This window comes from Lycium barbarum, chromosome 4 (assembly GCF_019175385.1).
Source record: "Lycium barbarum isolate Lr01 chromosome 4, ASM1917538v2, whole genome shotgun sequence".
In the NCBI taxonomy this organism is placed as follows: domain Eukaryota; kingdom Viridiplantae; phylum Streptophyta; class Magnoliopsida; order Solanales; family Solanaceae; genus Lycium; species Lycium barbarum.
Window position 1 is genome coordinate 131,577,100 of NC_083340.1, and position 144,179 is coordinate 131,721,278.

A 144,179-nucleotide genomic window follows, 5' to 3' on the forward strand; every position below is an offset into this window, starting at 1 on the left:
TGAGCTAGGAATAGGAAAGCCAGTTGAGGCTAAATGGGTGTTCTCTTATAAAACATTCTAGGGCTTGGAAAAGCCTAGGATGAAATTTGCTAATTTGGTTGGAAAACCTTTAGCAAGGCTCGTGTAACCCTTGGCTTAATGCATCTAGGCATATGAATAAGTTGAATTGATACCCAAGCGCATTACTTTCCATTGGAACCACAAGCTTGGTTCCATTCACCAATAGTTTACATCTCTTAACCATTCTTAGTCTTTAATGAACAAACAACAACCAACCTACTATTATATTCCCCTCTCCCTTGAAATATAGACTAATAGTCAGGCGTTACACTTGACTAGTATATTTCTTCATTGTATTCTCTGTGGGATTCGACCCCAACCTCGTTGGGTTCTATATTTGACAACGACCGCTTACTCCTGATATTAAAGGTGTAATTTGGGCGTATCAATTACCCACCTAGTATGGTCCTGGACACAATCATTTACCCTATAAAAGTCTCCCTTCACATAAGATGCACCCAAAACATACACATGAGTATCATCCCAAAGTTCATCATAGGCAAATAGGTAATAAAGAAAGGTGTCACATAAAACAACTTCTTCAACTAAAGTGACCTCAAGTATAGACTCATTATGGGGTTCAAGCACAAGTTCAAGCAAGCCGCTACTATTTGGAACACTCATGGAAGACGCGACAATTTGCAAACAAGTTTCACCTTCTTTTTCAAAACATCCTTCCCCAACTATCATGTCATTTCCCTTAAAGGGAAGGTTTCCATCATAAAGGAAAGGGTTATCCAACCTACACCAAGCTAGAAATAGCATCTCCCCATCCCTTAGGTTAGGAGATCTAGCATAGTCCTTTCAAAAAGTGTGCTCTTGTTCACGTAAGTCACCCCCCTTCTTTAAAGAGCACTCTTCACTTTTAAAAGCCATTCTAAAATTCGACGTTGGTCCATCAAGTGAGTCACAAACCCTCAAGAAGGACTTTTCGTCATCGGGAATGGTGTCAACAACTTCAACCACCCCATGCTTCTCATCAAGACCAAGCCCATCATCATCCCATAGTGGGTTACTAAATACCTTGTAGTCTCCAAAGGACACTACATTTGCAATATTACCAAACTTCCCACTAGGTACATGACTATTCACATGATCAATTACATTAATATCATCACTAAATTGAGTGTCACTAAGCACATCACAAGGTTCCTCAAATAGTGGATTTTCATAGCAAACAAATTGATCAACACAAGTATCCACACTAGTTGGACACAAATCGATCTTCCAAGAAGAATCGACTCGGTCATTGCTAGGATCAACTAGTGGGTGAGCTATCATTTCACATGACAATGTACTAACATGCAAATCATAGGAATCAACACTAGGTGGACACAACTTGAACTCAAAAGAAGAGTCAAGATAGTCATCAATAGGATCAACTAGTGTTGGATCACTTATATCAAACACATTGTCAATTGTCATAATAGCACTAAGACCATCACAAGGCAAAGACTCATTAAGCTCAATTAAGGACAAGCTATCATTTACACTCACTTTATCATTATGATCAATCACATCATTTATGGTGTTAAAATTAACTATTTTACCTTGAAGTTCACGTTCATTTCCTTTGCCTTGGGTTTCAACTTTGGAGCTCGTTTGCTCTTTTGGGAAGCTCTCAACTACCTCAAGAACCTTCAAATGTTAAGGGTCATCATTAGGTTTGCTTCCGAGAATACCTGCACTATTATTAAGACCACTAGAGAAGAAAGAAAAATCACAAGGGTTAGATAAAGGTTGTGACAACTCCCTCACATCACTCCTCACATCCTCTCATTTTTTCTCTCTAGTGTTGTCACTTTTCACTTCCTTACTCCTCTCAAGCTTTTCTGTCACAGTTTCTTGGGTCTTGTGGACTTGTTCTTGCATTTGGAGAAGTAGCTCTGTCATTTCCTTGAGGTTTTCTTTTGCCCCTTTTATATTATCTCCTATGCACTTGAAGTATTCTCTTATCTCCTTGAACCCACCACTTGTGATTGTTTCTTCTTTGGGTTCATTCCACGCTTGAGATCTTGCATTCCCTCTACTTCCTTCACCTATCAACTTTCCCCTCCTAGCATCCATACCATAACTATGAGAACATGGCACATTCGTTCTAGGATAAGAAGCATGGTTCATTGTATTTCTTGAAGCAGAAAATGTATACTCTCTTCTCCTCCTCTGACTACTCCTACCTGGACCAATCCACACACTTATACCATTTTGCTTTGAATTGGAAGTATTACAAGGCGATGTATGTGAATATCTACTAGAAGACCCCTCATAAGAATTATATGCAATCCCATTATCTTCACAAACATATTCACCATGAAGTGCATAGCCACTAGGCTCATCATCAGCACATTCTTCCCATTCTTGCAAATTCCCACTAATTAGTTCATATCGAAATTGTGAGGAAGGAGCATACCTCAATTCTTCCCCATGTCTATGGTGTGTAGGATGAGACTCTTCATGCTCGTATCCACCATAGGACTCTTAGTCATACTCATCTACTCCTTTTTCTTCATAAGCCTCATGAGGTGTTGCCTCATAATTGTCCTCGGAGTAGTATTCTTCACCCTCATACGGGTTGTGATCATATCGACCATATTCTTCATTCGATCTATGAGCACCATCACCATCATATTCATTGTAAGAATAGTGATGCCCACCATCATGGTCATACCTTTCGTCAACTCCCTTATAGCCTCCGTCACCCTCATAATCATACCCTCCATTGCTAGAGGCATAACCTTCAACATCATCTCCACAAGACTCGAAAACTATGGATGACATCCTTATCTCTCCTTCTCCTTATGTCTCCTCTTCGTGTACCTACAAAACGCGCAAACAAGATTAGTAGCAAAAGCTCCTCACGTCACTCGTATTTGCACTCAAACTTATCTCTCAACCTAAGCTTCTTCCAAGGTTGGTCAAGAACCCTTTTAATCCAAATCAATTCACAAGATTTCTAACCTTTGTGGAGGAATAGATTCTTGTTAATCGAAAGACGGACGACTCGATAAAGCAAAAGGACTTGAGCTAAGAAGATTCAACGAGGTTTCAACCAGAAAAGCTTGAAAAAAATTGGCACGAAAGGAAGACTGACTCAAGAACTAGCATACACAAGTAGAACAAGTACTAAATCCACACTAGTTGAGGAATACAAGAAAACGAAATGCTAAAATCGGGAACGAAATAAAATTTCGGGCCCAAGTAGGTGATAACTTGAAAACACGACCGTGAAGCCTCAATTGATCCAAGGTATCAATTTGAAATAACGAAAATTTTTAAATTTCTATACTTTTTTTTTTGCTCCCTACCAAAAGATGAGGGACACAAAAACCAACAAGCAATCCCAAGAAATTTTTGGAATTGAAATGAATTAAGAACAAGATATGCACCTTAGGAAATACGACTGAAACTTCACCAAATACGATCTATATTTGTGAAATACGACTGGGCTCCCAACTTATACGGCGGACACCTTGAAGATTGCGGACCGTAAAGTGAAATACGGTTCGTATACTTAAACAGTATTTAAGGATCAGTCTAGAGGCAGAATACTCAACTTTGGACCCCACTTTTTATGACCCCTTTTTACGGACCGTAGTGTGAAATACGGACCGTATTTAAGGATATACTTCTCCAACAGTAAGCTCGATCTTTACCTCAGCTTATACGGTCAACACTATATGGTTCGTAATATGGAATACATACTGTATTTAAGGATCTTCTTCCAAGGCAGTGAGCTCAACTTGAAGACTACCTTTTACGTTCCACTTTACACGCTACTTTACGGTCCATATAATGAAATACGGGTCGTATGTAATGATGTCTTCCAAAAAATAGTGAACTCGTGAGATGCTTCAGTGAAACACTTGTACCTCGTGTGCCTTGGGATTTGTGCTAGATTTTTTGAATTTTACTGACCTCTTGGGACCCACTCAACCTTGTATTTACCCTTTTGGGGTAGAATAACTTCCACAACCTTGACTTGATTTTGAGAATCAAACCTTCCTTTTTGCTTTCTTCTATGTATCTATGAATGTCCTCAAGAACACCTAGAACACCCAATTTTCATTGACCCTCCAAATCAACTCATTTTTATCCCAAATTTCAAATCTAAGCTCCTTATCACTTGGAGAACAAAGCCCAATATCCAGCTTGCTTCAATTCCAACTCAATCACCAAACCCACTTTTGATTTTTCAACGCTTCAAAGTTCAACAATGGTGATTCACTCCAAACCTAACTAAATGAACTCAAATCTTGGGTTTAGGGGCTTTGGATATCAAACAACTCGAATATAACTTCAAATTCGAAAAACAAGAACAAATTTTTTGGGGTTTTTAGAATATGGATTTTTTTTTGGATTTTCTATATATTTGTTTTAAAATTTTCTTTGAACCAAGGATTGAAGAATGTAAGAACACTCTTGTAAACTAGCTTTGATACCAAATGATATGAATCGAATTGGGGAAAGAACCAATTCAACTCAAAATGCGAAAATTAAGGATAGAAAGAAAGGGGATGAGAAATAGAGATAAATACTTGACCTGAATGGTAGAATTCTATAGACAAACCTAGGTATACGAAACCTAAATCCTTCTAATATGAACTCGAATCTACAAGAACCAAAGCAATATAAATCAAGGCAAGAAGTTCACTTGAAATCCCCAAATGAACAATCTTTATGAATTCATTGGAAATAAAAGGTTCTACAACCAACAATGGAATTCACCATCATATGACTAAACTAACACTAGATTATACCTAACAATCCATCACTCAAAAATTTGAGTATCTCTCAAATACTCATCATCAAAGTCTAAGTGAAGAAAATGGCTAAGTCTAGTATTTATGAAACAAGGGCCTTGTTTGGCTCGTTGGATGTTGGCTTGGAATCCGAAATGTCTCTCCCTTGCACAAATAGCCATCATCCCGTCCTCAAAGCTTGCAATTGCGACCATTTGCATGTATGTCCCTGCTTTGCATGTTTGGCCACTTTTGCATTTCTGTCCCTTTTGTGCTTGTAGCCACTTTGAGTGTCGGCCTTTTTTCTTGTAGCCTTATCTTTAAGCCTTGCCCAAGCCATCTCTCACACGTCATAGGCCTTATCATCCATGCCGCTTGTAGAGCTTGAAGTTCCATATCTTGGCCTTAGATGTAAGTCTTGAAATGAGGTGTGCCAAGTAGGGTCATATCATGAATGCTGTGCAGGATATCAATATTAAGTGTAATCATATCAAATCTTATTCGTGCTTCTACATGAGCAAACATCACAATAACAATACTGAATCAAGTTCTTTCCTTTATCAATGATCAATGACAAGATAAGTGAGAGACGAACGTATCACAACCACAACATAGCAAATGAGAAACAAGCCCAACACCACACACATGGCAACAAGACAAATCATAACAAACGAGGCCACAAGCTAACAAAGTCATCAACAATACCAACCTATGAATATCCATCCCAACTTTATATTCGAAGGCTTAACATTCTTTCTTCGTCAATAACTAACTTCTACATATGCTTTGTTAACTGAAGTCTAACCGAAAGGTAAGCCGCAACCTACCTCGATGCCGACCTGGTGCCACGAACGGTCAAATGTGAGACTTGCCCTTCCGAAGAGCATCCGAATACTGAAAGTCTTGTCATTATCAAATTCTAAATTAGGAATGGGGAACAAAGGTACCCATATTGCTATACATTCGTTCGAATTGAAAATCAACTAAGAAAAGAGGAAAATCGGATCCTCAAGGGTAAAACGGGTATTTCAAGAGTGGAATTGGGAAACCTAACGTTCTAGAAGTTCAATTCTACTCTCCAATTGCTAATTAAGTTCAATTATTGATCACTTTCATCATCCAAATAAAACCCCCAAATTAGGCATAAACCGTAGTTTTTCCATAATCAAATCATTAACCACAAATTGGAGATTCAAGCTTATTACTACTAATTAATGAAATTTCAGGCTTAGATTAGCCAAATCCATGAATTAAACTCACATTCACAGCCTAATATTCAATTAACAAACTTGAGGCTAAGACTCATCTTCTCCAACTAGCTTTTCTAGATTCCACGATATATTTCTAGTTTAGGAAGGTAAATAACAAGAACTAGGTGAAGGAGACTTACCCTAAGATGAATCAACTCTGAAAACACTTCAAATCACCATTGAGTCACTTTGGAGAATTAATTTTGGGAATGGAAACTGAAAGGTTCGAATTAGGGCATTTAACGATTCTGCTTCAGCGATTTCCACTCTAGCGGAAGAAGTTCTGTTGCCGCGGACTCACCTCGGCGGGAAACCATCCGCTGGGGAAGATCACAGTAACATAGCAAGACTCCCGCACCTTCGGACCAAGCCTCGCTGAGGCAGGTCCGCTGAGGCTCATCCAGTCTCGCTGGGGCGAGACACCAGAAACTAGCATGATTCTGATTTTTCACCAAGTTCACCCCAAATCCTGACGTCCACTCGAGACCTCCCAGCTACCAAACAAATATGCACGCATATGTAAAAGTACGCTAAGAACTCACTCGTGGTCTCGAAATTCTCATCGGAGGTCTATTTGACCCGATCAACCCCCATGCCCAAAATCCAACTTTCCAACCATTAGTACAAAACGCTCCCAAGTAACTCGGGGGGCCGAATTGAATACCCCCACCAAGTCATAATCGACCCTCTGGACCTCACAGAATCGACGGATTTTCGAAAAAGGTCCATTTATCTAAAAGTCAACTATCGGTCAAAGGTTTTTCACTTTAAGGTTCAAATTCTCATAAGTCACAATTAAACTCGCCCGATTACCTCAGGAACCATATCACCCATCTCCGCGGGTCAAAATCATACTAACAAGGCTCGGGGAAAGGTCAACGGGGGTAAATGGGTCAAAAGTGCAATAACGACCAAACGGTGCGTTACACTGGTGACCTTGAATTAATAAAATATATATAAACTCAACTTTGGTGAAATAGCGAGCTACAATCCGCTGCTTCTTGGATTATCAAGAGGGGTCAAGGTTACTGAATGTCTTGTTGAGAGGTGTAATTAGGCTACTATAAAGTTTAGATGTGCACTAAATTAAAGTTGTGGGGTTTAAAGTAAAGGAACAATATTAGCACCTTAAATTTCATATATGAACAATATCAACAACTTGATTACAGATCTGATTTTATTTTATTTTGCAAATATCTCATTTGATTGATTGTAATCTGTTATTATCAGGAATGTATCTGTAGTTTAATATCTTTTCTTTTCCTTACCTGTAATCTTGGGATTCAATTCCCAATCAGCTGTATAAATAGGAGACCATCATAATACAAATAAAACAAGCTTTTACACATTCATCTATAGTCTGAGAGACACCCTAGGCAAAGTCCCACGAGATCATAAGACAATTACTGAATATATTCCTGAAATTCACTCTAACGCTGATGAACTTGTAATTGTTGGAGTACCAATCACTAATGAATAAGTTGTGATCAAAATTCTCAGTGGTTTATGCCCAGAATATCGTGAAATAAGTGCTGCAATTCGAGCTCGTGACACCCCAATCACATACAAAGAACTATTTGATAAACTTTCTGGTCATGAAATCTTCCTCAAAGATGAGGAACAAAAAAAGGCAGCAAACCTCATCACAGCCCAGGTTTCTCAACGTACAACACCACAAAGCAACAATCAAAGTATTGGTCCTAAGCTATCCCACAAATGGAACGACCAAAATCAACAGTGGCACCAATCTGATATGCCTTTCAATAATCTGAACTTGAACAAGAACTTGGCAAACAATACTGGATTGTTTCTATCAACTTGGCCTCCTACTTTTCCATCAAACTCCAAGTCACAAATTCAATGCCAATTGTGTGGAAATCTTGGGCATATGGCTAATGTGTGCATATCCAAGTCTCACAATCACTTTGAAGCTGAGGCACATTATGTGCTCGCACCATAACCAACACCGACCCTTGGATCCTGGATACTAGAGCCTCTCATCATATCACTGCTGATTCATAAACTTTAGTCTCACCACATGATTATTCTGTTTCTGAAGAAATCTCAATGGGTAACAGTAATAAGATCCCAATTACACCTACGGTATCATCTCTTCTACAAACTCTGAATTCTTCATTTTTCCTCCATAATATTTTGTTTGCACCTTCCATTAAGAAAAATCCAATCACTACCTATAAATTTTGTAAACAAAATAAAACTTCTATTGAGTTTTTTCCTTTTCATTTTGTTGTGAAGACACTGAAAACGGGGGAACTATTTCTACCCGGCCAGAATAGGAACGACTTGTACAAGTGGCCAACTGCAAAACATGTACTTCAAGCCAATCCACCAGAAGCGCATTCAGCTAGCGTCACTCCTTCTCTTACTCTATGGCATCAAAGATTAGGACACCCAAATAATCATATTTTAAATTTTATCCTTCATAGCTCTCATTTGCCTTATTCCAATGCCTCTAAGTTAGAATTTTGTAATTCTTGTCAATGCAATAAAAGCCACGGACATCCTTTTTCTATTTCATCTTTACATAGTTCTAAACCACTTGATATTCTTTAGACAGATGTGTGGGGTCCTTCTCCAGCTCTCTCCGTTGATCAAAAGTTATATCATATTAGTTTCGTTGATCAATTCACAAGGTATGCTTGGCTTTATACTATCAAAAACAAAAGTGATGTCTCAAAAAAAAAAACAGAATTTAACCTTTAATTGAGAACTATTTTCAAACAAAACTTATCTCCCTCTGTTCTGATGGTGGAGGAGAATTTCAAGCTCTCAAACCAATTTTTGCTGCCACTGAAATTCAACACTTAACTTCCCATCCTTACACCCCTCAGCATATAGCTTTGGTTGAACGTCGACATTGCCATATCATTGAAAAGGATAGAACACTACTCCACCAAGCATCTTTGCCCCGTTATTTTTGGAGTTTCATAGTTAAAGCAGTTGTTTATCGAATTAATCGATTTCCTTCTTTCAAAAATATCAGAAATAAACAATCTCCTTATCAAGCTTTATTTGGACAGCAACCATGTCATGACCCAACCCGCCATGATTGGCACTCACACTAACTTCTAGTGGGCGAACCAACACACAAGTCATCTATTTATTCAAGTCCATTTTTATATTAACCAATTCATTCTGTTATTACTCATTCAAGCACAAGATAGTCAAAGTAAGTCATGCCATAAAACAATGAAGTAAATGCAGAAGTCCTAACTATTACAAATCCCCAAAATTTGAAAGTCACCGTACAAGGACTCTAATCTAAAGCATGTCTAAGAAATGAAATCTGTCTGACAAATAACCAAATGTCTGGAGTAGAAGTAGACATCATAAAAGAAGATTTTCGGGCAGCCTGGCATGGATAGAAGCTCACCCTAAATCTGTCAGCAACGGCCTCAACGCTAGATATGAGGACGGGTAGTAGTCTCTATATCACAATCTGCACTCAAAAGAATGCAGCAAGGTAGTATCAGTACAACACTATGTACCGGTAGATATCATAGGCTAACTAAGATTAGTATCATGTATCTATCATAAAGTCAATAGAATAAACAAGCCAGCCAACAGACATGAAAATAATAAATCACAACAAGTCAACCAAGGATAATCACAAATCAAGTCATCCAAGATATCAAGAATCAAATCAACATAAACAACAAACGGGAACAAGTCTACCACAATAACCATATACTCACTGTACACACATGCTAACTGATGTCATTGCTCAGTAGTCATGACCTGCAAGGGACACATGATGTCCATGTACCACTCGTTTCAGATACTTATCGGACTCGAGCCATAAATCCTCCGCTCCGAAAAAAACCCCGGACGCGGTCCACAACAAGTGCCCCTCATTTTTGGAACAACCCACGAGCTCATAATATAGGTCATATTTGTGCCTTTTCATGTATGTATATACCTTGGTATTCCTTACTCTCATATTATCAATGCTCAAATCATCATTTTATGTCACAATCTCACCGAGAAGATCCTATTAACTTCTCACCACAACAACATCAAACTGTAGGTTCAACAAAATAAATAGTGGCACGAAGCCCACACATTCACTCTATCAATTTCATATAGGAGTTCAACCACACAACATCAAGCATGAAGATTAGACATGATTTCTCCTATTGAATACACAACACATACAATCAACTAATCAAAGTCTAACTCAAGTAGACTATAACCTACCTCAAATGTAGAGCTGGAACAACGCGAATCACTCCGCTACTGCTTTTCCCTTTCGTAAAGCCTCGGAACGCTCAAAGTCTAGAAATTAGAATGCTCAATGAGTCACGAATAATCTAGTCACAAAATCAATCAAAGATACCCTCCCCTTTAGCCCCATTCCAATGGGTGAATGATTTCTAGGTGTAAAACAACCTAACAAGGGCCTTCGTCATCACTAACCATCAACTATAACAATGTTTAATCAACACTTAAATTACAAGTAGTTTCTATGGCCAAGTTACCATTTTTATGAAACCCTAAGTCTCAATTCACTTAGTTCATGGCTCTAAAGGTTCAATTCTTGATTAAGAAGAGTTAACCCAAGCCATTATATGATAAATAAGTGATAACAATCATAACCCATCAAGTATAGAAGGTTTATTACGCTCTAGGGTTACTATTACTAATTTCACCATCCCATAAAAGGGATGATAACCATGAAGATGATACGGAATGATTGAAAGGGATGGATGAGACTTACCTCTCAAGAATATTCTTGACCTAGCTTGGAATTTTGCCCTAGGTGCTTGTAGGGAACTGTGTTGGAGTTTTATGAATAAAGAATTCGGAACTAAGTGTTTAAAACCCGCAATTCTGCTCCCATCGACCGCTGCGGCAATCAAACCACCACTGCAGTGATCTTGCTATAGCGGCCAAGTGCCCGCTATAGTGGACCAAAGAAACCCCGACTGTTGACACCCAATTTTGTCCCTCCTTTATTTCAATTTATTTACTCGGGCTTCTAAATTCATTGACGAGCTAAACACTTTATTTTCACTATTATTTTTTACTGCTACTACTATTAATATCAGTACTTTCATTTTCACTACTTTACTATCAATATTACTAGTATTACTTTATCATAAATTTTAAATGGTTAGTCATCGTTTCATTTTCGGGTTTGTACTCGTTAAATTAATTTTACTTTGTACATACTAATTACTATTTGTCTTCACAGAATATGTTGTACTAGTTACTAGTTATTAAATTAGAAGCCCGGGGATAATTAAATTGAAGGAGAAAAGGTCATCATTTTAAATTCGGCCAGCCCAACTCAAAATGAGCATCCCATGTTTTAATTTTTATACGGTCCAGCCCAACTCCATTACCCGACCCGACCGGCCCAATTCCCTTATTCTTTTACCCTATTCCCTATCTTCCTCTCTCTTTATTCAACCCACTCACCGTCGTTCACCCTTCTCTCTTTCACCCCTCACTCTCTCTCTTCCGCTCCTCTTTCTCTTTCATCGTCATCCACTTCCCTCTGTCTCCCACACTCCCCCCGCTCTCCTCCACTCACCACTGTCCCCCACGCCTCTGTCTCCTCTGTCCCCGCTCCTCTCTCTCATACGCTCCTCTCTCTCCTCACTCTATAAATGAAGAACAATTATTCAGTTGAAAGGGGGGGAATCATTCAGTATTTTTGAGGGATACAGACCATCTTTCAAACGTGATTTTTCCTTTTCCGGTGAACTTTAGCCGCGACCAACAATTACTCTGTTTTCATTTTTTTCCATTTTTGAAACTTTAGTTACTTTAATCGGGTTTGGGTTCGTTCGAGTTCGAGCATAGATCCGAGACCCCGATGCTCAGTTCATTGCACACAAAAAAGGTAAAACTTCCTCCTTATAGTTTTGTTTGAATAATTTTAATGGTGTTCGTAATTCTCCTTTCTCATCTTAGCTTTTATTTCCATTTTTAGTTTTGTGTATTTAAATTCTATAATCAGATTAGTTAGTTTGGATTGTTTGTGTATCCTTAGTTATAGTAATATAGTCTTTCTTTAAGCTTTTCTTAGCATAGGAATAAAGCACGAAACTGCTGGTTTGTTTATAAGTTGTTCGAGGCATGAGAATGTTTTCTTGTGTACATTTTAAGTATTTGTATGTTTCAGGATTCAGTTTAGTTATGAACTATTGACAATCTTTCAATGCCTAAGTTTGGGTTAGGAAGTTAAGTGTTCAATAAAGACTTTATTGTGTTGTCAACTTGTTAATGTTGATCAGCTTTAAATGGGCTTTAACTCTTTGTTTAGTTTCAACAAATCTATTATAGGCTAAACTTTATTTGAATCATATCTTCAAACCTCTTCCCTCACTTTTTAGGCCTGTGTTTCAGTTTGTTGTTGTTAGATATCTACAGCTCATTTTGTGTTTCTCTCTATAGGTCGGCTTACAGTACGAAATGTAGGAATCAACCTGAATTAGTAATCATTTGTCATTTCAGCATGTCGTTATATCTGGCCATTGGAGTCTAGTTATCAGTTTGGGGCTAACTATTTCATTATGAGTGAATCAGGTTACTAGTTTAGTAATTTTCCTCTCCTTTCCATTTCTTTCAATTCTGCTTTTCTATACTTGCTTTAGAATGTTTAACATTGGGATTCCTGTTTGTTTGGATTCAATCGTAGCTAGCAAAGTTGTTGTCATAGTTGTTTCGGCAGTTACTAGTGTTGCTTAATTGTTTGATCTTAGAAACCATGATCTGCACTTTGGAATAACAGAGGTCACGGATCAGTAAGACCAAAGTTAAGTTAGGTCCGAAGTTAACTGATTGCCTGTTTGATTGACCATTGAGAAAAGAAGAAAGTATGCTTTGTTGAGTTATAATGTATCCTTGTTTATTTTTAAGGATGTGGGAAACCATGTTGGTAGAGCTCACTGTATAGTTAATTTTAGCACTGTCCCCTCTCACCTTAAATTCAGCTTGTGTTTCAAATCTCACTCCCAGGCCTTTTCTTTTTGAAATCTGAGCTTTAAATCTTTCACATATTTGTCTTCAAACTCAATAAAGTATTTTCAAATAGTAGCCATTCTATCTAACCTTGTTTCTTCACATTTCATGGGTAGTTCATGATTTTCCCATAATGAATTTGCTACAAGAAACTTATTATCATTGATTGCTACATGAATTGAGCGGTATACATGTATGAAGTATTGTTGATTGTAGTTCAGCCTATTTACTTAATTGTATGGTATAAAATATGCAAGATATGTCATTTTGTTTGAGTTGATTACCTCTCACGATCTCAGGATCTTCCAATAGCTATAACATTGATTTATGGTATGGCTTAAACCATCGTTACTAATCCTTTTCTTTTCTTTTCTTTTTCTTTTGCATGACACACCGGAGTCGAAGAGTCTTACTTTAAGACTCGGCGTCACCCCGTAAAGGCTGGAACGTGCATTTACTCAATCATTCAGCTCTCGTTCTCTCGACCTCCATCCAAACAGAAAATAAAGAGTGGTTAGCCAAATGGCAGATCACTGAAAACTTTACTCTCTTGTGGTAGCCAAATGTGGCTTTAGTCATCTTATTTTCATTTATTTTTTTACGCTTGTTATGTGTTTGGTGTGACCGATATTTTATCTAGCTGTGTGATTGTGATGAATATTTAACTGCTTATTTTAACCGAGCCTATTTTTATTTTGATGTCTTAATTAGCAAATATAGGTCTTAAATTAAACGAAGTTTAATTGTCCTCGTAAGTTTGGCACTTGTTAGTTAGAAAGACAGATATGTTTCCAGAGCATCATAAAATGTTACACATTGACGTTAGCTTGTTTTGAGAAATAAGAAAAAAACAAACTAGTTTTCGTGGATAACTGTTCCACTTTAGCTCCCTTTCCTAACACTTGAAATACATATTTGTTTAAAACAACCTTCGCTTTGTTACGTTGAACTAATTGTATTTCTATAAAGCCTTTAAAATTTTATTAAGTAGCTCTTTTAATTTGTTAGTTGGCATAACTCATTTTCTCCAAAATACATATAAACGTTACATATCCTGTTTCTTTTAGTTTATTGGTAACTAAACTCTTTTATGAAACTATTATTTTTTTTACAAGTTTCACTTTAAATAGCATTCTATTTCTACCTATAACTTTAGCAATACTTATAAGAATATTTTCTTAAATATTATGAAATATTACATCTACATTCTTAGCCTATTTAATTTTAAGTCCGGTCGGATTAACCATTATTAATGAAATTTAGAGGATGCCTAATACCTCCCTGTAGATTAGTTGAACCCGTACCTAGAATCTTTTGGTTTCGTAGATTTTAAAACAAAATCAACTTTAGATAATTACTTTAATTAACTTTAGGTGTCCTAATTCACCGTAAATAATTAGGTGGCGACTCCTTAACATAAACAAAAAAATAGGAATCACCAATATGTTGTACTCTACTTTAACCCGGTTAAAATGAGGTATAACACCGACCTCCGCTATGGCGACATCGCCATAGTGGGCCATTGCCTGCCATAGAGGACACATGAACTAAGATTGATCGCTGGCAGTAAGGGACTTACCACCATAGCGGTGCTGCCATAGCAGTACCCACCCCACCGCAGCGATACCATTTGGGAAGTAAGCTCGGCTTTTTGCCCAGTTTTCCGGTCGATCACCCAACATTTCATCCGAGGATTCACAAACACAAACAAAACATGCATATAGACATAAAAGCATCATACTAATCCACTCGTGGCCTCGGAATTCTCAACGGAGTGCTAATTTTCTACGTCACCCCTCGATAGCTCAACACAATTAAACAAAATCCACAAACAAGTCAATTTTTCAGTTCTTAGACTTATACAACCAAGTTTCTATTAGCTCTTCCTACCCTTAGGAAGGTTCTATTTGGTGGGGTGATCCTACATTTTTCATAACGACCGGAAGGGTCGTTACAAACCAAATTTTAAACTAAGTCGTATTTTTGGTTGTCTTTGTTACCCATGATTAAAGCCATATTCCAAAAATAAATTAGAACTCTGATCAACGCCATGTGTCTACCTTGGATTTTTAATTGAATTCAGTTATCTGTGTTTTGATCCAATCAAATTCAAAGTTTATCTTTCAGAGATATTAATTTTCTAGAAAAATATCTTTCCTTATCAAAATATTTTTTCAAAATTCAAATCTTCAAACTCCAGAATATCATGGCATAATCTTCTCCCATCCAAAAATTCAGAAAACTCTAAATAAAACAATTTTAAAGACCCTGCATGATTTGATCTTATTCCTCCAATTCCAGTCTCTGCACGTGCATCTCCGCAAATAGATGCTCCTATACGTGCTCCAATGACTGCGCCCAATTCTTCTCCTGAACCTCCAGTGCCAATGCCATCTACTTCTCTAAGGATAAGCCATTCTAACTCTACTTCTTCTCATGTTAATTCCTTCAGCCTAAGTAATCCGACTAACTCCTCATCATCAACTAGTTCCCTGCCTTCCCATCAATCTTCACCTCCACCTCTACCTCACCCTTCAGCCGTACGTATTACTACCCGGTCATAAAATAAAATATGTAAACCCAAACGTCTTTGACCATATGTCTGTCCTACCCTCCCTTCTCCCACGTTCCACGATGAAGCAGGCATCCAAGGATCCAAAAACAAAATTGTTTTCCTCAAAAACAAAACATGGGAGCTCATACCTCCTGATTCTGAGCACAACAATTTTGACAGCAAATGGATCTTTCATAAAAAACACAAGGTTGATGGTTCTATTAATCATTATAAAGCACGATTAGTTGCCAAGGGATTTACACAACATCCTGGCATTAACTTTCATTCCACATTCAGTCCGGTAGTCACGCCCAAAACTGTACACATTGTGTTGTCTCTTTCCACCTACTTTGGTTGACCTCTTCATCAACAAGATGTCAACAACGCTTTCCTTCAAGGTCATCTTGAAGAAGATGTATACATGAAGTAACCAAAAGCTTTTGAACATCCAGACTATCCAAATTAGATATGTCGCCTTCGAAAGGCCATTTATGGGCTTAAAGAAGCCCCACAGGCGTAGTACAGTGAACTCAAGGAACTCTTTGTCTTACTTGCTTTTAAAATATCACACTCTGATAGCTCCTTATTATTTTTCACTCAATGGGTATAATGATATATATTCTTGTTTATGTCGATGATATTGTCGTAACAGGAGACAATGTGAGAGCTATCGACAATATCAAGGATGCTTTATCTAAATGTTTTTCTCTTAAAGATCTTGGGCTACTGCATTATTTTCTAGGTGTGGAAGTCCTTCCAAATGCAGATGGTTTGATCTTTTCTCAGTGTAACTACATCATATATGTGCTTAAAGAATTCTCAATGTGAGAAAGCAAAGGTGTCCACTCACTGCTATCTACCTCCATGCAACTTAAGTTGTATGATGGCTCTCCTCTCACTGATGCAAAGCAGTATCGCTCTGCTATCGAAAAACTGCAGTATTTGGCTTTTACACTCCCTGACGTAAGTTATATTGTGAACAAGCTTTCTCAGTTCATGCATCGTCCTACTGTAATTTATTGGACTATTGTTAAGCGTGTTCTGCACTATCTGAAACAAACAGTAATGCATGGCCTTTTCTTCCGCAAGTAATCAGATCATGCACTCCATATTTATTCAGATGTTGATTGGGCAGGTGACCTTACTGATCGATCATCCACCTCTGCTTATGTTATGTATCTTGGTCTAAGTCGCATCAGTTGGTCCTCCAAGAAACAACGCTCTGTTGCTCGTTCATCCACCGAAGCCAAATATAGAGCAGTTGCCAAATGAAATTGGATAACGAATTTGTTGACTGAACTCTTCATTCCACTTCCCACTACAACAACAACATACACAGTGAAATCCCACAATGTGGGGTCTGGAGAGGGTAAAGTGTACGCAGACCTTACTCCTATCTCGGAAGATAGGGAGGTTGTTTCCGGAAGACCCTCGGCTCAGCATTCCACTTCCCACTATTTAAAAAATTTACTGCGACAGCATTGGCACCACTTATCACTGCCAAAGTCCAATTGCAATTAACTTTCACTTTGTTCGTGATCAAGTGCAACAACACCAGATCAACATTGTTCATTTTCACTCTGCTGGTTAACTTGTTCATACACTCACTAAGCCACTGCCCGTTGCATCTTTTTAATGTAATCTCATCAAGTTAGGAGTTGTTGACACCTCTCCTAACTTGAGAGGCCTAAGGAACAATATCAACACCTTAAAGTTCATAACTAAACAATATCAACAACTTGAATACAAATCTGATTTTATTTTATTTTATTTTGTAAATATCTCATTTGATTGATTGTAATCTGTTAGTATCAGGAATGTATCCGTAGTTTAATATCTTTCCTTTTCCTTACCTGTAATCTTGGAATTCAATTATCAGCTGTATAAATATGAGACCATCATAATACAATAAAACAAGCTTTTCACTCATTCATCTCCAACTCTTTTATAAAGGTGTCCCGATTTATTCTTCCTAAGAACTATTGACAATGAGTCATGTACACTGAGATTATATCATCGAGTCTTGAGCAACCAAGAGACCTATATAGTTAGAGCAACCAAAATATGAAATTTTGAACCCAAAAAAAATAAGCTCAATGCTACGAACTTTAGAAATTGAATTCATCAAGTTCATATTCTCCGGCTAGGGATCATTAGAAACGTTCACATTAGATGAGGTGGAAATCAGGAAGTATATATCAAACAAATAAATGTAATTACACATGGAAAGAATCAGATTATTAACTATTGACGAGGAGTCATATAGGCAGAAACTGTATCATCGAACCCAGAGCAACCATGCCAACCAAGTAAACCTTGCTTGTATGGTAAGAAAGTTTTCTTCTTCATATCTTTCAACATCTCCTTCTTCATCTTGTAATGCAATTCATGAGCCGAAACCGGTCTCCTCGTCTTCCTCCTCGAACTCAATTCCGATGAATTCTTCACATTTTCTTGACGGATTTTCTTCACTAGAGAATACTTGTTTAACTCTTCTGTACTGCTACTTGCTCGACTCTCAGAAGCACTTCTGAATAGCAATAAGTCTTTCAATTTCCAACTGTTCCATAGCGATATCAACGATGAAACAGAGGGCTCTGTTTTCTCTTGATCAATACTTTCATCATCCTCATCAATTAACAATAAATCTGATACTCTCAGAGGAGATAATGATCTTGTCGCTTTATGTCTACTGGAACCAGAAGAATTATTTCTTATAGAATTTTGAGTTCTTTCCTTGGCTTCTATAGTTGGCTCGATCGCGTTCTTCTTACCTTTGAGCCTCCGCTTTGGTGATATCGGGGACTCAAATAAAGGCTTGATTTTTCCGCCATCAAATAGCTCGTCAGCTCCAGATATTATTATGTTTTTCTCCAATTCATGTCCGTTAAATTCAAAAGCGAAATCATCTGCATTATCATCATCATGATCGTTGTAACGGGTAACGTTAGTTTCTCCGTAAAGGGCGGAAATACGAGTAGGACTTGTTGGGGCACTGAAAAAGAATGTTGTCCCAAAATGTTGAGGACTTGCAGGAGCACTTATATAGGGAGTAGTACAAGCACTGTCGAAGTTGAAATCTATCATTTCCGTATTCATTTAATTTCTGTATATGAAATTATTGTGTGTTTTTTGCTCTGGTGAGAAGAATGGGAAATTAGTTTGAAAAGTGGAGAAGAGAGAGTGATGATATATACTTTGAAAAAATACAGAGAGATGTAGGGAGAGGAGTGGAAGTTAGGAAAGAGGAAGGAAGGTGATGATTTGACTTTGATTAAAGATATACTAGTAATATATAATTGGTCTTGATTATTTCTTTATTTATTTTGGTGATTGGTTACAAAAGAAAATGCACATGACATTTAGGGTGTGTTTGGTGCAATGGAAAATGTTTAAATGATTTTTCACGGAAAAAGTCTTCCTTAAAAATAATTGGGCTTCTTAGTTATTTACTGGTGTTCCGTAAGAAAGTGAAAACTATTATCCTAAAGTATTTATATAATCTAGGCATATACAATGAGGGTGGGGCGAAGGGTAGGAGTGTGGGTATCAGGGTTATGAGGTAGAGAAGAAGTCAGGATTTTTAGTTTATGAGTTCTAAACAACAATTATTTTTGCTTACTGGGTTCTTAATAGATTTTTGTATATATTAAATGAATTTTAACACAAATATAGGGTTTGAGCCAAATCTACTGAGTTCTGCCAACAAGGGCGACTCGACAAAATTGATGGTCGTCAAATCTTAACAAGATGTCTCAAGTATATTCAATAAAACTAGGTCAACACATGCATCCGATGAAATAAACTTAGTTGGAATATGGTCAGTAAGATTTCTCATGCATGAAATGTGCACATCGTTATTTTTACCAACCGGTTTTTAGATAGCACTAATTAAAAAAAATTCATATGCTTCACATTGTTCAAATCTATTTTAAAGTTTTTTTTTATTTTTAAATTAAAAAATTATATTTTTTACTTTAAAATACTTATTTTTTCAAAAACTAATTTATAAACCTACAAATTATAATCTACATGGTGTAGATAACATTAGACCTTATTTATATCTAGTAGCTATACTTTAAATTAATTACATTCCATAACTAAAAGGTGTATATCAATTACTGTACATAACTAAAACAGTTAAACGCGGTTAAAATTAAAAACCAACCGCAACATAAGGCTTGTATTCATATTTTTCCCCTGATCAACTCATTTTCTCTCTCATTGTCTCTCAATCTCTTCTGACTTACTCTCTCCTCCTCTCTCTAACGTTTGGTTCTATTTTGTCTTTTTTCACTCTGATCCTTCTTGTTCATGCAAGACTCAACCTTTACTCACCTGACCACAGTGCTCTTTTGCTTGTCCAAAAAGGCTTAGGCATACCTGCTCAACGCAATGCTCTTGAGAACCCATTAAGAGATTAATCAAAAACAAGAACAAAAGTGGTGGCTCAGATCTGCCCGACAAGATGGGTGGAAGTGGATGAAGGTTGTTGATGCGGTGGCTTTTGAGTTTTCACGGTCATATTCGGTTAGATCTTGGCCGGATCTGACTGGATCTACTTAGTTCTGGTCAGATTTTGCTTTGTCGGAATCTGGTCGGCGGTGACTTTTCCGGTCAGATTCCGGTGCCGAATCTGGAAAATCATTTTTTTTAGTGTATTCATTAAATTTTTAGCATACAATTCAGTGTATTCATTAATTTTTTGGCGTACAATTCAGTGTTTTGTGTATTTTTATTTTCTTGTATTCTGTTTTTTAGTGTATTCGTTAATTTTATTTCTTGTATACAAATGAATACATTAATTTTTGAAGTGTATACAAATGAACAGAGTGAATTTTATTTCTTTGTATTCAATTTTTTGAGTGTATTTGTTAACTTTTTTAGTGAAAAATTATGTGTTTTGTATACAATCGATTAAATATAATAAAGTGAATACACTGTAAAAGTAACTATAATGAATACAGTTGATTTGAATACATTTAAATTGAATACAAAATTTAGCAAATTTTAATGACTGTATTCATGAATACAGTGACACTTAATAGCGAATACAACATGAAACAAGCGCCTTAGCTATATGTTTGCCACGAAAAGTAAATAGCTAAACTGTAGCTATGCGGAAAAAAAAAATCCCCAAATAGTAGTCATTTATGAAATTTTCCCTAGTGAAAATGGGGACCCCTAAAATTTTGGGCCTAAGACCTTTGGTTTATCAGCTTCATCCTAAAGCCGGCACTGTCTGCCAAACATGTAGCTACCGTTGTCGCTCTGCCCCTTCTATGGGTGTGGGTGTATTGGAGGAGATAATTAATGTACAGTACCATTTATGAAACTTATTTTTCCTACTTTCATTAATGAAATCATTTTTTTTGGAATTACTTGTTGCAGAAAAAAAAATCAATAATTTTGATCAACAAAAAATCAGAAAATCCGAAAACATTTTCTGAAGAACGGCTGCCTTCATACCAAATACACCCTTAGATTATTTTATTTAGTTGGTTTTGTTAGGGTCAGAGATGTGCTGCTGCTTATAAGTAATCCCCAATAACCGTTAAGCTTCTAATATTATAAAATTTTGGGATTAGGAACATGATTCTCTCTTTCTCAATTTAACAGCTAGCCAGTCAAGACAAGGAAAAAGAAAACAACAAGGAAAATAGAAAGTAGGAATTAAAAATTCTTAGAGTCACGTTTTCAACTAAGTGACTGTCGCTTTTCTTAATTATTGGTTTGTTAGGTGAAGAAATTGATTAGCTAGTCTAATATATATAAATTTTCCTATAGAACAACAAAAGTATATGAGGTAATGGGAGGCTAGAAACAGGACGCATTTTCTTCCTTGTGTTTGGGTCAAAATAGCACGTGAGATATGTAACATTATAATACAGATAAATTAGTGTGCTATCAATAAAAGCATGCTCATGGTGGGCATTTTCCTTTTGATAAATCATTTGGGACCGTTGACATAGACTAATCGGCTGGTAGTTTATCTAGAAGATCGACCATTGTTGTAGTAAACTTCATTACAATGTAAACACGAATATTAAACAAAATAGATTATACATGATTTTATATAAGATGAAAAGCGGTCGTTTCTGCGGATTAAATTATCATTTTTATTTTGCACGTACGACCTATAGCAAAATAACGAGATAATATCTCATATGGTCATCCAATTATGAGTAGCTTTCTCATAAAGTCGCCCAACTTTATTTTTTAACCCAAAAGTCACTGAGTAATTTTCTAAGAAAGTCACTCAACTTATTTTATAACTCAAAAGTCACTCAATTATTGGTTTTTTCACCTAGAAAGTCACCCAACCAATTTAAATGATTTTTTCACTAAATTTTGCTAATAAGGATTTTTTTATTTTAAGCTAAATTTCTATGAAATAAAAAGGTACTCATTTTTGCCATCTTATTGACCCGCCCCACTTGATCCAACCCGTTAAAATTATATTGATACTCTTTTGTTTTACACTCGGCCAATGAAACATAATAAAGGTATTACAACCTAATACTAACTATACAAGTTACATATAACTATCTACTAAGAGTGACCTGATTGTGTTACTATAGTTTACACAATCAGTGAATATCAGCATTTCATCTTTCATAATCCAGAGAGTGATAATTATCCTAATGTAAATTTTTCTTACAAAGTCGTGCATCACCACTGGTTTCTCAGTGCCAGTTACACACTAAATATTCTGATTCAAATCTAGCAAGAGAAAGCAAGTATCTAAAATCTGGCTAAAAGGAAAATTATTTCATGACACCATAAATAAAGGATGAAAAGATTGGACACAATCTAAAATATTTTTTTTGGTAGAACATACATATTATTAAAACATTACGGCAAGTGATCATAATGTCAATACTTTTCATGCGTTATACTTTCCAGAATCTCATGCGTCCTATTTAAATTGCTCTTCTGTAGTAGGTAATAAATAAGTCATGATCATTCATGTTTTCATATACTTTGCTCGCAGTTTCAAAAAACCATCCTCCAATGGGGAATGAAGGAAGAGTTAGGGTTTTGTTATACTGAGTCAGTGAGGTTGTGTATGGAAGTAACTCAGTTCAATATAGTTATGGTGCTAACACGGGTGTGAAATTGTCAATTAACAACAATAGTATATGAGGTAACGGGAGGCAAAAAACACGAATTATTTTCTTCATTGTGTTTGGGTCAACATAGCACGTAAGAATTTAACATTAAATAAATGTGTTATTTAATCAGCATGATCATGGTGGGCACTTTCCTTTTTATAAATCATCTGGGACAATTGACATAGACGAATTTGGCAGGTAGTTTATCTAGATGATCGATCATTGTACGTTGAAGTAAAACTTCATTGCTATGTAAACACGAATATTAAACAAAATATATTACTAAAAAGAGGTTTAGCACCACTATCACCACTATAATATAATATATTCATCCAAATAGCTAATTGTAATGACAGTTGGAATAAATTAATAGCCGCATACATATTCTGAAAACATATGTTTCGGTTATTAAACTGAAATTAAAGCATGCATAAAAAGATGCAAAGCTTCCGTAATTGATGAAACTTGAATCTAGTATACATAGTATTTGAATTAAAAATGATTGGATGTGAAGCTACGAAGATCCATAATTAAAAGGATATTTTTTGTTTGATATGTTCACTACAAGAAAGTATAGAAATGGTAACAAAAAATTTAATATTTAGCAATAACTTAATTTTATTGTTGGCAAATGAACTTTTTTGTTGCCAAAGAATTTAATTTTGTTGTCATAGTATTGATTATTGTTGCAAAAAGTACTTTTTGCAACAACAAAAAAAGTTGTTGCACGTTGTTGCAATAACAGCCGTTGGGAAAAGTCTATGCAACAATTTTTTTTTGTTGCAAAAGGCAACAAAATTTTTTTTGTTGCCAAATATATTTTTTCTTATAGTGGTTATATAGTCATGATAAAGGAAAAAATTCTTATTAGGTATTTAAATAAATTTTAAAAAAACAAACAAAGAAAATTAAAACACAATGTGAGAGTTGACGAGTTAAGGCTATGACCTATGACCTATTCTGACACAACCCATTTCAGTGCAAGTAACATTTGGGTGGATTAAATGAATTATTCATTTTGATCCACCCAAATTCAGTCCAACCTTCCAATTTGACACCTCTCTAACTAATTTATATGTTCAGTGAACCTTGTCTATTTTATACATATAAAAAACTCGAAAATACATTAAAGACTATTGAAACTTGGTTTTGCAAAAGGTACGTCGTTAGAGTGAGTACGCTTTACATAAAGTAAAGGCCCGTCCTTGGAGGAGTAAAGCATTGTTTTCTCTATGGGCAGATGACATAGGGATTATAAAACACAGTTGATCACTTGACTCAAGTTCTTCTTGTTCATTTTTTTTCCCGCTAGTGTAATTGTGATTGTTTCGACTGAGTGATATTGGGTTATGTTAGAAACATATTAAGAAACATGAGTATCAATTTTGGAGGTGTTTGGAGATGATTAGAGACAGATTGTAGATGATTTTCATATTACAAAACCTAGGTTGATGAAGAATATGTGTATCCCGGCCTGTATATCCATATATTACTCAATGTATATTCGTGTATATTACTCTGTATATCGTGGATATACATGAATATAAACAATACAAAAAGTGATATACATATGTCGTTGTGAATTCCTTCTTTATGTGTTTTTTGTTTATGTGATAAAAACAGCATTTAAAAGTTTCTTTGTTTGAAGTAGCCGGTTTTTTATGAGATCCAAATTCGTTCACAAAAATAGACATTGCCCAAAATTTTGAAGAGATATAAGAGCCTGTTTGGATGGGTTTATGCCTATAAGCTGTTTGCAGCTTATAAGCTAAAAAAATAAGTTGGGTAGTCAACTTGTTTTTTTTTTTTTGCTTATAAGCTGCTTTAGATAAGCTAAGTCAAATTGGCTCAATTATTTTTTTGAGCTTATTTTAAGCACAAAATGACTTTAAGCTGGCCAACCAAACACTCAAAAAAGCTGAAAACAGCTTATAAGCAACTTATAAGTCAATCCAAACGGACTCTAAAGCTTCTTCACATAGTTTTTATGACAAATTTGTTGAGTGATTTTATAAGAGAAAAGCTCTAAACTAAGTAATTTTATTGATACAAAATAAAATTGAATGACTTTACTACATAATTTCTCATAGTTGAGTGACATTTTGATATATTTACCCTTTTTTACTTAGGCTAGGTAGTTCTGTGCCAATAGATCGTATAAAAGTTCATGTTACTAAATGGAGGACCTTCTCTAGTGAAAAGATCTCCATAATAATAGAGGACTAGTAAAATAAAAAGGAACCACCCACATTTTTTTTTAATCTTTCTTTTGAAGTTTGATTCTTGGCCTCCTTGACCTGAACTTCTCTTTGGGAGCCAAAAAGGAAAAAACAAAAAAACTAAGATGTTTGAGAAGAAAAATTAAAACTCTAACTTATAGAGTTCTCGAGACCAGAAAATTGCATACAGTCAAACTTCTCCGTACAGTCAAACTTCTCTATAATTGTCATTCGTTGTAACAACATTTCACTAAAATGGCCTAATTTTCTCCCGAATCAATTTTTCATGTTATATTTTACTTCTCTATAACAACATTCTACCTATAACAGCAGTGACATTCATTATAGCGGTACATTCTTTGTAAAGTTACCTCTCTATAATAGCCATACTCAAATATTGGGTAATAATATTTTGTAACAAATATCGGAATTCTACCTATAGATTACAACCCCAATGCTAATAGCGAAATTTTAGAACTTGTTGAGGATATTGATAATGTGCCATTACTTATAGTCCAAATCCCATCTCATAACACCAATCAAGCAATGGATGCTACCACTTATCTGGAGTTTGACGCAATAATTTCAATCCTTGAAACTCACACTTATGAAGAGATTATTGCACAAGTGATTGGAGTGGAAGAACAAGAGACAGCTGATATGTTGTTTAGATTTTAATTGTTTATCAGTATGGTACAACTAGTTATGAATTTATTAGTAATTTATTAGCCTTTTCAATTTGAATTAATGAGATGAAAATCAATTGAGATTTTAAAATTAACAAGTATATAGTTTTCGTTTATAACATAAAAGGTAGAATAAAATAATTTTGGGCACTGTTGTTTATAACAGCTAAATGAGATCTAAACATCAAATGTCAGTATACATACATAACAACACCTCATTATAGCAGCCGTGAAATTTTCAGACAAACGCTGTCATTATAGAGAGATTTGACTGTAATATAATTTGTTGAAGTAGTGGGTAAATTAAAAATTTTGCGGTGGGTAAAACACTATTTTTAAAATATTAATTGCCCCCACTATGAAATTATTGTTGGACTGGCAAATAAACCTCACACGATACAACAAAGCATTAAGATGTCCTTTTCCTTGATTCTAACCGAGCCCGTTTGGATTGACTTATAAGTTGCTGAAAATAGCTTGGATTGGCTTATAAGTTGCTGAAAATAGCTTATAAACTGTTTTCAGTTTTTTTGAGTGTTTGACTGGCTAGCTTAAAGCCATTTTGTGCTTAAAATAAGCCAAAAAAAAAACAATTGGGTCAATTTGGCTTAGCTTATCTAAAGCAGCTTATAAGTTGAATAGCTTAAAAGCAAAAAAAAAAAAAAAGTTGGACTACCCCAACTTATTTCTTTTTGACTTATAAGTTGTTTTCAACTTATACGCTGCTTTTTTTAAGTCCATCCAAGCAAGCTCTAAGTCTCTTTTGATATTGAGCTTTTATATATTTTAATTCATTTATTTTTCTTTCAATATTGACATGGTTGTGTGTGTGTATATATATCTAAATATTTTTTTTCCTAATAACGTGATTTTTGTTTTTGCCGTAGTGCATTCATCGGCATAATTCATCAACTTGTGATAATTGATTTTGTTCTATGGAAATTGATGTTTTGTTGAAAGTTGCAACTAATCTCTGACGATGTGACTGGTGAGTAATATAATTGATTATTCTAGGTTAGGGACTGTCAACCCTAACTTCAAACCTAAACTTCTAAAGCGGGAATTTTGAGTGATTGAGTTTTTATTTGTTTTTTAATAACGTGATTTTGATTTTTTTTGCAATGCATTTATCGGCATAATTCATCAACTTTGTGACAATTGATTTTTTCTATGGCAATTGATGTTTTATTGAAAGTTGCGACAAATCCCTAACGTTGTGACTGGTGAGTTCTGTAATTGATCATTCTAAGTTGGAGACTGTCAAGCCTAACTTCAGAACTAAATTTCTGAAGCAGAAATTTTGAGGGATTGAATTTCTTCTTTTGTGCAGTTAACTAAAAGGATCGACAATCATCTTTTTCAATTTAGTTGAATATATGCTTTCCAACTTCTTTCTATGGCAAATGATGTTTTATTGAAAGTTGCGACTAATCCCTGACGTCGTGACTGGTAAGTAATGTAACTAATTATTCTAAGTTGGGGACTGTCGAGCATAACTTCATACCTAAATTTCTGAAGCAAAAAATTTGAGGGATTGAGTTTTTTCCTTTATTCAGTTAGCTAAATAGGATTGACAATCATCTTTTTCATAACTTTACACTTTTTTCTTTAACTTTTATTATTTAATAAAAAAAAAATTAAAATAGTATTTGTAATTTATTAGCTACTAACAATTTAGCGATGGATTAAAGATGGAGTTCGTAGCTAAATCTAATTTTTTTCTATAGTGTTTGCTGTCAAATGAGGTACAGACTTTGGTCACGCGCAAAGCGCATACACCAAAACTAGGTATTAAAAAACACACACATCTCTTCTAATTTACCTTATTTTTAAAATTATAAATTTTACTTTTATGAAAGATGAAATGTTAAGTAAACTAATATTGTAAAAATTATTTACACGATCTGTATATATAATTTAAACTTATATATAATGATATAAATTAGTAGCCTAACTAAAATTTTGGTTGGTATTTAATGATGATGCTGATTCCATTTTTAAAGTTGGTAGGTATTTAGTGATGGTCAAGATATTATTAGAGGAAAGCTTTAGAGATAGGCTTCATATCAACACTTTAATTAATTTTCATTATGATTATTGAAAGCTTATCCGTGGCATTTACATCAAAATGTAATATTTAGTTGAATTATACATTAAATAAAATTATATCTATAACTTGCTATATCCAGTATAGCTGAAAGATCAAAAATCAATATTGCACCTCTATATAATGGGAATCCAACAAAAATATGTGTAAAGTTTCTAATTTTTCTAATTTCGAACACTTGGATAATATTTTTAATTTTTATTATATGAACATTCAAGTATTTAATGTTAAAATATAAAGTATATATCTGCAAATTAATTACATCAGAGGAGCATATAGAATAATTGTGTATCTTGACATTATAAAAAGTATAATATATTTCATGTGAAAAATAATTTTAATGTTGAAAGTCAGATACGCGTACCTCATACGAGAGAGTATAGTGCCGAGAACCTGATCTGACACGGGACCACTCACTCAACTCACCAACAAGAAGCATGATTTGGTGACACGGCCAACCAATTTAGATTACACGGCCTGAACTTTCTTCTTGGATTTTATATTTTTGCATTACTTAAGCATTATCATTTGTAATATTATCATAAAGTGTATTATAAACTCTGTGATGATCATAAAACACATAGTTTTCTCTAGCTCTTATTTTCTTGAGTGAGAGATCCTGAAGAGAATATACCACATTGGTGACGGACGAGAACCCTGGTTTCTTATAAGGCTTGGGAAATCCTCATCCCTTTGAGCTAGCTTTTGTGGGTGTGAATTAGACCCAATGCCTAATTTGACATGGTTACAAATTCAGGCCCATGCTCGATCTGATGTGAGCCCCCGGAAAAAGGGGGAAATATGCCCCAAATCCATGAATGTGCACGCTCCAGACTGGACAATGAAAGAGTTCCCGCTGCCGGCGACCAGAACGAGTCATTATGTGTAGGAACGATCTTCTCTTGAAATTGGAGAAGTAGGTTAAAAAAAAAAGGAGTGTTGGTGACAGGTGCATCAACTATTGGAAGTTGGAGAGAAGTACTCCAACACAACCAAGAAAAAAAAATAATGGGTGTTTGTAGAGAAGTGCTCTAACACAACCAAGAAAAAAAATAATGGGAGTTGGAGAGAAGTGCTCCAAGAATCGAAGGTTGATGAGAAAGTGCATCAACAAACTGGAATGTTGGAGAGAAAGTGCTCCAATTGAAATGTTGGAGAGAAAGTGCTCCAATGATTGTGAACAAGCACGTCAACGGGGTTGCTGCTTACGTGCTTCAACAAAATTTTGAAGATGGTGACAAGTACATCAATAGTTAGATATAAAACTTTGAATTACAGAAGAATGTGGGAAATAATAATTCAAAGTTGTAGGAACCCAAATTTGGTTAAGATTTGATATTTTAATTTATGTCTAGTTAGGATTTATAGTCAAATTAATATATGAATAGGTTTTCCTGTTTTGAGTTGAAGTAGGCTTCACACTATTATAAATAGGGGTGTTGCTAGCTATTTTTCATAACAAGAGAGAGTGTGGAGATTGTAGAGACCATTCAGAAAGTCATAGAGTTTATCAATAAAATATTTTTACTTCAAATTGGTATTTCAGAGATTCATAGAGTTTAGCAGTAAAATAGTTTCCTTCAAATTGATGAAGAGAATATACCACATCGGTGACGGATGAGAATCTTGAGCTCCTTATAAGGCTTGGAAATACTCCTCCGTTTAAGCTAGCTTTTGGGGTGTGTATTAGGCCCAATGCCTAATTTGACATGGTATCAGAGCCAGGCCCGACCGATGTGGGCCCTAAAAAAAAGGAGGACAGAATGTCCCCGGACCAATTGACCGGTCCCGGACCGCTGGGAGGTGAAAATGTCCCTGGTCCATGAATGTGCAGCTTCAGACCGTACAAAAAGAATGTCCGGATCTGGGCGTGAGAGGGAGGGAGGTGAAGAGAATATACCAAATCAGTGACAGACGAGAATTCTGGGCTCCTTATAAGGCTTGAGCAATCCTCCTCCCTTTGAGCTAGCTTTTGGGCTGTAACTTAGGCCTAATGCCTAATTTGACATATTCCGTCACCGTTCCGTACTCCATCTATGTTTAGTGCTTCGTTTGCAATTAGGATAGCATCGGCATTTTGGACTGCATTAGCATTTTGGAGTCCAGCAACATTTTGGACTCCAGCCAAATGTTGTTCCTCAACCATTGTCCATCACAAAACTAACAAATACAAAATCAACGAGGGATTAACACTGTTTTGGGATAATCACTATTGTTAGGGGCCCACAGTGTGCGCCAAATTATTTAGCCTATAATTCGTTTATTAGGTTAATAAGTTAAATTATTTAGAATAAGCTCACAAGCTACGTAATTAGTTCAAATTAGGCATAATACATAAACAGACCCTCAAACTTGGCTTCAGTTGGCAAGTATGCCCTCCAACTTTAGGTGTGCACAAGTAGGCACTTTAATGTAACACCTCGTAACTTCGGACGATAGTTTGACTCATAAGATGATAATATAATGGAACCAATATGAGGGTTATATGAAGTGTTTTGAAAACCAATTAAGTCATAAGAAATGTCTTTGGGCAAAGAAAAGTTGGAAGCCACTCTACGGGGCATGTTTGCAAGTGAGTTTATGAAAGGTCTTACTTCCAACGACCATAAACCCTATATTAATTTGGATTTTGGGAAAACTTCCTTGATGAAAGTTGTAGCCCCTTGAAATAGATTTCCAACAGTATATTATGGGCCTCAAACGGACATCTGTGTAAAGCGTTATGCCCATTATACGACAGACTATCCGAGCAGAAAATTTCGACGGACCATTTGACGGTCCGTAGAACATTTTGACGGTCCGTAAAACAATTATACGGTCCGTAAAATGGTCACAGAAAACCATATTTTGCTGGGATGTTTTACGGTTCATTTTGACGGTCCGTAAAACAATTATACGGTCCGTCAAATTGACTCAGGCCAGCGTAAAATGGTCACAGAAACCCATATTTTGCTGGGCATTTTGACGGTACATTTTGACGATCCGTCAAACAGTTTGAAGGTCCGTAAAAATGGGCGTAGAATTGCCCGACGGGTCAGATTTTAAGATGTTAATAAGAGACCCAAACTCATTTTTTTTCATTCCCATTTCTCCTCCACGACTCAAGAGTTCTCTAGAGCCATCCAAACACTTCATATGCAAGAATCCAAGTGAAACTAAAGATCCACTTCATCAATCCACAAAACTAAGTGTGAGAAACACATCAAATTCATTCAAGTCAAGAAATTCCATGGAAGGTGGAACTAGGGTTTTGTTCAAGTGAAGCATTTCAACTCAAGTCTTATTCCTACAACAACTAAGGTAAGTTTTATGATGTTTTTATGATGATTGAAGTATTGATAAGTTAAAAACACTTGGATTGAGGAAGCATATAGAAAATGGGTTTGATAAAGAGAATTATATGAACTATGCTAGAGTTTTTGGATTGTTGACTTGGGATTGTTGTATTCATATGGGTGATGAAGAATGATGTTAATTAAATCTAATTGAGATTGTAGAATCAGCTAGAAGTAATAGAATGGGGATTGGGTGAAGAAAACACCATTAATGAAGGTTGTGGAGCTTCATGCCCACTAAGTGTTTGATAAAATGCTTAGATGACCAAAGCATGAATATTATTGCTAATATAGAATCCCTTTGACTTGTATTGATATAGATCAAAGTTGAAAGGGGTGATGAACATTGTATTACGCTCAAAGGCTGGAATCAAGGTATGTGAGGCTAACTATCTACGTTAGGGAATGTTCATGATTCTCCCTACGCCTCATTCTTCATACTTGTCAGTAATTTGACTCAGAATACAGTTTAGCCCAGTTTTATGGTATGTTGTAGAACTGTTATCTTCTAGAGTTGCAGTTACAGAATTCGTTCATGGTTATCAATTTGAATATCATGAACTCAGCACGTAATCTTTATAGACTTATGTATTGTTACCACATGAGTCTCAGTCTAGAAATTCAGTATGCTCAGAAACAATCAGTGTTTTCAATTCAGTCCAGCATGTCTATTTCAGTTCAGCACTGTTCATTGTTGTTATGGTCTCAACCCTTATTAATTAACCATAATTATACATATGTGATTTTGCCCGAGGGCACAACACAGTCTTGTGTATACGTATACATGGCCGAGGCCATTGACTGACGCACTACTAGGCCGAGGCCATAGCGTGCATTTATTATTGGGCCGAGGCCCCACATATACAAACACAGATAATACAGATGATTCAGGTACAGAGCAGGGAGCATTCATATCTTTACTTCCTTGCTATTACAGTTACAGTTATCAGTTTCAGTTTCAGTATTTTATTGCTTCAGTTGCTTTACATACCAGTACAATTCAAATGTGCTGATGTCCCTTTTTATTGCTTGGGGGCCTGCATCTCGCGATGCAGGTAACGATACACAGGTTGACGACTCAACTATTTAGGAGTGCACGTATCAGCTACTGGTGAGCCCCAAATTCCTTCGGGGTGTTGTCAGCTATCCAGTTATTTCAGTTTATAGACAGCTCTATTATTCAGTACTCTTAGAGGCTTCATAGATACAGTTTAGACAGTCAGATGTTGTTTTAGGTTAGCCTTGTTGGCAGTCGTTCAGTTGTTTGGTTTAGCCATGTTGGCTACTTTCAGATATGTTCAGATTGTCTAAGTATTTCCGCATTATGATATTTCAGTCAGACGTTTAGATTAATCATCATGTGTTAGTTTTATTTTATAAATTAGTTATGTGTTGGTATCACATGTTGATTCAGCCAGCCAGTTGGTTCGCTCGGTCACATGCAGTCAGGCACCGGGTGCCGTGTTACGTCCAGGCCCAGGTTCGGGGCGTGACACTTAACTTGTATAAAGTTGAACATGTAAACACAAATGCTGACGTAGCACATAATTTTTGGAGGTGTACTTTATAAAGTTGAGGTGTGTAGATGATCATTTTGTAAGTTAGAGTGTTCAACTGACAAAGTGGAGACAGGTTGAGGTGCTTACTTGTGCACACCCAAAGTAGGAGGGCATACTTGCCAGCTAAGGCCAAGTTTGAGGGCCTCTTTATGTATTATGTCGTTCAAATTATGTTAATTCTCTGATAGCGTGAATAAAACGAGAGCATATAATATGAATAGGAATACATATAATTTAATTGAAATAATGAATAAAGTAAAATCGAAAGAGTTTCATATTGAATCTCATTGCTCAGATGATCTGAATCTCTGGGAGCTGTGATGAACAACATTGTTTACAGAGAATAATCGTAAAGTCGTATGTAATCAAGTGAATATTAGATAGATACAATCGTTGGGAAGCGTGGTTCTTTATAAGATAGCTAAAAATAATTGATTTCGTGATCCTAGGCTGTTTCAACCGTTATGTGGGTATTAAATGGAATCCTTGAGATCTCGGAGCCTGGCCGTTCTCTGGGTTATCCTGTGTTCGGGTACGCTGGACCTTCCTAGGTGGTTTGTTCCAAGTCCTGTTATCTGTTGCTTATGAGGGCGTTCCAAAGATGATTCTTAGATGATTTGATTAGTCTTTGGCTTGACCGATATTGATCCATTCAGCAGTTAACTATGACCTTCTCTACGATGACCAATGTTCGGTCAAATAGTCTTCGCTTTCGACATAATTTTAACCAATACGACCTATGTAACTGACTGGCTGGATTGGACCCCCAAGACGGTACTCCCGGTGCTCATGATTTCAAACACTTATAGACAGGATAATTAATCCTCTATCAACAATAAATCCAGAAGAACTCTTAAATCTCGAAAGGTTTGCATGTTATTGTTGAAACTAAAAAGAAAGCATGATAACGGGTGAAATTAAAGTAATTAAATTATTTTTTTAAGAAAAATTAAGTTGAATATACCAGCTGAGATGATTGAGGACTTCAATAAGAAGTAGTTTCTTCTTTTATAGAGTTAGCTAAATAAGTTTAACAGTCATCATTTTCAGGAACTTACACTTTCTTTTAACTTTTATTTTATAACTCAAAACAAAGTTTTCAATTTAATATTTACGTACTTTTCTAAAATTTTGAACTCATTGAGAGGGGTACACGTGCAACATGCGTAACCTAAGACCGGTACAACCAAAATCGTATAGATTCCTCCATCAAATGCATCCAAAAGCAACACATTTATCAATTAAATAAATTCTTAAGAGTTGCACCATCTCAAAACAAGACTTCATATCAGTCCGGAACAATTTTTGTTTCAGCAATAACTAAAGCAGCATTAAATAATCAGCAAAGTTTGGAAGTTTGAAACACACTTCTTCAAACAACAAAACTTTCTTGCTCCACCATTATAGAAATTGACACTAAGTAGCTCACTTTGGTACTATACTAATTATGAATCTTTGTCTGGAGTCAAACAGGGACAAGTTGTGTTTTATCAAACATCAACCCGAACTTGTGTTCCCTCTGTCCCAATTTATGTGATGTTTTTCGCTTTTCGAGAGTCAATTTGACCAAACTTTGAAACTTACTTTTCATTTTTCGAGAGTCAATGTGATTAAACTCTGAAGCTAAAACAAGTTAAGATTAACTCAATAGTACTACAGAAAAAGTACTATAAGTTGTAATTTTTCTCATATCAATTTAGTGAAAAATACATCTTAATATATTAATTAAAGTTCATGCAGTTTGAATCTCGAAAAGCAATGAGTATCACACAAATTGGAAGAGAGAGAGTACACTTCTCCATATAAGGTCCAAATTCCCAACATTTACTCAAAAATATGTGAAAGGTTTTTTAGTCAGAATTGAGTCCCCGAGACGTGGGGACATCGGGTTGCACCAACAGTGAACCATTAAGGAGAAGTACATACTTGATTCTCTTTCAGATAGGCCCTGAAAGGAGAAGGCTTGGAATTGGAATGGCAACAGTGTTTTATTCTATTAAATTTATCCGATAGTCATGAAAAATTAGAACGGACCAACACCAAAATTATGCAAACAAATTGCTCTATTGTTCCAATTTTTCATGGATATCCAATTTACAACACACCAGGCAAGCACATAAAAGATTTCACTTCACCTTCCATTGCATTCACAGCATTGAGATTGCACAAAAAACATAGAAAATGATAAAATGAATTCCCTAAAGCTATACACTCTATAATATTGTTGCATGTTGATTTTTACTTCTTGTTTTTTCCTTTCTTTTTAGATTTCTTCGACTTGTGCTTCCCTTTCTCTGGCTGCTTCTTTTCAGCAACCTTGTTACTACTTTCAGAATTGATGGTGACAGACGGTGACTCAATCTTCTCGTCTGCACCACACACTGCATTTGTTTACTCCGGATTTGGTAACCAATTGAATTTGTATGTGGATATAGGATATGTGCTTGGGCCTCAATATGGATTACAAAGAGTTGATAAGAGCGCTTTTCAATACACGAATAAGGAGCACAAACACCGGCTGACTACGCATATAACGAGTTGATTGGAGAGGTTCAACATAAACGATCAAATTTGCAATAATCAAGATCAATAATGGATTGACTAGGACTGGATCAATATATATATATTGTGTTACAAAATATTCTTGAAAGTAAAAGATGAACCAACTCACTAAAGGGAGGTGGGAGCACTCTATTTATACTAATGAGCCCATGGGCCTCCTCCAATGTGGGTTTAATAAAATAGTAATAAAAGGGACAGTCCCTGCACGGGTTTGGTGGGATTTGACTGACGGCGCCGTCTGACACACGCACAGTTGACAGCTGACCATGATGTGATACCACTGACGCGTCCTAGCAACGGTCGCATCGGACCAACGGACTCACGGATACTTGACCAACGGTGTCCTTACATCGGGGAGAGATCCCGAACCCTCGGTGGCTTAGAGACCGGGTCAGATGGCGCTTCTACTCGGCCTTGATTGAAGTGCTTATCCGGAAGTGTGATGTCCCCGTACAAACTCTCGCCCCTTTTCTTTCTCCGATCCATAGTTACCCCGGATGGACCCGTATCCGGTTTTTCTACCGTATACAGATAGCCCCACGCTTCCCGGACCAACGATCTATCGGAGTGACGGGAAGTGAATGAGTCATGCATCCGACCGCCCGGACGACCTATCCCTACCCCCTTATTTTGGCGGGAATGGGAGCGCCACGTCTTCCCCTCTGTCGGCCACGTGTCCCACTCCGGATGGTCCGTTCCTGCCAACCGTCTTTTGCACGTCGTTTCGTGTCACTTCGCATTAATGACGCGACACGTGGCGATCCTCGATTGGCCGTCCTCGATAACCCTTCCCTCCCTTATGTCTATATAAAGCCCCTCATTTCATCATTTTTTCACTTTTTCGATCTGTTCTTTCCTTTCCTCTTCCTTCTGTGTTCCATATCCGTCCTTTCTATTACAAACTTGTTGCCAAATCTTCTCTTATCTATACGAAAAAGAGAGGGAATTAATTTGGTCATCATTCTTGTCAATTGCTCTTTGCTTCCTCAAATTGTCACTTCCCTCGTTTCCTTTGCGTCATTTCCCAAAATCCTTTCCCCTCCATTCGTTCAACATGTCCGAAACCACTTCTACCGAAGTCCCTTCAGTTTCATCTCCGAGGACCGAGGCTGCGTCCCCAACTCAACAAAAGATTATCCCCGAAACTATGGCCTCAGATATTATACCGGCCAAATTTAATTTTAATAAAGACCTGGAGACGGAGAAGCCCTCCGTCGTCTCGGACCGGGGATACGACGTGAGGCGGTATCCTTCCTCCATATCCAAGGATAAACTCGACACAGTCCGGGCAGACTGTGGGTGGGACACACGCCCGGTAAGGGTTTTTGCACCCGGGCCAGACGAATCCATCACCGACTACCGGGAAGGGTTCTTGTACGTATACACTTATCCCTTTACCCTTAAGCTCGACCCCCCGGTTGATCCGGTCATACTGGATATGTGCTGGACCTACGGCGTGACTCTGGCACAGATCGGCCCAATTGTTTGGAGGGTCGTTGCTTGCCTCCGGTTGCTGGCCAACAGAGCTGAGAAAGAGTTTTCATTGGGCCACCTTATACGCCTGTATTCCCCAAGAATATTCCGGGGCGGTATCATAAAACTAACCAAGCGCAGCCGGAACCCGTTTTTCTCGAAGATGGACGAAGACCGGGACAGGGGATGGTTAGAACGCTACGTCCGGGTAAAAACCGAAGACATAATCCCGGCCGCCCATCTACCTTTTCCGGAGAAGTGGAACGACAAACGTAAGTCCGATCCTTTGAGCAATCGTCCTCACCTGTTCAGTCGCTTATGGTATCGTTTTCTCACCGCCCTTTCCTTATCTTTGCAGCAAATGGGTTTGTTCCCCCCGTTATTCGAGATCTGAGCGAGTGGGTCACGACGCTCCTTAACCAGCTTCCCTATGAAGACCGGACTTGGGCCCACTTGTCACACGGTCGATGGATCGCTCAAAATCATGGTAACATTTGACTTTCCTTTGATCTTGCTGCATCTTTAGCCATCCGAGGCTGTCAGTTTTCTTGACCCGCCTACGTCTTTATCGTTCAGGTTTGCCGAAGGGCTCGGTGGCATCTAGATCGGAGTCGGGGGCCGTTTCCCCTGCACCGGCGTCCGCGTTCGATACGGCGGGTTCCTCCCGTGTTCTTGCCGAAGCCACCAAAAGGAAACGACCCTCCGAAAAGGGTCAGCCGTCCAAACGAAAGAAAGTAAGAAGGGTTGCCCGGACCCCGAGAGAGGAAACGGAGCCCGACATCATAGTTCGGAGGGTCGACCTGGCACCGTCAACGGCACCAATACCCGAGGAGACTGCCTCCGAACCGCCCTTGCCTTCTATCAACGAAGGTATCTTGATTCCCGTTCTTCCTTCGGGTGCGGAAGAAATCCTTTCCCCGGCTCCTCTTCGGTCGGTTGACTTTGTGGTCATTTCAGGTGAAACTTTCCCGGAAGATACTCCCCCACAGAAGAGAAAAGGGGCCGGGGAGATGACTGGCACTGCAATTGATAAAAGGACTGTTCCGGTCCCGGAGACCGAAGCCCACGTTCAGGCTCGTCCGTCGCCCGGCCACAGGCCTGTTTCTGCTCCGGAGCCCCCGGTTTTTGGCAGGAACATCGAGTCTACGCCAAGTTCGTCTACTCCTGGCCCGAGGGTTGAAGACTTTGAAGATATGTTTTCAACTACTCCTCCTGCTACCGGTGACGCTGCGGGTTTCGGTCATCTTCCAATTCCTCGGGTCACGAGGCCGGCCAACCGACAGTCAGAATCTGGCTCTAGAGACAACCTGGTGACCATCTTTCCGGCCCCGAGCGCAGAACCACGAAGGACCAGATCGGCCGTAATCACCGTCCCCGAGGATTGCGGCTTTCTATCACGTCCGGTAGGAGTAGCGAGTTATTTGCGTCCTCTTGTCTCCGACTCGGACAAGCGTAAAATGACCGGGGTCACCTGGCAGTGCCTTATGAAGGAAGGCATGCACGCGGGCAACCGGGTAAGACTCTCGGCCATCTTTGTACATCAGTAGACTTCATGTTTTCTAACTCTTTATGTTTGCTTCTTTTGTAGAGCGTAGTACTGGTAAACGAGGCCTTTATTCGTGTCCAACACGAGATGGATGATCTTCGAGGCCAACTGGATGCCCAAGGCCGAGAAACAGAGAAATATAAGCATCTCCTTCGAGAGAAGGAGGAGGAGTTGGGTCGGGCCACCGTCCTCGCCAACCTTCGTCCCGAGCTTGATGAGGTCAAGGACGAAAATCATCGTCTGAAAAGCGAGTTGGCCGCCATAACCGATTATAACCGAAGCCTCGAGGCTGAGAAGATTTGCCTTAGCCAAGACAAAGCTCAATTTTCGTCGAGACTGGACGAGCTGGAGACCACCGTGTCCCAACTTCGGGGGGAACTTGATTTGGTGAAAGCCGATGCAGCGAGCTTAGCCGAGAGGAACCGGCTACTGGAATCTGATACCGCTCTGTATAAAGAACGCATGAAAGTTTTCGAAGAGAAAGCCGAGGAGCGGTCTCGGATGAATGAGGGCTTAAAAGCCAAGCTGGAGGAGGCGGTGAGTGCCAACGATGTACTTAAGGCCGAGCTAGAAGCTGCTGTCCATATGAGGACTATTGCTGTGGCCGGCCGGGCCGAGCTGGAGACTAAGTTGGCTAAAGTTGAGGCCGATTTGGAAGAAGCCTGGAAAGGCGTGGAAGCGGCCGAGGCCCATACTGCTATTGTCGCCGAGTATGAGAAGTGGAAGTCTCGGCGACTCACCCTCGAAGAGGCCGATCGCGGATTCTCCGATCTTCCGACCTTGATAAACCAGGCCAAAGAGATGGAGGAGGAGGCAAACCATGCCCTTGAGTCCGACACGGATGATTCCGAACGAACCGAGTCTGATCATTCTGCCTCTAGCCATGCCGAGTAGCATAGGATTTTCACTTGGCTTTTGTTTTTTGCCTTTGCCGGCCTTTTTGATGTAAATGTACTCTTTATAAAAGTATCCTTTGCGTACATGCAAGTTGCACTTCTCTTGTGTCTTCGTTTGAGTGCTTATTTTTATTTTTTCTCGAATTATTGGTCCGTTTTGGGACTAGATGATCCGTAGTCATTGGTTAACTCTGCCCGTGGGATTCACCGAATGTTTTGTGACTTCGGATCTTTCTGTGCCCATGATAGGGGCTTTTCTGGGACTGGCGTTTTTCGTAGCCGGTTTGGCCTTGTCTAATTTCGGCCATAGCGTCCGGTGTAGGGCGTATAAATTGAACAATGCCGAAATACGGTCATTGTAATGTTTTCTGTATTGCAAGTGTTTGTACATATGAGAATTTTCATTTCTTGTATCTTTGCCGTAGCAAACACTAAATGGGACACGATTCATTATGATCGTTTGGTCCTTACATCGAAGGAAGTGGCCAGTGGCCGGCCTCTGTTTTTGCCGTGGAAAATGCTGAATGGGACACGATTCATTATGATCGTTTGGTCCTTACATCGAAGGAGGTGGCCAGTGGCCAGCCTTTGTTTTTGCCGTAGCAAATGATGAGCTTCTTTCTTTATTTCTCTTTATCGTTTCATGCTCCGATGTGGGTACTGTGCCCCCTTAACACTTGTCCGAGCTTCGAGGTCGGGTGAGTGTTACTAAGCCCCCACTCGGAAGATATAACCTCGGATACCCGAGTTCTGGCCCTTTATCTTCGTCGCGTAGCACGTTGTACTTGTTGCCTCGTTAAAAACCTCGTCGGAAAACCCATTTTGGGACAAAACCGCACTAAGGAAAAGAGTGCAACACGTGCTTTCAGTCCTAAATTCTATTTTTGTGCCGTCCTCGATTTCCTGTAAAAAAGGCAGCATGGTTAACAAAAGGTATATATGAGAGGAACATACCTTAGCAGTAGTATCTTTTTAGGTGGGCTATGTTCCAGTTGTTGCGCAGGCATTGCCCATCCATGGACTCCAGCTGGTATGATCCTTTGCCCGTTACACCGGTCACCTTGTACGGTCCTTCCCAGTTCGGTCCTAGCTTTCCCTCGTTTGGGTTCTTTGTATGCAAAGTAACTTTTCGAAGTACCAAGTCCCCAACTCGAAAATGCCGAAAGTTGGCTCTCCGATTGTAGTATCTTTCCGCTCTCTGCTTTTGGGCCGCAATTCGGACCAATGTTCTTTCACGCATCTCATCGGCGAGGTCGAGTCTTACGGCCATGGCCTCCCCGTTTAATTCCTCGGTTGCGTACCCGAACCGGAGAGTCAGCTCACCAACTTCGACGGGGATAAGGGCTTCGGCCCCGTATACCAATGAGAAGGGGGTCTCGCCCGTGCTAGATTTGGCCGTGGTTCGGTATGCCCATAACACCTCGGGTAATACTTCTCTCCAATGGTGCTTCGATGCTTCTAGCCTTTTCCTCAGGTTTTGGATTATTGTTTTGTTTGTGGATTCCGCTTGTCCGTTTGCACATGGGTGATATGGGGTCGACACAATCTTCTTGATCTTCAACCCTTCGAGGAAGCTGTTGACCTTGCTACCCACGAACTGAGGACCGTTATCACAAGTTATTTCGGCCGGGATGCCAAAACGGCAGACGATGTGATCCCAAATGAAGTCGATAACCTCCTTTTCTCTGATTTTTTCAAAGGCCTGTGCTTCGACCCACTTAGAAAAATAGTCAGTCATAAATAAGATAAAACGAGTCTTACCTGGTGCCCGAGGTAACGGACCCACGATGTCCATTCCCCACTTCATGAACGGCCATGGTGAGACCACCGAATGCAGCAACTCCCCGGGCCGGTGAACCATCGGGGCATGTCTCTGACACCCATCACACTTTCGGACAAAACTTTTCGCATCCTCATCCATATGATTCTAGTAATATCCGGCTCTGATAAGATTTCGGACCAGAGCTTCCGCCCCAGAGTGATTTCCGCAGGTTCCTTCATGTACTTCTCTCATCAAATACTCCGTTTCCCCAGGGCCCAAACATTTAGCCAAGGGTCTGTAGAAAGATCGCCGGTATAATTGGCCGTCCACTAAGCAAAAACGGGCCGCTTTCGTTCGTAACGAACGTGACTCCTTCAGGTCGCTTGGGAGCTTATCATTACGCAAGTAGTCAATGTATTTATTGCGCCAATCCCAAGTCAAACCTGTTGAATATATTTCGGCGTGCCCGCTTTCCATGGCCGTTTTTTATAGTAGCATCGTTGATCCAGGGTTGATTTCGGCCCCTTCGACCGCGGATCCCAAATTTGCCAGTGCATCGGCCTCGCAGTTCTGTTCTCTTGGTATATGCTGCATGGTCCATTTTTTAAATCGGTGAAGTACCACTTGGGTTTTTTCGAGGTACCTCTGCATCCGTTCGTCCTTGACTTCAAACGTGCCATTCACCTGGTTTGCGACCAAAAGCGAGTCGCATTGTGCCTCGATAGTTTCTGCCCCCATGCTCCGGGCCAATTCCAAACCTGCGATCATAGCCTCATACTCGGCTTCATTGTTAGTTAATCTGGTAGTTTTGATTGATTGTCGGATGACATCACCGGCCGGGGCCCTAAGGACAATACCAAGCCCGGAACCTCTAAGGTTCGAGGCCCCGTCCGTATACAGAGACCAAATGCCCGTGGCCTTTCCCGAGGTCAGTAGGAATTCTTTTTTGACCTCGGGAACCATGGCCGGGGCGAAGTCTGCTACGAAATCGGCCAAGATTTGGGATTTGATGGCCGTTCGGGGTCTGTATTCGAGGTCGTAACCGCTAACCTCTACAGCCCACTTCGTTAGCCTACCCGACAACTTCGGTTTATGCATGATATTTTTCAAAGGATAAGTAGTTACTACACATATGGGATGGCTTTGAAAATAAGGTTTAAGCTTTCTGGAGGCGCTCACTAGTGCTAATGCCAGTTTTTCCAAATGAGGGTAACGGGTCTCCGCGTCCCCCAATGTTCTACTTACATAATAGATAGGGAATTGCGTACCTGATTCTTCTCGGACCAAAACGCCGCTTACCGCCACTTTGGAGACACCTAGATACAGAAATAGTGTCTCACCTGCCTTCGGTGTGTGCAGTAGAGGGGGGCTAGATAAGTATTTCTTCAGATCCTGTAGAGCTTCTTGGCACTCGGGTGTCCAGGCAAAATCGTTCTTCTTTCTGAGCAAGGAGAAAAACCGGTGACTCCTGTCCGAGGATCTCGATATGAAGCGACTCAGTGCTTCGATTCTCCCGGTGAGTTTCTGAACACCCTTTATGTTATTCACCACTTCAATATCTTCGATGGCTTTGATCTTATCCGGGTTGATTTCGATCCCTCGGTTTGACACCATGAAACCCAGGAATCTGCCAGATCTTACTCCGAAGGCACACTTCTCCGGGTTGAGCTTCATGTTGTATTTGCGAAGCACATCGAAGGTTTCCTGCAAATGCTTTAAATGGTCCTCTGTTTCCAGGGACTTAACAACCATATCGTCAACGTAAACTTCCATTGTTTTCCCTATTTGTTCTTCGAACATTCCATTAACTAGGCGTTGATAGGTTGCACCGGCATTTTTTAATCCGAAAGGCATGACATTATAACAGTAGGTCCCGTACCGGGTGATGAAGGACGTTTTCTCTTGGTCCTCCGGGTACATCCGGATCTGGTTGTACACGGAGTAAGCGTCGAGAAAACTCAACATCTCGTGACCGGCCGTTGCATCGATCATCCTATTGATGTGAGGCAACGGAAACGAGTCCTTCGGACATGCCTTGTTTAAATCTTTGAAATCAACACACATTCAAAATTTGTTACCTTTTTTGGGCACTACCACAACGTTAGCCAGCCACTCCGGGTACTTCACTTCCCGTATGGAGCCTACTTTCAAAAGTTTTGTTACCTCGTCCTTCACGAATGCGTGCTTGGCCTCCGCCATGGATCTTCTTTTCTGCTTCACCGGGGCAAACTTCCCGTCTAGGCTGAGCTTGTGAGTTGCTATGTCTGGTGATATACCTGTCATATCTATATGCGACCATGCAAAGCAATCGGCATTAGCACGGAGGAATTCAATTAATTGACGCCTGAGCTCCGGGGTGAGCCCCGTGCCCAGGTATACCTTTCTATCCGGGAGATATTCGAACAGGATGACCTGCTCCAGCTCCTCCACTGTTGACTGGCTTGCATCCGAATCATCTGGCATGACAAACGACCTGGGTACCTCGTAATCTTCATCCTCATGCACCAGATTAAACCCGGCGCTCTTTGATTGCTATTTGGGAACTCCCCCCCCTATTGCACATTTCTCTTCCGGCCCCTTGGGCCGATGTGCCACTTCCTCTACTGCGAACATTTCCCTTGCAGCGGGCTGCTCGCCTCGGATGGCTTTTACTCCTTCCGGCGTGGGGAACTTTAACAGCTGGTGTAGTGTTGAAGGTACTGCCCTCATGTTATGTATCCAAGGTCTGCCCAATAGTGCATTATATTTCATGTCCCCCTCGATCACGTAGAACACCGTTTGCTGAATGGTGCCACCCACGTTTACAGGCAGTGAGATTTCCCCTTTTGTGGTTTCGCTTGCCATGTTAAACCCACTTAATACCCGGGAAACGGGCACGATCTGACCGAGCAGCCCCAGCTGTTCGACCACCCTCCATCGGATGATGTTGGCCGAGCTACCTGGGTCAACCAAAATTCGTTTGACCTTAGTTTTAAAGACAAGCATAGAAATTACCAATGCATCATTATGGGGTTGGATGATACCCTCCGCGTCTTCGTCATCAAAGAAGATAGATCCCTCGGTCGAACGATCTCGGGTGCACTTTTCTCGGACAATAGAGATGTTTGTCCGTTTCATTACCGGCCCTCGAGGGGCATCAGTGCCCCCTACTATCATGTTGATCGTATGTTGGGGTTCAACAGGCTCGGACCTTTGATAGGATTCTCTTTCCTTAGTGATTTTTGGCCCTCTCGCTCAGCAAATCTCGGAGGTGACCGTTTTTCAACAACCGGGCTACCTCCTCTCTCAATTGGCAGCAATCTTCAGTTGGATGACCGTAGGTCCCGTGATATTCACACACTACGCTCGGATCTCGCTGACCCGGGTCCGTCCTCAATGGTTTAGGCCATCTTACATCGGGTACACGTCCAATGGCTGAGACTAGTCCCGAGGTACTAACGTTGAAGTTGTACTCCGAAATTTTTGGAGGTACTTTATTGCTGGCGGAACTTTCGGTATCACTCCTGAACGAGAGTCCCCGACTGTTAGACGGGCATTCAACCCGCTTGCTGCCCCGTCCCGAGAAATGGCTCGGATTCTCTGTTGCTTTTTCCGACCTGAAATTTTGCTTCTCCGTATAAGGATATGGCCGGAACCTCTCTTTCGATGATTCAGACTTGACTTCATATCCCTTCCTCGGTGCCTCGAAACCTCTATTTACTTTGGACCTCACCGGAGAGAGCTCGAATTGGTCATCCTCCACCCGAATTTTCGACTCATACCTGTTGTGGACGTCGGCCCAGGTTACGGCCTCGTATTCTAACAAACTTTCTTTCAATTTGGCCGAGGCCATCGAACTTAGCATGTTGAGTCCTTTTGTGAAGGCCTGCGCGGCCCATTCTTCTGGCACCGGAGGGAGCTCCATCCGTTCCCTCTGGAACCGGGTGACGAATCCCGTAGTAGCTCATCGTCCCTTTGGGTTATCCGGAAGATATCATCCTTACGGGCTTGCACCTTTATCGCACCGGCATGTGCCTTCACGAACGCATCGGCGAGCATTTCGAAAAAAGTGATCAAATGCTCGGGTAGGTGGTCATACCACGTCAACGCTCCCTTCGACAGTGTTTCCCCAAATTTCTTTAACAACACCGACTCGATCTCATCCTCTTCCATATCATTTCCTTTTATGGCACAAGTATACGAGGTCACGTGCTCGTGCGGGTCCGTGGTGCCGTCATATTTCTGTATGTCGGGCATTTTGAACCTCTTCGGGATCAGTTTCGGGGCCGCACTTGGCGGAAAAGGCCTTTGGATGTATCTCTTCGAATTCGGCCCCTTCAGTAGAGGTGGAGCCCCCGGTATCTGGTCCACCCGAGAATTGTACGTCTCGACCCTCTTCTCGGTCGAATCCACCCGTTTTGCCAAGGTCTCAAGCATTTTTAGGACCTCAGTTGAGGAGCCGGCTCCGGAGCCATCGCTCTCGACCATTCGCTCTCCGTTTCTTCCGGTTTCAGCCGTACCCTTTGACTTTACCAGCCCTGCTTCACCCTTTCCGCTCTGCAGCTGAGCAATCGCTAGCCCTTGCTCGGCGATTGCCACCCTTTGTTCCTGCAGCATTTCAAAGATTAAACGCAAGTTAATGCTGTCGTTTGGCGGGTCCGGCTCTCTCCGGACCCGATCCCGGGATAAAGTAACGGAATGGTGAGTGTTTAGAGGAACGGTTGCCGGTGGAATGGCATTCTCTTGATCTACGGTGTTTTGCCGGTTGAGTCCTTCCCTTGAATCAACGGGGTTCGGATCAGCGGGGTTCGGCAGTGCCCGCAGTCCGCTCCCTTCATTTTTCGCCACTATCTCAGTATTGTTGACATGACCGGATTATTCGACGTCTGCCATTTGGATCTTTTTCACAGAGACGGAGAGGGAGTTTTTGGTTTTGATGAATACGGTGGAAGTTAAGACCAAAGACCACTATTATCCTAGCCCCACGGTGGGCGCCAAACTGTTTACCCCGGATTTGGTAACCAATTGAATTTGTATGTGGACATAGGATATGTGCTTGGGCCTCAATATGGATTACAAAGAGTTGATAAGAGCGCTTTTCAATACACGACTAAGGAGCACAAACACCGGCTGACTACGCATATAACGAGTTGATTGGAGAGGTTCAACATAAACGATCAAATTTGCAATAAACAAGATCAATAATGGATTGAATAGGACTGGATCAGTATATATATATTGTGTTACAAAATATTCTTGAAAGTAAAAGATGAACCAACGCACTAAAGGGAGGTGGGAGCACTCTATTTATACTAATGAGCCCATGGGCCTCCTCCAATGTGGGTTTAATAAAATAGTAATAAAAGGGACAGCCCCTGCACGGGTTCGGTGGGATTTGACTGACGGCGCCGTCTGACACACGCACAGTTAGTAGCTGACCATGATGTGATACCACTGACGCGTCCTAGCAACGGTCGCATCGGACCAACGGACTCACGGATACCGGACCAACGGTGTCCTTACATCGGGGAGAGATCCCGAACCCTCGGTGGCTTAGAGACCGGGTCAGATGGCGCTTTTACTCGGACTTGATTGAAGTGCTTATCCGGAAGTGTGATGTCCCCATACGAACTCTCGCCCCTTTTCTTTCTCCGATCCATAGTTACCCCGGATGGACCCGTATCCGGTTTTTCTACCGTATACAACATTGCCTTTTTCCTCACAATCCTTCTCTGTTGTAATTGGTACAACGCACTGATTCAATAAAGCCTCAAGCTTGGGCTTTCTTGACTGCAAGCTCTTCAACAGTTGTTCAGCGTTTGCTACTTCCAAATTACTGTATAGTAGTATAAAGGCAGCGTTTAGTCGAGTGTTCTTATTCAAAAAAAAAATTGAACTCTAGCTTCAACATACTAAAGATGTATGTCCAAGCGTGACAACGAGTAGAAGCACCAAAGACCAACTACAAGAATATTTTGATTATGTGTTTAGCATTGTAGCGAGCACAAAATATTTTCTAATAGGACATTATAAAAGAAAAAGGCTCAAACAAAACAATTACATTGGGGACGAAGGCCGCAATTTCAAAGATGACGTGCTTCTAGCATGAAATAATCTTTTCTAAATGGATTTTACACCCTAGCATATATTTTGAACCTATACAATTTCTGATAGAAACTAAAAGTCCACAAAAACAAATAAGGGACCAGGTACCTTATCTGTTCCCTCAAGCAAAAACAGAACGTAAATGAGACACAATATTTACGTGAAAAACTCCTTGCTCAAGGGATTAAAAATCACGACCTACACCAATAGGATTTCCAACTTCACTAACTGAGCAACGTTTTCAGATTACAAGCCTTTTGCAACCAAGGAATTAGCCCACTAATCCCTCCCCTTATAATAACTCTATTGCAAGCACTCTCTTGATTAACTCTAGCCAAGAACCAACTGATTCAACTAACTCTAGCTGAATTTCAACCAACTCTAGCTGAATTTGAACTCACCATAACTAACTATAGTCAGGTGTTTACACAAAAAGCTTAATAAACCAAACACCTACAAAAGCCTTTCTTAAAAGAAGTGTGGGTTTACAATATTTAGACCAAGAAGACAAAGACTAAACAACCTAGGACTTAAGACATCTTCAGTCTTGGGATCTGGTCCTTGGAGTTATTTAGTCTTGATCTTGAAAGCTCAGAGAAAAACAGTGGCGGCTGCTCTTTTCAACAATGAGATATATTTTCAAGTGCAAGGTCAAATAAATGTCAACATGTTGTTTATATAGGGAATCAATGAGAGCATGTGAGGATCATGTGAGTGGTATGTGATATAGATAGAGACGTTGCAATGATCCTTGTCTTTTGCCCTACATGGAGCTACTGCTCTGTGGCTCTGTAAGTCGGAACCGTGCCACAACTTTACAGCTGTCACGTTCGTACAGTGCCAGGGGACCTGATCAAGGACCTTGTCCCTAGTGTATATGCCAATTATCAAAACTATGAAATGTCATAGCTCATCAATTTCATCTTTGACAACTGTTATTAAGATAAAGAGAACTCCCATTCATCAATATATGAAGCATGATGTAATACAACAACAACAACTACGCCTCAGTCCCAAATAAGTTGGCGCCATCTATATGAATCCTCATTTCTTTGTTTAAGCTCATATCATATCATCATCATAATAAATATATAAAACAAGTAGCATGATGTAATCCACCCAAAATAAATGTCAATTATACGATGGTAAGAAACCAGCATACCTCGTATCCAACAATGAATGGAGTTGTTGCAGCTCCTGAAGCATACTTCGCACTTCATCAATCATGTCCTCACCAGCGTAAGGCTTCTCCATGGCAGCAGTCAAGAATTTTATGTGCATAATTATTTCCTCCTTAAAAAATAAATATGTTTAGTACCTTAATAATAGTAATAATCATAATTTAATCCTTGCCTAGCAGACAACTTTACAAAGTTGCAACGTATAATTAAAAGAGAATTGGGATTACCTTCATCTTCTGAGCACCAGTTGAGGTGGTTCCATCATTTTCTCTGCCAATAAGCTTCAAAAAATCAGATATTTCATGAAACAAGTCCCAATTCATTTGCTGCATATCCTTCTCTGACTGAGGAGAGACTTCCAAAAATGGCAAAATCTTCGGTCGATCACCATCATTCGAGGGAGAAGTAGCAAATGGATTAGTCTGACTTTTGGAACTGTGGAAGTAGGAGCTTGCGACACATTTCTAGCTGGAAACAGAGAGTGAATAATGCCTTCTATATTGCAGTTTTTTCCCAGCTGCACATGAATGACATTAGAATAGTTCCTGGTAGTATTCTCACTCAGGTTGACAAACAAAAGAGGATCTCCTGCAATTTGAAAAGCTTTGACAATTTCACTGATCCGGATGTATTTCCGCTTTATTCCTGCTAGAAGAATGCCATAGAAATTCTTTGGAAGCTGGTTCCTAACATCATTGTTTCTGAGCACATGGAAAAGAACATCATAGTAGTTCCCACTGTTCACACACAATAAGCACAGGATAAAAACCAGTCTCATAACCATTATCTTATAGTATGCATCAACGTTGATTTTCGATCGGCGAATCCACTGACATGTACTAAGTTTATTGGAAATGAATTGTTCTACCGTCACAAGAACGGAATTATAAAACTTGTCCAAAGATTGCATTTTTATAGTAGCCCTTGAAATGTGTAGGACCTCAGATTGCTCAGAAACCAACCACTCCACCAATGAAGATTTTGTAGTAAAAAAGAATCCCTGACACTGTGACACCAAATCCAAAAAGCGCTCAACAAGATACAAGAAACAACCAGGGGAGATATAGTCAATTAGTCTAATCCAGTTCTCATTATAGGTATCTATTAATGCTTTATGAAATTTCACAACTAATGCAAACTCCATAGCTCCACTTGGAATATTATCTACAGCTTCATTGCTTGATGAAAAAACTTCACGAGACTCGGAAGTTTGGCTTTCACAAGCATTGCCAGACTGGGATTCTTCCATTTTTGTCACTTTAATGCAGCTGAGAATTTTCATGAATGATTTCCATGATTCTGTTTGAACTCTTTCAACAATTTTCTTGTACAAATCTTCAGAAAGTTTTAGAGGCAAGCCATATCATCACCACCCTTCCAATCTGTCCATAGCTCAGAGGATCGCTGGTGTTAATATCTTGATGGATGAATTCTTGCAGCAAGTCACGTGAAAGCTCTTTTCTCCATAGAGAAATCATATTATCCACCAATGATTGTCGAGGGTCCAGGGGGAAGGCTTTTTCAAAGTATCTGGTAGACAGTGTCAAGAAATTCCGTATTTTCCAAAAACTCTTAGAATCAAGGTCCTCAGACTCACTTAAAAGTTTTGCGATCTCATATATATTCAGAAGGTACATGCTATGCCGGAAAAGAGACATTGAAGTTGCAGCCGACTTATAGATAAATTCAAGAGTTTCCAGAACCTTCAAACCAGCAATAAGTAATTCGGTATGCCAGTGATGTCGAGCAACAACTTTAAAATGCCGAGCATCAATAAATACCATATTTTTGCTCCATCTGATGAAACTTTGGTGAATTTTTTTAACCCATTCAGCAGCAGGATGCAACAGTGCATATGTAACATTGATATCATTCAATTGCTTCCTAGCACCAAAGTAACTTAGGCAGAAATTACAAAAGCTGTTATATTCACCAAAGTCTTTTATCTCAAGGCCCTGAAGAGATTCAAGAAGATCAAAGATAGTCTTCCTCCACAAATTCCAAAAGTGAAGTAGTGTTCTGACACTGACTTGACCGGACATAATCAATTCTTCCGAACTCAGTATATGGACTGATGAGTTATCATCCCAAACATACTTTGCCGCATGATTTTCAAAATGAACATCCAATATTTTTCTACAACACAAAAATTCACCAATTAGACTCACATTTCTAAGACGCAATGAAAATGTGCTTCAAGCCGGACCAGTCACTTGACTCATTTGATAAAACTTTAACCACAGTGTGCGTGGTCTCAAAGTTGGATCCAAGCTTCGCAAATGACTTGGCCTTTTCCAAAGGTTCCTTCTTTTCTGGGAACGACTTCAAAGGCCAGCCTTTATTTCCCGAGATCCATAGAGTTAGAGAGAACATAAAGAAGAACAAGAGAAGATGCCTTGTCAAAATCCCCAGCCTTCCTTGTTATATCCGCTTCACGAAGAATATCCCCTTCCATCCGAGCAATTTCTGCAGCTTCAGTGAAGTTTCCTAATTCTTCTTCCAACAATAGCAGCTCATCAAGGCACCCACGAGACTTCAAGAAATTGCATTTCATGTCAATTGAAGGGAATGCTTTCACAAATTTCATCATGGAACCTCTGTCGTTGAGCTCAAAATAATTAAAAGCGCAGTTTTCCAGGAACTCCCCCTCAATTTTGTCAATTTCCTCCGCTCTTTTCCCCAGAGTACTACACTGAGCAGCATCATGTTTCCAGTACTCGACATATTTCAATCCCAGGTCAAAACATTTCCCTTTGGTGCAAATAGACAGGCACTCTGAAAGATAATTGCCTTTTGCATAAACTCTTGCAGCATGCTCATAGCATCCAGACAGTGTAAAACACTCGACAGCTTTTACTAATTCAGGGTTTCCACATTTCTCCAAATAAATGTGTCCTGCGAATAAGTTTAACAAGATAAGAAAACAACACTATTCAGTCATGTTATAAGGTTACGATGATGAAAAGCAAGATTGGGAAAGGATTCTCTAGTCATCAACTCAAAACACATAGAGCTCAAAAGCAGAAGAAAGAAAAACATTGTATATTTGTCACTCGAGCAATAAGCTCCGTAGATAACCATGGCACTAGAATAAACCACTTGTACCTTTTTTTTTTTTTGATAAAGGTTGGGTACCACTTGTACCATTTTAACTGATGATTTTACTGTCGGATCCAAATATATTTCATTTAACTAATCAACATGTAAAAAAAGGGCACCGACTTTGATTTTTTGTTCTAAGGTTTAAGGAATGACAGGAGAAGCGGGGATTTGCAGAAAGAAGAATGTAACCCAAGTAATATGTCCACAGAGGTCCTTTTTTATGACCTAGAAATCAGTCTGGACTCTGGACTCAACCCTTTGGGTCAACCGCAATCTTCTCCACTTAAATACTAGACACAGTTCTCTTGGCACAGGGCACGAACATAAATAGGTACCTAGACGTCTACCTAGCATAGAAGTACAATTCAATATCTCTTGGTAATATGTTCTGAGATGTATATTACTAGAGCTCAAAACTGGATGCAAGTACTTGATAAATGGAAATGAAGAAATGTTCTATAATAAAAACACTAGAAAGGTACACAATTAAAGAGGCAAAGAAAATGCCTAGCAAGAACGGAACTCTTGAGAAAGTAAACACCAATTGTAAGAAAATGTTTTCCTTGATTATTCTGTTCCCTTGAATGGGTTGATATACATGATTTACAACCTAATTGTAGGCTACAAATTAGGAACTAATTTGACTAAATAATTCTAACATATGCTATCCTAAAATAGAAGATTACAAAATATATTTGACTAAATAATTAATAATCTAACACACCCCCGCAGTCGAAGTGGGAGGTTTACGAACGGTTAGACTGTCCCGAAAATCATCAAATAGTATGCGCGGAAGACCTTTGGTGAAGATGTCAGCAATCTGATAACGGGACGGAACATGTAGGACACGAACTTCGCCTCGTCTAACCTTTTCACGAACAAAGTGAATGTCCATTTTAATATGCTTGGTACGTTGATGTTGTACCGGATTTCCAGACAAGCAAATGGCACTCACATTATCACAATAGACCAAAGTTGCTTTACGAATAGGACAATTAAGTTCAAGCAACAGATTATGAATCCAACAAGACTCAGAGACAACATTAGCAACCCCTCGGTATTCTGCTTCAGCACTTGACTTAGATAGAGTAGGTTGGCGCTTGGAAGACCAAGAAATCAAGTTATCCCCAAGATAGACACAATAACCCGATGTGGAGCGTCGAGTGTCTGGACATCCTCCCCAATCAGCATCTGTATATGATAGTAGTGACTGGAGAGAGGACTTGTATAAATGTGTGCCAAAGTCAATCGTACCTCGAATGTAACGCAAAATGCGTTTTAATGCTTCCATATGCTGGACTTTGGGGTCATGCATAAACAAGCAAACCTGTTGGACGACGTATGATATGTCAGGCCGAGTGAATGTCAAGTATTGCAAAGCACCTTCCAGACGACGATACTTCATAGGATCCTCATACGGGGCGCATGAAGAAGCGCTGAGTTTGCCTTTTGCGTCAATAGGAGTGGGGCAAGGCTTACACTGTGACATGCCTGCCCGGTCAAGAATATCCTCTGCATAAGAACTCTGAGACATAAAGAGACTATTTTTGTCTCGGGAGACAGCAATTCCCAAAAAATAGCTCAACGGACCCAAGTCTTTCATTGCAAATTCTGTAGCTAACTTGGACATAATACCGAGTCTGAGAGAGTCTGAAGATACAGTTAGAATAATATCATCCACATATAACAAAATGTAAGCAATATCTTTTCCACGACAATAAGTGAAGAGAGAGTTGTCAGATGTACTATGCGAGAAACCAATGGTTGCCACATATTCAGCAAAATGCTGATACCAAGCCCGTGGTGCCTATTTCAAACCATAAAGAGACTTACGCAAGAGACAGACATGATCAGGACGAGCTGGATCCCGGAATCCCAGAGGTTGATACATATAGGCAGTCTCATTCAAATTGCCACGTAAGAAAGCATTCTTTACATCAAGCTGGTGAATGAGCCAAGAGTGAAATAAAGCAATAGTAAGAACCACACGGATAGTTGCCGGCTTGACCACCGGACTGAAAGTCTCGTCACGATCAACACCTTCCCGTTGAGACCTGCCATCACCTACAAGACCGGCTTTATGCCTCTCAAAAGAACCATTAGATTTCTTTTTATGCCGAAAAATCCATAAAGACCGAATAATATTAGCATTTGGAGGATGAGGGACCAACTCCCAAGTCTTACTATGTCACACCCTCGACGAGGAGTATGACAGGCTCCGGCCCGTAAGCCAAAGTTACATGACTTATTTGTTACTTGGACATCAAATACCATAACTCAAGAATGTCTGCTCGCGGAAAAGAAGCCAACATAAAGGTATTCGATAAATCAACACATATATACACACGCGGACCGACAAGGTCGCTACATCATCAAGTATATCTCAAAGCCGACAAGGCAATCAAAACATATCAAGAAGCCAAAACAAGGCCGACAAGGCCATACATAATATTTACATATCCCACAATGTCCATGAGCCTCTAGGAGTATACCTATGAACAAATATTACACCAAAAGAAAAATACCAAAAGATAGCAAGCCCGGAGTAGAGGTACTTGCTAGCACCGCTGAAGCTGGGAAGTCCTACTGTGGTTGCTCTTCAACAAATCTGTCAGGACCTGCAGCGCGAAATGCAGCGTCCCGTGCAAAGGGACGTCAGTACGGATAAATGTACTGAGTATGTAAGGCAGGAGGGCAACAACACAATTAAGATAAAATGGGACATTAGTATAGGCAAAAGAAAAATCCAACATCTGGAAGTAGCACAAAATACAATGCATCATAAAATCATTTGTATGCTCATATGTATATATATATCTATATTTAATAAATAGTATCCATGCTCGGCCGTAAGGCTCGGTGTCATATATGTAAAATCATGCCCGACCGTTAAGGCTCGGTGTTATCATCATTAGCCCGCGTCCGGGCCTCCCGCGTCCGGGGCAATATCATAACATGCCCACTGCAGTGGTGTGCGCATCTACGCACCATGCCCGGCCGACTATAGCGCGGCACGGTGTAGTAAAATAGTGCAATAAATATATATATATACGTGTATGCCATTATTGGACTGGACTGGAAAAAAAAAAGAACTGCGCAGAGTTCCGCTTTCCTTCCGCGATGCTGAAGGAAAGCACAGAGTTCTGAGGGCTTCCGCTTTTCTTCCGCGATGCGGAAGGAAAGCGCAATTCCCTGGAGCTTTCTGTACAGAACTCTGTTTTCCTTCCGTAACACTGTTCTGAGGCTGGTTTTGAATGAGAAATCAAGGGTCTGATTCTTGGCCTTTCGGGGGGACATAAGGTCGTTAACCCCCGAATAGTTTATGGAATTCATCTCGATTCCAAAGGAATAATCGATGACGACAAGTGAATTAATGTCTTGAAACCAATCAAACAACAAGACCTTAAGATTGAAAATACAAGCATAGGAATGAAGTGGCATTTGTTATGGAACGCTCGTGTTTATGTACTAATTGGATTCGTGCCAAATAAAGAGGGAACGAACACCTTACATACCTTATCCGTCGAGCCACCACTTAAGAGTTCCTTATATCGACGCTTGCCCTTCACCCGAGCCTATATATATCGAGAAAGATATCATTAATCACACCTTCATCATAAATCCATCAACTTATAAGTATTAATTGTGGAAGACTAATTTGCCTATTTCCCTCAACTCATGAGCACCCATTTATGGAAGTCCAATTTGGGGTTACAAAAATTTGGGCAGCATTTCCCCTATATCATCGGCTTCCTCCAAATACCAAAACAACTCCCAAACAATACCAACAACATCAACAACAACATCCTTAACATTCTACAAGACAATTATATGTATTTTCATCCAAAATCCTCTTCCAACCTCAATCCATAAGCCAACAACATCAATACAACAAATTACCACTTTTATTCTTAAACTACTCCTTAATCAATGTTAATAAGGAAAAAGATTCAAGGATTCATACCTTATATTCACTAAAGTGGCAAGATCTTCAATACCCACTTGTTTCCAATCTAGCTTCAACACAAAACGATATGATACTCGCGACTATACGTTGTCCGGACTTCGATTAGCACTCTAGAGCTTAGAATTTTGCTCAAATCTTCACATCTATGTAATATTTAAGAGCCTTTTTGGAGTGGAATTTTCTGGAAATTTTTGGAGAGTTTTGGATGAAGAAAATGAGGGTTTGACCCTTTTTATAGGGGCGGGCCGCAGCACTGTAGCTACAGTACTGTAGCAGTGCTGTTTCTGCTCGTCGGCTCAGTTTGTAACGTCTATAATTCCCTACTCCGATGTCCTATCAACGAGTGGTTTGTTGCATTAGAAACTAGACTCGACGAAATTCGTCTTAGAATTTTGAAACACCTTAAAACTCCTAATATTCATGGAGATATACCCCTCCAAAGTTGACTCAAAATCCTGTTTCAAATTTTTCGACACACTTAATTTCCTTGATTTACTTGGTCCCCGAGTCTTCCATAGATTATTATATGAACTCAAAACCCTCGTAACCATGAGATGAATGTGCCACGTCTAGACTTAACCAACTAACTCCCAATAGATTCCACGCACGCGACTACGAGGTGTAACATTCCCCCCCCCCCCTTTTTAAACATTCGTCCTTGAATGTTGGAGTACCCGAGGGTTAATAATTTGTACGGAACGTTAGTAAGGTATCTCTCTTACAAGTCACAAGTCCTAACCACCCGTCTTACCTGATACGGTAATTAATGACGTGCGATCATACGATGATTAGAATAATATTTCTCATCCTATTAAGCTTCAAGGGGGTTTAAATATAGTTCTTACCTTGTAAGTGATTTGCGGATGTAGACGAATCTTGCAAGAATTCTTTCGGAGTAGTATCATCTATGACGGGGAATAAATGGGGATACTTGGACTTCAATTCTGCTTCGGCTTCCCATGTCATCTCTTCCCTATCTTTACTCCTCCACAAAACCTTCACTGAAGCCACGTCCTTGTTTCGGAGTCTGCGAACTTGTCTATCAAGAATAGCAATTGGTTCTTCCTCATATGTAAAATTTTCTGTAACTTGTATGTCATCCACAGGTACGATTCTGGATGGATCTCCAATACACTTCCTAAGCATGGACACATGGAAAACTGGATGAACCGCTTGCAGTTCTGATGGCATCTCTAATTCATAAGCCACCCGGCCTACCTTTCGGATGATCTTATAAGGTCCGATATATCGGGGACTGAGTTTCCCTTTCTAACCAAATCGGATCACGCCTTTCATAGGTGATACCTTTAAAAACACCCAATCACCTACCTGGAACTCTAATTCTCGTCGTCGTACATCTGCATAAGATTTCTGACGGCTCTGAGCTGTGCGCAATCGTGCCTGAATCAGCTTTACCTTTCAATAGCCCGATGAACAAGGTTTGGCCCAAATAAGTTCGCTTCTCCAACTTCGAACCAACCAGCAGGAGACCTATACTTCCTACCATAAAGAGCTTCATATGGAGCCATTTTGATACTGGCATGATAGCTATTATTGTAAGCAAACTCTATCAAAGGCAAATGATCATCCCAACTTCCTTGGAAATCCAATACACAAGCTCGTAACATATCTTCTAAGGTATGAATAGTCCGCTCAGCTTGCCCGTCTGACTGCGGATGGATAGTCGTACTAAGATTTACTCGAGTACCAAGACTTTCTTGAAAAGATTTCCAGAACTTTGTTGTAAACTGTGCGTCTCTATCTGAAATAATTGATAGTGGGATGCCATGAAGGCGCACAATCTCCTTAAGATATAGCTTAGCATAGTCTTCAGCAGTGTAGGTAGTTCTTACTGGCAAGAAATGAGCTGATTTAGTTAACCTGTCAACAATCACCCAAATAGAATCGAATTTGCGACGAGAACGGGGCAATCCCGTGACAAAATCCATATTAATCACTTCCCACTTCCATGCTGGGATCTCCATTTCTTGTAATAGCCCACTGGGTTTCTGATGTTCGATCTTCACCTGTTGGCAAGTGGGGCATTGAGCTACAAAGTTAGCAATATCTTTCTTCATGTCATTCCACCAGTAAAAGCCCTTGAGGTCATGATACATCTGGATGGACCCGGGATGAATTGAATACCGGGAGTAATGAAATTCTGACATGATCCTGTCCCGAAGCCCAGTTACATTTGGAACGCACAACTGACCTCGATATTTGAGAAACCCATTCGAATCCAGTTCAAAGGCTGAGATTCTATTATGTTGAACTCCTTCCTTAATGTTAATTAAAACTGGATCTTCATACTGTTGAGTCTTTACATCCGAGGCAAGAGTCGATTGGGATATATTATGTAGAGCAATTCCAGTGTCTTCCGAATCGAGTAAGCGAACTCCCAAATTTGCCAAGCGATGAAGTTCTCTAGTCATTTCTAATTTTTCTGCTGGCACGTACAATAGACTTCCTATTGATTTACGACTTAGGGCATCAGCTACAACATTAGCTTTGCCGGGATGATATAAAATTTCAACATCGTAATCCTTTAGCAATTCGAGTCATCTTCGTTGCCTCAAATTCAATTCCTTTTGTCTAAATATATATTGAAGGCTTTTTATGGTCCGTACAGATATCGACATGGACTTCATATAAATAATGCCGCCATATCTTTAAAGCGTGAATCACTGCCGCCAATTCCAGATCATGAGTTGGATAATTTTGCTCATGTTTCCGTAGTTGTCGGGAGGCATAAGCAACTACCTTACCATTTTGCATCAACACACATCCCAAACTAGTGCGTGACGCATCACAGTACACAGTGTAACCCTCAGTGCCTTCTGGAAGGGTGAGGACCGGGGCAGATATCAACTTATCTTTTAATTTTTGGAAACTCCGCTCGCACGCTTCCGACCATTGAAACTTGTCCCCCTTCTGAGTTAATTTTGTAAGGAGGGCTGCTATAGAAGAAAATCCCTCTACAAATCTTCGATAATACCCAGCAAGACCTAAGAAACTTCGGACTTCCGAAGCGGTTTTTGGTCGAGGCCAGTTCTTAACCGCTTCAATCTTCCGATCATCAACTTTAATACATTCATCGGACACAATATGGCCTAGAAAGGCCACTGAAGTTAACCAAAATTCACACTTTGAAAATTTCGCATACAGCTTTTGATCTCGCAATGTTTGCAACACCTTTCGAAGGTGATCAACATGTTCCCTCTCCGAACGCGAATATACCAAGATATCGTCAATGAATACAATAACAAAAATATCCAAGAAGGGTAGGAATATGGTATTCATTAGTGCCATAAACGCCGCAGGAGCATTTGTCAATCCGAAAGACATAACTAAGAATTCAAAATGCCCATATCTCGTTCGAAAAGCTGTCTTCGGAATGTCTTCCCCTTTTACTCGTAGCTGATGATACCCTGACCTTAAGTCAATCTTCGAGAAGCATTTAGCACCCTGTAGCTGGTCAAACAAATCATTAATTCTAGGCAATGGATATTTGTTCTTGATAGTCACTTTATTCAACTGCCGATAGTCGATACACATTCTTAGTGAGCCATCCTTCTTGCGCACGGATAATACCGGTGCTCCCCATGGAGAAGTACTGGGCCTAATGAAGCCCTTGTCTAATAAATCCTGCAATTGCACCTTCAATTCGCGCAACTCGGCGGGGGACATACGATATGGGGGAATAGAGATGGGTTGAGTGTCCGGATACACATCAATTGCAAATTCAATTTCCTTTTCGGGAGGGAGACCTGGTAATTCATCGGGGAATACGTCCTGAAATTCATTGACTACAGGAACGGATTGTAAAGTTGGCGGTTCAGCTTCAGTACTCCTGACTCGAACCAAATGATAAATATACCCTTTAGAAATCATTTTTTGCGCCTTAAGGTAGGAAATAAACCTACCCTTTGGTGCTGGGGTATTTCCCATCTATTCGAGAATTGATTTACCCGGAAACTGAAATTTCACAGTTTTGGACCAACATTCCACATTGGCATAGCAAGAGGCTAGCCAATCCATTCCCACGATAGTGTCAAAGTCCACCATTTCTAACTCCACCAGATCATCAACTGTTTCACGGCCACATACCTTAACCACACACTTACGATAAATTCGTTTTGCAATAACAGGTTCCCCGACCGGAGTAGAAACTAAGAAAGGCTTGGACAAGGATTCGGGCTTTATACCGAACTTATCAGCAATATAAGGTGTGATATAAGATAGTGTGGAACCCGAATCGATCAATGCATAGACATCATAAGAACAAATGGATAAGATACCTGTCACAACATCGGGAGTCAAGATCTTGCCGTCCTGCAAGTGCATAAATACGGTTTTGGTTTCCGCCGGAAGCAGACACCTGACCTCTTCCCCTACCTCTACCTACTGGGGCTGGGGAAGAACCTTGTCCGGAAGGGCGAACAGAAGATGAAGAACCTGCGATTGAACCTGTTGGCTGAGCCGGGCCTCCTCTACCACGAGATGGACAGTTTCCCATAACATGACCAGGCTGCCCACAAGAGTAACACACCCCCATGCCTTGGCGGCACTGGCCAGAGTGGCCTTTACCGCACCGGTCACAACGGGGCAGTGGAGGCCTTACTTGGCTAGATTCTCCTCTGTAGGAAGGAACTGACGCTCTCGAGCCTCGACTCGGCCCAGAATAAGTGGGTCTATCATGACTCTACCTCTGGAACCTGGAAGGTGCACTAGTCGTTGAAGGATCGGATCTTCTATAAGAATGGGGCCTATAATCTTCCTGATTAGCACCTGAATAACCTGCGGATCTAGCCCGCTTATGACTGCCCCTTCTCGATTCTTGCTCAGTCCGCTGTCGGCGTTCAAGGTCCTCCAAATTTTGGGCATACGCCTGAATACGAGCAATATCTATACCACTCTGTAATGAAGCCGTCATACAATCCTTAATCAAGTGAGGCCCAAGTCCCGTCACAAAACGATGTACCCTGTCTTCCATCTCAGCTACCATCGCCGGGGCGTATCTGGCCAAGGAATTAAACTTCAAACTATATTCCCGAACGCTCATATTATTCTGGCGAAGCAATAGAAATTCGCCGGCTCTAGCTCTACGAACTTCAGCTGGCAAATAATGATCCAGAAAAGCTCTAGTAAATTCCGACCATACTGCTGGAGGTGCGTTCGGCCCTCTTGATTGCTGCCAAGACTCATATCATACCGCGGCCACATCCCACAGTCTATGAGAAGCTACCTCCACCGATTCTGTGTCAGAAGCATGCATTACCCTCAAAGCGCGGCCCATTCGATCTATAAAATTCTGCGGATCAGCCTTCGGGTTTGTCCCCGTGAACACCGGAGGGTCCAAGGTATAAAAATAACGTACACGGGAACTGACAGCCCTTTCTGGAAGGCCAGCCTGCCGCTGAGTTTGAGCAGCCACCAATCTAGTCAATAACTGGACTGCGTCTCGCAAGTCCTGTTCTGTAGCAGCGGGGTGAGGAGCTGGAGGTTGAGGAGTCGGAAGGTCTGGAGCCCTATCTTGCTCTCCGGCACCTGATGGAGTAGGAGTAGCATGCGAGGGGGTAGCACTCTGAGCCTCGCCATGCTCTAACTCAGGTGGCGGTGCTCGGCTCGGGCCTTCCCCAGCAGTGCCCAGTATTTTACTGACTTTCTTCTTTCTCGGAGGCATCGCTGAGAATTAAACACGGAAAGATTAGATAGTTTCATTCTTAACTTGGCTCTATCGCACGATCTAGAACAATGAAGAAAAGGATCTTCCTAAATGTCCTGTAGCCTCCTAGCTATAGATATGGTGCACGACATATCGATAACCAGGACTCTACTGGACACGGCTCATGGACATCCCTAGGACTGAACCTGGCTCTGATACCAATTTGTCACACCCCCGACGAGGAGTATGACAGGCTCCGGCCCGTAAGCCGAAGTTACATGACTTATTTGTTACTTGGACATCACATACCATAACTCAAGAATGTCTGCTCGTGGAAAAGGAGCCAACATAAAGGTATTCGATAAATCAACACATATATACACATGCGGACCGACAAGGTCGCTACATCATCAAGTATATCTCAAAGCCGACAAGGCAATCAAAACATATCAAGAAGCCAAAACAAGGCCGACAAGGCCATACATAATATTTACATATCCCACAATGTCCATGAGCCTCTAGGAGTATACCTATGAACATATATTACACCAAAAGAAAAATACCAAAATATAGCAAGCCCGGAGTAGAGGTACTTGCTAGCACCGCTGAAGCTGGGAAGTCCTACTGTGGTTGCTCTTCAACAAATATGTCAGGACCTGCGGCACGAAATGCAGCGTCCCGTGCAAAGGGACGTCAGTACGGATAAATGTACTGAGTATGTAAGGCAGGAGGGCAACAACACAATTAAGATAAAATGGGACATTAGTATAGGCAAAAGAAAAATCCAACATCTGGAAGTAGCACAAAATACAATGCATGATAAAATCATTTGTATGCTCATATGTATATATATCTATATTTAATAAATAGTATCCATGCCCGGCCGTAAGGCTCGGTGTCATATATGTAAAATCATGCCCGACCATTAAGGCTCGGTGTTATCATCATTAGCCCGCGTCCGGGCCTCCCGCGTCCGGGGCAATATCATAACATGCCCACTGCAGTGGTGTGCGCATCTACGCGCCATGCCCGGCCGACTATAGCGCGGCACGGTGTAGTAAAATAGTGCAATAAATATATATATATACGTGTATGCCATTATTGGACTGGACTGGAAAAAAAAAGAACTGCGCAGAGTTCCGCTTTCCTTCCGCGATGCTGAAGGAAAGCACAGAGTTCTGAGGGCTTCCGCTTTTCTTCCGCGATGCGGAAGGAAAGCGCAATTCCCTGGAGCTTTCTGTACAGAACTCTGTTTTCCTTCCGTAACACTGTTCTGAGGCTGGTTTTGAATGAGAAATCAAGGGTCTGATTCTTGGCCTTTCGGGGGGACATAAGGTCGTTAACCCCCGAATAGTTTATGGAATTCATCTCGATTCCAAAGGAATAATCGATGACGACAAGTGAATTAATGTCTTGAAACCAATCAAACAACAAGACCTTAAGATTGAAAATACAAGCATAGGAATGAAGTGGCATTTGTTATGGAACGCTCGTGTTTATGTACTAATTGGATTCGTGCCAAATAAAGAGGGAACGAACACCTTACATACCTTATCCGTCGAGCCACCACTTAAGAGTTCCTTATATCGACGCTTGCCCTTCACCCGAGCCTATATATATCGAGAAAGATATCATTAATCACACCTTCATCATAAATCCATCAACTTATAAGTATTAATTGTGGAAGACTAATTTGCCTATTTCCCTCAACTCATGAGCACTCATTTATGGAAGTCCAATTTGGGGTTACAAAAATTTGGGCAGCATTTCCCCTATATCATCGGCTTCCTCCAAATACCAAAACAACTCCCAAACAATACCAACAACATCAACAACAACATCCTTAACATTCTACAAGACAATTATATGTATTTTCATCCAAAATCCTCTTCCAACCTCAATCCATAAGCCAACAACATCAATACAACAAATTACCACTTTTATTCTTAAACTACTCCTTAATCAATGTTAATAAGGAAAAAGATTCAAGGATTCATACCTTATATTCACTAAAGTGGCAAGATCTTCAATACCCACTTGTTTCCAATCTAGCTTCAACACAAAACGATATGATACTCGCGACTATACGTTGTCCGGACTTCGATTAGCACTCTAGAGCTTAGAATTTTGCTCAAATCTTCACATCTATGTAATATTTAAGAGCCTTTTTGGAGTGGAATTTTCTGGAAATTTTTGGAGAGTTTTGGATGAAGAAAATGAGGGTTTGACCCTTTTTATAGGGGCGGGCCGCAGCACTGTAGCTACAGTACTGTAGCAGTGCTGTTTCTGCTCGTCGGCTCAGTTTGTAACGTCTATAATTCCCTACTCCGATGTCCTATCAACGAGTGGTTTGTTGCATTAGAAACTAGACTCGACGAACTTCGTCTTAGAATTTTGAAACACCTTAAAACTCCAAATATTCATGGAGATATACCCCTCCAAAGTTGACTCAAAATCCTGTTTCAAATTTTTCGACACACTTAATTTCCTTGATTTACTTGGTCCCCGAGTCTTCCATAGATTATTATATGAACTCAAAACCCTCGTAACCATGAGATGAATGTGCCACGTCTAGACTTAACCAACTAACTCCCAATAGATTCCACGTACGCGACTACGAGGTGTAACATACAATCAATAAGAGCATTATATTCATTTTGCATAGCATTTTTCCAATTCGGGTCATTAAGTGCAGCAACGAGATTTCGAGGAATGGGTGAGATGGAATTATTGGTGACACTTAAAGCTTGATTATGGTATTTAAATTTCGGCTTAAAAATCCCATGTTGACTACGTGTAGAGTGTAGTCATATGATGGACGGGTGGGGGGCTGGCAAGGAGGGTGCTGCTGCCGTGGTGGGGCAGCGTGGGAGAGGGAGGGGTCGGCTGTTATGTCCCGTATTTTTATACATTGGGACAACCCGGAGTAACTATGATAATTTAAGGCCAAGACTATTCCGGGATTTGAAGTCGGGACTTTTGACCATTTGATTTTATTTTGAGACATAAGTTATATATGCAATTGTTGGCATTGAACACTTAGGAAAAATTGGGACCACAATTCATAAAAATTGGAATTAAAATCTTGCCACAAGGGGCCTTGTAGCCGTGTGGTCCATTAAATGGTACCACACATTGTGTGGCCAATTTTAAATGGTCCAACACATTGTGTGGACCATGGAAACTTGTACAATACATATGGAATTAAAAGAAGACCATGTATTCATCTTTCTCACTTTACACACTTAGAAAAAAATATCAAGAGTTGAATAACTCTTCAACCTCTCTCTCTCTCTCTTTCTTGGCTAGAAACCAAGAAAACCAACCCCCATTTTTAGCCTTCCCAAAAATAATTCCTTGGTGTAAACCCACTATATTGAGGTCCCTAAGTAGCGTGGAAGTATTGTTTGGATCATCTAACCATCCATTGTGTCCAATTGCAAACCCTAGCCATTTGTGGTATTGAAGAAGAAAGGTAAGTTTTGCTCTTGTTCTATGTGTTGTGAACGCTTATTTCATGTTGTAGTATGTTAATATGGATGAAAATCATGAAATATGGTGTGATGAAGTTGGGCCGTGTGTTTGGTGTTCTAGCTGTGTATATGGGTGTTGAATTGGATTGATGAATTAATTCTTGTAGTATGTTAAATTGTTGTAGTGTGTAGGATGGCTAAGAATTATATATATATATATATATATATATATATATATATATATATATATATATAAGTAGTGATAGATGAACATGAGTCATGCTATATGCCAAAGGACACACTAATGTCGCTTAGCGTCGTAATGGTTATTGGGATGACTTTTATGTTGGAAGCGAGAGTCTTTTGTCCCAAATTGATATAGCAAGCGTTGCGGACTGATTTGGAGAACTTTGTGCACTTAATGCAATCTTTATATATGAGAACCATGAACATATGTATATGTGTAGTGTGGACGAATGTGGGTCATATAATATGTCGAAGATCGCATTAATATCGCTTAGCGTTTTAATTGTCGTCGTTATGAATTCTAGTTTGGAAATGAGCATTTAATGACTCAAGATTTACGTTGAGATTTTGTGGGCTGATTTAAGGCTTATTGTACGTTTGATATAATTCGTATATTTTATGAGAATGATATCGTTATATTGTGGATTGTGATACAAAACATGAATTGAAATCGAGGAACGTGAAAAGAGGGCTGTTTCGGTTTTAGGGGCTGCTCACGGCTAGGGGGCTGTTTTCGGCCACTTTTGGAAAAATTGTGGATTGTTGGAAATATTATGTGAATTGTTTAGAATGTTCTTGAATGTTATTAGTATGGGTTTGGGTTAGTATTTGAATGTATAAGCGTTGATGTTGGCTTGAAGGTAAGCCGTTGAATTGAATATTTGGAAAGTTGTCGAATGGTGTAAAAGAGAGCTATTAATGTTATTTTGCCTTTCGAATTGATTATCGATGTTTCTAGGTTGGTTATTGTGGTTGTTGTTGTTGATTTTGAGCGAGTTAAATTCTCGGGATGGCCTATTTACAGGGGAAATGCTGCCGAATTTTCTGTAGAATTTATTGAATAGTTGGAATGAATGGCTTAAGTGCCCTTAGCTAATGTTTGGTATTCGTTGGCGTATTTGTAGACCTTGGGGAGCCCGAGGCGTAGATTGGGATTTACTTTAGATTGAATATCTTGGAGTGCGTACGAGGTATGTAAAGCAACCTTCTTTTCTTGGCATGCCTTAGTTTCACATAGGCTAGACTAGAGCCTTAAGGGAATTCCAAATCCGAAATCCGACCATGATATGATCTATATATATTCCTTGGCACTCTTATGTATGATTTGATGAAAAATGAACCATTATGTTTTTGAAAGAAGGGATTTTCAAACTTTGTACAAAAAGGTTTCACTTTAATGAATTTCGTAATTTTTGAATGCCATATCTTTCGCATAAAGGCTCGGATTGTTCCAACATTTTCATAAGAGTTTGCATGATGTATAATGAGTATGTTCTCCATAAGCGGGCCTGATTCGGGTCGATACCCGTCCGTGGGTCCCGCGACCTTCCTTTATGTAATTCGGAGAATCTTTGAAAGAATTTGGTATGACCATTATTCCGATTTCAAATATGATCATTTTACTTATGTTTGAAGTTATGATAATGATTTTATGCATATGACTACTCACGACTCTATTCGTGCATTCTGTTATTCCTTTCGCCGAGTCCCGGGCCGGTTCCGTTATCGTGCGCATTTTGATATACTCCGGAGTTATGCTGTGTTTATGGTTCACCGAGCTACTCGCAAAAGAGGGCCGGGTTCCACCTATATTTGGTGTTATGCTGTGTATGGCGTTATGTTGTGATGTGATATGTGACGGGGATACGGAGATTTGAGACTTTCTGGTCTTATGGCGCCATCGACGGGTGGGCGACCATATTCTTCTGTACCCGATGCATGACTTACATATTTTTGAAAGTAAACAAATTTTGATATGTTGGATTTGCACTTATGTTTGATACTTCCATTTCGTTTATATCTCAGATTTGCTTTCTGTACATTCTGCTTTGCATACTCAGTACATATTTCGTACTGACCCCCTTCCTTCGGGGGCTGCGCTTCATGCCCGCAGGTACAGACGCACAGTTTGGTGATCCACCGGTTTAGGACACCCCCCTTTTTGCTGTTGGAGTGCTCTTCTCCTTTCAGAGCATATCTTTTGGTATATATTTTTGTTCGCAATGTATGTACGTATATTCATTCAGGGGTACGGCGGGGCCCTGTCCCGCCATATGATTCGTTTGGTCTGTTAGAGGTCTGTAGACGTATTTGTGGGTGTGTGTGCCTGCTGCTGTACAGTTGTGTTTATATGATTCTACTCGTTATGGCAGCCTCGTCGGCGTGCATTTTGTATATGCGGTTTGGACCGTTGCGCCATTTGATAGCCTTGTCGGCTTTTGATACATTTGACAGCCTTGCCGGCTTTTTGATATATATATATATATGTCCGCATATGGTTGCGTTGAAATGTGTTCGATACAGTTTCATATAGTTTGAGACGGCATATAGTATTTGTGGCCGTATATGCTATTTGTATGTGATTGGATATGGATAGGTATGTCAGGGTGCCCAATTAGGGCACCAGTCACGGCCTACGGGGTTGGGTCGTGACATCGGCAGTAGGGGGACTGCCGTGGGGGCCGTGGCAGTGGGCTGAAGGGGCTGGCGGGCAGCTGGGGCAGTGGAGGTGGATTGCTGGGCAGTCGACGATGACGGAGGGGAGATGGGGGGGTCGGGTGGTGGGTTGCACGAGAGGGAGGGGGATGCATTAGCGGAGCAGTGGCCCGGTCATGCAACAATTGGATTCTCAATGGGGAATTATCATCATCCAAAAATTCATATGAGGTAGGAGATGGAGTATTTATTTGTGAAAATGGAAATGAATTTCCATCAAACCACACATGCCGGGCTATGATTATTTTTCGACTTGCTAAGTCATAGCATTTGTACCCCCGATGATTGGAAGGATATCCTAGGAAGACACACGGAGTGGACCTAGGCTGCAACTTATGAATTTGTGTGGAGGGAAAGAGAGGAAAGCATAGACAGCCAAAGACTCGGAGATGAGAGTAGGATGGATTCTTTTGATAAAGAATATGAGTGGGTGTCTTATATGCTAAGAGTTTAGAAGGGAGAATATTGTGGAGGTACGTTGCCATGGCCAAGGCGTGATGCCAATAGGAGGGGGGCATAGATGCATGGGCAAGGAGTGTACGAACAATATTATTGATGGATTTAATTTTCCGTTCCGCCTTACCATTTTGGGGGGAAGTGTGGGGACAAGAAAAGCGGAAAAGCATCCCATTTTGTTCACAAAACTTATGAAAAGGACCATTGTCAAATTCACGCCCGTTGTCACATTGAAAGGTTTTGATTTCTTTTTCAAATTGAGTGCGAATGAAAGTCCGGAAAGACAAGAAGCAATTATAAACTTGGGACTTTGTTTTGATGGGAAAAGTCCAAAGAAAATTAGTGTAATTGTCAAGAAATAAAACATAATATCTGTGACATGAAGAGCTAAGAATAGGTGAAGTCCATAAATCACTGTGAACAATGTCAAAGGGCATAGTAGTAGTTTAAAGAGAGTCATAAAAAGGCAATTTAATTAATTTCCCCAGAGGGCAAGAATGACAAACATTGTTTCGAGCCTTATTACATTCAATCAAATTACTACTACGTAAATGTTATATCCCGCATTTTGTGCAATCGGATAATTCAAGGCAATCGCGGGAAGACAACAAGCAAGGCCACCCTTTATGTTGTATGGTACATGAGTTGCTTATGAAAAGTCTAGAAGTGGAAATACGGAGGAAGACGAAGGGCAAATTTGGAAATTGGAAAAAAATGCTTCATGAATTACATAAACTAGTCAAAAATATAAGTGGGCTTAAAAGTCTTTTTGGGCAAAAATTAAAGGCCCAACCGGCCATTGATATGGGTCCAAGCCCATGTGGGATTAAATGGTAAATTATAAAAGATGGATAGGTCATCTTTATCTCATAACACTTCTAGAAAATTCAAGAAAAGAAGAATAAAGAAAGAAGGAGAAAAGCCCTTGAGGCTTTCGGCCATAGTGAAGATCCAAGAGAAAAATTGCTAAAAATTTCTCCAAAAATCACTTTCTACTCCTTGGAGGGTGCATAACAACATGGTGGAGTTATTGGAGTGGTAGAAACAAGTATTGGTCCAAGGTGCCAAGCATAGCTAGCTTGAGTAGCTAAATAAAAGAGGTATGATTCAAGCTTACTTTTCATGTTTTATGAATGGTTTATATGTGTTGTTGTATGCCATAATGGATGAAACTCATGAAGGGAGTGGATATAGCATGTAGCCGTGCATGTGTATATATGTAGGAGTTATGTTTCAAGTATTTCATCTAGTATTTGGTAGTTATTGTTGTGAATTATATGTGGAAAATGGAAGTTGAATGAGTTTGGAGAATATTGATGTTGTGTTGTGGCCGTGAGGTATACGGTGTGTGCATGGCCGTGTATATTGTATGTATAGTAGTGTATATGTGTTGAAGCATGAAGAAATGGTAAGCAAGTGCTAGTTAGTATTTTGGTTGTTGTGTTGATTGAAAATGGTGACCGAATGTAGTGTTGTTGTGTGGGACAATCGAATTGATTTTTATGTAGTGTTTGATTGTTGTTGTCATGGATTCCATAATAAAAATGAAGTTGTAATCATCGTAGATTTCATATCGCAAATAAAGGTTTGATAACTTTGGTGAAGTATTGATAATTGGGAGATTATGTATATTGAAGGGAATATGTGAATTGTTAGTGCGATTGTTGAATTATGTTGATAGTTTGGCCGGGTTTGAATTCCCGGATTGTGTTTGATGAGAATTTGACTAAATTGAATGTCGAGGATGGTATATTTACAGAGGAGAAATGCTGCCGAAATTTCGGTAGCAAAATGTTTCCTTAAGGTTTTGACTCTAAGTATACTAATGGAAGTTTTGGTAAAAATGACCAATTCGCAGATTTTGACGAAATTGTGACGTGAATTTGGAATAGCTAAAGGAGCGGAAAGAGGTATGTAAGGCTTCACCCTTCTTTCTATGGCATGTCTTAGATCTAATAAGTTGGGTACGAGCCTCGGGGACAACCCTATTCCCCAGAATCCGCACCTACAGTTTTTAACTTTTCGTTCAATCGAATTGAAGTAGAAAGTGTGCAAAGTGATGAAAAGACCTCCTAGACCCCTATAACTTGTATAAATGGGACCCGATTACCCTAAGACCCATACAAGTAACGCTATGACACGTGACATACGTAAATCGTATACGCTACTTCAACCGGCCCGAGGTGGGCCCGTTACTCTCGGATTCCCCTATAGTCTTGGTTGACTTACTTAAGGTGAATTCAAAGGGGACCTTTGATCCCGATCCTGTCACCGAATGATAAAGTACTATGACTACTCTAACAAGAGTGTTTCTATGGGATAATGATAACGACAATGTTAGACAAGAGAATGCGCTTGATAAGTACGACCGGAACGATCCTATGACTGAGATTTCTAAGCTAAGGATCCAATGTGAATATGAAATTGATAAACTAATTTTCTAAATCGTATTTATATCTTCTAGTTATAAATTTATTTTCTAAGACTCCAAAGCCTATGACTGTAATCCATAATGCCCACGATTTCATTCTACGGTTACTGTAACACTATTCTCCGTTGATAGTCTCGCCTTAAAATTACTTGTTCCTTCAAGGTGAGACAAAGCTATCACTAGCATTCCGTAATGTAATCAGAGATCGCCGACCTTATGTCACTCCAATGAATACGTGATTTTCCTTGGCTCTCTCGTGTGATTATATGATATATGTATATAAAACGAGTATATGTGTATGGATATGTATATATATATATATATAAGACAAAGTAAATTGTATATAAGAAATGTATATGTATGTGTGTATGGGGAAAAGGGAAGGGCCACTGTTATATCACCACCTGATTCAGCTGGATTCCATCCTGGACGCGGGATGCCCGGACGCGGGATATGGGAAGAGTCGTACGCGGCGACTGTATACATATATATATGATGTATGATACATATGTAATGTAATGTGTTGGGTCACCGTTGGGGAGGGGGTTGGGAGAGCCGATGTATTCGGCGTCTGTAAATGTGAATGAAAGATACCGTTATTGAAATGTACTGTTTTCTGCACACGAGAATAAGAAATATAAAAATGTTGACTCCTATGCCCATGAAAAGAAACGTTTCAAAGATGAAAAGACAAGCCTACATGACAGCCGGCCTAAAGAGGGGCCTTCCTATGTACAGGTTACGTTCTTGCTTCATTATACGCCCTATGGCTCCGTGATATTATTATTGATCGTACTTTATGTTACTGCTTGCATTGTTTTCCATGCCTTACATACTCGGTACATTATTCGTACTGACGTCCCTTCTTGTGGACGCTGCGTTCATGCCGCGCAGGTTAGCAGGTATACGGACCGGGTCTCTAGGGCTCTATCTGCAGCATTGGGCAGCGCTCCAGTCGTTCCGGAGCCTCATATCATTGGTACTATTTTGTGTATGTATTTTCGGCGCGACAGTACTCGGCCCTTTCTATGTATAAAAGTACTATGTCTAGAGGCTCGTAGACAGATATACACTGTCAGCTATGTACAGTTAAACGTATTGTATTTTGAATGGTTCGCGTCCCGGTGTAACACGATATTAGAAAGTTTACTGCTAATGTTAATGAAAAAAAAAATGTGCCACTGTTCATACAGGATAGCGAAGGGGTGCTAGGTACAAGTATCGGGTACTCGTCACAGCCCCTAGTCGGGTCGTGACAGTAAAGAACTAAGAATAACATCCCCTGGATGACCTAAACGGGAGTGCCATATATGAGGAGAGATGACACTAAAAGCAGATGGTGCGGTAGACGAGATGGCTCGAAATTTTTTGAAGAATGAATAAAGATCACTCGAAATCTCATATCTCATGAGTTTGCTCCCCGTCCGTAAATCCTTCACATAAAAAACAAAAGGATCAAATTCAACAGAAACCATATTATCAATAGTAAATTTACGAACGGAAATAAGGTTTTTGATGAGTTTAGGTGCATGTAAAACATTTTTCAGTTTTAAAGAGGGATTTTGTTGAAGGGATGTATGACCATAACCACGAATTGGAATCATGTTACCATTACCAACAACAATGCCATTATTTTTGCTCAATTGATAATAAGACGAGAGAGTACCTTGGGAGTTGGTCATATGAGATATGGCTCCGGTGTCCATGTACCAATTCTTGTCATCGGGCGGATTCAACGACATTGTGTGCATATCTTGATCAATATCTGTGGGCGTATACCCGCCATGTGATGATGAGGCTCACGAGTAGAACGACTATGGAGGACGAGGACCAAGAACTCCCTGCTGCGAAGGAGCTGGACGCGACTGCTGCTAGCCGCGGGGCTGCTGCCACCCAGCCGTGGGGTACGGGCATGGTGGAGTGGCCCACGGTTGTTGCCCCCACGCTGCCCACGGTGGAAAATACCACGACGGGGCAGCGGGTCCCTGCTGCTATGCCGCGACGGGTTGGTATGCCTGTGCATTGGTGCGGCTGCCCCCGCCGCTGCTTTGTCCATTGCCGCTGCCACCGCGGTTGTTGCGGTTTCCGCCGCTGCGACGGCGATTATTTTTCTTTCCACGATTCTGCGATTTCCACGATTGTTGAAATTATTTGCAGAGTTATTGGGCTGTCCATTTCCTGAGAAATTCTGAGGAGTAACATTGTGGGAAACAAGAGCAGCATTAGAGTCGGAGTCGTGAATGGCGTCCTCGGCATGGCTATCCTCCTCAAGCTCAAGCATCGACCGGATAACGTCAAAAGATGGGAGAGGAGTACGGTGCTACACCGTCGTGCGAAAAGTTTTATATTCCTCTGACAATCCTCGCAGAAGACGAAGCACAAGTCGTTCGTCGGAAACTTTGTGACCGACGTTGGCGAGATTGTCTGCAAGAACTTTCAGCCTGGTACAATATGCTTTGACATTCGGAAAATCCACCAATTTTGTGTTGGTGAATTTTGCATTAAGAGCAAGAGCCCTAGCTAATTTGTTGTCCTGAAAGAGATGAACAAGACGGTCCCAAGCTTCGGCTGTGGTGTCCTCTTGATGAATGATCGTGTTGAGAAGATCATTCGATATCGTACCATATATCCATTGCCGAACAATGTCATCCAGCCGTTCCCATAGGGCCTTCGCAGCAAGTTTTTCGGCTGCAGTTGCCGGTGGTGGCACGGTGGGGGAGGCAGGAGGTAGGATGTGGTCAATGACCAAGTTTGCACGACAATGGAGCTTGAAGAGGGTAGCCCAGTTATTGTATTGGCTTCCTTCGTAGTCAAGCACAATAGGGATGCATGATTTGATATTGGTGACGGTAGTCGCAGGATGCAACTTGGAGGTATCAGCCATGGAGAAGAGGAGGGGGAATAGCCGAAGAAGAGGAAAACGAAAAGAGAGGGGGGGGGGGGGGGGGTCGGCGGCCAAGGGGAGGTCGGCGGCCAAGGGCTAGGGTTTTAGGATGCTAGGGTTTTTAGGAGAACCTAGTCTGATACCCTTAAGAAAATGTTTTCCTTGATTATTCTGTTCTCTTGAATGGGTTGATATACATGACTTACAACCTAATTGTAGGCTACAAATTAAGAACTAATTTGACTAAATAATTCTAACATATGCTATCCTAAAATAGAAGATTACAAAATATATTTGACTAAATAATTACATAATCTAACACCAATTGTTACCTGCCCTTTCATACTCCCTCAAATCATAAAAACATTCTGCTGCCGACTCGAACCTCCCAATAGAGTCAAATATTTCAGCCACCTCACGCAGGTAGCTGCAAGCCTCTGTGGCATTAGAATCACGAATTCGCTCAGCAGCTGCCCTAAATCTAGCTGCCTTCGCCCTTTTTTCCCAATTCTTTTCACCTGCTTTTTCGAAGCACATGATGGCCATCTCGTAGTTCTTCTCCCAGAAGAGCTGCATCATAACACCAATGCACTTTATCAAAGTCAATTAATGCTCAGAGGCGCATATACCAACACAAGAATGAGATTTGAACAGATGAATTTGTTAATAACAATAAGACAAGGCGAATCAACTTGACCTTAATGCCCCTTGACTTCCACTCCTCCGGGGTGCTAGAAGTTTGCTTTGCTTGTGCGAGTGAATCATCTATTTCCCTTGTTTCCACTAGACACAACCTTCTCCAGTAGTCAAACATAGGCTTGCAAAATTCTTCTATAATTTCAAAAATCCATAACCTTTGCCTTGTTCGAGTGATAGCAACATAAAGCTGCTTTAGTTCGGAACACAAGAGACTATGTCGTCCTTCACAGAAACTTGGGAAGGATATATCTACTAAACCTTGTTCTTTCATGAACTCATACACCACTCTCCACTGATTTCTAAGTGGCGATGACCCAAAAAAATTATATAGCAATACATCCTACAAAAGATCAAAGAATGAAATAAGATGATAAAGGAGACCATCAAAGGATGGGGTGCTCCTCTCTTAACCAGAGGTCTCGGGTTCGAGCTCTGGGTATGAAAAAATTCTTGGTAGGGAGCACTTCCCCCAAATGGAACCCTACGCGGCGCGAATCCGGATATAGTCGGGCTCCAATGCGGGTATCGGACACTGGGTGGGAAACCAAAAAAAAAAAATGATAAAGGAGAATTCAATACAAAGGATAATAAGCTTTAGCAGAGGATGTAATCTAATTAGCAGAGCATGTTTTACAGTGTTTAAGCTCTTCAAACTACGCATTTCAATACACCGTTCTTTGCTACTAAAATGTAAAGTTGGTTGAGATAAATTAGTTCATTCGGCCATTCCACCCTTACCCAAAAGTGAAATTACAACCCTAATGAGCTATGAGCCAGGGAATGTGCCTCAAATAAACCTACATCCAGATCTCCTAAAATTCACCTTGCAACTTTTCGATCAAATGAACTTTATACAAGCAATACATAGATGCATTAATAACATCTTCATATGAATAGTATGCTGATGAAGTACTTGAAAATTATACTTTCCACAAGACAGTAACTTTATGCAGTTTATAGTTATTGGCGATTGCATAAAATGTAAAACTAAATGACACAGACAAATGCACTTTGACTTTGAAACTCAAATGTAGGTAAAAATTTATGGGAGATGGTCAGAAACACATTGCAAAATAAAGACCAAGATAGTCATAGCAGCAATCTAGCCAAAAACTGTCTTGTGTGACCTCTTCATTTCCCTTGATGCACATGCATCTCACAGGTCAACTATATTTTACCTACTAGGCTTCAATCCTAAGCTAGTCGGGGTTGGCCATATGAATTTGTATCAGTCAGCTCTATTCAAGTCCATTTTGCTCTATCCATTCACTCTTCATCTGCGTTGATGCGCATGCATCTAACAGGTCAAGTAACCAATCTAGCAAGTATGCTTCAATCCCAAGCTAATTGGGGTTGGCTATGTGAAACTATCTCTGTTCTCTCTATTCCGGTCCATTTCATTCCAATACTAAATAACAACTCTCTTAGTTTCAATTAATGTGTCTTACTTCCATATCATTCCAATACTAAATAACTACTCCCTTAGTTTCAATTTATATGTCTTGCTTTCTTTTTTAGTCCGTTCAAAAAACATCAATTTCTATATTTAAAGTAACTCTTTAATTCCAACTTCTCACATGGCATGTCTAAGACCATCAATCTAAGACACGTAAAATGAAACAGACGAGTATATGTTTAGGCACATTATGGGTTCTCTGAAACTATCAACAGGAGGTATAGCTCACTTCATATACTTCCAAAAGGATACTAGTAGATGGGTTAAGTAAATGATCCATATGCAAGTAGTAGAGGCTTATTAAAAACCAGCTAGGCTACACATGAATCTGTCAACTATCATTAAAAACAAAATAGAGTTGTTTGACGTTAACAATTGAAATCCCAAGAATACTAATTGAGCAAACTGAGGACTTGCCTGAAAGTCGAGGCCTTTGCATTCAACAATGTTCAAAACAAGTGCTTGCTTTCCAATACAACCAGAGACTTCCTTTTTTGCAGATTCATCCCGCACTAATATGACCTGCTCCGCACCAAAACCTATTATTTTTCCTCCAATACTCCCACTATTTCCAAAAATAGTAATAATTGCATTTTCATCAGCTCCAGGCTTCAGCAATACTGGAGCCTCACCAATTATGAGACTAGTCTCAGGTTTCAAGAAATCAACAGATTGAGGAAAACAATGACACAGCAAATCGATTACAGTCTGCGCTAGTTTGAGTACACCAGCATGTGTCCGAAAGTTCTGAAGCAACTGAAAGACACGTGATAGATGCCCTTTATCTTTTCTTCCAGCAACTTCATCACCCCTTGAGTCCATCACAAACTCATTGTAGAATAGATTCCTAATGTCTTCTAACCTGAAATCTATCCCCCTAGCAATTGTTTGTGCTGTATCACCAGAGAAAACAAACCCTTCATCAACATTTCTACAAATATATTTGAAAAGGGCTAGTTGTCTCATTGTGAGATCTTGGACTTCATCCATATATACAAAATCTACTTTGTCACCATCGAGATGTTGATTCTTTAGCCGGATATGAAGATCATTAACGACATCAGCTATATCATATTCACCACGCTCGATCTTCATCTTTTCATAATCCTGAAAAATAGCATATATTCTATCTCTTTTTTCTGCACTTATAGTAGAGACCCGACATTCAAACATTAAACTATAAGCCTCTTTGGTGAGTTTCCCATCATGAAAATCCCCTGATTTTAACCCTCCTTTTATATAAGAAAGTATTTCAGTGAACACCCTCGAATGATCAAGATTCTTTGTCAACTGAGTACTAAAATGAGGCCAATAAAAGCTACAGAAGCGGTCATAGTTGACCTCTTTCTCCCTAATGAAAGTTTGTAGAGCAACTGACCTCAAACTTATGTCTTCAGACAATTCCCACTTCAAATGGAACCTATCAAAGTAGGAAGATCTTATGGTTCCGTCAAGCATCAATAAGAACTAATGGAATGTGACCACAAGAGGGTACTTGTCACGACCCAACCCCCGTAGGCCGTGACTAGTGCCCGAATTGGGCACCCTGACATACATGTACGTATCGAACCACATCCAAATAGTATATGCGGCAAAAATGCTATATGCTGTCTCAAACTATCTCAAACGGTATCAGACCCAAATATATACATATACATATATCGAAGAGCCGGCAAGGCTATCAAATACGTCAAAAGCCGACAAGGCTGTCAAATATATCAAAAGCCGACAAGGCCGACAAGGCGGTGTTTCAAATTTATAAGATTTTCAGAAAAAAATTTCGGCAGAGTTTCCTTTGTTTTCCGGACTATCCAAAATAACCCTGTACACAGCAAATACCACAAAGGCCACACAGGGCCAACAGAACAACATATACATGTGCGAGCCCACAAGGCTGCCATAACGAAAGAGATCATATGGACCCAACCGTACAGAGGTAGGCACACGCACCCACAAATAAGTCGACAGACCTCTAAACAGACCAAATGAATCATATGGCGGGACAGGGCCCCGCCGTACCCATGAACGAATATATATACAAACATAGCGAACAAAAGTGTATACCAAAAGATGTGCTCTGAAGGGAGGAGAGCACTCCAACAGCAAAAGGGGTATCCTACACTGGGCGATCACCGAACTGTGCGTCTGTACCTGCGGGCATGAAACGCAGCCCCCGAAGAAAGGGGGTCAGTACGAAATATGTACTGAGTATGCAAAGCAGAATGTACAGAAAGCAAATCTGAGACATAACGAAATGGGAGTATCAAACACAAGTACAAACCCAATCTTATCAAATTATTTAGTTTCAAATATGTAAGTCATGCATAGGGTACAGAAGAATATGGTCGCCCGCCTATCGATGGCGCCATAACACAGCATAACACCAGAAAGATTTCAAATCTCCGTATCCCCGTCACATATCACATCACAACATAACGCCATACACAGCATAACACCAAATATAGATGGAACCCGACCCTCTTTTGCGAGTAGCTCGGTGAACCATAAACACAGCACAACTTCGGAGTATATCAAAATGTGCACGATAACAGAACCGGCCCGGGACTCGGCGAAAGGAATAACAGAATGCACAATCTTTTTTTTTTTTTTCATAACTTCAAACATAAACAAAATGGTCATATTTGAAAATCGAAATAATAGTTATACTAATCCTTCCAAAAGTTCCCGAATTACATAAAGGAAAGTCGCGGGACCCACGGACGGGAATTTACCCAAGTCGGGCCCGCTTATGGAAACATACTCATTATACATAATGCAAACTTTTATAAAAATATTGGAGCAATCCGAGCATTTATACGAAAGATATGACATTCAAGATTTACGAATTCTTTAAACTGAAACCCTTTTGGTGCAAAGTTCGGAGAACAATTATTTCGAATACATAAAGATCCATATTCCATCAAATCATGCCTAAGAATGCCAAAGAACACATACGGATCATAACATGCTCGGATGTCGAATTTGAAATTTCCTTAAGGCTCTAATTTAGCCTATGAAAAACTAAGACATGTCAAAAAGAAAGGAAGTTTCCTTACATACCTCGAACGCACTTCCAAGCTAGCCAATCTAAAGCTACTCCAAATCTACGCCTCGGGCTCCCCAAGGTCTACAATATGCCAACGAATACCAAACATTAGTTAAGGTACTTAAGTCATTCTTTCCAACTAATCATTAAATTCTACAGAAAATTCGGCAGCACTTCCCCTGTAAATAGACCATCCCGAGAATTTATCTCGCTCAAAATCAACAACAACAACCACAATAACCAACCTAGTAACATTGATAACCAATTCTAAAGGGAAAACAACATTAATAACTTTCTTTTACATCTTTCAACAACTTTCCAAATATTCGATTCATTGGCTTACTTTCAAGCCACGATATCGTTCGCACATTCGATTATCAACCTGAATCCTTTCCCACCATATTAGAGGACTTCTAAACCATTCACAAAACTTTTCCAACGATCCCAAGAAATTTTTCCAAGCTAGCCGAAACCAGACCCTAACCGAGCAGCCCTCTTTTCATTTACAACATCGAATTCATAACGACGACGACTAAAACATTAAGCGACATTAATTTATTCATTGCCATATAGGGTGACCCATTTTCGGCTAGCATATCCACATACACATATGGATAATTCTCAATCATTCCTTCACCCTACAATGATCATAATATACTAACTAGGCATTAATTCATAGTTTCAACACAACACAACACAACACAACACAACACACACACACTTACACGGCTCAAGCACCACACACACAACTCACTTCCAACATTCCATATTTCATGATTTTCCTCCATTTGACATACTACAAGATGCATACAACCTTCATACCACATAAAACATAATCAAATCTTACCTTTTCTCTTCAATTTCCCAATAGCCTAGGGTTTCCAAGAATGAGAAATAATGAGTTGATCGCTCCAACGACACTTCCACGCTATTCAGGGACCTCAATATAGTGGGTTTGAACCAAAGAATTAATTTTTGGAAGGCAAAAAAATGGGGTTGGATTTCTTGGTCTTCAGCCGAGAGGGAGAGAGAGAGGGGAGTTGTTCTCCAACTCCTCTTGATATTTTCTAAGTGTTGAAAAATAATAAGGAGATGAATACATGGTCATCTTTTAAGTGGCTACAAATATCTCTATTAACTTTGGCCCACATAATGTGTTGGACCAATTAAAATTGGCCACACAATGTGTGGGACCCCTCTTAATTCACATGGCCACAAGGGAGTTTTGCACCATATTTTTAAATTCCAATTTTATGAATTGTGGTCCCAATTTTTCCCAAGTATCCAATGCCATCATTTCGTATATAACTTATGTCTTAAAATAAAATCAAATGGTCAAAAGTCCCGACTTCAAATCCCGGGAAAATCTTGGCCTTAAATTATCATAGTTAATCCGGGTTGTCCCAATGTATAAAAATACGGGACGTAACATCCTCCCCCCCTTAAGAACATTCGTCCTCGAATGTTGGATTAGTACTACGGATCTTACTCAAATTCGGGGGAGTTTCTTTTATAGCCAACATGTCCAATCATCCACAGATCAACATAAGCAAACAAAGAATTTGGATTACCTGAAGGTGCCGGAAATAGGTGAGGATACTTCTTCTTCATCTGCTCCTCAGCCTCCCAAGTCATTTTCTCGCGGTTATTATTCCGCCACAGCACTTTAACCGAAGCCACATCTTTATTCCGCAACTTTCTCACCTGACGATCCAATATGGCTATAGGCTGCTCCTCGTAAGATAGCTCCTCTGTGACCTGCATATCATCTGAAGGAAAGATTCTGGAAGGGTCACCAATACACTTACGAAGCATAGAGACCTGAAATACCGGGTGAACCGCTCCCAGGTCGGCTGGCAAATCCAATTCATAGGCCACCTTGCCTATTGTACGAATAATTTGATACGGCCTAATATATCTCGGACTGAGCTTTCCTTTCTTGCCAAATCGCATAACACCTTTCATCGGTGACACTTTCAGGAACACCCAATCGCCAATCTGAAACTCTAACGGTCGACGTCGCTTATCGGCATAAAATTTCTGTCGGCTCTGGGTCGCTAATAGTCGCTCTCGGATCAGTTTCACTTTATCGACCGCCTGTTGGACTACATCCGGACCAATTAATTGAGTATCACCCACGTCAAACCAACCGATCGGAGATCTGCATTTCCTGCCATACAAAGCCTCATATGGTGCCATCTTAATACTGGAATGGTAGCTGTTATTATAAGCAAACTCAACAAGCGGTAAATGGTCGTCCCAGCTACCGCTCAAAATCAATAACACAGGCACGCAACATATCTTTCAATGTCTGAATAGTGCGCTCGGCCTGTCCGTCGGACTGGGGATGAAAGGTTGTACTCAGGCTCACCTGGGTACCCAATCCCTCCTGGAATGATCTCCAGAACTTAGCTGTAAACTGGGCACCTCTATCGGAAATAACAGACACAGGAACTCCGTGCAGTCCCACAATCTCCTTAATATATAGCCTGACATAATCTTCAGCTGAGTATGTAGTCTGGACTGGAAGAAAGTGAGCTGATTTTGTCAGCCGATCAACGATAACCCAAATGGAGTCGTACCTCCGTGGAGTGCGAGGCAAGCCTACAATGAAATCCATATTAATTATCTCCCACTTCCACGTTGGTATCTCCATCTCCTGCAATAACCCACCGGGTTTCTGATGCTCAATCTTTACTTGCTGACAATTTGGGCATTGGGCAACGAACTCTGCTATGTCCTTCTTCATACCGTCCCACCAATACAGACATCGAAGATCATGATACATCTTCGTCGACCCTGGATGAACAGAATACCTGGCATGATGTGCCTCACCCATAACCTGTCGTCGCAGTCCCGCAACGTCAGGTACACATAATCTGCTCCTGTAATATAATACTCCATCAGACGAAATCTCAAACGGGGTCTGCTCCTTTTCACGGACCACATCTCTGTACTGTATAAGAACAGGATCATCGTACTGACGCCGCTTTATCTCACCCAGAATGGAGGAGTCGGCCACTCCTCGAACAGAAATCCCAGCATCTCCAGAATCAGCTAAGCGGACTCCAAGACTGGCTAACTGATGAATATCACGAACCATTTCTTTCTTATCAGACTGCACACCAATCAAACTGCCCATGGACTTGCGGCTAAGCGCATCTGCCACAACATTAGCTTTCCCTGGATGGTAGAGAATATCGACATCATAATCCTTCAGCAACTCTAACCACCGCCTCTGTCGCAAATTCAATTCTTTCTGTTTAAAAATGTACTGGAGGCTCTTATGGTCCGTATAAATATCAACGTGGACCCCATATATGTAATGCCGCCAAATCTTCAAAGCATGAATGACCGCGGCTAACTCCAAATCATGTGTGGGATAATTCTTCTCGTGCGGTCTGAGCTGCCGGGAAGCATAGGCTATGACTCGACCGTGCTGCATCAACACACAACCCAAACCCGTACCAGAGGCATCACAATAAACCACATACCCGTCTGGTCCTTCTGGAAGAGCCAAAACTGGAGCTGTAATTAATTTCTGCTTCAACATCTGAAAGCCGCGCTCACAGGCATCCGTCCACTGAAATTTCACTGCCTTCTGAGTTAACCTTGTCAATGGTGCCGCAATAGAAGAAAAATTCTCTACGAATCTTCTGTAATAACCGGCCAAACCCAGAAAACTACGTACCTCTGTAGGTGTAGTAGGCCTAGGCCAATTCTGTACAGCTTCAATTTTCTGCGTATCAACCTGAATACCATCTGCTCCGACAATATGCCCCAAGAATGCCACAGAAGTTAACCAGAATTCACATTTAGCAAATTTAGCATATAATTGCTGCTGCCGAAGAGTGCCAAGCACTGTTCTCAGATGATCAGAATGCTCCTCTGCTGATCGTGAATAAACCAATATATCATCAATAAACACAATCACGAACATATCAAGGAAAGGCCGAAATACCCGATTCATCAAATCCATGAATACCGCTGGAGCATTAGTCAGCCCAAAAGACATAACTCTGAATTCATAATGCCCATATCGGGTCCTGAAAGCAGTCTTCGGAATATCTGCCTCTCGTACCCGTACCTGGTGATACCCCGAACGCAGATCTATCTTTGAGAAATATTTGGCACCCTGCAACTGATCAAACAAATCATCAATCCGGGGGAGGGGATATTTATTCTTTATGGTCACCTTATTTAATTGTCTGTAGTCAATACACATCCGCAGTGACCCGTCTTTCTTTCTCACAAATAATACCGGCGCTCCCCAGGGCGATGTACTGGGTCTGATGAAGCCTTTATCTAATAAATCTTTTAACTGCTCCTTCAATTATTTTAATTCTGCCGGTGCCATTCTGTACGGAGGAATATATATTGGCTGCATATCTGGCAGCAAATCAATAGCAAAGTCTATCTCTCGCTCAGGCGGAAGACCCGAAAGCTCATCTGGTAATACATCCGAAAATTCATTTACAACCGGAACTGACTGCAAAGTAGATGCCTCGGCTGTAGTATCGTGCACACGGACCAGGTGATAAATATAACCCTTCTGAATCATCTTCTTAGCCTTGAGGTATGAAATAAACTTACCCCTCGGCGACGTTGTACTCCCGGACCACTCTATAACTGGTTCCCCTGGGAACTGGAAACGAACTACCTTCTGCTGGCAGTCCACATTAGCATAACAAGACGCTAACCAGTCCATGACCATAATAACATCAAATTCAAGCATATCTAACTCTATCAAATCCGCTTTAGTACAACGATCAGATATAATAACAGAACAATCCCGATAAACATGTCTGGCTATAACAGAATCCCCTACAGGTGTAGCTACCTCAAAAGGCTCTATCAGCTCGGATTCTATCCCAATCTCATTAGCAACCAGTGGGGCAATATATGATAAAGTCGAACAAGGATCAATCAATGCATACACAGATCGGGAGAAAACCAGTAAGGTACCTGTAACAACATTTGGCGAAGCCTCCTGATCCTGGCGGCTAGCCAATGCATATATGCGGTTCGAAGGACCGCTAAAACCTGCAGCAGCACCACGGCCTCGACCGCGACCCGTCTGTGTCGGAATACCTCGCCCCGCAGGGCGCACAGCTGAGGGAGTAGAAGATGAACCTGCGGCTGATCCCGTCGGCTGAACTGTACTGCCAGAACCACTCGACATCGGACAATCACGCATCATATGGCCCTGATGGCCGCAAGAAAAGCAGGCTCCTGTAGCTCGATAGCACTCCCCTGGGTGCGATTTCCCGCAATAAGTACAACGGGGCCAGGGTGGTCTGGACTGGCAGGAACCCCTGACTGTCTGGGAACCCGATGCTCTGGAACTCTGACCGGCCCCAGATGGCCCTGCACTGTCAAATCGTCTGCCGGCTGACTGTGTACCCCGGCCTGGCGGAGGAAAATACCTGCCCGACGACTGCAGCTGAGGCTGTCCGCCTCGAGAACCTCCAGAATACCCCGCGGACCTGGCCCTCTTGGGCGGCCTCCTGTCTCGATCCTTACCAGCATAATCGGCCCTGTGTCGGTCCTCCATACCCTGAGCGTGGGCCTGTAACCTGGTGATATCCATGTCTGTCTGTGACGCCATCGCCATGCAACTGTCAACCAAGTAGCGGTCCAATCCCATCACATACCGGTGCATACGGTCAGCCATATCCGCTACTATAGCAGGGGCATATCGAGCCAGAGAATCAAACTCCAAATTATACTCACGAACACTCCGGCCTCTCTGCCGCAACTGTAAAAATCGGTCAACCCGCGCCCGCCGTAACTCTGGGGGCAAAAAGTGACGGGTAAAAGCAGCCACGAACTCATCCCAAGTAGCTGGGGAAGCACTCTCGCCCCTGGATAGCTCCCAAGACTCATACCAGTTGGCAGTAACATCTCATAATCTGTGCGAGGCCAACTCAACAGACTCGGTCTCTGAAGCCCTAACCAAATCTAATGAACGTCGAATCCCCCGAATGAAGTCGTGGGGGTCCTCCTCGGGCCTAGACCCGTAAAACTCTGGGGGACGGCATGTCAGAAAGTCTCGAACCCTCAGGCTATCACGCCTGTCATCATCATCATAATCTCTCTGCCCGCGTCTGCGAACCTGCCCCGCTACCAAAGTAGTCAATAACTGTACTGCCTCCCTCAATGTCCTATCCTCCGCCCCTGGCTGGGGTGCTGGAGGCGCGGGAGCTGGAGCCTCTGGAGCTAATGGTGAAGCTGCTCCAGACTCCTCTGATGATGAAGACGTAGCAGAGTCTATTGGCCGGGGCGCAATATCACGCATCATCTGAGCAAGGGTCCGAGTATCCTTCCGAGCCCGACTAGTCTCTCCGGCCGCTGATGACTTGCCCTTCTGGGCAGCTGCCGCCTTTTTCGAAGGCATCACTGAAAGAAAAACACAACAACTAATCAGAACAGAGTCATCCTAATAGCACAGATCTATCGCACGATCTAAGAGTCAAAGGAAGGAAACATCCTAAATGTCCTGTAGCCTCCTGTTTATCGATGTGGTGCACAACACACCGATAAACAAGACCCTACTAGACACGGTCTGAAGACATCCCAAGGACAAACCGCTCTGATACCACTTCTGTCACGACCCAACCCCCGTAGGCCGTGACTAGGGCCCGAATTGGGCACCCTGACATACCTGTACGTATCGAACCACATCCAAATAGTATATGCGGCAAAAATGCTATATGCCGTCTGAAACTATCTCAAATGGTATCAGACCCAAATATATACATATACATATATCGAAGAGCCGGCAAGGCTATCAAATACGTCATAAGCCGACAAGGCTGTCAAATATATCAAAAGCCGACAAGGCCGACAAGGCGATGTTTCAAATTTATAAGATTTTCAGAAAAAAAAAATCGGCAGAGTTTCCTTTGTTTTTCGGACTATCCAAAATAACCCTGTACACAGCAAATACCACAAAGGCCACACAGGGCCAACAGAACAACATATACATGTGCGAGCCGACAAGGCTGCAATAACGAAAGAGATCATATGGACCCAACCGTACAGAGGTAGGCACACGCACCCACAAATAAGTCGACAGACCTCTAAACAGACCAAACGAATCATATGGCGGGGCAGGGCCCCGCCGTACCCATGAATGAATATATATACAAACATAGCGAACAAAAGTGTATACCAAAAGATGTGCTCTGAAGGGAGGAGAGCACTCCAACAGCAAAAGGGGTATCCTACACTGGGCGATCACCGAACTGTGCGTATGTACCTGCGGGCATGAAACGCAGCCCCCGAAGAAAGGGGGTCAGTACGAAATATGTACTGAGTATGCAAAGCAGAATGTACAGAAAGCAAATCTGAGACATAACGAAATGGGAGTATCAAACATAAGTACAAACCCAATCTTATCAAATTATTTAGTTTCAAATATGTAAGTCATGCATAGGGTACAGAAGAATATGGTCGCCCGCCTGTCGATGGCGCCATAACACAGCATAACACCAGAAAGATTTCAAATCTCCGTATCCCCGTCACATATCACATCACAACATAATGCCATACACAGCATAACACCAAATATAGATGGAACCCGACCCTCTTTTGCGAGTAGCTCGGTGAACCATAAACACAGCATAACTCCGGAGTATATCAAAATGCGCACGATAACAGAACCGGCCCGGGACTCGGCGAAAGGAATAACAGAATGCACGAATAGAGTCGTGTGTAGTCATATGCATAAAATCTTTTTTTTTTTTCATAACTTCAAACATAAACAAAATGGTCATATTTGAAAATCGAAATAATAGTTATACTAATCCTTCCAAAAGTTCCCGAATTACATAAAGGAAAGTCGCGGGACCCACGGACGGGAATTTACCCAAGTCGGGCCCGCTTATGGAAACATACTCATTATACATAATGCAAACTTTTATAAAAATATTGGAGCAATCCGAGCATTTATACGAAAGATATGACATTCAAGATTTACGAATTCATTAAAGTGAAACCCTTTTGGTGCAAAGTTCGGAGAACAATTATTTCGAATACATAAAGATCCATATTCCATCAAATCATGCCTAAGAATGCCAAAGAACACATACGGATCATAACATGCTCGGATGTCGAATTTGAAATTTCCTTAAGGCTCTAATTTAGCCTATGAAAAACTAAGACATGCCAAAAAGAAAGGAAGTTGCCTTACATACCTCGAACGCACTTCCAAGCTAGCCAATCTAAAGCTACTCCAAATCTACGCCTCGGGCTCCCCAAGGTCTACAATATGCCAACGAATACCAAACATTAGTTAAGGCACTTAAGCCATTCTTTTCAACTAATCATTAAATTCTACAGAAAATTCGGCAGCACTTCCCCTGTAAATAGACCATCCCGAGAATTTATCTCGCTCAAAATCAACAACAACAACCACAATAACCAACCTAGTAACATTGATAACCAATTCGAAAGGCAAAACAACATTAATAACTTTCTTTTACATCTTTTAACAACTTTCCAAATATTCGATTCATTGGCTTACTTTCAAGCCACGATATCGTTCGCACATTCGATTATCAACCCGAATCCTTTCCCACCATATTAGAGGACTTCTAAACCATTCACAAAAATTTTCCAACGATCCCAAGAAATTTTTCCAAGCTGGCCGAAACCAGCCCCTAACCGAGCAGCCCTCTTTTCATTTACAACATCGAATTCATAACGACGACGACTAAAACATTAAGCGACATTAATTTATTCATTGCCATATAAGGTGACCCATTTTCGGCTAGCACATCCACATACACATATGGATAATTCTCAATCATTCCTTCACCCTACAATGATCATAATATACTAACTAGGCATTAATTCATAGTTTCAACACAACACAACATAACACAACACACATACACTTACACGGCTCAAGCACCACACACACAACTCACTTCCAACATTTCATATTTCGTGATTTTCCTCCATTTGACATACTACAAAATGCATACAACCTTCATAACACATAAAACATAATCAAATCTTACCTTTTCTCTTCAATTTCCCAATAGCCTAGGGTTTCCAAGAATGAGAAATAATTAGTTGATCGCTCCAACGACACTTCCACGCTATTCAGGGACCTCAATATAGTGGGTTTGAACCAAAGAATTAATTTTGGGAAGGCAAAAAAATGGGGTTGGATTTCTTGGTCTTCAGCCGAGAGGGAGAGAGAGAGGGGAGTTGTTCTCCAACTCCTCTTGATATTTTCTAAGTGTTGAAAAATAATAAGGAGATGAATACATGGTCATATTTTAAGTGGCTACAAATATCTCTATTAACTTTGGCCCACACAATGTGTTGGACCAATTAAAATTGGCCACACAATGTGTGGGACCCCTCTTAATTCACATGGCCACAAGGGAGTTTTGCACCATATTTTTAAATTCCAATTTTATGAATTGTGGTCCCAATTTTTCCCAAGTATCCAATGCCATCATTTCGTATATAACTTATGTCTCAAAATAAAATCAAATGGTCAAAAGTCCCGACTTCAAATCCCGGGAAAATCTTGGCCTTAAATTATCATAGTTAATCCGGGTTGTCCCAATGTATAAAAATACGGGACGTAACAGTACTTCTATGCCAATAAAAGAGTTCGGTAGACCTCTAAACTCTGTCGTCTCATCCAACTCATCAATTTCAAAACTACTTTCTGCTGAGAAACATCCACCACAAGCAAAGCTGCAAATTTAAGAATGCCAATTAGAGAAACACGAATTATCATGAAAGGATCAGGTTGAACGCCTCTAAATTGAACAAAAATAAAAACCTTGTTGAAGGTTATAGCCACAACATTGACTCTGTATGATGGAGAACATGTCCGAACTAGTAAAACATAATCACACCAAAACAAAATGCAATTAAGTGTGAAAACCTACAACTACCCCAGCTCCAAATCATTTAAACTAGCTCACTAAATCATCAAATTTATGGGATGAGTTCTTATCATGTGAATAGTTTAACTACCCACATTCCTACCTTACTTATTCATGAGGTAAATCAAATTCGGAAATGCAAATACCATGTGTTAGTAAAGGTTAAGAACATAGACTTTTCTACGTTGCAAATTTCTTTTTGACAATAAAGGTTTAGAAAGGTCAAGGAGCAGAAGTTGTTCAAAAAATTAAAGGTAGCGTTGAGTAATGCTTATGCCTTGGAATATTAACAGCATCTTGTAACCTTTTGCTGAATTCAGAGAGGGTAAATGAACTAACTGCTGCTCAAAGATTACATCATTTTCACATTCGGTCATACTACTGTTCGGTGGTTTTTATGGTTAAGAGCTCAAAGCACCTTAGATTTATCAATTCATTTGGGATGAATTTTCTAGATCAATTAAACTTTATTCGAAACATCAATAACCATGGCAACTAGCTCTCGTAAGGCATACGCCAGGTACAGAACAATCAAGCATATAACTAATTCTTACAAAATAACCTAGAAATCCGCGAGGGCCAGTGACGCACAGCTCGAACTCGGTGGAGAATGCGCCCTCTCTCCACCTTTCTTTTGGTGCAGCGGGTTCGAACCCATGACATGTGCACAGCCAAGATCGTGCATTGTGCTCTTACCCCTGAACCAAAGCCCTAGAGCTATAACAAAATGTTCCAAATTGTAGTATGAATGATCGTATGAAGATTATTTCAAAATCACCTCACTTTATTGCCTACTAAGGAATTTTCCAAGTCTCTCCTGGTCTTTATTCTAAGCTTCAAAATCACCTCACTTTATTGCCTACTAAGGAATTTTCCAAGTCTCTCCTGGTCTTTATTCTAAGCTTCATTGACTGCTAAATCACACCTTTGAGAACTAATTTAATTATTCTTTCTCAACACATTATAGATTATTGTAATTTTAGGAAAAACCACCCACCCCAAAAACAAACAAAAATTAGTTAAGAGGTTCATTAGTCATCAAGGATGAAGCGTGTAGCTTATTAAAACAAGCAATCCCAGTAAACTCTGTGACAAAAAGATTAGATCTCACCTTTTTAGCTGAGAAATCTGTTGTTTGACAGCATAACAAAGTTTGGGACTAACTGTTACAAAATGTTGGCGCAAGGTAGCCCTGCCAGCCTCTATTACACATTGAATCTCCTCATTTATTGCCACTGCACATTGATTTACTTCTTTGTTCGCCGCTTTGTCTAATCCTTCAATAGAATTGTGGTGTTGTTGCTCCTTCTGCAATAACTTCATGGTCAAAACTGTTGTTTTTCCCGTGCCTGAGCGACCAAGGATAAAGCTACTTCTCCTAAAGTGGATTATCTCCCTCTCTTCATTATTAACTTCAAAAGGGAGATCTAATTCTTCACCATGGTGATTCAGGAGCAAATGATTGACAACACCAGATGATAATGAGTAAAACTTCATTAACAATAGGCTTTCGCTGACTCTTGAATTTTCAACATAACTTCTACCATCTATTGCACCAGTTGATTCATCATTCAAACTGCTCGCAGTAATGCTTTTATATTGAACAATCTCACGACAAAGCTTCCAACTCTTTGGAACTTCCAAGTCCCTGTACAAAAGTGAAAACGTTAACACAAGAATTTACAAGAAGCAATAGCAGTTCATCGTAATATTCGAATCTATAGAGCACAAAAGAACCAGTTTACCCCTCAAGACATTTCTCCTTGCAAAGATTGATAAATTCATCAGTGTACATTGAACATATGTTATCGAGACGTTTCAACAATTTTGCAACCTCCTCCAAGGGCAATACATCCCACACCCTCAGCACTTGAGTATAGGTGGATTCTTTCTGAATATCAACAGAGCAAACGACATAACGCCCTTCAACCTTAAATTGTTTTACAATTTGAGATGAGCTCTCGGAAATTGAATCCACATTCTTTCTCTTGGGACGCCATCCACTAGCCAACTTAACCAGAAGATTTATCACAGATTTCTTCAAGCGAGAAGATGTTAGCCTTCCAAATGATTTTCTAAAATTGTCACTAAAGAGTACCTGAGAAACCACGTAGAAGACCACCAAGATGGCCAAGTAAACTCATTAGTACAGGAACCAAAAAACGTATGTATATGGGACAAATAATACAAGAACAAAGTTTAGCACCTTGAATGAGTGAAGCCCACACTAAGAAAGAATAAACATATAAAATGGACAAAGACTGATGTTTGCTTTGACAACAACTGATGTAAGTAGAACACATTAAACATAGAATTAATAGATGCACCGGGAGGAAGAGTCCTGGTAATGCTAATGCAAAATGTTACATTAGAAGTTAAGGTGAACCATAAGAAAGACAGCACACATAACCCATTAATGTTTCAAACAAACTACATGAACAAACAATCAGAAGTGCAAAGAAACACATGAGCCGCCTAAGACAATACAAGTAGGTATAGCAATCCAAAAATGAAATATTTATCCTCGGTTAAAAACTTTTGAAGAAGAGAATGAAAATCAACAACTAACTTTCTTCACACTTTACTCATTTCAATAAACAATTGTGAGCAACATAGAAGTACATATTCTTTTCATGGAAATAGGCCCTAACAAATCACACTTGGAGTTCAATATACAAGAAAAATAACAACAGAAAAAGGAGGGGTTGCGGACCCAACACTCAAGTGTTTGAATATTCATGGTGCCATAACTTCATTATACTTAGACATTAACCGACCCCATGTCATATTCAACCAGTGTGTTTAAGAAAAAAAAGACTCCCTGTGTCCCAATTTATGCGGCACTCTTTCCCTTTTAGTCAGTCCAAAAAGAATGACATCTTTCTAATAGTTAGTAACAATTCAATTTTGAACTTTCCATTTTACCCTTATGAGATGATTTACAGCCAGAAAATTTTTTATGGCTTATTTTAGATCACAAGTTTCAAGTCTTTTTTCTCTTAAACTTTGTGCCTAGTCAAACACCTTCACATAAATTGGGATGGAGGGAGTATGTAAAATAGCCAAATGCATCCTTCGGTCTAAATCTATGTGAGGGACGCAATTCAAAAACTCACAAAGCATAAGATGTACCTTCCATCTCTGAGATTTGAACAGAATACTATCCGCATTAAGTAAATCATCAAGCTGATCATATTCTTTCTTAACATCTAAAATTGTTGTCCTCATATCATTGTCTTCCTCGGCATGAAAGAAGCACTGACGATCCTTGGCGTCACGAACTAATGCTTCCCGGACGGAGTTGCTCTGACGTAATGTTAGCTCATTTCCAAGAATCCATAGACAGTGTCTACAAGAATAAAACCCCGAGACGTCAGCTTAGAAAAATAAAGATCCCAATGGACGAAACAGCCAAAAAGATTGATCCGTACCGAGCCCTGGTCAAAGCAACATTGGTCCTTGGAAGACTAGACAAGAAACCAATTGATCCACCACAATTAGATCTCACAGTAGATATTATTATAATATCTTTCTCCCCTCCCTGAAATCCATCTACCGACTTCACCTTAACTTCAAAACCATCAAGGTTATCAAACCTTCGCCCAAGTTTACCTTGTATGGCCAAAACATGTGCAGCATACGGTGATATAACACCAACACTGAGTTTCTTCCTGGAGCCACTCCAAGCTGCAAACAAAGTATAGAAGAAGATAACAAAAACTAAAACAAAAACTGGAAAAGCATTTAAGCTAAGAAGAACTTCCCACCCATGCAATCCCAATTAAACATTAATCAAGAGAGAGCCAACTTAATATTGGAAAGAGTGCAGTCGTTTGAACCAGTGTTATCAAAGGCGCGCTTAAGCCCTGAAGCGAGGCTCAAAACATGTTGAGCGCTTCGCCTCGCTTTATGTGCGCTTCAGTGTCGTCATCAAGGCTCTAAGATATACTTTTCCTTGCCAATGAACCTCTTTTGAGGAGGTGACACTAGATGATTGATATTTCATTTTATCTTAATATTTTTACAATTTCTTTGTCCATATATTTGTTATTCATTCTTATTATTATTAATCTTGGACTAAACATACATATATTTTTATTTTTGCACCATTGCGCTTTTTTTCATTAAAGTCCACGCTTTATATGCGCTTTGCGCTTAAAGCCTCAGCTGACCTTAGAGCTTTTTTCGCGCTTTTCGCTTTTGATAACACTGGTTTGAACTATACACAAATCAAGTTGTGCGTATAATCAAGTTTGCTAGTAAACATTTCGCAATCAAAGACTTAACGACACATGCCCAAGGACAAAATTTGGGTTATTAGGAGTTCTTCATTAAGGATTCTTGCACAATCACAGCCACGTTTGAATAATACACTTGTTTATTTTTGCTAATATTGGGACTAAATGAGTCCGTTCAATACCCTGATAGACCTATGTACCATCTTACGTCACGCTTTGAACAGGACAAAAAATTAATGTTGATTTCGAGAAAGGTACATGTAGTTACTAAGGCAAGAAGACAAAAGAGCATTTCAGGAAAAACTCCAACCACAAAAGTGTAGGTTTCATTAATACGAGTGTTTACCCCGGTTTTGGATAATCAATTAAAATTGTAAGTGAGGTTATAGGATATGTGTTTATATCTTGACTTTATTCATAGAAATAAGAAATATATGAATGTGCTATAAAGGAGCAATTGATGATCAATGGTTTCCTATAGACTCGTGTATCTACTAATACATAAGCGTTATTTGATTTAGGAAACGTAAGAATTAAGCACAACAAATATAGACCGAATCTGATATTTGAGAGGGAGATTTATATATTTTGCTATTACAAGAGTTCATGGAAATGTAGAAGTCAACCCCTTAAGAGGAGGACAATGCCCCTTATTTATAGTAGTGCCCCATGAGCTTCATACAACATGAACAAATAAAATAATAATAAAAAAGCTCTGAGTTGGGTTAGGTTGGATTAGGTTGACCGTACGATCTGACACCCGTACGATTGGCAGTTGAACATGGCAGGACGCTATCGACGCGTAGCAACCGCGCAACGGATCTCTCGGACCACCGGCCACGATCAAACGGGCTAACGGCCTCGACCTCGACCAAGCGGACCAATGGCAACGATCAACCCGGTCATGGGGGAACCGGACCAAATGACGCCCTTCCTTTGCTCCGGTCCAAACATTCCTCCGGTTCAGAACGGGAGCCTTCATGCACGTTTTTGTTCTTTTCTTCCTTCGGTCTTTGATCTCACCGGTTTAACATATATTCGATTTTTACCGTATATAGATAGTCCCCACACTTCCTGGATCGTAGATCTGTCGGAGTGACGGGGAGTGGATGAATCACGAAACCGGTGACTCCATTCGCCCGTTGTTATCTTATCATTTTTGGCGGGAACAGTTGCGCCACGTTTTTCTGCCGTCGGCCACGTGTCCCATCCCGGATGGTCCGCTCTGACAACCGCCGCACGCACGTCATTTCAAGTCATTCCTCATTAATTATGGGGCACGTGGCGCTCCCCGGTTGGCTGAGGAATTGTAACCGTCATAGCCTCATGCCTATATAAGGTCTTTTACCCCTTATTTGAACGTTTTACTTCTTCACTAAACACTTTGCCTCAAGTTCCTTTTCTTGCCTCTTTACACATTCCATAGCTTCACTCGTAATCATCTGAAAAAACTCGCATTTCTTGTTGATCTGTTGCTTGCACTACGTGAAAGGAGACGACACTGCCAATTTCTCCACTCGTCGTTTTTGTTTGAGTGTTGCTGCTTCTTATTTTGCCATTTCTTGAACCTGTTTGTTCCCTTACTCTTTTTTCTTTGACTTCCTTTCCGAATCCACTTGACTTCTTCTTTTCACACTTTCCAATGTATGAAACCACTTCCCACGATATTCCCTCGGTTTCATCTCAAGGAACCGAGCCTGCATCTCCGGCCAAAGCAAAGAGCACCTTCGAGCCTACAGCCTCGGACATTATACCGGCCAAACCCAACTTCAACAAAGATCTTGAGGTCGAAAAACCTTCTTCGGTATCCGATAGGGGGTATGATGTGAGGCGATACCCCTCATCCATTACTGAGGAGAAACTCGACATAGCCCGGGCTGATTGCAGGTGGGACACCCGTCCGGTTCGGGTTTTTGCACCCCGACCAAATGAATCAGTCACTGACCACCGGGAAGCTTTTTTGTACGTGTATACTTACCCTTTCACTCTCAAGCTTGACCCTCCGGTCGATCCGGTCATCCTGGACATGTGCCGGACCTACGACGTGACCTTGGCACAGATTGGTCCGATCGTTTAGAGGGTCGTAGCATGCCTCCGGTTGTTGGCCAACAATGCCGACAAGGAGCTCACGTTGGCCCACCTGATACGCTTATACTCCCTGAGGTTGTTCCGGGGTGGCGTAATAAAACTCGCCAAGCGTAGCCGGAATCCATTTTTCTCAAAAATAGACGAAGACAGAGACAGGGGCGGGTTGGAGCGATATGTCCGGGTGAGGACCGTGGACATCAAAGGACTTATCTAAAACTTTTTTCTTTTTCTATAAGTAGTCAAAGTTAGTCTCTAATCTTTTTTAAAGAAATGAAACAATTACAGTGAAAAGAACCACTCACAATTTGGTACGAGAAAGAGGAAAGGTGCTTCATAGGTGAAATGAACAGTTCTTTTTTGGGAAATGAAAGAGGCGGTCTTTTCATTTTCAAGGAAAAAAAACTTTCACTGAACCAATGAAATGTTTTAAATTTATTTTTACATATAATTTTATACTCAAAATAAATTTTCACTTTTTACTTGCCTACTTAATCATATCAAGGAAAAATAATTTTTTCTTTTATTATCCTTAACATTAATTACTCATTTCTAAATCATTCTTTAAGTTCAATTAGACTATACACCAACTAATATAAGTATTATAGTAAAATACATAATTCATTTATTAATTCTTAAGGGGCGCGCAAAGTCAAAAGTAGACAGGTAAAATTGAACGGAGAGAATATTAAGAGTTAATGGTCAAAAGCGCACGCAACTACTCCCTCCGCTCATTTCTACTTGTCTGTTATACTAAAAATAAATGTCCATTTTTATTTGTCCAGTTATCAAAACCAAGACAAAAATTAACATTTAGTGTAGTTCCTAATTTACCCTTATATCACTTATCAATGCATTTCCCAAAACATTGCATTTATTATATTCAAAGGGTGGTATAGTAAAATTGTCACTTATCAATGTTTCATTTAGACACCTCTAGCTTAAACCAAAAGTAGGAAACAATGCGTGTAGTTCACACTCGCTGATGTGGTAAAAACAGCCAATAACAAAGAGACACGTGGCCTTTAATTCCACATAATCCAAATATAAAAATAAATACAAAAATCTATGTTTTTTCAACATTAATAAAAAACAAAAAAAAAGGCAACTATCTCTGTCTTCTCGGTCATGTTCCCAATACCCATACTCTTCTCTTCACACTTTCATCCGCCATTGATGACCCAGGTTCCCAATTTCTTCTCCCTTTTCAATCCTCTATCTGTATATATATTCACTAACCTTCACTTTTTAATCTCTTTCATGTCTATCCGAAAATCCCTCTCCTTTCTCCCTTTTAATTCATTAGAAATTTCATTGTTTTTCTTCAATCATGACGCCTGGGGGCAAATGATACTAACATAATTCAAGTATTTCCGGTTCTTCTTCGTCCTCTTTCAGTGAAGGATATGGCAATGGAGTGTCGGGGTGGCGCGTATGGTGTATGACTTGGTTTTTATCCTTGAAAAAATATCAAGAAAGATATCAAGATGGTTTTTATGTGGATTTAAGGTGTGAGTGGAGGAATCAAGAACTGAAATAGTGAAATTATGTTTCTTTTTTATTGTTTTTTCTTCCATTGACACTTGTCATTGGGACCCATGTAGCAATAATATGCATGCAGTTCACGCTCTCATAAGCACTGTGCAACACGCACAGTGCCAAGCTAGAGCGATGTGTCCAAGTGGCACTGTAAAAGTCTTCATGGAGGGTTCAGATGGTACGGGTCTTAGTTGGGAGTCTAAATGGATTTCACAAGTTCTAGAATCTGTCAATGACTTAAGCCAAATAATTATGTGTGGATGTGTATTTGCATTAATAACTTTTAGAGGAATGAATTTTTTTATCTTTATTTTTTTTTATTCTCATAAAAGTTAATAACCATATTCATGATATCGTTTGATATTTCTCAATAAAAATCAAAATTATATAGGTATTCAGAATTATTTTGGTAAGATTTGAAGAAATAAAAAAAAAAGTTTTGTCTACCTGCTACTTCATAATAACATTATTTTATAACAATTTATGTAAGGCCATACATTACGTTACAACAAAATGCTCAAATACCTACTCTAGGATGTGTGAATTTGTAATTATCCTTCGACAATGCTTTAAGGTACGTATTATTCTTGCTATATTTGTGTTTATCTCTTGACTTAGCTATAAGCTTGCCTTCGAGATTGCATGCCAAAATCTTCATCCATTATTATATGTCCTGGGTGAGAATTGCCCGTGCCAATATTTTGAAAATTGAAACTATAAATATCTTTGTTAAACAACAAATATCAGGATATGCGTAGTCTATTGATGTTCTCAATTCTAAACTCTTAATTTTGATTCAGGAATATAGCAAGCACTAGGCGAAGATGTTTTTTAACCTTACAGCTTATTACCTCCCGGGAGTATGGGCCCACGCCCACATTGAAAAGGTTCAATTTATTACCTTTTTCATTTTATATAATATTATTTTTCTACATTTAAAAAAAATCACTATTTATATTTAACTTTAAAGATCTAATTTTATCAAGATCTTGTACATTGAAAACCATAGTTATGGACACAAAAATGTTAATATGAAATATTCTTTTCCAAGTGAAATTTCCTAGTATATGAAAGAGTGAAAAAGTGTATGTAAATACAGAGTCACCCTTGTTAAGGAGTGCTTAGCCCCCTAATGTGGGACTACCCGGCACGAATCCGAATTAGTCGGGCCTCAATGCGAGTACCGGACACCGGATGAAAAACCAAAAAAAAAAAAATGTATGTCAATATTTAGTCAAATTACATCATAAGTTTAAATGAAAGAAATAAGTTTTTTTGTGCTATTGTTCTTTCTTTTTATAACATCATTTAAAATAATTCGGTATATGTAAATTGAGAATCTTCTTATTGATCTTATAAAAGTATTTGAAAGCTGAATAAAAGAACTTTTATTTTTTTACTTTCAAAGAAAGAATGTCTTAAGTTCTTATCCTTTTTATGTTAATAAATTTTATTTAGAATATAAACTCTGATAAGTTCATGAAACACAAAGTTTAGCTTTAGTATATGTAATATCAATAACTCATAGGAGTATTAGACTTTTATTCAATTTACTCAAATAAAAGGGAAGAGCATCCCTTTCTCGGGCTATTTTTTTTCCCTCTCTTCCTATCTTTCAGTCTCTTCAATTTTTCCAAAGGTAGTCGTCTCAGTGTCTACAGTCATTAGTTGCTCTAGTAAGTAATAATCTTCTCTTTTTAAAATGCACGTGTATGTTCAAACCAAAAGGATTGTGTTGCTTCTTCTATTTCTTCATCTCTTCTATAATACTTTTAATCGTATAGAGTCAATTTGATTTAACAACTTTAGTATTAATTATTGTCTACCTTGGCTATCAATTAAATTAAGATAAAACATGAAGATGCATGAATCGTTGTGACATTCTATTTCTATATTTACAGCTTTGAGTGTTCTAATTTTTTGCTCTCTGAAAACTACTTTAGATATATCCCTTTAAACTTCCGTTGGCAACTTGGCATTAACTCAACACATTGCAAAATATAGTAAGAAAATCTATATATAATTAAAATTATGACGTCCCTTAGCGAAATATCATTTGTCTTTTTATTCTTTAAAAATTAAAAATAAATTTTACATTCAACAAAATTATAATTTGATTATTCGTCTAATATTTAGGACTTTGAAAGTAACAAAAAGGAGGTGATTGATTTTTTTTTTCTTATCATAAGTATGTAAGGTAGTAGATTTATAAAAGAAAAGTAATAATACACAACAATTCATGTTAGCAAGGGGGTTGCTTAGGTACTAAGTACCTCCACCTCCAACCCACCAATGGAGCAAAAAGGTGAGAGCTCTTAGATAGGGAGAGGTAATAAAAATGTTAGCAAACTCCTGAGCACTTTAAGCTCCTTTAGGTTTACGAATTTTTTGAGTTTGTTATTAAATTTTAACCAACTAATTATTTAAAAATATTTAGGTGAAACTTCCGACCACTTTGGACTCCAAATTTTTACATTAGTTTTAGGATTCAAGGTAGAAGAATGATATTCAAAAGTTAATCGAACAATGTCGTTGGATTTTTTCTTTAAAAAAAGAAGAAGGAAAAAGTAGAATATTTTAGGATTCAACGATTAATATCATGTTAGGATCCAACAAATTCCCAAAAGTAGACGCATGTGATTCAACATTAGTGTAACATTATCAAGTACGAAGCCCCTTAGAGAAATGTCGTCCCTCTTTTTGCCCTTTAAAAATAAATTTTACATTGAACAAAATTTTATCTCTTAATATTTAGTACTTTGAAAATAACAAAAATTTAGATGATTAATTTTTTTTGGGCTATCCTCCGAGTGAGCCTCTGTACTCCTTTGATGTTATTCACCACCTCGATATCCTCGATGGCCTTGATCTTGTCCGGGTTGATTTCGATCCCCCGATTTGACACCATGAAACTCAAAAATTTGCCGGACCTTACCCCGAAGGCGCATTTTTCCGGGTTTAGCTTCATGTTATACTTGCGGAGCACGTCGAAGGTTTCCTGCAAATATTTTAAATGGTCCTCTGTTTCCAGGGACTTGACTACCATGTCGTCAATATAAACTTCTATTGTTTTTCCTATTTGTTCTTCGAACATCTCATTAACTAGGCGTTGACAAGTTGCACCGGCATTTTTTAATCCAAAAGGCATGACATTGTAACAGTAAGTCCCATACCGGGTAATGAAGGATGTTTTCTCTTGATCCTCCGGGTGCATCCGAATTTGGTTATACCCGGAGTAAGTATCGAGAAACTTAACATCTCATGCCCGGCCGTTGCATCGATCATTCTGTCGATGTGAGGCAACGGAAACGAATCCTTCGGGCATGCTTTATTTAAATCCTTGTAATCAACACACATTCGAAATTTATTACCTTATTGCCTACTAAGGAATTTTCCTAGTCTCTCCTGGTCAATATTTTAAGCTTCATTGAGTGCTAAATCACACCTTTGAGAACTAATTTAATTATTCTGTCTCAACACATTATAGATTCTAAACTCACATTGTAATTTTAGGAAAAACCACCAACCCCCAACAAAAAAAAACAAAAAACTAGTTAAGAGGTTCATTAGTCATCAAGGATGAAGCGTGTAGCTTATTAAAGCAAGCAATACCAGTAAAGTCTGTGACAAAAAGATTAGATCTCACCTTTTTAGGCGAGAAATCTGTTGTTTGACAGCATAACAAAGTTTGGGACTAACTGTTACAAAAAGTTGGCGCAAAGTAGCCCTGCCAGCCTCTCTTACACATTGAATCTCCTCATTTATTGCCACTGCACATTGATTTGCTTCTTTGTTCGCCGCTTTGTCTAATCCTTCAATACAATTGTGGTGTTGTTGCTCCTTCTGCAATAACTTCATGGTCAAAACTGTTGTTTTTCCCGTGCCTGAGCGACCAAGGATAAAGCTACTTCTACTAAATTGGATTATCTCCCTCTCTTCATTAGTAACTTCAAAAGGGAGATCTAATTCTTCACCATGGTGATTGGAGAGCAAATGATAGACAACACCAGATGATAATCAGTAAAACTTCATTAACAATAGGCTTTCGCTGACTCTTGAATTTTCAACATAACTTCTACCATCTATTGCACCAGTTGATTCATCATTCAAACTGCTCGAAGTAATGCTTTTATATTGAACAATCTCACGACAAAGCTTCCAACTCTTTGGAACTACCAAGTCCCTGTACAAAGTGAAAACGTTAACACAAGAATTTTCAAGAAGCAATAGCAGTTCATCGTAATATTTGAATCTATAGAGCACAAAAGAACCAGTTTACCCCTCAAGACATTTCTCCTTGCAAAGATTGATAAATTCATCAGTGTACATTGAACATATGTTATTGAGACGTTTCAACAACTTTGCGACCTCCTCCAACGGCAATACATCCCACACCCTCAACACTTGAGTATAGGTGGATTCTTTCTGAATATCAACAGAGCAAACGACATAACGCCCTTCAACCTTAAATTGTTTTACAATTTGAGATGAGCTATCGGAAATTGTATCCACATTCTTTCTCTTGGGATGCCATCCTCCAGCCAACTTAACCAGAAGATTTATCACAGATTTCTTCAAGCGAGAAGATGTTAGCTTTCCAAATGATTTTCTAAAATTGTCACTGAAGAGTACCTGAGAAACCATGTAGAAGACAAGACACCAAGATGGTCAAGTAAACTCATTAGTACAGGAACCAAAAAACGCATGTATATGGGACAAATAATACAAGAACAAAGTTTAGCACCTTGAATGAGTGAAGCCCACACTAAGAAAGAATAAACATATAAAATGGACAAAGACTGATGTTTGCATTGACAATAACTGATAGAACACATTAAACATAGAATTAATAGGTGCACCAGGAGGAAGGGTCCTGGTAATGCTAATGCAAAATGTTACATTAGAAGTTAAGGCGAACCATAAGAAAGACAACACGCATAACCCATTAATGTTTCAAACAAACTACATGAACAAACAATCAGAAGTGAGAAGAAACACATGAGCCGCCTAAGACATTACAAGTAGGTATAGCAATCCAAAAATGAAATATTTATCCTCGGTTAAAAACTTTTGAAGAAGAGAATGAAAATCAACAACTAACTTTCTTCACACTTTACTCATTTCAATAAACAATTGTGAGTAACATAGACGTATATATTCTTTTCATGGAAATAGGCCGTAACAAATCACACTTGTGTTGGGCTAAACGGCCCAAAGATACTCTTAACATGATGTGATATTGTTCGCTTTGGGCCAAGCCCGCACGGTTTTCCCCAAAAGGCCTCACATCATTAAGAGTATCCAACTCCTTATAAGTGGCTCCCTTTTCTTTTCAGCTATCAATGTGGTACTTTGTTCACACACCCAACAATCTCCCCCTCGAACTAAGTTCCACGTGGCTCATTATCATACCACGGGTCAGAGATTCAATATGTCTGTGTGCTACCCACATTGTCAGAGTATTTACGGTCACCGAAGCCCAAAGGTTGTGAATGCGTCTTCAAAGCTACGGGTAAAGGTCATAAACCGGCCCATAGATGGCCAAAGGCACTAAGCCGGGCCCCACGCCACACTCCGCCATCTTCATACTCATCCCACCAAACCATTGGCTCTAATACCAGTAGTTGGGTTAAAACGGTCCAAAGATACTCTTAATATGATGTGATATTGTCCGATTTGGGCCAAGCCCGCACGTTTTCCCCAAAAGGCCTCACATCATTAAGAGTATCCAACTCCTTATAAATAGCTCCCTTTACTTTTCAGTTATCAATGTGGTACTTTGTTCGCACACCTAACAACTTGGAGTTCAATATACAAGAAAAATAACAACGGAAAAAACAGAAGTTGCGGACCCAACACTCAAGTGTTTGACTATTCATGGTGCCATAACTTCATTACACTTAGACATTAACCGACCCCATGTCATATTCAACCAGTGTATTTAAGAAAAGAAATACTCCCGGTGTCTCAATTTATGCAACACTCTTTCCCTTTTAGTCAGTCCCAAAAAGAATGACATCTTTCTAATATTTAGTAACAATTCAATTTTGAACTTTCCATTTTACACTTATGAAATGATTTACAGCCAGAGTATTTTTTATGGCTTATGTTAGACCACAAGTTTCAAAAGTCTTTTTTCTCTTAAACTTTGTGCCTAGTCAAACACCTTCACATAAATTGGGATGGATGGAGTATGTAAAATAGCCAAATGCATCCTCTGGTCTAAATCTATGCGAGTGACACAATTCAAAAACTTACAAAGCATAAGATGTACCTTCCATCTCTGAGATTTTGTCACGCCCCGAACCATGGCCTGGACGTAACACGGCACTTGGTGCCTGACTGCATGTGACCGAGCGAACCACATGGCTTGCTGAATCATCATGATACATAACATAAGCGAAATATAACGTGAATGCATGATGAGCCTTTATAAAACATGGTAAGTCATAATATTTAATAAAATACTTGTTTAAACATGAGTGAGCCAAAATGGCTATACGACTCCAAATGTCTGACATGACATAACTGACTTGTCTAGTCTATGAAACCTCTATCATGAGTCTGACTGGAAAACATACTTACTGGGACAAGGCCCCCAGCATACCTTAGATGCATAACTAATCATAAACCAAAAGTTAACTAAACCCCGAATGAGATGGGGCTCACCAATAAGCTGATACGAATGTTGTCCTACTGAGCAGATGTGTCATCCTGTATATCAGTACCTGCATCGTGAAATGCAGGCCCCCGGACAATAAAAAGGGGACGTCGGCACATTGAATGTACTGGTATGTAAAGCAACTGAATGAAATAACATGGGACATGAGATAACATGATAAGAACTGAAACTGAAAACCTGGACATGAACATGAGCATGAGCATGAGTACATATATATATATAACATAAGTAAAACATGATAAGTAGGGAGAGCATTTCATAAACCGACAACATGATATCACCGCGTGGATACGTGGAGTCTGGTACCTCGCCGGACCAGCAGAGCCCCTATACCTTGCCAGGGTATAAGGTGGTAACGTGCCTGATGGATCCATTCAGTGTAAAATTAAGGTATCGTCCTAACTGGGCAGAGCGATCCTTGTCCTATGGTGGCTACATAGTTTCAGGCTATCTGAGCCTTCTCGGTAATTCGTGCAACTCCCAAAAACATGAACATAATCTAATTGGCTAAGAAGCCCATGATTTTCGTGAATAAACTTGTACTTGTCTTGTAATCATGATTTCACGAAATAACTTGTAAACATGGTTTCATGAAATAACTTGTAAACATGATTTCATGAAATAGCTTGTAAACATGGTTTCATGAAATAACTTGTAAACATGGTTTCATGAAATAACTTGTAAACATGGTTTCATGACATAACTTGTAAAATAGTTCCATAAGATAACTTGTCATAGTCTTGCAAACATGTTCTTGATTCATGAGTAATAAGAATAGTTCGTAATCATATATGTAATTGACTTAAAAACATGCTTGTAACTTGCTAGATAAAATCATAAAGTTTCATGTAAACATAATGAGAACACATGAGGAAGAATTCATGATTCATGGATTAAGCTGGGGTTCCTAATAACCGTAATGGAAGATTAGGAATACAATAACGAATATAGATACAAAATTCATGTACATAAATACATAAATACAGGCTACCAATATGTTGGTTTAATTCCCTAAGATTTGAACTTCATGAATATCAAGGAAACGAAGCATGGGGAAGAACATAGAGATTCCCACATGTGGATGGAAGTTCTACATACCTTAATTGCTCCAAAACTTGAATTAAAGACTTGGATTTTGGAGAAGATTTCCTAAATCTTGATTCTTGAATCTTGAGATAGGTTTTCTTGAAAACCCTAGATTAGGAATGATGATTTCTTGCTTAGATTACAAGGATATATGTTAGAATTGAGTTGGAATAATTAGAGTGGACTTACCTTGGTGTTCTTGATGTTGGAGGAGAGTAGGAGGTCGTTCTAGGGTTTGAGGGAATGAAAAATAATGACTTGAACTGATATGGATGAATATATACTGCTCTGTGAAATTGCAGTTTACGTCCTGAACAGTGCTGGACGTATTTCAGTTTACGGGCCGTAAATTGATTTACGGTCCGTATTTTGATTTACGGACTGCACTGCCTCTCTTCAGTAAAATGGTCATAACTCTTTGCACAGAGGTTCGTTTGACCCCCATAATATACCGTTGGAAAGGTATTTCAAATATCTACAACTTTCATCAAGGAAGTTGTCCCAAATTCCAAATAAATTTGGAAATACGGTCCGTAAACTGAAATACGGTCCGTATTTAACCATATGACCTCAAAATGTCAAATTCCAGAATGTTCAGAAATTCTTGGTTTCAGTTTACGATCACTGTTCATGGGCGTAAACTGAAATACGACCACTGTTCATGGGCGTAAACCACCATCTTACAACTGAACAGAGAAATTCTAACTCTCACATTCTTTATCTGACTTTCTAAGTCTAGGATAATGATCAAAGTTTAAGTTAAAGGTATGGGGTGTTACAATATCTCCCCCTTGGGATCATTCGTCCCCGAATGATGGGTCATGGTTAAGAATATGGCTGTACATGGCTTGACTACATGAACGTGAAGGAAACATGACATGAAACATGGAGACTGAACTAACATGGCATGGTTACATGGAAACGTGAATACTGAGACATAACAATGACATGGGCACTGGATAGATGACATGAGCGTGGAACATGAGATATAACATGACATGGGGCATGGAAACTGACATGACATAGTTTCATGAAAATATCAGTGCCTAAACATGAGACATGAATAGCGAATACATGAACTTGAACGTGAAACGTGAGGCATGAATACATAGGGGACATTATAACTCTTCTCCAAAATGTCATTAAGCCATAATTAATTCGATACTCGAAATTCTTGCCCGACACACAACATATACCTTGCTTTCCTTAACAACTTTTGTCTCCTACCTCAAATGTCTTTGAAATCTCATTTAGAATCAATAAATATTACTTCTTACTCGTCAACATGTTGTATACGTCATACCCTCCGTGGGTCTATTCGCGGTACGCTAACGGGGAAATTTCCAAGGTGTAACATTCTCCCCCTCTTTTGGAACATCCGTCCTCGAATGTTAACATTCAAGATTCTACAAAAATTTCGCCAGAGTTTCCCCTGTAATATGGCACTACCAACCTGTCACAACAACCCATAATATCATTGCCTCACAGGGCTACATCACAATAGCACTATAAATTGGCCACACACGACCAAAAGCATGAAAAGAAAGCTTACATACCTCAAAATCTTGGTGTTTCATCATAAATCTCTTCTGCGGCCTGAAACAAGTGCGGGTACATGGATTTCATATCCTCCTCGGCTTCCCATGTAGCTTCCTCAACTTTCTGACTCCTCCACAAAACCTTTACTGAGGCTACCTCCTCGGTCCTCAACTTGCGAACATGGTGATCAAGGATTTTCACTGGGACTTCTTCATAAGTCAAATTATTATTGACTGTTATGCTATCAGTCTGGACAACCAATAACGGGTCTCCCACACACTTTCTCAACATGGACACATGAAACACTATATGCACAATAATCAAGTCATGTGGAAACTCCAGCTCATAAGCCAATTGACCAACCTTTCATTGGATTTTGTATGGTCCAATATGGCGGGACTATACTTCCCCTTCTTACCAAATCTCATGCCACTCTTCATAGGTGAGAGCTTAAGAAATACCCAGTCGTTAGCTTCAAACTCTAAATCTCTCTGTCTCACATTTGTGTAAAATTTCTGGCAATTCTGAGTCGTTTTCAAACGCTTCTAAATTAACTTGACTTTCTCCATAGCCTGATAAACCAAATCTGGTCCTAACAACTCTGCTTCACCAACTTCGAACCAACCAATTGGTGATCTACACCTTCGCTCAAAAAGGGTTTCAAACAGTGCCATCCCAATACTAGCATTGAAATCAAGAACACATGGTTACTGAACTGAATGAATACAAGATTACTAAACTGCTGAGATACTAAACTGAATGTCTATTGTACTGACCGAAGACTGAGCTGACTGAATACTGAGCTAATTGAATACTGGATTAGCTGAATACTGAGCTGACTGAATACTGGATTAGCTGAATACTGAGCTGACTAAATACTGGATTAGCTGAATACTGAGCTGACTGAATACTGGATTAGCTGAATACTGGACTGGCATGAATACGTGAGTACTGGACTGATATCTGAGTACTAAGCTGACATGAATATCATAACATGAGATCTGAATAGCGTACTTGTCTGACCATTTGTCTGAGGATGAAAAGTTGTGCTAAGGTTCACCTTGGTACCCAATCCTTTCTGAAAGGATTTTCAGAAGTTCGCTGTGAACTGAGCACCATAATCTGAAATAATGGACTCTAGGGTCCCATACAATCTGGCAATTTCATTAACCTATGACTTGGCATAATCTTCTGTTCAATCTGTGGTCTTAACTGGAAAGAAGTGCGCTGACTTCGTAAGTCTGTCCACAATCACCCGAATTAAATCATGCCTCCTAGCTGAACGAGGTAGACCTAGAATGGTGAGCTTCTGACATAATTAGCTCTCTGAGCCATCTACATCTGGAACGCATAATCTGTCTCGGTATCTCAAGGTACCATTATCTCCCCCTTGTTCAAAAGCTTAGGCTTTCTATTCGTGAATCCCCTCTTTCATCTGCAGCAAGTAGAAACCACCAAACTGCTTCTCTCTAACTTCGATGACTAAGGAGGAATAAGCCATGTTCTGGGCAACAACTCCACCCACTTCGGAGCCTGAAAGTCGAATTCCTAGCTTGGATAAGCGGTGAACTTCTTTCACCATATTTCTCTTGTATGTCTAAATCATGAGCCATACTTCCCATACTTAATTTTAGATACTTCCTAAAATACTCATAGTACTATTGTGCGCTAAGTCTATGACTAGCACCCTAAAGATTAGAGTCTCATGCAATGGCACTACCTTTGTGACACATAACTGGGCATGATCTTATAGCTTTTCTGTGATCGTCTAATTGATAGTAATTGAACTTGACACGATTCGTTCGACGATCATTCTACTCATTTCGGGTTAGGCATACTCCCTATGGAGACTATCTCATTATGCCAACCTAACTGAATTAAGGTTCTTCATATCTCATACTAACCCTTCGGGTCTTCAATTATCTCACTGGACTTACTGGCGATTTATGCATCTCCCCCTTAGACCAAGGCTAACGTCTTATACTTACAAATTCTTCTCTTTTGATGGGATCCAATTAACATTCCTTATCTTCTGTAATTCCTTTGTACTTTACAACATTGATGAATCTTTCGACTCCCATCTGAGCAATTTCTCATGGGGAAAAACTAAATTTACTTACATGAATGGTTGCTACTGTATTCATAACTGGCATACTCCATCTTAATGACTTTACTCTGCTCACATTGTAAATCTTAGGTCAACCCCTTTTGACAACTCTTACGGCTTAGCTGATTTCTTCTTCCACTAATCACTTTACTCTGAACTTAACTTAAGCCCTTGGTTTCTAACATACATTCGAATGTGTCCGAACTGTCACCCACTTAAGGTGTTCATCTGAATAGGAAATCAAATCATATTTCTCAAAGTCAGCCGTACTCGTAACTTAGTCAAATCTTATCATTACTGTTGACATGGCTTTTCCAGACATATTACGAACTTATATCTCATTCTCCTTCTATTTCTAGGAAAATTTTGGCAGAGTTTCCTCTGTATTTCTTACTATCCCAAAAACCTGCACGCAGGAAATACCAACAATGCCTCACAAGGCCAACATATATACATATATATCATATCATATCATAGCCACACAAGGCTCCCAATTTCAACAACAGTATAAAAATGATGAACTTACCTCATATGTCCAACTCAAACTGTACATGTTACAATTTCCTGTTTATTTTCCCTTTCAATCTTTAACAGCAGATGGAGTGGGTCCTGATGACCTCCGGTAGAAAACTGTCTGCCACCACTTCCTTGAGATCCTTCATGATTTACGTTTCCTGTAGACTTAGCTCCTTTTCTAATTTCTCTAATATCCTCTCCCTGTGGTATCCCATTCTCCTTTCTCAAGAAAATCATTATCATTCAACATACCATTCATTCCACTACACCCCTTCTCGGGCAACTTACATTGTATTCCACTTTCAATAGCACTTGAAGTCTCATTCATTACCAGTAAGTACTGCACAATTGTACCCCTTATGGGTAAACATCCATACTTGGACCTTGAATTACCTGTTCATCTCCTGCGCATTCGAAACATACGTAATTCGAGAGGAAGAGAAGTTACTTATTGCTCTAAGCTTCATGGCACGATCTAGAGTAGAAAGAAATGAGATAAATTCTGAATGTCTTGGTGGTCAACTGTTTATATGTGTGGGGCCCTCACACATATAAAAGTGACCCCACTGGACACGGTTTCATAGACTCCCTAAGGACACTAGAACCTAGGCTCTGATACCAAGCTTTGTCACGCCCCGAACCATGGTCTGGACATAACACGACACTCGGTGCCTGACTGCATGTGACCGAGCGAACCACATGGCTTGCTGAATCATCATGATACATAACATAAGCGGAATATAATGTGAATGCATGATGAGCCTTTATAAAACATGGTAAGTCATAATACTTAATAAAATACTTGCTTAAACATGGGTGAGCCAAAATGGCTATACGACTCCAAATGTCTGACATGACATAACTGACATGTCTAGTCTATGAAACCTCTATCATGAGTCTGACTGGAAAACATACTTACTGGGATAAGGCCCCCAGCATACCTTAGATGCATAACTAATCATAAACCAAAAGTTAACTAAACCCCGAATGAGATGGGGCTCACCAATAAGCTGATACGAATGCTGTCCTACTGAGCAGATGTGTCATCCTGTATATCAGTACCTGCATCGTGAAATACAGGCCCCCGGGCAATAAAAGGGGGACGTCAGCACATTGAATGTACTGGTATGTAAAGCAACTGAATGAGATAACATGATAAGAACTGAAACTGAAAACCTGGACATGAACATGAGCATGAGCATGAGTACATATATATATATATATATAACATAAGTAAAACAAGATAAGTAGGGAGAGCATTTCATAAACCGACAACATGATATCACCACGTGGAAACGTGGAGTCTGGTACCTCGCCGGACCAGCAGAGCCCCTATACCTTGCCAGGGTATAAGGTGGTAACGTGCCTGATGGATCCATTCAGTGTCAAATTAAGGTATCGTCCTAACTGGGCGGAGCGATCCTTGTCCTATGGTGACTACATAGTTTCAGGCTATCTGAGCTTTCTCGGTAATTCGTGCAACTCCCAAAAACATGAACATAATATAGTTGGCTAAGAAGCCCATAACTTTCGTGAATTAACTTGTACTTGTCTTGTAATCATGATTTCACGAAATAACTTGTAAACATGGTTTCATGAAATAGCTTGTAAACATGGTTTCATGAAATAACTTGTAAACATGGTTTCATGACATAACTTGTAAAATAGTTCCATAAGATAACTTGTCATAGTCTTGCAAACATGTTCTTGATTCATGAGTAATAAGAATAGTTCATAATCATATATGTAATTGACTTAAAAACATGCTTGTAACTTGCTAGATAAAATCATAAAGTTTCATGTAAACATAATGAGAACACATGAGGAAGAATTCATGATTCATGGATTAAGCTGGGGTTCCTAATAACTGTAATGGAAGATTAAGAATACAATAACGAATATAGATACAAAATTCATGTACATAAATACATAAATACAGGCTACCAATATGTTGGGTTTAATGCCCTAAGATTTGAACTTCATGAATATCAAGGAAACGATGTATGGGGAAGAACATAGAGATTCCCACATGTGGATGGAAGTTCTACATACCTTAATTGCTCCAAAACTTGAATTAAAGACTTGAATTTTGGAGAAGATTTCCTAAATCTTGATTCTTGAATCTTGAGATGGGTTTTCTTGAAAACCCTAGATTAGGAATGATGATTTCTTGCTTAGATTACAAGGATATATGTTAGAATTGAGTTGGAATAATTAGAGTGGACTTACCTTGGTGTTCTTGATGTTGGAGAAGAGTAGGAGGTCGTTCTAGGGTTTGAGGGAATGAAAAATAATGACTTGAACTGATATGGATGAATATATATTGCCCTGTGAAATTGCAGTTTACGTCCTGAACAGTGCTGGACGTATTTCAGTTTACGGGCCGTAAATTGATTTACGGTCCGTATGTTGATTTACGGACTGCACTGCCTCTCTTCAGTACAATGGTCATAACTCTTTGCACAGAGGTCCGTTTGACCCCCATAATATACCGTTGGAAAGGTATTTCAAAGCTCTACAACTTTCATCAAGGAAGTTTTCCCAAATTCCAAATAAAGTTTGAAATACGGGCCCGTAAACTGAAATACGGTCCGTATTTAACCATATGACCTCAAAATGTCAAATTCCAGAATGTTCAGAAATTCTTGGTTTCAGTTTACGATCACTGTTCATGGGCGTAAACTGAAATACGACCACTGTTCATGGGCGTAAACCACCATCTTACAACTGAACAGAAAAATTCTAACTCTCACATTCTTTATCTGACTTTCTAAGTCTAGGATCATGATCAAAGTTTAAGTTAAAGGTATGGGGTGTTACAGATTTGAACGGAATACTATCCGCATTAAGTAAATCATCAAGCTGATCATATTCTTTCTTAACATCTAAAATTGTTATCCTCATATCATTGTCTTCTTCGGCATGAAAGAAGCACTGACGATCCTTGGCGTCAAGAACTAATGCTTCCCAGACGGAGTTGCTCTGACGTAATGTTGGCTCATTGCCAAGAATCCATAGATAGTGTCTGCAAGAATAAAACCACGAGATATCAGCTTAGAAGAATAAAGATCCAAATGGGACGAAACAGTGAAAAAGATTGATCCGTACCGTGCCCTGGTCAAAGTAACATTAGTCCTTTGACGACTAGACAAGAAACCAATTGATCCACCACGATTAGATCTCACAGTAGATATTATTATGATATCTTTCTCCCCTCCCTGAAATCCATCTACCGACTTCACCGTAACTTCAAAACCATCAAGGTTATCAAACCTCCGCCCAAGTTTACCTTGTATGGCCAAAACTTGTGCAGCATAAGGTGATATGACACCAACACTGAGTTTCTTCCTGGAGCCACTCCAAGCTGCAAACAAAGTATAGAAAAAGACAACAAAAACTGGAAAAGCATTTAAGCTAAGAAGGACTTCCCACACACTCAATCCCAATTAAACATTAATCAAGAGAGAGTCAACTTAATATTGGAAAGACTGCAGTCGTTTGAACAATACACAAATCAAGTTGTGCGTATAATCAGGTTTGCTAGTAAACATTTCGCAATCAAAGACTTAACGACACAAGAACAAGGACAAAATTTGGGTTATTAGGAGTTCTTCATTAAAGATTCTTGCACAATCACAGCCCCATTTGAATAATACACTTGTTTATTTTTGCTAATATTGGGACTAAATGAGTCCATTCAATACCCTGATACACCTATCGGTACCATCTTACATCACGCTTTGAACAAGACAAAAAATTAATGTTGATTTCGAGAAAGGTACATGTAGTTATTAAGGCAAGAAGACAAAAGAGCATTTCAAGAAAAATTCCAACCACAAAAGTGTAGGTTTCATTAATACGAGTATACCTTTAAACAAGTTATGCACTATCTTCATCACTAATGCCACCTCAACCATATTTCTTCGGCTATGTCCAGCATCATCCATTTCTTCTTTACCAATGGGAACATTAATAAAGGAATACGGGCCGAACCACCTTCCTGGAAGATCGTACATTTTATGCTGAAAATCAGGGGCATCGCGAATTTGCTTATGGTAGAAAGTTGAATTTGGGAATTGGCTAATTGACGGATGCATCCGGTATTGTATGTTAAGCAAGTGCTTAGAATGACATAGCGAACTGAGCCTTTCAAAAAGGCTCCTTCCAAAGCCAGCTTCTTCAGAAACCTGATAAAGAGTAACAAAATTGTGTTAAATAAAACATAGTGCAGTTGCAATTCCTTAAAGTTGCATGCAAGAAAAAGCAAACTTACTCGACTCTTAACTGCTGCGGGTAGTTTACACTCATCGCCTACCAAAACAGTATGCCTCAGACCTTGAAGTTGAAAGGGTATGACAGATTCACATTCCTTCAATTGCGCAGCTTCATCAATGACTAATAAGTTAAATGGCTTGATATCCATTGAATGAAGCTTATACGAACTAGAAGCCGTACAAAACACCAAGGAAGCCATTTGTATACAGAACTCTCTAATCGACTCCATGCCCATTGCACTAGGAAGACTCAGTTTACCGAGAGATTGGCGAACATCTTTCAGAAGAACAAGGCACTGGCTTCTCAAACACGGTAAAGACAACTCACCCAAAAATGCCTCAGAAGAGATTTCACCTGAAAATATTTCCTTCACTTCTTTAGATCCAACATTCTCTTGAAATAACATTCTCTCCAAACAATCAAGTATGTAGATAAGGTGTTCCATTTTTTCAAAATTCTCCTCCCTAATAAAACATAAGGGTAGATGAGTACAGAATATTAACATGCATTTTCTCAAAGATGAAGCTGTAGAATTAAACCGGGATCTAGCAAAATCAATCAATGAGCTGATTTTTTCTTTTTCCTTCCGAGCTTCCCCTTGATCAGCAAGTTCCTTAACTTTGATCAACTCATTGTCCACGTATATGTGATACTGAGAAATGCAATCTTCAAGAAACCCGCTTGTGGAACTTATACAGTGTTTCCAACCAGTCACCGGTCCAAGGCACTCCACCAGCCCATCAACACGATAATCAAGGTAAATCTCCTCAATACCTTGACCAAATTTTAGCCGGTCCTTATTCCCGAATAAGAGAATATCACCCAGAGGACAAACAATATCTATCTCCGCAGAAAGATTTTTGAATGACTCTTTGATCAGCTTAACCAACCGTGAAGCTACTTCTTTTATTGCTACATTTGTTGGGGCACAAGTAAGAGTTCTATACTTCATTTTCAATAGTATGAAGAGCATGACACTCGTTGTCTTAGTCTTTCCCGTACCAGGTGGACCCCATATGAGTTCCACCGAAGGCTTGTGGTGACACTTCAATGTATCAAGAGAGGTCAAGACTGCATTAGCCTGCGAATCATTCAAGTTAGACAGCAGAGTGTTAACATCTTCTTCTTTAGGTCCATCAGTAATGGATGCAGAACAAACGTCACATTTATCCTCCCCCTGTTTCTGCACAAAAACAATTGTCTTTTCATTATCAAAATCAACTAAGTAGTACTGGGTATATGTCTATTCGAGGGATAGCCCATAGTAGGGGCGACACAATTAGAAGAAACGGAAGAGGCGCCTGTCTGAGAAACTAGCCGTACAGTAGAGTACATATCGTTTTAATTGCTTAGGAGCACATTGTTTTTTATTGTTCAAGAGTACAGATTTTCTAAAATAAAGAGTAGAGGTTTAGAAATATGAGAAATGCAAAACAGGTCAGTCATTTGCGACCCAAGAGACCGGTGAATCTACATTACAAAGGTTGGGATAAAGGAACATTTCTTAGCCAAAAACACAAATTTGACAACTAACCATCAATAAAAAGATGAAAACTAGAAGATTTCATCCAGTTGCTAATCGAAGAAGTATAATATTACTTAGCATTACAGTAGTATTATTACTACCAACACATAACTTTGTCAAACATTCATAAGCTGCCATTTTTGTTTTGCATTTCTAAAAGAATGCTAATGTCATCTCTGTTATGTATTTTTCCGGCCACACTTGAGCTACACGACCATCACACTAGCTTGAAATATAATCTCATCACACCAAAGAAGCCCCTAAAGGGTACAAACATATTACTCCCTCCGTTTTAGTTTTGTTTGTTTTAGTTTGACTGGGCACGGAGTGTAAGAAAGTAAAGAAGACTTTGATTCTTATAGTCTTGAACTAAAAATATGTATAATGTACTAAAATTCCCTTTAATCTTGTGGTCTTAAACATGTCATGTAAGATGTTGAAATTAAAGATCTTCCAAATTAGGAAACAAGCATTCTTTTTTAAACGGACTAAAAAGGAAAGTAAGATAAACAAATTAAAACAGTATACTTCATTATTGCAGCCAAATATCAGAACCAGGGAGAAGGGACAATACATTGGTTGATGATCTAAGATAATATTAAATAGGCTAAAAGGGACGGGGTTCAGAAGCACAGCAGCAAGATTACTTACCTCATGCCCACTGCACAGAACTTTCTTAATGATGTTCAAATTATCTCTCATTTGCAGTGCATTCCATACTCTCTTACTCGGAATCACATTTACCAAAAACACTACATAATAGAATTTTTGCGTTCCCTCAGAGGTTCCAATATCTCTAGCAACTTTAACTTTAAAATTAGTGGATGCATTTAAATCATCATTCTCATTGTCACTGATATCAGTTACAGATGCGAATGTCCAATTCCATCCCGCTCGCTGTAGGTCGGAAGCGGTTTCAGGTTTAGAATCTGAGATAATGACAATATCCCCGGGCAATGTTCGATAAGGCTCCCTACCATCACCAAATAGATTCCTCCAATAATCAACATTAGCATAGAAAAGAAGTTCTCCATATGGTTCTACTTCATTGAACGAGATCAATTCACCGAAGGGTGCTTTGTTTATGACTTCCAAAGATGCTGCGATATCTGCTCGTGCTTCTTCCAGTAAAGGGAAGGAAAATGATCCCAGGTAATGATCCACTAATTCAAATGATTCTGGAATCTTCTCCACCTACACAATAGGAGATTTCATATTAAAAGAGACAAGTGAATGAGAAACAAGAAACTTATTTTGGCATTTTGGAAACCATGCATTCCATTTACAAGTTGGTAACAGTAATATCTTCTTAATACACCATTTATATGGGGGTAAAGAAGTCATCTTCTCTTTAAAGTTCCAAAGCAATCTACTCTTTCAAAGAGGGAAAGGAAACTTCAATGGCTGTTTGGCTCAAAATCAGGTTATCTTAGGATTATAATTCTGGAATCATAACCAGGTTATCAATCCCACCTTTTAGGGATAAGGCATCATTAACCCCTGAACAATACCCGAAGTTGCTACGACATACCTTACCTTTTCCTAGGTCCTATTACCCCTAAAAAAATTTAAAAGGTAAAAATTATCTCGTATGTGAGAGTGACATACATTTTTCTTGCCACGTGTATATTTATTTGCTTTCTTTTCCAAAAAAAACTTTTTGCTTACTTGTTAATTTTTTTAAAAAAATGAAAAACTTAATTTTCTTCAAAAAAAAATGAAAAATGGATATTTAAATGATCTGAAAATTTGATTTTTTTAAACCTGTCTTTTTTTATGAAAAAACAAAGTGAAAACATGGATTTTTTTAAAATATGGAAAAATTGATTATTTTTTTAAAATGTCTTAAAAAATCTTGATTTTCATGATTTCATTTTCTTAGGACACTTTTATTTTTCAAATAAAATCTGAATTATTAAAAAAAATTGAAAAAAGAGTTTTCTGGTCAAAATGTGAAAAAACTGAATTTTATAAAAATTTGGAAAAATTAATTATTTTTTTAAAATGTTGAAAACCTGTTTTTTAAACGAAACGTATTTTAAACAAAAATCATCTATAAAAGTAGAAACAAAATAGTCAACAGTAGATGTGAAAAAAAACTATTTAAAGATCAAGAAAATCACAGGGGAAAAATGTGTTCCGAATACAAATAAATTAGAGACTGATGCAACTTCACGAGGCTTACAGAGATATATAAAATGGAAGAAAATTTATTTTGTGCCTCACACAACTGATGCTAGTTGAGGGAAAATACTTCTTTCCATACTGCAAACAAATCATCAGTTATGCAGCATATTCATTAATTTTGACAAATAAGGTTCCTGATCACCATATACTTCATAGCTAGGATATTAAAATGCAAAAAAGCCTGTAGATCATTGATCCTAATATACCACAGGCCATGAAGCGAAAATTTAAAAAAGATAAAAAGAAAAAAAAAAAAAAGAGATTGTATCCCTTTCTTTATTTTATTGAAATAAACTCTTTCAAGATCACTCTTAAAACAAAACAACACTACTACTAGAAACAAAAGTTTTTCCTACTACATTCAGTTGAAAATATGTGCTATAAAATATGATTTTCCTACTTTATTTTTACTGAAGCAGCTCACTGGAAAAACGCATTGTGGGAATCATATTCCCATTGAAATACTGAAAACACTATTATTTTGTTTTTTCTCACCGACATTCACCGGATATTTTCACTGAACATTATTCAGCAGGAAATAGATGATAAAATAGAAATTTTTTAGTAGCGTAAGTAGTCAAAAAGTACATGATTTTGATATAGAGTGTCATCAAGAATATCATCGATAGACCAGGAGAAGACCAAATCAATGAAGTTATCTTTAGGCCCTTCTCTCTTTTTCCTAGAATTAGAACGTCTTTCCATAGTCTGATCACCCAAAATAAATCTGCTATTTACCTAAAACACATATAAAAATGTCACTGTCCAAACTGTTGCATGCAAGAAAACATGAAAATTTTGTAATAAGATACTAGTGTATATTGTGCCCAAAGACTACTTAAAGGAAAAGCAAGGATGGATTTCTTCGTCATGAAGGAATAAACAAAACAAAAAAAAGAAAAATCAACCTTAGCACAATATGAACGTACAAGTAAAAAGCTACTAGCACTGCTAATGTCAAACAAAAAAGATAATCAAAGGACTTACCTAAGAGCCCGTTTGGATAAGCCAATAATCTGTTTTCAGCTTTTTTGAGTGTTTAGCTGAACAGCTTAAAGTCATTTTGTGCTTAAAATAAGCCTAAAAAATTAATTAGATCCGTTTGGTTTAGCTTATCTAAAGCAGCTTATAAGCTGAAAACAACTTATAAGCCAAAAACAAATAAGTTGGACTACCCTACCTTAATTTTTTTGGCTTATAAGTTGTTTCCAGCTTATAAACTGTTTTTTAAGCCCATCCAAACAGGCTCTAAAACTTTTTCTTTTTCTATTAAGTGATCGTTTGGTAGGTAGTCAAAATTATCCCAGGATTATAATTTCGGGATTAATTTATTCCACTTCTTGGGATTATTTTATCCCATCTAAAAGATAGGATAAAATAATCCCGGATAAGTGGGATAAGGTGAGATATCCCACCCTTGGGATAAGGCTTTATTTTGTATCGTATTTGGTAGGAGGTCTCCTATCAAACACGGTATAAAAATTTAATGCTGGGATATCCCAGCCTATACCATGTACCAAACGACCCCTAAGTAGTCAGGGGTCGTTTGGTGCATGGTATAAGTTGGATATCGCAGCACTAATTTTTTGTATCATGTATAAATTTATACTTTATACCAAACAAAGCATAAAATGCATCCTGGGATAAAAGATGGAATATCCCATCTTATCCCACTTATACTGGGATTATTTTATCCCATCCAGAAGATGGGATAAAATAATCCCAACTCTTGGGCTAAATTAATCCCGAGATTACAATCCCGGGATAATTTTGACTATCTACCAAACGACCACTCAAAGTTAGTGGGCGTTTTGGCCATAAAAATTATTCATTTTTTTCTGGAAATTTTTTTCACTTTTTTTACTTTTAGCGTTTGACCATAAAAATTATTCACTTTTTTCTAGAGTTATATTTCGGAATACTAAAAACCATAAAAACTTGTTTTTCAATTTTTTTTTATTTTTTTACACTATATTTCACCAAAAATTACAATTTTAAAAATTATGGCCAAACACAACTCCAACTACAGCTCCAACTTCAAAAATTCCAAAAAAAAGTGATTTTTTTTTTATATTTATGGCCAAACGGGCCCTTAGTCTCTATTCTTTTTTTAAAAAAATGAAACAACTCGCTATTTTGTACGAGAAAGAGGAAAGGTCCTTCATAGGTGAAATGAACAGTTCTTTTTTGGGAAATGAAAGAGGCGGTCTTTTCATTTCAAGGAAAAAAAAAAAGTTTAACTGAACCAAGGAAATGTTTTAAATTTACTTTTACATATAATTTTGTATCCCCTCCGTTGACTTTTACTTGTTCAATTTAGCATACGAAGAAAAGATAAAAAAAAATTTATTTTATTCTTAACATTAATTACTCATTTCTAAATCATTCTTCAAGTTCAATGAGACTATACACCAACTAATATGGGTATTATAGTAAAATACATACTTCATTTATTAATTCTTAAGAGACGTGCAAAGTTAAAAGTGAACGAGTAAAAATTAACGGAGGAAATATTAAGAGTTAATGGTCAAAAGCGCACTCAACTACTCCCTCTGTTCATTTCTACTTGTCTGTTATGCTAAAAATAAATATCCATTTTTATTTGTCCAGTTATGAAAACCAAGACAAAAATTAACATTTACTGTAGTTCATAATTTACCCTTATTATTTACTATAATCACTTATCAATGTATTTCTCAAAACATTGCATTTATTATAATCAAAAGGTGTTATAATAAAATTATCATTTTATTTTTTATTTTTTAATAGTCATGTCAAGTCAATGCAAGGGATATAGACTGTCATCAAGAATATCATCGATAGACCAGGAGAAGACCAAATCAATGAAGTTATCTTTAGGCCCTTCTCTCTTTTTCCTAGAATTAGAACGCCTTTCCATAGTCTGATCACCCAAAATAAATCTGCTATTTACCTAAAACACATATAAAAATGTCACTGTCCAAACTGTTGCATGCAAGAAAACATGAAAATTTTGTAATAAGATACTAGTGTATATTGTGCCCAAAGACTACTTAAAGGAAAAGCAAGGATGGATTTCTTCGTCATGAAGGAATAAACAAAACAAAAGAAAGAAAAATCAACCTTAGCACAATGTGTACGTACAAGTAAAAAGCTACTAGCACTGTCAATGTCAAACAAAAAAGATAATCAAAGGACTTATCTAAAACTTTTTTCTTTTTCTATAAGTAGTCAAAGTTAGTCTCTATTCTTTTTTAAAGAAAATGAAACAATTACAGTAAAAAGAACTACTTGTTGTAAATATTATATTGTATGTCCATTTTACTTGGGCCACAAAGTTAGTTTGGTAATTAAGTTTTTTTAAATATGGCTTGTCCTAGAAGTATTATGGCTTGTCTTAGAAGTCTTTTTCAACTATGGCTTGTCTTAGAAGCCTTTTTCCTTTTCTATATATAGAGGAGCTTGTTTTTGTATTGGAAGATATAGAAAGGAATACACAAAACAAAAGTTAGAAGAAACAATTAATATATAGTCCTATTGTTTCCTATCTCTCTCTCCGTATATCTTTTGCCTTTTAATTTGAAGCTTAGTCTTTATTTTATATCACGTTATCAGCACGAGATTCTGTCATCTCGAGCAAATACTTTAAAAGCCTCGAAGGTATTGACTTTCTATTTCCCTTTACTAATGGCAAATCTTACTAAACGTGAATTTGTAGTCTTAGATATATCCGGCAATAGCTATATGTCTTGGATTCTTGATGCCAAGATTCACCTTAATGCGATGGGTCTGGCAGACACCATCAAAGATAAAAATGAGGCATCAAACCAAGACCGTGCCAAGGCAATGATATTCCTCCGCCATCACCTTGATGATGACTTGAAAATGGAATATCTCACTGTTAAAGATCCTCTTACTCTGTGGAATAATTTAAAAGATAGTTATGACCACCTGAAGATGGTCATACTTCCACAAGCACGATTTGATTGGCTCCATTTAAGGCTACAAGATTTTAAATTTGTTAAGGCATATAATTCTACCATGTTTAAAATTATTTCTCAGTTGAAATTATGTGGTGAAAATATCACTGATCATGATATGCTGGAGAAAACATTCTCCACTTTTCCTGCCTCGAGTATGCTCCTGCAGAAGCAATACCGAGAGATGAAGTTCAAGAAATATTCTAATCTAATCTCACATCTTCTAGTGGCTGAACAACATAATGAATTATTAATGAAAAAATGAAAGTCAACCCACTAGCACTGCCCCATTCCCTGAAGTGAATGAGGCAAATTTTCGTCATTCTAGGTGTGGAAGAGGTCGTGTCCCCAGTCGTGGTCATGGTCATGGTCGTGGTCGTGGTCGTGGTCGTGGTCGAGGAAGGAATTTTAATCATGATTCTCGTCTTGCACCAAATAATACCCTTCACCACAACATTGTAAAAGGAAGGATGAAAAGCATGAAGCTGTGCAAAAAAAAAAATCAGAAAATAAATGCTTCCGATGTGGAGGAAAGGGGCACTGGTCACGTACCTGTCGTACGCCAAAGCACCTAGTTGAGTTGTATCAAGCCTCCCTCAAAAAGGCAGAAAATAATGTCGAAGCAAATTTTATTTTTGAAGATAATGTTGAGCCCATGCATCTAGATGTGGCAGATTTCTTTGAACTCCCTGAAGGAAAAATAAATCATCTGATCAGTGATGAATCTATAATAGTTTAGATATTTTCATCCATGTTGTTACTATTAGCTATAATAGTTATGTTTCCATAGTTATGTAAATAAAGTTTGTGTAATGCTTTGTATAATAATAATAATATCTACTTTCATGTTCACTTTGTCTATTCTTTCATTTTGAAGAAACTATGGAAATTCCTCAAAGTTTATTTGGATCAATGACCAATCATGAAGATATTTGTGTGATTGATAGTGGAACAACGCATGCCATATTCAAAGATGAGAAATACTTTTCTCACTTGCGTAGAAAAAGGGGAAATATTAATACAATTTCTGGCAATTCGAAATTGATTGAAGGCTCAGGAAGAGCTGTTGACACCCAATTTTGTCCCTCCTTTATTTAATTTTATTTACTCGGGCTTCTAAATTTGCTTTCACTACTATTAATATCGTTACTTTTATTTTTCAACATTATAAGTATTACTCTATCACAGATTTTAAACGATTAGTCATCGTTTCATTTTTTCGGGTTTGGACTCGTTAAATTTATTACAAGACCACATTTTTGCAAAATCCTTATTCTTCTACATATTAATTGTCTTACATAATACCAGTTATTAAATTAGAATCCCAAAATATTTTAGCGGAGGGACGGTCAACAATTTTCAGCTAATTAATGGCTTAAAATACAAATGCAATATTATTTCCCTACCCAAATAAACAACCCACATTTTAATACCCAACCCACATTTATATCAGCCCATATTTAAATTAATAGACCGGCCCAAACGAATTATTGGCCAGCCCATTACCCGACCCGGTCCAGCCCATCCATTTCCCCTCCCTTTTTAACCCTAATCCCATTTCCGCCTCTTTCTTTTCCTCTTCTTCTTTTTCCGCCTCCCTCCTCTCTCCCTCTCTCCCTTTCACCGCCGCTCCCACCTCCCACCATTTCCGCTCCATCCACTTCTCCTTGTCCCCCCACGCCTCACGTTCCTTCCACTTCTCTTTGTCTCCCACTCCTATCGCTCATACGCTCCTCTCTCTCTTTTCTTCAATACAAATGAAACCTTATAAATATAATCCTAGTTGAATCATTTCTGGGGAGAGAAAAAAACAATCCTAACATCGAAAAAAGATCTGGAATCAAAATTCCCCTACAAATACAAGTTTTAACCATCAAAGATAGTTTTTACTCGAGGAGATCAGCCAACGATTACTCTAATTTTTGGTTGGAAACTTTGTTACTTTAATCGACTTCTTCGTGTTCGAGCGTAGATTCGAGACGTCGACACCCACCTCACTGCGCACAAAAAAGGTAAACTTCGACACATTTATCGCTTATCGTCTTTGATTTCTGTTTTGGTTAAGATTTTAGTTTATTCTGCCGTATGTCTAATGATTATATAGTTTATTTGTCGTCGCGTTATTTGTTTGATGTTTGGGGGTTGTTAGGATAGGATATTAATCGTTAATTGAATTTGAAAGATGTACACTATAGTTTTGGATGCCTAGACTGAATTTCCAGGACTTAGGACATATTTAAAACCGAATATACATAGTATATACAGTGGGTTATCGAGATAATAAGAAGATATACATTCGATATACATCTGATATACACACCATGGTGTGTATATCTTAGGTATATTACGTATATGATTAGAACAGGCCAGTACCGTCTCTCTTTTACTCTATTTATTCAAATAATATACCCTGTCATGAATATAATCTGCTTAGATTTAAGTACGATAAAATGATCATACAACATGTCGATATTGGTTGTTGAATTCTGTTTGGTTCCAAATCCGAATTTTGTATTGAGTTTCATTAACAAGTCATGTATTAAACTTTGTTCCATTTTTCTGTTGGTCAGGTTGTAGTTTAGTAACTTAGCAGGATTGTGCATATTTTGATTAGTTTGGATTAGGCACATTCATGTTTTAATTAGTTTAACTTCGGTTTTTAGTAACTTCCATACGTTCACATCTTAGTTTAGTTTTTCCAGTCTAGTAGTTAACAGTCCTACATGTTTATGTCTTAATTTGGTTTGCTTTAATTTCAGTTTATAAGTGCTTACATGTTCACATATGTCTGTCAGTTCAGTCAGTTCGATTGTGTGTGTTTCGTGGTTAGCCAATCTAGTCTTAGTTAGTATCTTGATAGTATTCGTATATGTTTTATGTTTAGCTAATGGCAGTTTAATGGTCGATAACACGGTTGCTGCTGATATGATTTTCAAATCTGCTTCAAAACCTTCTTAATAACATTTTCTCCTTTATTCTATGCTGGGTATATCGCCCCTGTTCTACACTGTTTGGTATAATTGTTAGGATGTGTTTGCTTCAGCTTCTTTCTATTATGATTAGTGTAAGTTGATTTAAGGTGGAGCATAATTTAAACTTAACAATCCTTTTCCATTTGAAACTTTTTTTTGGGACAACTGATTAAGGATGTAGCCTTGTAACATGATCCTTGTAGTCATTATTGTTGTTGGTTTCCATTTGCACCCTACATTTAAGTTGAGTATAATTAGTTGTTGAAACATTTTAGTTTGACTTCCCTTTGGGGAATTGGCTGATGCATTAGGTTTTAATGTTCATTACTTTGTTATGTGTTGGAGTATCTGTTCGTTCCTCTTTATGTTGTTTGTTTCCAAGTATTCTTTGAAATAATAATCAACTAATATAGATAATCCGGGATTAGTCTTCTTGTAGGATTGGTGTTGTCATATCTAAATAACTGCCAAAGATGATTCCTCCGAATACATTTAAGTGTTTGTCCATCTTAACAATACTTGTTTGCCTGATTAGATATTGAGAGCTGATGTTTGATCCCTTAGAATAATTCCTCCTTTTCTCTTTGGTAGATTCCTATTTATGTTAAAGAACTGATTGTCTTAAAATATGACTAGTTAGCATTTGTCCTATCCAGTTAAGATTTTCATGCCTAGTTTAGTTGTTGTCTGTTTCTTTTTATTTTACGTAGGTAGTCTCTGGGTTCAGTTTCTTCGTTTTGCTACCATGTTTTGAGTAGTCTTTCTGCTATTATCTTGCCACATTTAAAGGGCGAGTTTTGTTGCATTCTGACTCGAACTTTGTTATATTTCTTGAGCTAAGCTTCTGCTCTGCTTAACTGATGCCCCTTTTGGAAAATTGTTTAGTCTTCAAATCCCTTATGATACGGATGCTCTTATGATATTACAGTTATCTTGCTACTACATCTGCCATACTTGCCTAATTTTTTTATTTTTTTGTTGTTTGTTTAGAAGACGTTAATATTCTAGCCATATGGCAGTCCCGGTTTTAGCCAAAATATATTGACTTGTTTCGAATTTAATTATATATGTTTAACCTTAGTCGTGGATTGTGTACTACTCTTTTTCCCTCATTTTTCTTTTGCATGATTATCTCGCATACGAGTTCTTTGGACTCGTCCTCCTCCGCATTCGGTGTCGGACTAAAAGCCCAACAAAATCCTCTCGTGTCCAAACCCCGTCCGCGGCCGAACAAAAATAAACATCTGGGCCAAGGCCCTAACAGACAGAGATAGCCCGCAGCAATATATGAATAAATTTGCTGGGCCGAAGCCCAACAGTAGCGGACAACAATATTCCTTAATGGGCTGAGCCCATTTACATCATACCTATTCCTCTATTTTTATTTTTTGTGTGCATTTGATGTGTATTGTATGACTAACATTTTCTTGTTTGTTAATTTAGATAAACCTTAGTGAAGTTAAGGGTTTTAGTTTAGTAACGGGTAGTTAAATCCACAAATTACATTCACTTCTATTTTCTAAACTATTTATAGTATCTATAACATTTATTCGAATAATTGATTTTCAAATAATATGACTATATATTTTTGAGTTAAATGAATCATCTTTCATTCTTACTATCTCATGAATTTCAAAACGTCGTTAAATAGGAATCCAATTATATTTTATAAACATTTTCAAGATTTATCCAATTATACATATTTTTAGCCGAAATTGGTTAAATAAAGAGTGATAAAAATAGAAAGAAACTTATGGATTTTTCATCATATTTAAGAACATAAGTCTAGGCATTTCTATACCACCATATTCATATAACATCATTTTTATCTAAAGATAACATTTGACAAATCATCTTTTAAAAGGCTATTATCCATAGGCAAATTACCCTATTTTCTACAAAATCTTATTTTTCGAATAACATTACTATATTTTCATTTAAGGCCTTAGCAATATTTTTGAGTCTCATTTAACATTTAGAATCTTCTTTTACGCAAATTATTACATTTTCTACAAGTATTATATTAAATAACACTATTACACTTTCGTTTTAAAACCTTGACGACATTTATAAGCTGTGTTTACAAAATAACATTAGAAATATTCTTTTATACAAATTATTATTTTTATACAAGTTCTATTTTAAATAGCATTCTCACATGGTTATCTTCAACTTTAGTCATATTTACAAAGCTATTTCCTTTCCTATAATACTATATTTACACTTAGCCTAACTAATCATAAGTCCGGTCGGTTAACCATTGTTAATGGGTCTTAAAGGATGCCTAATACCTTCCCTTTAGACTAATTGAACTCTTACCTAGAATCTTAAGTTTCGCAGACCTTAAACAGAGTTAACTTTAAACATAACTTTAATAAACTTTAGGTGTCCTAATTCACCATAAATAATTAGGTGGCGACTCCTTAACAACAAACGAAAAACAGGAATCTCCAATATGTCGTACTTCTACTTTAACCCAGGTTAAAATGGGGTATTACAAGAGCTACTATATTTCTGCCTAAGGGGACGAAACTTGTTATAGAAGATGCATTATTCTCTTCTAAATCCCCAAGAAACTTGTTAAGTTTCAAAGATATCCGCTGTAATGGGTATCACGCTGAGACATTATACGAAATAAATGATGAAAATCTTGCCATTACAAAGAATGTCTCCGGCCAGAAATATGTTTTGGAGAAATTACCAACTTTGTCTTCTGGTCTGTATTATGCAAAAATTAGTACAATTGAAGCACACTCGATCGCAAACCATAAGTTTAATGATTCAAGTACTTTTGTGTTTTGGCATGACCGAATAGGTCACCCTGGATCAATAATGATGAGACGAATTATTGAAAATTCAAATGGTCATCCACTTAAGAACCTGAAGATTCTTGAAAGTGGTGAATTTTCATGTGCCGCTTGTTATCAGGGTAAATTGATAGCTAAGCCATCACCAATGAAAGTTGACATTGAATCCCCTGCCTTTCTAGAACGTATACATAGGGATATATGTGGACCTATTCATCCACCTTGTGGGTCATTCAGATATTTTATGGTCCTAATAGACGCATCTTCAAGATGGTCTCATGTGTGCCTCCTATCGTCTCGCAACCTGGCGTTTGCGAAATTATTGGCACAAATAATACGCTTAAGGGCACAGTTTCCGGATTATCCCATTAAGGCTATACGCCTCGATAATGCCAGAGAATTTACATCTCAATCTTTTGATGATTATTGTTTATCAGTTGGGATAAAAGTTGAACATCCTGTAGCACATGTTCATACCCAAAATGGCCTTGCTGAGTCATTTATTAAACGACTACAATTGATAGCAAGACCACTACTTATGAAAACACCGTTGCCCACTACCGTCTGGGGTCATGCTATCTTACATGCAGCATCTCTTAGTCGTCTCAGACCGACTCATTATAATAAATACTCCCCATCACAATTAGTATTTGGTCATGAACCAAATATTGCTCATCTTCGAATCTTTGGTTGTGTTGTATATGTGCCTGTAGCACCACCACAGCGCACTAAGATGGCCCCCCAAAGAAGGTTAGGAATATATGTTGGGTTTGAATCACCCTCTATTATTCGCTATCTTGAGCCATTGACGGGAGATCTATTCACTGCCCGATTTGCAGATTGTCGATTTGATGAAACAAATTTTCCACAATTAAGGGGAGAAAGAAAAGAAATCAAAAGAGAAATTGCGTGGAGAGTTTCATCACTATCTCATTTTGATCCACGTGCCCCCATATGTGAACAGGAGATCCAGAAGATCATTCACTTGCAAAAAATAGCAAATCAAATGCCAGACGCATTTACTGATTTGAAAAGGATAACTAAGTCACATATCCCTGCAGAGAATGTGCCTATCCGAATTGATGTCCCAAAGGGACAATCTACTAGTGTCATAGCCTCTGAATCTCATACACGCCTGAAGCGTGGTAGGCCATTGGGTTCTAAGGATAAAAATCCTAGAAAAAGAAACACGAAAAATGATCAAAATGACACTATGAAAGAATATCATGCAGATATTCAAGATCTGATTAATCCTGATACTCCTGAAGATATTAGGGAACTCGAGACTCAAGTAAATAAAGAACTATCATTGAGTTCTTCTGGTGATGGGATAGATTTGAATCGATCGAAGATTATGGTGGATAATGTTTTTGCATATAATGTTGCACTAAATATTATGAAAGACATTGAGGATCAGGAACCTCAATCTGTCGAAGAATGTCGACGAAGATATGATTGGCCAAAATGGCAAGAGTCAGTTCAATCAGAATTGAATTCACTTGCCAAACATGAGGTTTTTGGACCTGTAGTCCAAACGCCTAATGGTGTAAAACCAGTTGGCCATAAATGAGTTTTTGTGCGGAAAAGGAATGGGAGAAATGAAATTGTGAGATACAAGGCACGCCTTGTCGCACAAGCATTTTCTCAACGACCCGGTATCGACTATGAAGAAACATATTCACCCGTTATGGATGGCATAACATTTCGATATCTCATCAGTTTAGCTGTACATGAAAACCTTGAAATACATCTGATGGATGTGGTTATAGCTTACCTTTATGGCTCACTTGATAATGAAATCTCTATGAAAATTCCTGAAGGATTTAAAATGCCTGAAGCAATTAGCTCAAAGTCTCGGGAGATGTATTCAATCAGATTACAAAGATCGTTATATGGGCTAAAACAATCAGGGCGCATGTGGTATAATCGCCTCAGTGAGTACTTGGTAAATGAAGGTTATATAAATGATGCCATTTGTCCATGTGTTTTTATTAAGAAAACAAAATCAGAGTTCGTTATAATTGTTGTTTATGTTGATGACATAAACCTAATTGGAACTCCAGAAGAGCTCCAAAAGGCGATTGAATATTTAAAGAAAGAATTTGAGATGAAAGATCTGGGAAAAACAAAACTTTGTCTTGGTTTGCAGATTGAACATTTGACAGATGGGATCTTTATCCATCAATCTGCTTATACCAAAAAGGTTTTAAAACGATTTTACATGGACAATGCGCATCCTTTAAGTACTCCAATGGTTGTTCGCTCACTTGAAGTGAGTAAAGATCCGTTCCGACCTCAAGAAGAAAATGAAGAGTTTCTTGGTCCTGAAGTACCATATCTTAGTGCAATTGGTGCACTTATGTATCTTGCTAACGCTACAAGACCTGACATAGCGTTCTCTGTTAATTTGCTAGCAAGATATAGCTCTTCTCCTACACGAAGACATTGGAACCACTACAACAAATTTGATTATCAGTGACAAATCATTTTGTCACTCAAGAATCATATTTCGTCACAAAAAACTTTGTGAGACGAAAAAAATTGTCGCTAAAAGTATATAAAGACAATTTAGTGTTTCGTCGCTAAATAAAGTTTTATCAACTACGAAATCTTTTTTCGTCCCCAAATGCATAGTATCTGTGATGAACTTATTTGTCATAAAAAAGAATTAATTTTCTAGTTAAAAGCATCATGTCGTCGCTAAAAATGTCTTAATACAGACAAATATAATTTGTCACTAATTACAATTTTAATTAATGACGATGTCAATTGTCCTTAAAGCTATGCAAAATATTACGTCACTAAAAGGTAATATGCTTTATGTACAGACGGAAATTTCATCTCTAAATCCTTATATTAGTGACAGATTTGTTTGTCTTAAAAGACAAAAATCGTAGTTGAAAATTATTTTTGCGACATTAAAAATGTTGCTATTAGTGATAAGACTAATTCGTCACTAGACATTGTATCAATTAGGGACAATTTCGATTGTCATCAAATATTATGTTTATTTGTTGTAAAAATATAATTATGATATTAATAAGGCCATTTTGGGACAAAATATTTTCTTGTCACTAAATGCAATCAATTTGTGGCAAATTATGATGTAGCAATATGATTTACTGTAGATAAAGAAGCTTTTTTTGCGACAAAAATGTGACTGTCTTCAAATGTCTAAATAATCATCACCAAAAGATTAAAGATTTTACTGATAAAATTGTTTGAGAAATTGTGTATACTTAACAATTTGTAATCATACTAACTAAAATCTATAGTTAAATATAGTTTCTTAGTAATTACACGTCAATTTCGGTTTTTAAAGTTAGCTTATAAATCAAACATCACAACAATGAAAATTGAAAAATAAACGTAATACTAAAATATCATACAAAACCATATATAGTGTAATTTACAAAGAAGGAACTATAGTTAACATAAAAAGTCTAATTAAAATACATGAAAATTGATACAATAAAACAGACAAAAGATGTGTTGCTTTCTCATGCGCCGACGTAGCTTCACTTATCTAATAACTTTATTCCTGAATCAATTTCACTTTCATGTACCTGCGTAAACAGAAGAAAACACTTAATTTGTTGTATACCTTTTGATATCATGATTTAAACAAAATATATCTTAAAATTTCAATAGTAAATCTGATAAGTAATAATTAGTGATTGTAATAGTCGTCGTACTCATAAGTATTGGTTACTCTATTATGCATATTCCTGTAATCTTTAACAAGTACTAATAAAAATAGAAGATTCCGTTAGAATTATAAAGCATAGTGGCCTTCTTCTGAGTAAATATAAATAGATATTATTTCAACAGTCACTCCGTTAAATTAATCCATCAAAATTTACAACATCAATCATAATAGACTGATATATGTACTATAAGAATTATCATAGAATTGAACATGATCTAGAGCAAAAGACTAGATGCACAAAATAAATACAAAAAAAAAATGAAAATATAATTAATAAAAACAGACGAAAGATAAAACCAAACCTAGGGCTCGTTAGATTTAACTATGCTGGCGATGGCAAAGCTTGACGACAAGATTGAACTTTGAACCTGGAAGAAGACAAAAAGAGAGCCATCAACAATTCACCTAATTAATCGAGATTAAAAAAGAATTTGAGTTGCAACATTTACAAGAAAAAGAATGTTAAAGAATGATAGTTCTATCTTATTAAATGCTTCTGCTACTGTAATGATTTCCGTTTTTTTGTCATTGAACTATATTCAAGTGTATTTAGTGGGTGGGAGTTGGTGCGTTATACGGAGAAAATAGGGGAGAGAGAAAATTTTACACTAAAATAGTGGAGGGAAGGTAAATAAAATTGAAAGTCAAGTTTTGTTATTTCACTTTCCCTCCAATAATTTCGGGTAAAAATTCTCTTATGACTAATGATTTCCCATTTAGTATTAAGATTATATATCTACCTCTTTATTTTGTGTTATCAATTATTTCAACAGTTTTTAACTCAGGAAATTTTTTGGACAAAATGTGATGCAATGAGAACAAATTTCATGTGATGGATTTTGTGTATTCGCATCAGGCTTATATGATGATAATCGTAATATTAGTAGATAAAAATCTCAAATAAATGAAATAGAAAATTAATTGATAAATTTCATGACAGGATTGTTTCTCGCGAATATATATATACAAATAAATAAGCAATTATTCTTATCAAATATAGTGATAGAATATGACCAAACTTTTTGGCACAAAACTTTTTAAAAAAATCAAACTATGTGACCGAGCTAAACTCATAATTTCTATCATCAAAGATTTCGCTAGATATATATATTTTTTTTTTATCTTTATTGATTGATCAGATTCGAATTTTTCATCACATTTGAAAATAACTAGTCTCTAGAGATTTGTACTAAAATGTTTTATTAAGATTGTTTAATTTTCATAATATCAGAATATATGAAACTTATCTTTATTTTAAAATTAACAAATATAAAATTCATAGAAAACACTCCACTAATAAAGCTAGTGTTATATTAATAAGATATCTTTTAAAAAATTATATGGTGGTTGGTAGTGGCGATGGAAAATAATGGTAGTGACTGTAGGTGCCAATTGGGGTGGTGGTGGGTATGTAGTTAGCTAGTAATGGTGGATGACAATAGTAATTAACAATGTTGGTTGATGGTGGCAGTTACTGATGACAACTGATAATCGTGGTAGATTATAGTGATAGCTAGTTGTGGTTGTGACGACTAATAGATGTGGTTGATGATATATAGTGATGAGATTGATGGTGTGATGCATTTAGTGATTGTTGATTGTTATAATGGTGGTTGATGATGATGGTTATAAAGGGTCATTTGCACTTTGTCCCTATTTTGTGTTGGTCTTTAAATGTTGCTTTTGTGTTGGTCTTTAAATATTGCCCTTCAAATAGGTGGTCTTTAATTCTTGCACTTCAAAATCGACTTATGCCTAGAGGAGCGTAAGTTATGCATCATAATATCCACAAGTTATATTAGTTTTCTTAATGAACTTATGCCCTGCTATGCATAAGTTTGATTTTGAAGGGCAAAAATTAAAGACCAACCCATTTGAAGGGGAAAAAATTAAAGACCACTCCATTTGAAGGGCAAACCTAGTGATTATTTTGGTTATAAATGATGACTAGTGATGGTGACAACTATTTGTGGTGATTAGTGATAGTGATAACGGTTAAGGCTGAGGAGTTGTGGGTAGTAGTGGTTACCCTATAAATTGAATTGAGTAGTAGTTAAATGTTCATCTTTATAGAAATCTTTTAATGGATTGCATTTTAATGATATAAGACTTTGTTATAAGTTTTAATCATTCAGATCTATTTAGACCATTATAAGACCTCATTTGGTTGTAATTGATTAAACGGAAAAGAGCCTAAAATATCCTTGAACTATTGAATTTGGTGCAAAAATACCCTCCATCCACCTTTGGGGCCTAAAATATCCTTGACGTTAACCTTTGAGGCCTAAAATACCCCTGACGTTAACCTTTGGGGCCTAAAATACCTTTATTTTTACGGACACATTTCATTTATTACGTGGTGCCCTTTGATTGGTTGACAATTTAATTAACTTAAACTAATTAATCCCCCCATTTAACCTGATCCAACGGACCTGCCCCAATTAAATCCCCATTACACCTTATCAAAAAAAAAAAAAAACGAACCCAGGTCATTACAAATCATATTAAAAAAATCCACGAACCCATTTCATTACAAAGCGTGAACTCAAAGAGAACAAATCATAATTTCTATTCAAATTTTGACATTTTAAGCTCAGTAATGTCCACATTCATAACGTTTACTAAAACCTTACTTCATATGGTACACGGATATGGTACTTATGATGGTTCATTTTACAAATCATGAATTGTGGTGCTTCAATTATGATGGTTCATTTTTTATCTAAATTATTTGAAGCCAATTACCATACCCGTGTACCATATGAAGTAAGGTTTTAGTAAACGTTATGAATGTGGAAATTACTGAGCTTAACATGTCAAAATTTGAGTAGAAATTATGGTTTGTTCTCTTCGAGTTCACGATTTGTAATGGAATTGGTTCGTGGGTTTTTTTTTTATATGGTTTGTAATGACCTGGGTTTGTATGTTTTTTTTGATATGGTGGAATGAGGATTTAATTGGGGTGGGTCGGGTTTTATTTGTTGGACCGGGTTAGATGGGGAGATTAATTAGTTTAAGTTAATTAAATTGTCAACCAATCAAAGGGTGCCACGTAATAAATGAAATGGGTCCGTTAAAAATAAGGGTATTTTAGGCCCCAAAGGTTAACGTCAGGGGTATTTTAGGCCCCAAAGGTTAACATCAAGGGTATTTTAGGCCCCAAAGATGGATGGAGAGTATTTTTTCACCAAATTCAATAGTTCAAGGGTAATTTAGGTCCTTTTCCGTTGATTAAAATTTAGATGTGCATTGAAATTTATATGCCTAAATTTGAATACACATCTGAATATTATAAGATTGGAATACTAAATAATTAACCCGTGTGATATATAGCCTTGGGTTAGAAGCCTAGATTAGTTGTATGCAAGTAAGACCATAGGCAAGGCGTAGGCGAGGGGTCATCCAACAATGTTTTAAAAGGTTATTTTGGAGCTTGACCCAGGGCGAGGCACTAGCAAAATGCCTTGAGCTTATATGTGGGGCTTAGTTTTGTGAGACTTACGACTTAAGTGCCCGACTATACGCCCTAAACGCACCTAACACCCAACGCTCAGGGCTCGCCTAACAGTTCTTATATAAATTATGTGTCAAATTCTTTAGTTAACACTGTTGACCCTCATAATTATCTAATAAATGAATGATGCGTAATTAGTTTTTTCATCAAGATTGGGAGTAACTCAAATAACAAGCCTAATATTGTATATTTACTATTTGAGTCTATCGTGAGGGTGAATCTCACTTAGCATTTCTTTTACAAATACATAACAGAATTTTACATCTTCAATTATCATTGGTCTTCATGTTTTTGTCCTATGTCTCAAATTATCATATTTTTATTATTTTCACTTTCTTTTTGGTTTCTCATCCGGTGTCCGGTACCTACATTGAGGCCCAACTAAATCCAAATTCGTGCCGGGTAATTCCACTTTGGGGGGCAAAGCACTCCCTAACAATGACGACTCCGTACCCAAGGGGGCTCGAACTCGAGACCTCTTGGTTAAGAATAGAGTAGTACAAGCCACTATACCACAACCCTTGTTGGTAATTTTATTTTTATTCATGAAGGAGTGGTATTTTAATTATAATACTATAAAGTTTATTGATTATTTTCTTTTAGGAAGGTAAATTGCATAGTATGATAGTAATACAATTTAAGAAATTGTGATTATTTTATTGTTTGAAAGTTAAGATGTTAGAGTTAATTTTCATCTCAAGATTTTATATCATCGCATTATTTATACTTGTAAAATCATGTTAGAAGTTTTGTTTTCTATGAGTTTCTTTAATCATGTTTTTAATTTTTTAAAATTATTAATGTATTTTTTTTATAATTTTTTGTTATTACATTATTTTACTACGTTATTAATTAAAATTAAAGATTCATGGGGCTTACGCCGCATGCCTCGGGACTTATGTTCGCCCCATGCTAAGTAAAACGCCCCGCTTCATGCCCCACACCTTTTAAAACACTGTCGTCCAGTGTGGGTGGTTTGTATTTAGGCTGTGTCCAGGCACATTTATGGGGGTATACTTTTTTTTTTTTTTTTTTTTTTTTACAATTATAGTGTCTTATCATAGTATATGTATTTCAAATCATAGGACCCGTTTGGCCATGAAAGTTGTGAGTATTTAAAAACATAATTTTTGTTTTCAAATTGAAAAATGGTATTTGGAAATTGGAGTTGTGTTTGGCTATTGAAGACAAACTGGAGTTGTTTTTGAATTTTTGTGAGTGATTTGGTGTGAAAAGAGTGAAAACAAATTTTTGGTGTTTTTCAAATTCTGCTTACGAAATTTTCGAAAATTTAACTCCGAAAAATGGTAAAAAATATCCATGGTCAAACTGCAACTTAGTTGCTTAATTTCTTTCATTGGTGCTTTCAATTTTAGTTTTTTTTTCCTTCCAATTTTGATGTTAATAATAAATAGTTAATGAAGATCCACATAACATTCAACATCTTTGCGATGTCTAGGCTCGCAAGTCAACCTTATCCTTGTATAGATTCTGTTTGTGGATTCACGAACCCGGCTCACATTATGTAATATATTGACATTTGCATTTTCATAAGGTGTAGTTGGGCGTTACCACACCATTCTATAATTCCATCTTGCCATTTCCTATGAAGAGTGGTTGAAAAATATTTGTCAGTTGTTACCTATAACCATAAATAATCATAGCCAAAGATCATATTATATTTAGCTACGAATATTATTTCGTAGCAAATAATTGAATTATTCAACTACAAATTTGAACTCGTCGCTATTTAAGACATTGCATATTTTGTGACAAAATTTTGATGTCACTAAATCGCATAATAATTAGAGACAATAAAATGAGTGTCACTAATTGTTTACTATTAGTGACAAAAATTAAAGGTCACCATTAAATACAAAATTTTATGGCTAAAGCTTACAATTTTTTAACTACAAAATACAATTTGTCGCTATTGTAACAACATATTTTTGGTGACAAAATTATTTTGTGTCCAAAACGTAACTAATTTTAAGACAAATAATGATTTGTCACTAATTGAGTGAACTATTAGTGACAAAATAATGTGTCACCGATAACTTGAAATTCGTGGCTAATGTTACTCAATAAATGGCGCCAATTCAGTTTTTGGTGGGAAAGTTTAGTGGACAAAACGTTTGCTACGAAATTTTGTGTTTCGTCACTAAAACCCTGTGATCCATGCATTTAAATACGAAATGTAACTTTTGACACAAAAAGTAAACAATTAGTGACGAATTTTGTGTTGTCGCTAATAATTTCGTAGCTAAATATCATCTTTGTTGTAGTGAACAGAGTTAAGCATATATTGCGATATCTGAAGGGAACTAGCGATATGGGTCTGTTTTATACTAATAAAGGTAGTAGTACAGATCTTGTTGGTTATGCAGATGCAGGTTATTTATCTGATCCACATAAAGCTCGATCTCAAACAGGCTATTTGTTTACATGCGGAGGTACTGCTATATCATGGCGATCGACAAAGCAGTCCATTGTTGCTACTTCTTCAAATCATGCTGAGATAATCACTATTCATGAAGCAAGTAGAGAATGTGTGTGGTTGAGATCAGTGATACATTTTATCAGAGAAAGATGTGGCTTGAAGTGTGATACAAAAATACCCACAGTATTATATGAAGATAATGCTGCATGCATAGCTCAATTAAAAGGAGGTTTCATAAAAGGAGATAGAACGAAGCACATTTCACCAAAGTTATTTTTCACACATGATCTCCAGAAGAATGGTGATATTGATGTGCAACAAATCCGTTCAAGTGACAATCCTGCAGATTTGTTCACCAAATCTTTGTCAACTTCAACTCTTGAGAAGATGATATTCAAGATTGGAAAACGAAGACTCCGACATCTGAATCTTGGTCTTCGTCAGGGGGAGTGAAATACGCGTTGTACTCTTTTTTCCTTAACCAAGTTTTGTCCCATTGGGTTTTCTTGGTAAGGTTTTTAATGAGGCGGCTCTCAAAGAGTATTACTAGATATGTGCACTCTTTTTCCTTCATTAGGACTTTTTCCCACAAGGTTTTTCCTAATAAGGTTTTAATGAGGCACATCGTCTATTAATGGACATCCAAGGGGGAGTGTTATAAATATTATATTGTATGTCCATTTTACTTGGCCACAAAGTTAGTTTGGTCATTAAGTTTTTTCAAATATGGCTTGTCCTAGAAGCATTATGGTTTGTCTTAGAAGCCTTTTTCCTTTTCTATATATAGAGGAGCTTGTTTTTGTATTGGAAGATATAGAAAGGAATACACAAAACAAAAGTTAGAAGAAACAATTGATATAGTCCTATTGTTTCCTATCTCTCTCCGTATATCAGTCAGTACTCACTATTTTGTGCGAGAAAGAGGAAAGGTGTTTCATAGGTGAAATGAACAGTTCTTTTTTGGGAAATTAAAGAGGCGGTCTTTTCATTTTCAAGGGAAAAAAAAAGTTTAACTGAACCAATGAAATGTTTTAAATTTACTTTTACATATAATTTTGTACCCCTCCGTTCAGTTTTACTTGTTCACTTTAGCATATAAAGAAAAGATAATTTTTTTTTCTTGTTTTACCCTTAACATTAATTACTCATTTCTAAATCATTCTTCAAGTTCAATGAGACTATACACTAACTAATATGGGTATTATAGTAAAATACATACTTCATTTATTAATTCTTAAGGGGCGCGCAAAGTCAAAAGTAGACAGGTAAAATTGAACGGAGGGAATATTAAGAGTTAATGGTCAAAAGCGCACGCAACTACTCCCTCCGCTCATTTCTACTTGTCTGTTATACTAAAAATAAATGTCCATTTTTATTTGTCCAGTTATCAAAACCAAGACAAAAATTAACATTTAGTGTAGTTCCTAATTTACCCTTATATCACTTATCAATGCATTTCCCAAAACATTGCATTTATTATATTCAAAGGGTGGTATAGTAAAATTGTCACTCTATTTTTGACTTTTTAATAGGCATGTCAAGTCAATGCATGAAAGTGAAAATGGACGGAGGGAGTATCATTTTTTCGCGAATTTCACATTCCAACTATCAATTGTTCCCTTCTCTTATCTGAACTATCAACTAAGTGTGTTTTAATATATAGATGGTGATAATATATGTAGAAAAAGAGAACAATTGATAGTTGAGGTGTGAAACTCGCGAAAAAATTATAATTTAAGTGTGTTTTTCACCATTATCTTTTTTATTAATCATGATTAATTTATATACATATATACTCTCACACACTAGTTATCTTATGGTAAATTGATTTCATGATTCGATGTTAATATTGAGGATATGTTATGAAATAATTATGTGTGCTCTTGCTTTAACTAAAGAACTACCTTTAACTTTAAGTAGACTCTAAGAGCTCTACCTTAGAATGAGATGTCTATTTGCATTAATAACTTTTAGAGGAATGATTTTTTTTTTTTGTTTTTTTTTTAATTCTCATAACCTCCACAATGTTAATATGGCCACAATGTTGATAACCATATTCATGATATCGTTTTATTATAGTTTAGGTGTGTTTTTCACCATTATCTCTTTCATTAATCATGATTAATTTATACACTCTCACACACTAGTTATCTTATGGTAAATTGATTTCATGATTAGATATCAATATTGAGGATGTGTTATGAAATAATTATGTGTGGATGTATAACTTTTAGAGGAATAAACTTTTTATATGTTAATATTGAGGATGTGTTATGAAATAATTAGGCTTAAGTCATCGACACACCCTTAAACTTATCCAAAAATTTCACTTGGAAACCCCAACTGAGTCCAGTACCATCTAAACACTTGTACCCAAAATGTGTCATTTAGACACCTCTAGCTTAAACCAAAAGTAGGAAACAATGCGTGTAGTTCACACTCGCTGATGTGGTAAAAATAGCCAATAAAAAAGAGACACGTGGCCTTTAAATCCACATAATCCAAATATAAAAATAAATACAAAAATCTATGTTTTTTCAACATTAATAATAAAAAAAAAAAAAAAAGGCAACTATGTCTCTCTTCTCAGTCATGTTCCTACCCATACTCTTCTCTTCACACTTTCATCCGCCATTGATGACCCAGGTTCCCAATTTCTTCTCCCTTTTCAATCCTCTATCTGTATAGATATTCACTAACCTTCACTTTTTAATCTCTTTCATGTCTATCCGAAAATCCCTCTCCTTTCTCCCTTTTAATTCATTAGAAATTTCATTGTTTTTCTTCAATCATGACGCCTGGTGGCAAATGATACTAACATAATTCAAGTATTTCCGGTTCTTCTTCGTCCTCTTTCAATGAAGGATATGGCAATGGAGTGTCGGGGTGGCGCGTATGGTGTATGACTTGGTTTTTATCCTTGAAAAAATATTAAGAAAGTTATTTTTTGGTCAAAATTGATATTGATGTATAGTGATAACAGGGGGTATGATTTTTTCTGGTGATGTTTAATTGTGATTATGTGGATGTAAGGTATGAGTGGAGGAATCAAGAACTGAAATAGTGAAATTATGTTTCTTTTTTATTGTTTTTTCTTCCATTGACACTTGTCATTGGGACCCATGTAGCAACAATATGCATGCAGCTCACGCTCTCATAAGCACTGTGCAACACGCACAGTGCCAAGTTGGAGCGATGTGTCCAAGTGGCACTGTAAAAGTCTTCTTGGAGGGTTCAGATGGTACGACTCTCAGTTGGGGGATCTAAATGGATTTGACGAACAAGTTTTAGAATCTGTCGATGACTTAAGCCAAATAATTATGTGTGGATGTGTATTTGCATTAATAACTTTTAGAGAAATGAATTTTTTATCTTTATTTTTTTTATTCTCATAACCTCCACAAAGTTAATAACCATATTCATGATATCGTTTGATGTTTCTAAATAAAAATCAAAATTATATAGGTATTCAGAATTATGTTGGTAAGATTTGAAGAAATAAAAAAAAAGTTTTGTCTACCTGCTACTTCATAATAACATTATTTTATAACAATTTATGTAAGGCCATACATTACGTTACAACAAAATGCTCAAATACCTACTCTAGGATGTGTGAATTTGTAATTATCCTTTGACAATGCTTTAAGGTACGTATTATTCTTGCTATGTTTGTGTTTATCTCTTGACCTAGCTATAAGCTTGCCTTCGAGATTGCATGCCAAAATCTTCATCCATTATTATATGTCCTAGGTGAGAATTGCCCGTGCCAATATTTTGAAAATTGAAACTATAAATATCTTTGTTAAACAACAAATATCAGGATATGCGTAGTCTATTGATGTTCTCAATTCTAAACTCTTAATTTTGATTCAGGAATATAGCAAGCACTAGGCGAAGATGTTTTTTAACCTTAAAGCTTATTACCTCCCGGGAGTATGGGCCCACGCCCACATTGAAAAGGTTCAATTTATTACTTTTTTCATTTTATATAATATTATTTTTCTACATTTAAAAAAAAATCACTATTTATATTTAACTTTAAAGATCTAATTTTATCAAGATCTTGTACATTGAAAACCATAGTTATGGACACAAAAATGTTAATATGAAATATTCTTTTCCAAGTGAAATTTCCTAGTATATGAAAGAGTGAAAAAGTGTATGTAAATACGGAGTCACCCTTGTTAAGGAGTGCTTAGGCCCCTAATGTGGGACTACCCGACACGAATCCAAATTAGTCGGACCCCAATGCGAGTACCGGACACCGGAGGAAAAACCCAAAAAAAAAAATGTATGTCAATATTTAGTCAAATTACATCATAAGTTTAAATGAAAGAAGTAAGTTTTTTTGTGCTATTGTTCTTTCTTTTTGTAACATCATTTAAAATAATTCGGTATATGTAAATTGAGAAACTTCTTACTGATCTCGTAAAGTATTTGAAAGCTGAATAAAAGAACATTTATTTTTTTACTTTCAAAGAAAAAATGTCTCAAGTTCTTATCCTTTTTATGTTAATAAATTTTATTTAGAATATAAACTCTGATAAGTTCATGAAACACAAAGTTTAGCTTTAGTATATGTAATATCAATAACTCATAGGAGTATTAAACTTTTATTCAATTTACTCAAATAAAAGGGAAGAGCATCCCTTTCTCGGGCTATTTTTTTCCCTCTCTTCCTATCTTTCAGTCTTTTCAATTTTTCCAAAGGTAATCGTCTCAGTTTCTACAGTCATTAGTTGCTCTAATAAATAATAATCTTCTCTTTTTACATTAATTGATTTTTCTATCAGTAGGATATAATTTCTGACTAAGCTTTTAACCGATTCCCGCCCTCATGTATAGTAATTTTATGTTACTCCTTGAACAGTAATGTAACTGCAATGGTTTACCAATTGTTGTTGCATTGTCTACACAACTATGTGCTTACAGTTTCGTGCATATAAGTGATACAATGTTACTCCAGTTGATTAAAAACTGCATACTGTGCAAATTACTTCCTGTGGAAAGTGCACTTTAGGTGCTTAGATAGGAAAATATATAACATCAAGTTTGTGTGGAAGGGATTTCGGTTCAATGGATGAACTATCTCTGTTTAACTGCCAACTGCCAGCGGCTGGTACGAGATAGAGTTGAGGAAAAGGAAGTTGTTTTTAAATATAAAGTAGCATATATCAAAATAAATTAGTTTCAATTGAAAGCAGGTTCGTTGGCACAAAGAAAAGTATTACAGCTTTTCCTTACCGATGGTAAAAAAAAAAAAAAAAGGTTAGCAAACTCCTAAGCACTTTAAGCTTCTTTAGGTTTACGATTTTTTTGGGTTTGTCATTAAATTTTAACCAACTAATTATTTAAAAATATTTAGGTAAAACTTCCGACCACTTTCGACTCCAAATTGTCACATTAGTTTTAGGATTCAAGAGTTAATGTAACATTGCCGTTGGACTAAAAAAAAAAAAAAAAGGTAGAAGAATGATATTAAAAGTTAATCGAACAATGTCCTTGGATTTTTTTTTTTAAAATAGAATATTTTAGGATTCAACAATTAATATCATGTTAGGATCCAAAAAATTCCCAAAAGTAGATGCATGCGATTCAAAATTAGTGTAACATTGTCAAGTACGAAGCCCCTTAAAGAAATGTCGTTCCACTTTTTTCCCTTTAAAAATAAATTTTACATTGAACAAAATTTTATCTCCTAATATTTAGGACTCTGAAAATAACAAAAATTTAGATGATTAATTTTTTTTTCTTATTAAAGTATGTAATATAGTAGATTTATAAAAGAAAAGTTATACTAGCAAACTTTCTGAGCACTTTGAGTTTAGGATTCTTTTGGGTTTGTCATTAAATTCTGACCAATTAATTATTTATAAATATTTTAGGTAAAGTTCTCGACCACTCTCAACTACAAATTGTCACATTAGTTTTAGGATTCAAGAGGTAATGTAACATTAATGCCGTTGGATAAAAAAAAAGAGGAAATAATATTTGGTATTTATATGGAAATCCATATATATCAAATAAATCCTTATTTGGTATATTTATGTAAATCCATAGATAAACCTTTATTTGATAATATAAAACAAGTTGTAAATAAAACATTCTGTATTGTGCAAATTTGAAGAGCGAAGGTTTATGTATTATTTAACTCATATAAATTAATTATTGTATATTGTAGTATCAGTGCATTAGAACATATCTTTTTCTAATTTGCTCAATCTCATTTTCGGTTCAAGTCTTTCTTCTGAATCGATATTTGGTATTAATATGCAAATAAACTTTTGTTTGGTATTATAAAAAACATGTTCCACTTAGATATAACATAACATATTAATAATTCATATGATAAAATATGTGTAGTTACAAATAATAACTAAATTTACCGTTTCTTTCATGTTCAGAAGATATTGAATTAACCTATTTCATCAATGTATTCATTATTTTTCATCACTTAAATAAATGTTGCATTTATTTTAACGTCAATTATTTCTTTCAATGATTTATTTTTCTTGCATATTGTTCTTCTTCTTCTTCTTTTTTTTTCGCTTGACGCCATAGCACGTAAGCTGAAACTAATTATAATATATATATATATATATATATATATATATATATATATATATATATATATATATATATAGTAAGTGAGAATGTAATGGGATTTGTAGGCCGTAGTTAGTTCTCAACTTTCTTATTGGGGAGCTTGCTAACCAAATGTTTTGCACTTTTAATTTTTGCCCTTATATTTGATATTTATTGCGCATATGTCAAAGTATATTTTCAATAAATCAAGACACTTTCAAATCTATTTTGGTAATACATGGTCCCTCAAATTAACGTTTTGCACGTGGATATGTACTTTTTCTATCCCATAATTTTACCCCTACTTTATTTTTTTATTACTTAGATTGTCACATTCAAGTGGGTAAATATCAGTGTTTTAAAAGACAGTTTCAGGATTCGCCCCGGGGCGAGGGCAGTTTCAAGACTCGCCTCGGGACGGGGCACTGACAAAACGCCCCGGGGCTCATGTGTAGGGCTTAGTTCCTATGAGGCTTACGCCTGAATGTACGCCCTAAACACGCCTTACGCCCAACGCTCGCCTAACAGTTCTTACATAAATTATATGTTAAATACATTAATTAAAATTGTTGACCCTCGTAATTTTTTAACAACTGAATGATAGTTAGTTGTTTTTCATCTATAGAAATAAGAAAATTGGGTGTAACTCAAATAACAAGTCGTAATATTGTCTATTTACTATTTGAGAACATCGTGGGGGTGAATATCACTTAATATTTCTTTTAAAAATACCTAGCCGGATTGTACATTTTCACTTATCATTGGTCTTTTGTCCTATTTATCATATTTTATTATTTCGCTATTAGAAAGTAATTTTATTTTTATTCATGAAAGAGTTACGTTTTAATTATAATATTGATAAAGTTTATTGATTATAGGCTTATAGGGAGATAAAATGAATAGACTGATATATTGTTTTAAGAAATTGTGATTTTTTCAATATTTGAAAGTTAAGATATTAGAGTTGATTTGCATTTCATAATAACTTTTATTTCATTGTATTGTTTATACTTATAAAATTATGTTATATATAATTACAAGTTGTAACTAGCGTATAATAGATTGCTTTGATTTTTTTTTTGTGTGTGTGTGTGTGTATTTCATTTATTTTTTATGTGATTTTACCTATTTAAAAATATTTATTGTAATTTGATTATTTTATGAAATACTAAAAATTGATGCCTCGTGCCTTGGGGCTTACACCTCGCTGAGGCATATATAAAACGTCCCGCCTTACGCCCCCGCCCTTTAAAACACTAGTAAATATAACAAGATTGAAACTCTTTAAAATGCTTCAAAAGATGTCTAAAATGATGATGTCATATCTAACAGAAACAATTGTGACAAAGATAAGAAAATACGATAATTTTAAAGAACTCATTTACTATTAAAAAAGTACTTTGTAGATGGTATTTTCACTTGGTAAATTTTAAAATTACTATTAAATTTTCCATGCTCTTATTCATTAATGATATTTAATTTGAATTTCGAAAATATAAATTTACGTATTATATCTTAACACAATTTCACAAAATTATTAGCTATGTCGTTGCATTGAGACATGATTAAATTATTTAAATTTAGTCAATCATAACTTATTTGAGATAAATAGCATAAGGTTATTATGACTTAAATTTTACAAAATAATATTCCACTAAAACTAAGAAAAACGAAAAGAAATACCATTTTCTCGCATGCATTTTTTGAAAGGAAGAGAAAGTTTAAATTAAGAAAAACATTTATTATTTGATATTTTTAATATTTTTTTTAATTTAATTAGAATTAGCATCTATTAAAATAAGTTAAGAGTTAATTTTTTTTAACTTTAATTTGGTAATTTTTTTTTTAACTTTAATTTGGTCTTTATTTATAGTTAAATTCACTAAATCTCTCAATAAAAAATAAATATAGTGTGTATAGATGTATTTAGACCTAGGCTTTAATCATCATATTTTACTAGCATAAGCCGATGAGATTACGAGTGGCTGATCAATATATACCAAAACATCTATTTTTATCTTAAACTAAATATTATATGTTAACAAATTTATAAAATGCTAAAATGTCTTTTCGGTTTACAATTATAGTTTGTTTGAAATTATTTTACATGCTTCAAATTATGTTAGTTTCCAAATATTAAGTTATCTATGCCTCTTTAATACTTATTTCGTGCAATACTTGCTTCCTCATAAACAATTCTTTTGGTAAGTTATCTAAGGGGCCGTTTGGACATGATTAGAAATCATGGGATGAAATCATGTTTAAACATGCAATTTGGATTTCTTATGTTGTATTTTTTCTTATAGACGTAAAAACCCCACAAGTTGTGAAAACCATCAAAACTTTCCCAATTCTTATAAAATCTTACCAAATGAGCAAGTCATAATTCATAACAAAATCAATATGCTACTAGAAGGCCTTTCTAAAAAAACACAACATCAATTGATTAAATTTTATTTCA

At 38.1% G+C, this 144,179-nt stretch overlaps 5 protein-coding genes across 8 annotated transcripts; all 5 read right to left on the reverse strand.

The window, feature by feature from the left end:
• Window positions 1-17,681: 17,681 nt before the first annotated feature.
• LOC132638601 (uncharacterized) lies at window positions 17,682-18,795 on the reverse strand. Its single transcript, XM_060355424.1, has one exon. The coding sequence runs from the start codon at window positions 18,690-18,692 to the stop codon at window positions 17,838-17,840; it is 855 nt and encodes a 284-aa protein (XP_060211407.1). The 5' UTR covers window positions 18,693-18,795; the 3' UTR covers window positions 17,682-17,837.
• A 16,057-nt stretch (window positions 18,796-34,852) lies between these two features.
• LOC132637796 (uncharacterized) lies at window positions 34,853-48,343 on the reverse strand. Its single transcript, XM_060354833.1, has 3 exons — window positions 48,100-48,343; window positions 46,544-46,668; window positions 34,853-34,995 (listed from the first exon to the last, which is right to left on the reverse strand). Exons 1-3 carry the CDS (start codon window positions 48,216-48,218, stop codon window positions 34,853-34,855), a joined length of 387 nt encoding a protein of 128 aa, XP_060210816.1. The 5' UTR covers window positions 48,219-48,343.
• A 1,179-nt stretch (window positions 48,344-49,522) lies between these two features.
• Window positions 49,523-73,389, reverse strand: LOC132638602 (uncharacterized). The gene is made up of 2 exons (XM_060355426.1): window positions 73,171-73,389; window positions 49,523-51,013 (listed from the first exon to the last, which is right to left on the reverse strand). Exons 1-2 carry the CDS (start codon window positions 73,382-73,384, stop codon window positions 50,457-50,459), a joined length of 771 nt encoding a protein of 256 aa, XP_060211409.1. The 5' UTR covers window positions 73,385-73,389; the 3' UTR covers window positions 49,523-50,456.
• Window positions 73,390-75,293: 1,904 nt separating this feature from the next.
• On the reverse strand, window positions 75,294-100,459 carry LOC132637797 (uncharacterized). Its single transcript, XM_060354834.1, has 9 exons — window positions 100,095-100,459; window positions 99,895-99,998; window positions 99,462-99,783; window positions 91,385-91,702; window positions 91,086-91,302; window positions 89,699-90,051; window positions 89,065-89,601; window positions 87,649-87,759; window positions 75,294-76,413 (listed from the first exon to the last, which is right to left on the reverse strand). The coding sequence occupies exons 1-9, from the start codon at window positions 100,457-100,459 to the stop codon at window positions 75,294-75,296; spliced, it is 3,447 nt and encodes a 1,148-aa protein (XP_060210817.1).
• LOC132636501 (uncharacterized) lies at window positions 99,179-116,561 on the reverse strand. Of its 4 annotated transcripts, none has more exons than XM_060353408.1 (10): window positions 116,321-116,561; window positions 114,197-114,739; window positions 112,019-113,203; window positions 111,614-111,932; window positions 110,854-111,109; window positions 109,975-110,770; window positions 109,798-109,893; window positions 102,090-108,807; window positions 100,095-100,447; window positions 99,179-99,998 (listed from the first exon to the last, which is right to left on the reverse strand). In XM_060353408.1, the coding sequence occupies exons 1-6, from the start codon at window positions 116,435-116,437 to the stop codon at window positions 110,488-110,490; spliced, it is 2,703 nt and encodes a 900-aa protein (XP_060209391.1). In that variant the 5' UTR covers window positions 116,438-116,561; the 3' UTR covers window positions 99,179-99,998; window positions 100,095-100,447; window positions 102,090-108,807; window positions 109,798-109,893; window positions 109,975-110,487. The 4 variants fall into 4 exon arrangements, with proteins under 4 accessions (XP_060209391.1, XP_060209388.1, XP_060209389.1 ...); XM_060353405.1 differs by having other exon boundaries at window positions 110,854-111,142; XM_060353406.1 differs by lacking the exon at window positions 102,090-108,807 and having other exon boundaries at window positions 99,182-99,998; window positions 110,854-111,142.
• Between the last annotated feature and the right edge of the window lie 27,618 nt (window positions 116,562-144,179).

Bases quoted from the DNA above. Each gene is read 5' to 3' on its own strand.
- LOC132638601 (XM_060355424.1), bottom strand. From the start codon at position 18,692: ATGAATACGGAAATGATAGATTTCAACTTCGACAGTGCTTGTACTACT.
- LOC132637796 (XM_060354833.1), bottom strand. From the start codon at position 48,218: ATGCACATAAAATTCTTGACTGCTGCCATGGAGAAGCCTTACGCTGGT. The intron at 46,669-48,099 runs GTATGCTGGTTT...ACTACTATACAG, and splicing joins CATTCATTGTTGGATACGAG to TAATTTGGAAGTAGCAAACG. The intron at 34,996-46,543 runs GCAATGTTGTAT...AAACAAATGCAG, and splicing joins GAAGGATTGTGAGGAAAAAG to TGTGTGGTGCAGACGAGAAG.
- LOC132638602 (XM_060355426.1), bottom strand. From the start codon at position 73,384: ATGGCCATCATGTGCTTCGAAAAAGCAGGTGAAAAGAATTGGGAAAAA. The intron at 51,014-73,170 runs GTAACAATTGGT...ACTTATTCGCAG, and splicing joins GAGGGAGTATGAAAGGGCAG to GACACATTTATTTGGAGAAA.
- LOC132637797 (XM_060354834.1), bottom strand. From the start codon at position 100,459: ATGGTTTCTCAGGTACTCTTCAGTGACAATTTTAGAAAATCATTTGGA. The intron at 91,703-99,461 runs GTGAGATCTAAT...AGTTCTTCTTAG, and splicing joins CAGATTTCTCGCCTAAAAAG to CTTAAATGCTTTTCCAGTTT. The intron at 87,760-89,064 runs GTGAGATCTAAT...TTAAATTTGCAG, and splicing joins CAGATTTCTCAGCTAAAAAG to CTTTGCTTGTGGTGGATGTT.
- LOC132636501 (XM_060353405.1), bottom strand. From the start codon at position 116,437: ATGGAAAGACGTTCTAATTCTAGGAAAAAGAGAGAAGGGCCTAAAGAT. The intron at 114,740-116,320 runs GTACTTTTTGAC...CCTATTGTGTAG, and splicing joins ACACTCTATATCAAAATCAT to GTGGAGAAGATTCCAGAATC. The intron at 111,933-112,018 runs GTAAGTTTGCTT...ACTCTTTATCAG, and splicing joins CCGCAGCAGTTAAGAGTCGA to GTTTCTGAAGAAGCTGGCTT.